General features: G+C 36.5%; 2 protein-coding genes across 3 annotated transcripts; both read left to right on the top strand.

The window, feature by feature from the left end:
* Window positions 1-2,948: 2,948 nt before the first annotated feature.
* Window positions 2,949-82,245, top strand: LOC149800007 (mitochondrial intermediate peptidase-like). The gene is made up of 19 exons (XM_089959536.1): window positions 2,949-3,259; window positions 4,206-4,379; window positions 4,989-5,077; window positions 7,688-7,835; window positions 11,880-11,998; window positions 14,188-14,251; window positions 19,906-20,062; window positions 25,375-25,423; window positions 34,047-34,107; window positions 35,537-35,589; window positions 39,712-39,865; window positions 40,815-40,892; window positions 45,096-45,300; window positions 50,635-50,705; window positions 57,540-57,638; window positions 60,651-60,785; window positions 63,388-63,509; window positions 69,695-69,768; window positions 79,721-82,245. The coding sequence occupies exons 1-19, from the start codon at window positions 3,116-3,118 to the stop codon at window positions 79,789-79,791; spliced, it is 2,067 nt and encodes a 688-aa protein (XP_089815662.1). The 5' UTR covers window positions 2,949-3,115; the 3' UTR covers window positions 79,792-82,245.
* On the top strand, window positions 70,773-78,183 carry LOC149800008 (uncharacterized). 2 transcript variants are annotated; one of them, XR_016421302.1, is made up of 2 exons: window positions 70,773-75,389; window positions 77,566-78,183. XR_016421302.1 is itself a non-coding variant. In XM_089959535.1 (2 exons), exons 1-2 carry the CDS (start codon window positions 75,328-75,330, stop codon window positions 77,868-77,870), a joined length of 858 nt encoding a protein of 285 aa, XP_089815661.1. In that variant the 5' UTR covers window positions 70,773-75,327; the 3' UTR covers window positions 77,871-78,183. The 2 variants fall into 2 exon arrangements, 1 of the variants encoding a protein (XP_089815661.1); XM_089959535.1 differs by having other exon boundaries at window positions 70,773-75,880.
* Window positions 82,246-121,896: the final 39,651 nt, after the last annotated feature.

Genomic DNA, 121,896 nt, shown 5'->3' with positions numbered 1-121,896 from the left:
TATGTGAAGTGAGTATATGGGGTGTTTTTATTCACGTCCGTGCTTGACACATTTTAAGTCAAAGCGTTCGTCTTTTGTGCCATAAAGCAGTGGCAAACTTTAAGAAGAAAGGAGAAATGCTTCTAGAATGCCCAGTAAATCTGTCCGTCCTGATTGCGACCATACTAAAACATCACCATCGATTGATCGGACCGGATGTATGCTATCCCACTACTTTTAGCCGTTGGATACTGATGGATCTGATCAAACCTGGTCCACCGAAAGATCATCCACGGAGAGCATATGACCCACCAGCTGAATACATGTCAGTGGGTCCTCCACCTAAACGCCCTTCTAAGGGCTAAGATTGACCGTAATTGCCTTTAATTTTCATTTGTGCTAGAAAACCTTTTTGATCAATCATTATTTTAACAACTTAATATGATCTGTTTTAGTACCGCCATCGAAAATTATATCCTCTGATTTTTCTTACAATGCGTGAAACAAATTATTTGGGGTCTGTTTAACTTAGCCGATTGGTATTTATTAGATAAATGAATGCACACCTTGTACATTAAATTCTAACTACATAGATAAATCTTGTCTTTCTTCAAAATTTCCAGCTTATTGAATTTTGTTAATTGCACAGGTGGCTTACACATTATTGGTACATTTTATTGTCCATTAAAATAACTGGACTGAATACGAATTAAATACAAGCTGGCGTTCTGGGGAGTACACGACATCCATGGCCGGCCTACCTAGTCCCTTGCCTCCTTGCTTCTCTCGGACAACGTACACATACGGAGATGTGGAACCATTTCCAGGTGTCTAAAACTAGGTGTCTTGATGTGACGTCATCGCTGCGACCAATCGCAGCGGATGTTATATCCTACTTGGGTTGACAGCTAGTGCTGTTGACAACTGACTGAATTCCAACTTTTTGATACCATACGTGTGTGTTGGGTCCATTCCCACTCACGAAAGCCCTTCATTCAGGTCGTTAGGGACACATAGTCCCTCGACCTGATGGCTAAATCAGCAGTGCTCTGTGAGCATATAAACGTCTGGGGGTTGTGGCCCCAATTCCTTCCCCAGGAACAGTTAGCATCCCGCTGTGCAGGAATAAACCAGAGGCACGTGGCATTCCGTGCGAAGGCCTATATAATCCAAATTTTCAATCAATCAATCGTTCGGGCGATTCAACATTAAAAAAAGGAAGATGACAACATAGTTGTTTAACAAGTTGAAGGACAGTTGGTACTGGACGGCATTTGCCGCCTATGTGGAGGAAAGGCTAGAACATTAGTGACCAGCCTGAAAGTAGCCAGGGACCTGGTACAAAGTATGATAGAGGAAGAAGTAGAAAATTTAAGAGGTTTCATTCAACTTCCTTATGTGAGAGTGGGCACATTGAAGGAGGCCCTTGTAAATGTAATGAAAGTAAATGGTTTTTTTTTAGAAGACATATTGCATTGGACAGAGTGGTCATTTGTGGAGTGGGGGCTGAACCAGCTAAAGAAAGAAGAATGAATAATGAAAAAAGTGGTGGAAGAAGTGAATAAGATAAAAGAGATGTGGTCTAAAGAAAGAAAGAACAAAAAAAAAAAAAAAAAAAAAGAAAAAGGAGGAGTTTGAGAAACTGAATGAAAACTGGATTAAGGTGCAAGAGAAATTTAGAACAATGGGACATCCTGACTGGATGAGAGACGGAAAAAAAGAAGAAAGGAATTATAGAGTAAGTGAGGAAATGGTGAAAGAACTGGAGAACGTGGAATAATCTAAAAACCCTTTTCAGGGTAACACATATGCCTCGAAAAGATTTGCTTTCTTGCCTAATTTATTTTAGTCAGTGGTATAGTTGTTTGTATGTTGTCTGTTGTACTAGTGATCTCTGTCTCTGTCCCGCTATAAACGTTTTAGGACCCCCCTCCCCCGCTCTTTGGTCCCGATTGAGGATAGCCCCTTGCTACATTGTTACCCATCTTCAGTCCTGTGACGTCACCTTACCTGTAATGTATTTTCCCATTGTCCCTAGACAGGCCCAATACATTTTGTCCCTCTATAGACCCACCCATGTTAAAATTCCCTATGTTAAACTCCCATTGTCCCTAGACTGGCCGACCATGATAAATTTCCTATTGTCCCCAGAGTGCCCGGACTCTGTTTTTTAATAATAGGTCCCATTGTCCCTAGAGTGCCCCACTATAATACAGTTGTTACCATCTATGAGAACATTTGTTTTGCACTTAATAAAGCCTATTTTTGGAAAATTAAAATTTTCAGGATTAAATACATAATCTTTTTAATCATAACAATTGTGAAAAATAATATCTTTCCGTGTCTCTTTACTTGTCGTCCAGTATCGGATACATATTTGCATATATCTGGTAGAATTCTATATTTTTCACTTATTTCTCCTTTTCTCCAAAGCAGATGGAAGGCGAAGAAAATGCAGAAATTTATAGGTATATTTCGTTCCACACAGCATCGCGAATTTTTACTAGTCTTAACTCGGTAAATTTTCAGGTCAGCTAGAGGAATCGATTTAATTACTTCATGTGAAACGACTTAGGTACTTTCATCTACATTTAATGACACTGACCTGAAATTTACTGAGTTACAGATAGGAGAATTTCGCGACGCTGTGGAACGAACTATAAATACACTTTTCCCCGTGCACGTGCTAGTTTTGTTTTGGATTTACTCCAGCGTGAAAAAGTAGACAATTAGTTAAATAATAATAATAATAATAATAATAATAATAATAATAATAATAATATTATTATTATTATTATTATTATTAGTAGTAGTAGTAGTAGTATTTGTTGTTGTTGGTGTTGTTGTTATTGTTGTTATTGTTCCACAATCATGTAGACAATTTTTTTGAAAGTGAAACTTTAAATTCGTACAATTTCACTACATTTAGCACATCTCGACTTTGATTTGTTTATTAGACCTTACCTAATTCAATATGGCTGCGCCCTTGTACAAAATATGACACCAAAAGCGACGACCTCGTCATTTTATATTATGTCAAGAAATGACATATTGTATTCCCTATAATTCCTGAAAAATAAGCATCTATAGATTTCTGTTGTTTCTACAGCGTCATCCTAAATTGACTTAAATAAAGATGACACTTCTCAGGCTCGGAGTGCTCATCAGACGTGTTTACCTTCAAAACAAACATCGCTGCGTCTCCACGTTGTCCCCATTAGCCTCAGCGTTTAACACAAAACCTAGTCGAGAACACTTCAGTTTTAGGAAGTCTAGTTTTGTAAGTATTTGCAATCTTACGCAAATGAATGTGCAACATAAACTTTGGGGTTGCCACACGAATAGGCCATCAAAATGATCAAGTTGTTCACTTATTGTTTTTATTTTTTTCTTCTGCCATTACTGGTGGAGGAGAGCAATGGTATTTTACACGATTTGTTCAGAATAGTTAGCATTTTGATCTCGTGGACTATCGGGCCACTCATTAGGAATACATTTATTTTGACTGACCTTTCCAATTCACGCCGTTGAGTAAAATCCCACTTCTATTGAGTCGTGCCATTAAATCTTTCATAAAACACTTATTTTGTATTAATCTCTGTCAGAACAGAACACATGTGTATCCATTGGTTATTAACCTGTAATTTAATTTGCAAAAACACATGCATGAAAGGCAGCATCACCCCAAGGAAAAAGTAACATCAGCAGCACACCCCAAACATTAGTCCATTCCATGTGATATAGTCCTTGCCTTCTAGATGGTTTTCACATGTTACTCTTACCTTGAGGTGATGCTGCCTTCCATTCATTAGCATTTAAATTTCAGACATTCAGCACAAAATCTGCCTCACACAGTTGGTGTCCGCCACCAGTAATGTATAAAAAAAATTGATCAGCTTGTTGGTCTGTCACCTGAAGAGCTCAAAAATATGAAACATTATCAAAATTTCTCAAAAAGTTTATCTATTACAACAGTACATGTTATATTGTTAAAACTAAACACTTGTTTTGTACTCTAGTGTGGTGGATTTATCATGTTCTGTTTTCATTATTTCTTTTTGTTGTATAGCCTAGATATAGAAATTTAACTTTTTATTATAGGGCGTTTTCAATATTACTCAGCTTACAGATTTAGAAATGTATCTTTTCTTTAGGGCATTATTAACATCCCACAGCTCACTGATGTGTTGTAGAGCCTAAATATATAGAGGTTTCTTCTTCTTTAGGGCCTTTTCAACATCCCACAGCTCACAGATGAAACTGGCTTCTATCTGCTGCAGGAAAAGGTGCAAGATGAGATTGATATGCTTGTTTCCGAGGCAACTAGCCCTGCAAGAAGTCGAAAAATTGTCCACATATTTGATGAGCTCTCAGATTGTATATGTCGAGTGGCTGATATGGTAACTAATGGGACTTCTGTCCCCCTTTCTTAAAAAAATGTATAGATTTTGATTGATGTTTTTAATGCTTTTAATTCCCAAGCCTATTGATTCATTTCATACTTGAGATGAATCATTATGAAGCAAAGGTGATTCAGTCTGGTGCGCAGTCATTTGTCCCTTTGATCTTTTGGTCATTGCAACTTTTTTTAGTTTGTGGTTCAAGAGTTTTTATTTTGGTTTATATTTTCTAAATTCCTTGTCAAGTTCACATATTTTACAGCAATAGTCAGTTTGTTTCTTGATGCAGTTCTTATGAGATCTATCCCTTATTTGAATTATGCTGCAAACACAAATGTTGTCTAAAATTGTTTCATTTCAGTAAAAACAAAACAGCGTTATATACAGTTTAAACTAAGTGCAGAGCATTCAGATGAATATAACAGACAAACAAACTCCATCTTTAGAAAAGCTTAAACAAATTCAAATTGTTACTGGCCTTTGGGGAGTGATTTGTTGTACCTACTAACAACCCGTCAAGATACATGATTGGATGAATGGATTGTGCAGGTTCTTATAAATGTCAAGTATGGTTACTGATATGTTCATAAATTGTGCTGTTAATTTCAGGCAGATTTTATACGTGTATCTCATCCAAGTAAAGTTTACAGATCAGCAGCTGAAGAAACCTGTGTGAAGTTATCAGGTCTAGTGGAAAAGTGAGTACAAATTAATTTGTTCATCAGATAAAAAAAATAAAAATGCTCTAGAAATTTTTTGCTCACAACACGTCAAGGGAATAGTTGATTTTGTAGAGTCATTGCCCCTTGAATGCCTACTTGTGATGGAGAGACTTTATGCATTTCTATAAAAAAAACGTCAACATTTTCCTAAGGCATTGGCCCTTCATTGTAGAAAGGTCTATGTAGGATTGGGCAAATGGCACGTGGTTGTAAAAGGTCCCATTTAAGATTAAGAAAGGCCCCAAATCACAAATGATATAATTTTTCAATGGCTATAATCAATGCATGGATTGTATAAACATATATGATAGTTTTATGGCTTTATCAGCAGGAATGACCAATATATGGAATTATGAACATATTTGATCAATGAAATAAATTATCAAAATATGTAATCTTTTTTCATCACCAAGTATGATGGTACATTAAATTGTCACACACACACACACACACACACACACATATATATATATATATATATATATATATATATATATATATATATATATATATATATATCACTCCCTCAATAACTCACGCACTGATAACTCATGAACCCGCTTATAACATGGTGTCAGGCATGGATCCCATTTTTGAAACCCAAAAATATCCCAAAAATGTATCCCTATTTGTTGAACTTGAAGAAAATTGCAATCAAAAGTGGCAATGGAAACTTTGATGTAGCGCTCGTTTTATCGTTTAAAACGGTAGATAGGACCTGGAAATTTTAATCAACACTATAAAATATCAAATTTAAAAATAGCTCATACAATTTTTTACATTGTCTTTCCAAACGACATTTCTAGTACACCGCATTTAACGATATGTTAGGAAAATTTGATCAATGAAAATGTCACTTACTCTGAGTGGAGGCAGTACTTTGATAAATAAATACAAATTAAATAATTTTTTTATCAATTGAAATTTGTGTTCTAGTTCCATCTTTTAGTTTCTTTTTAGTGTAAGTGTCACAAATGCAATGTGTCCTCTTGTAATTAAATGTAAAATACACCAATCTACCGTAACAGCTATGTCCGCGAGCATTTCTCCTAATTAAGTGCCGACCATGTTTTGATAACTGAATTGTGGAAGTATTTGTTGTATTGTTGCACTGAATTATAAGCTGGCCCCTTTGTATTATCACGTTAATTATGTCTTTTGAATAAAAAAAGGAGGTGGAATAAAAGAAAAGTTAAAAGGCGCAAAAATTCGACTAACTTAAAATCTAGCGGCCTCAGTCATATGTCAGGTGAACTCACTTCATTTGATCAATCAAACACTGTAATAACTGTTATTGTGTATATAACAGAAACTACCTTAAATTAACCGACTCTTTCATAACTGATCAAAGATAACAAGGCAGCCAAGCGAAATGAATACTTCGTAAAATATCGAGCATGATTTCACAGATACGAACCATTGTGGGCAAGTGAGGTTCAGAGAATTCTTGAAATGGCATTTAGAGATATTCTCAGGGATGATAAGAAATTTCATTATTACTTCCAATGAAATCACAACATTAACATTGTACTAATTGAACAATAAAAAACTGAGTTTCAACGTAGACGTGTCACAAAATAAATGTTGCGTGTTTTCGAAAAAAAGGAATCTTGTTTGGTGGTGCATCAACAGTTAGTCTAATTCCCAAATTATGGACTAACGATTTGGCAAGATAATAGTAAACACCACTTTGGGAACCAGACTCATCAAGAACACAAAAAGCTGTGATGTAATACACAGATTTTCCGTGTACACATGATGGTTCTTCAAACCAGCTGGAACGATCTTTCATATGTTGGATATTTTGAAGAAAAAAAATGTTATTTAAACAGAATAATGAACAGCTTCATTAGAAAAAGTGCATTATTAAAAATTATTATCGACGTGATTGTAAAATGAGGATTCGGTCATTAAACAGCCCAGTTCCCTAACGCGTCCCCCCTATGGTTTTCTCGATGTCAAAGTGTTTTTGTTTCTAAATTTTTGGAGGTAACTCGCGCCTCGCTTTTAGTGCGGTCTGTGTTTGTGGAACCCATTGTGCGCAAGTTATTGAGGGAGAGGTGTGTGTGTGTGTATATATATATATATATATATGCAATCCCATTGTACTTATATCATACCTCTGTCTGCATGGGTTCAAGTTTCAGCCTGGCTATTGTGAGTGTGTGGTAAAGAATGCTGTAGCTTCCTGTTGAATGGTGGTTCTTACCAGGGTCATCCTGGGTTCTTCCTGCACCAGATATTTTTTGTAGAATAATGGCATTAAAAACCAACAAAATTAAATCAAATCAACCGTGTAGCTCAGTTTTACAAAAGATTTTGTGGAAAATTTTATTTTTAGCTTTTAGATATATTTGTTTGCCTTTTAATAAATCTAATTTTAGCTCTAAATTGCCTGCGTTATTCTTGTTTGCTGTTAGACATTGTAGATTTCCTTGTCAGCAAACTTCATAGCCACTCAAAACATGTAGTTACACCTCATCATGTGATCATGTGTGTGGAAATACATAATTTTGTAGAACTTGTTGCACGATTTACATAGAACGAATCTGGTGTAATGAAAATATTCCTGTCTCTTTCTGTCAGACTGAATACAAATATAGACATCCATGCAGCACTGAAGAAGGTGTTACAGGAAGGAGATGTGATCCCCACTGATGCAAGAGATAGAAGGGTGGCTGAACTGTTTATGTTTGATTTTGAACAGAGTGGAATACATCTTCCTGAAGAAAAGGTACTGGACAATTTGGAAAACATGAAGGGATGAAGCCTGGTGGTTTTTTTTTGAAGTCATTTGTTAGAACATTGGAGATGAGTTGCAAGAGCTACTATCAATGAAGTCTATCTTTATTTCCTCAAAAGATGATCTATTGTGTTGAAACTACAGAGAAGCCTTGTTAATCTGGACTCCATTTATCCGGGAACTTCACTATCTGGACATAATTCACTGGGAATAGAATTCCTAAACATTAATTTACTCTGTTAATCTAGAAATCCACATTCCAGATCTGGAAAGCAAAATCGGGGACCAAAGTGTAGAATTATTATAAAACTTGTCTTGATAATCTGGAAATTATCTGTCCAAAAATAAGAAAATTCGAAAAATCATATATGAAAATACAATCAGTCGGATAACACAGATTCACCTACTCAAATTTGGAGGTGTGTCAATGTATCAGTCTCTAATTAGACAAATTCTAGTGGTATGTTAAAGTTATCAATTGATCACGTGATGTGTATGGAAAAACTAAGTAGCGTGACCATATTGTAACTAGCGATTGTATAAACAATGTCTGTTTTAGCTAGTTGCCTATGGGGGTGTTAATAATTTAATAAATACACTGGGATAAAATTGTCCACGCTTTTTGACATAACATTTGGTTAATAAATTAAGTGTATCATTAAGCCTCTTTGTTGTTTACCAATTGTTTGTAACAGTCACAGTTTATTGATGGCTGTACAAATACAGTTGATTGATTTAAGCTCTGGACAGTATAGCACTTCATTTCAAAATAAAATGGGGACGTCAGTTATCTGCTCATTAGCAGCTATAACAACTGTAAAATATGACTTATAAAAATGACTACATTTTATTATATTTTTTGTACATAGTGTGAAGTATTCAATGTGTTAATTGTTTAAACTTATATTTACTGTATGTGTATGTTATATTTATTATACATGTATGTACAAGTGCATGTTATAATAATTTAAAATAAACACAAGTCAACATTATTGAATATATTCAAGAACTTGTGTTGTTACAGTCTCTATCTGACATGACTGATATTCAAAAACTTGTGTTGTTACAGTCTCTATCTGACATGACTGCTATTAAAAAACTTGTGTTATTACAGTCTCTGTCTGACCAGACTAATATTCAAAAACTTGTGTTGTTACAGTCTCTGTCTGACATGACTGCTATTAAAAAACTTGTGTTGTTACAGTCTCTGTCTGACATGACTGATATTCAAAAACTTGTGTTGTTACAGTCTCTATCTGACATGACTGATATTCAAAAACTTGTGTTGTTACAGTCTCTGTCTGACCAGACTAATATTCAAAAACTTGTGTTGTTACAGTCTCTGTCTGACATGACTGATATTCAAAAACTTGTGTTGTTACAGTCTCTATCTGACATGACTGATATTCAAAAACTTGTGTTGTTACAGTCTCTGTCTGACCAGACTAATATTCAAAAACGTGTGTTGTTACAGTCTCTGTCTGACCAGACTAATATTCAAAAACGTGTGTTGTTACAGTCTCTGTCTGACCAGACTAATATTCAAAAACTTGTGTTGTTACAGTCTCTATCTGACCAGACTGATATTCAAAAACTTGTGTTGTTACAGTCTCTATCTGACCAGACTGATATTCAAAAACTTGTGTTGTTACAGTCTCTGTCTGACCAGACTAATATTCAAAAACTTGTGTTGTTACAGTCTCTGTCTGACCAGACTAATATTCAAAAACTTGTGTTGTTACAGTCTCTGTCTGACCAGACTAATATTCAAAAACGTGTGTTGTTACAGTCTCTGTCTGACCAGACTAATATTCAAAAACTTGTGTTGTTACAGTCTCTGTCTGACCAGACTAATATTCAAAAACGTGTGTTGTTACAGTCTCTGTCTGACCAGACTAATATTCAAAAACGTGTGTTGTTACAGTCTCTGTCTGACCAGACTAATATTCAAAAACTTGTGTTGTTACAGTCTCTATCTGACCAGACTGATATTCAAAAACTTGTGTTGTTACAGTCTCTATCTGACCAGACTGATATTCAAAAACTTGTGTTGTTACAGTCTCTATCTGACATGACTGCTATTAAAAAACTTGTGTTGTTACAGTCTCTATCTGACCAGACTGATATTCAAAAACTTGTGTTGTTACAGTCTCTGTCTGACCAGACTGATATTCAAGAACTTGTGTTGTTACAGTCTCTGTCTGACCAGACTGATATTCAAGAACTTGTGTTGTTACAGTCTCTAACTGACCAGACTAATATTCAAAAACTTGTGTTGTTACAGTCTCTGTCTGACCAGACTGATATTCAAGAACTTGTGTTGTTACAGTCTCTGTCTGACCAGACTGATATTCAAGAACTTGTGTTGTTACAGTCTCTGTCTGACATGACTGATATTCAAAAACTTGTGTTGTTACAGTCTCTGTCTGACCAGACTGATATTCAAAAACTTGTGTTGTTACAGTCTCTGTCTGACCAGACTGATATTCAAGAACTTGTGTTGTTACAGTCTCTGTCTGACCAGACTGATATTCAAGAACTTGTGTTGTTACAGTCTCTGTCTGACCAGACTAATATTCAAAAACTTGTGTTGTTACAGTCTCTGTCTGACCAGACTAATATTCAAAAACTTGTGTTGTTACAGTCTCTGTCTGACCAGACTGATATTCAACAGCTGATACTGTTAAAGTCATGGCCTGCCCAGGCTGATATCTAAATAAAAAAATTGCTGATTGCAGTTTGAAAGAGTATGTTATAAAGTTTAACCACCTTGCAGATTCTTTATATCAAGTGGATACATTTATGTCCTGTCCCAGAAGCAATTGTCGACATAATCTACATGATCTCTCCCCCAACTCTATGGTTTCCAGTACCTTATGCCTTCATGTGTGCTTTTTTAATTTTTTTAAAACTCATGTATTTATATATATCATCAATTATCTTATCTATATTTAGTCTAATAAGAGCCTGATGTCATCTCCAAATGAGAGTAACTTTGCATCAAAAAAATGTTTACAATTGGATTTTGTTCTTGATGTTCAGCCATCACCACTTTGCAAACTACAAATTGATTCATGAGAGCAAGATAGTTTTAACAAAAGCGAATCCTAGCATTTGATTGGTTACACTTACTAAAACATTGACTGTACACAGATACAGTGATGAGAGATGGTACTGCTACATCAACTGTACAGTATTAGGTACAGCAGTAAGAGATGATAGTGTTACATCAACTCTACACCGTGCAGCATTAGGTACAGCATTATAAGATGGTTCTGCAGTATTGACTGTACACAGTGTGGTATTAGATACAGTGATGAGAGATGGTACTGCTACATCAACTGTACAGTATTGGGTACAGCAGTAAGAGATGATAGTGTTACATCAACTGTACACCGTGCAGCATTAGGTACAGCATTATAAGATGGTTCTGCAGTATTGACTGTACACAGTGTGGTATTAGATACAGTGATGAGAGATGGTACTGCTACATCAACTGTACAGTATTAGGTACAGCAGTAAGAGATGATAGTGTTACATCAACTGTACACCGTGCAGCATTAGGTACAGCATTATAAGATGGTTCTGCAGTATTGACTGTACACAGTGTGGTATTAGATACAGCAATAAGAGATGGTACTGCTACATCAAGTGTACACAGTTCAGTATTAGGTACAACAGTAAGGGAGGGTATTGCAACATCAGCTGTACACATTGCAGTATTATGTACACCAATAAGTGAGGGTAATGCATTTTCTGGAAGCATGTAGTTTGTTTTTGAAGTAAAATTTGGCATATTTTTATTTTTATTAAATGTTGTTCATGTTGACATACCCTATATCACTGAATGTTGTATTGTATTTATCTTAAAAAGTATATTCTTTGCATATGGCATTACATGGAATACTTATATGATCACAGTGTGATTATAAATGCTCCTCACCATAATTGGCAATGTTTTGATTATAAAATTAAAAAAGTTCATATCTTCTTAAAGGACTTGATTATTTGTTGAGTGTTTTCTCTTTTTTTCAGAGAAAGAAGTTTGTGAAGTTGAACGAAAACATAATATTACTGGGTAACTACTTTATGGAAGGTACTCATGCTGCAGTGGCTGTTGAGAAATCCAATTTACCAGAACATGTGCACCACTGGTGAGTTATCATATACGAATTTGTTTTTGTGTTTAGACTCACTTTAAGTTAGTAGTTATTTGTCATCATTCCAGCTCAGTTAGACTGTCAGTTACACAGATCATGTTGTCTGCTTGAATTAATATGTTAGTCTGACATTTTAGGCATCTGCACAGGATAACTCCTGTAAAACCCCATTCTTTGATGAAGATCAAAAAGTGAATTTCCTGTATCTGTTAATGGCATATTCTTAGTAGACATTGGGTTATAGTCTAATCGAATTTGTTCTTAGTTAATTAAGTTCTTTTGTGAGTTATTAGCATTTGTAAAACCTTTGCATGTTGCATATGGCTTTACTCTTTATCCTTTTTCCTCTTCAATTAGGGGCATTAGCTATTTGAGGAAAAAAGAATGTTTGGCTGTGCATTTTTTTTGTTAGGGTGGATATTATATGCATTTTCCCTATACTCCATAACTGCAGTCTTTTCCTTTTTCCTTGATTCATATTTTTCATTAAAATCCATTCTGCCTCACACTCCTATATTGAAAATAAGCTTTTTTTTAACTTAGGTAGGTTGCACACCACTTTTTTCCTTGATGCTATGGTTTCAAACACAGATTCCTTTTTGACTGCTCTGGTCGCTTAAGTGGTTAGAGCATCCACCTTTAATGCAGGAGGTCCCAGGTTCAAACCCTAGCCAAATCATACCTGAGACTTAGAGAGAAATGATAATAGTAACTGCCATGCTTGGTGATCAGCATTAGGAGGTTAGTGTTAGGACTGGTCCCCCTGGTTTCAGGATAATGTGCCTGGGTGGGACATGATGCTACATGTCTGTGGCATGATACCCCATTGCTAGACATTACTCTAAACTGTTATACTGCATAAATTATAGTGACTTGATTCAAATTGTTAAAACTTTATTAAAAATATTAAAAAACACACAAGCACACAGATTCATTTTCAAGTCTAGGTTTGGATAGCTGTTCTTGATTGTTACCAGTTTTATTAGCATTTATACCTACTGGTTGTTTGTTAATTTTGTTATCCCTAGCTTTTTTTAAGTCAGTCAGAAATCACCAGAAGACTGATTATAATATCTTGTTGGTCCTTATTTAACAAGGTAGTCATTGGAAATCAGACATGTTTGCTGAGATGAACAGTTTGAAAATCTTGTCACAAATTCTCTTGAATGGATAGTCATATCAACATAGGATTTTCACAGATTTGTTTAATGGTGTCTAGTTTGTCTTAATGAAAATGGTACTGATATGACGTCCAGTATAGCTGCCACTAACACCATTTGGAAAATCTCTTTTTATTACTTTGCCTTCTGAATGGAAAGTCATCAACACAGGATTTTCACTAGAAGACTTATGGTGTCTAGTTTAGCTTAAATAAAAAGTTTGCTGATTGGATTTCCAATATGGCCACAACAAAATGCTCACATATGTCTGTCACAATGAACATATTGAAAATCTTGTAACTAATTTTCCTGAATGGATGGTCTTATAAGGGTTTCAACAAAAGTCTTTTATCGGTGTCTGCTTTGTGTTAAATGAAAATGGTGCTGATCATACATCCAATATGACTGCTACAGTGACTAATTTGACAATCTTATTGCTGTAGAGATGGCTTCAGTACTCAACAGTTAAACAGAAGAAATATGAAAAATGGTGTAAAACCCCAAGACAAGAACAGCTACAAGTAAAACTAAGGGTATTACTTAATTGATAGTGGATGTGTGGGTTGCAGTTGAAACGCGGGCAGTATAGCTGTAATATGGAAGTCCACGCTATATACAAGGATGGTATAAATGTTAATTTATAGAAGGCTTGTAAAATCTGGATATTATTTATCTCATTTCATATATTGAGTATGAAATCATTACCCATTTGAAATGTACTTTATACTGTATACAGTTCATGTTAAAATCTATGGCACTGTGATACCAGTCTTCTTGAAATCTAAGGCCTGAGACATATTCAGTATTTCTCATCATATGCTTCCTGTGGCATGGCAACAATGGAAGTAGCTTATTTAAAGGGTACTTCAATATAAAAAGAAAATGCATTATAACAAAGCTGAATAGATTTCTTTCTAGGTCAGGTATTGGTTGAATTGTGGAATCAGATAACCTTCTTTAGTAAAATAGTGTAAAATTGAAAACTTTATCTAATTTCTAATTGGCATTTGTATTTTTTTGCAGTTTTAACATACATGGAGACAACATAACTGTAACAAGCTTGTTTCCTGAGCATTATGATGAATTTGTAAGTATTCAGTTATGATAGCAATTGGTAGAGCATTTGTAATCCAAGGGGTCACACATTTGATACTTAGCCAGGCCAGCCCAAGTTGGCTGCATCAGTGTGTACTTGGGAAGGGCACTTAGCTCTTATTTTCTTTGCATGATATAAACACTAATGTCTTAAAAATGCTGCTAAAACAAGGAAACATATGAATAAAAAATAATATTATATTTTCAATGCTATAGCCTATATCAAAAAAATACAGAGGTCTTGTTTGGTTTGGCATTTTATGGCACATCAGCACAAAAAGCCTATTTGGCACTGAGGAAGTTGGATTGTTTCATCTTGCCCAAGCATGCACCATGGTATCTACCTGGGCTATTCCAGTGGTAGAATATGAACCTGTACCATTTTGGTTAAAAGTTCACCATGGTAACCACTGAGTCACTGCAACACTTTGAACAAATTGGAACCACGTTAAGTTTGAAAGAAAATTGCTGCTAGCTTTCAAAAAAGAAAATTTGACGTTAGCAACCTGCATTTTTTTTGTCGAGCCATGACAGGTATCATTCTTCCAATTTTAACATTTTTCAACTTCTGATCAGTGTTGTTGAGCCTGTGACAGAGGTATCATGATCTTAGTGACATTGACAATGTTCAGATTTGGTTTTACAGTTTTGAAAGCCATGTAGCTTCAACATTATTGGCTGTGTTTTTCTGAAACTTTGGGACAGTATTACTGGATGCCTAGAAATTATGGACTAAGATGTTTGTCTCTCTTGCTTCACTTTGGTCACAGGACACAATGTGCTGCAGAATCCTTATTTTAGTTAGCAAGAAAAACATTGCAGTATAAATTGACAACAGTTATAGCAGTCTGGTATAAATGATAACAGAATATAAATGAAAACAGTGCAGCACAGATAATAACACTGTAATACATGTATAAATGAAAACAGTGCAGCACAGATAATAACACTGTAATACATGTATAAATGATAACAGTGCAGCACAGATAATAACACTGTAATACATGTATAAATGAAAACAGTGCAGCACAGATAATAACACTGTAATACATGTATAAATGAAAACAGTGCAGCACAGATAATAACACTGTAATACATGTATAAATGATAACAGTGCAGCACAGATAATAACACTGTAATACATGTATAAATGATAACAGTGCAGTATAAATGAAAACATTGCAGTATAATCTATAACACTGTAGTATAAGTGAGAACAGTGACATGTAAATGAATGCTGTAATATTGAAAAGCTAACTTTTATTTGTCAGGTCTGTAAAAGCCAATATTCAGGCAGGTTAATGGTTAACTGATGAAGTTAATTTTTTGTCATTAATAGTTGAAAATGTTAATGTACATTATGTGGCTTAAATAATGAAGTAATGTGTTGCTGATATTTAAATATGCTGTGAAGTTTCTTAAAAAAGGGAACTAATTTATTATTTGTGATGTTGTTACTTGCATGCTCAACACATGATTCGGTCCCATTGCTGGTTCGCTAACACTACATTTATAATACTGATACCCAGTTTGAATCATGGCAGTATAATAGAAAAAATAATTCTAAGCTGCTTTTGCTCAAGAAGAAATTTAAAATTCAAACAAATGCTTGAGTTGTCATCAGAATTTACGTTTAGTAAGTGGAATGAATCAAGAACACAGATATTTGCTGTGTATATCAGTCATTCACACATGACAAGAAGTAAACAAAATAGACCATACAGAGCTGTCTAATTTAGTCTTAGTTTCACATTGGTGTATACATAATAGTGCAACTAGTTTGTTCCAACATACATGGCAAATGGAAAATTTAAGAGTAATAAGGCTTTAGTTTGGCTGACATATCAATAATGTACATGCATACATGCTTGAATAGCATCAAATGTGTATTGTCAATGTATGTCATATATCACAAGTCAAGTATAATGATAAATCAAATGTGAAGCTGCTAATACCTAGCACCAATTGTTATATAGCAAAGCAAAAAACATGTTTCACTAGGATTAGATGTGTAGTGCCAATGTATCATTGAAGGTAAGATGTGGGCTGCTGATAAGCAACATGGTTGAATAGCATTAAATGTGTATTGTCATTTTCTAGCACAGAAAACATGACTGAATAGCATTAAATGTGTATTGTCAGTTTCTAGCACAGAAAACATGCTTGAATAAAATTAAGGTTTATTGTCAATTACTAGCACAGTAAACATGCTTGAAAAGCGTCAAAAGTGTATTGTCAGTTACTAGCAAAGCAAACATGCTTGAATAAAATTAAATCTGTATTGACAGCTACTAGCACAGCAAACATGCTTGAATAGCATTAACAGTGTGTTGACAGCTACTAGCACAGCAAACATGCTTGTATAGCATTAACAGTGCATTGACAGCTATTAGCACAGCAAACATGCTTGAATAGCATTAACATCATATTGATAGCTACTAGCACAGCAAACATGCTTGAATGGCATTAACAGCATATTGATAGCTATTAGCACAGCAAACATGCTTGAATAGCATTAACATCATATTGATAGCTACTAGCATAGCAAACATGCTTGAATGGCATTAACAGCATATTGATAGCTATTAGCACAGCAAACATGCTTGAATAGCATTAACATCATATTGATAGCTACTAGCACAGCAAACATGCTTGAATAGCATTAAGTGTGTATTGTCAGTTACTAGCACATAAAACATGCTTGAATAAAATTAAATGTGTATTGACAGCTACTAGCACAACAAACATGCTTGAATAGCATTAACAGTGCATTGACAGATACTAGTACAGAAAACATGCTTGAATGGCATTAACATCATATTGATAGCTACTAGCACAGCAAACATGCTTGAAAAGCATCAAAAGTGTATTGTCAGTTACTAGCACAGCAAACATGCTTGAATAGCATTAACAGTGTATTGACAGCTACTAGCACAGCAAACATGCTTGAATAAAATTAAATGTTTATTGTCATTTGCTAATACAGTAAACATGCTTGAAAAGCGTCAAAAGTGTATTGTCAGTTACTAGCAAAGCAAACATGCTTGAATAAAATTGTATGTGTATTGACAGCTACTAGCACAGCAAACATGCTTGAATAGCATTAACAGTGTATTGACAGCTACTAGCACAGCAAACATGCTTGAATAGCGTTAACAGTGCTTTGACAGTTATTGGCACAGCAAACATGCTTGAATAGCATTAACATCACATTGATAGCTGCTAGCACAGCAAACATGCTTGAATATCATTAAATGTGTATTGTCAGTTCCTAGCACAGAAAACATGCTTGAATAAAATTAAATGTTTATTGTCAGTTACTAGCACAGTAAACGTGCTTGAAAAGCATCAAAAGTGTATTGTCAGTTACTAGCACAGCAAACATGCTTGAATAGCATTAAATGTGTATTGTCAGTTACTAGCACAGAAAACATGCTTGAATAAAATTAAATGTTTATTGTCAATTACTAGAACAGTAAACATGCTTGAAAAGCATCCAAAGTGTATTGTCAATTACTAGGAAAGCAAACATGCTTGAATAAAATTAAATGTGTATTGACAGCTACTAGCACAGCAAACATGCTTGAATAGCATTAACAGTGTATTGACAGCTACTAGTACAGCAAACATGCTAGAATAGCGTTAACAGTGCATTGACAGCTACTAGCACAGCAAACATGCTTGAATAGCATTAACATCATATTGATAGCTGCTAGCACAGCAAACATGCTTGAATAGCATTAACAGTGTATTGACAGCTACTAGCACAGCAAACATGCTTGAATAGCATTAACAGTGTATTGACAGCTACTAGCACAGCAAACATGCTTGAATAAAATTAAATGTTTATTGTCATTTGCTAGCACAGTAAACATGCTTGAAAAGCATCAAAAGTGTATTGTCAGTTACTAGCAAAGCAAACATGCTTGAATAAAATTAAATCTGTATTGACAGCTACTAGCACAGCAAACATGCTTGAATAGCGTTAACAGTGCATTGACAGCTATTAGCACAGCAAACATGCTTGAATAGCATTAACATCACATTGATAGCTGCTAGCACAGCAAACATGCTTGAATAGCATTAAATGTGTATTGTCAGTTACTAGCACATAAAACATGCTTGAATAAAATTAAACGTTTATTGTCAGTTACTAGCACAGTAAACATGCTTGAAAAGCATCAAAAGTGTATTGTCAGTTACTAGCACAGCAAACATGCTTGAATAGCATTAAATGTGTATTGTCAGTTACTAGCACAGAAAACATGCTTGAATAAAATTAAATGTTTATTTTCAATTACTAGCACAGTAAACATGCTTGAAAAGCATCCAAAGTGTATTGTCAATTACTAGCAAAGTAAACATGCTTGAATAAAATTAAATGTGTATTGACAGCTATTAGCACAGCAAACATGCTAGAATAGCGTTAACAGTGCATTGACAGCTACTAGCACAGCAAACATGCTTGAATAACATTAACATCATATTGATAGCTGCTAGCACAGCAAACATGCTTGAATAGCATTGTGTATTGATAGCTGCTAGCACAGCAAACATGCTTGAATAGCATTAAATGTGTATTGTCAATTACTAGCAAAGCAAACATGCTTGAATAAAATGAAATGTGTATTGACAGCTACTAGCACAGCAAACATGCTTGAATAGCATTAACAGTGTATTGACAGCTACTAGCACAGCAAACATGCTTGAATAGCATTAACAGTGTATTGACAGCTACTAGCACAGCAAACATGCTTGAATAGCATTAACAGTGTATTGACAGCTACTAGCACAGCAAACATGCTTGACTAGCATTAACATCATATTGATAGCTATTAGCACAGCAAACATGCTTGAATAGTATTAACATCATATTGATAGCTACTAGCACAGCAAACATGCTTGAATAAAATTAAATGTGTATTGACAGCTACTATCACAGCAAACATGCTTGAATAGCATTAATTGTGTATTGACAGCTACTATCACAGCAAACATGCTTGAATAGCATTAACATCATATTGATAGCTACTAGCACAGCAAACATGCTTGAATAGCATTGTGTATTGACAGCTACTATCACAGCAAACATGCTTGAATGCATTAATTGTGTATTGACAGCTACTAGCACAGCAAACATGCTTGAATAGCGTTAACAGTGCATTGACAGCTACTATCACAGCAAACATGCTTGAATAGCTTTAATTGTGTATTGACAGCTACTATCACAGCAAACATGCTTGAATAGCTTTAACTGTGTATTGACAATGTATAAGGTGTATCAGAAGTTGCATATTAAGGTACATCATGTTTGAGCTGTTAATACTCACTAGCAAAGCAAAAAACATGTTTCAGTGGCATTAGATGGGGATGGTCAGTGCCTGTGATGTATTAAAAGTTGCACATTATGGTACATAGATGTGAGCTGCTAATACCCAGCCCGAATTGTTACTAGCAACACAAAAATATTTCAGTTGTATTGGATGTGTATGGTTGGTGCATATTTTATTTTGGAAGTTGCATACATCAGATTTGATCTGTCACCCAGTCCTAATTGTTGTTATCATAGCAAGACTACTTGTCTTTGACTTTTAAAACTGATCAGCCAATTGGCAATTCTACACAACTTTTGCTGTGTTTGTATAGGTACGTGAGGCAGCCTATAGAATTTTCCTGTACCCCCACCCCCATCAAGAAGATTTGCTGAGAAGCCTTTTGATGGAGAGACATAAACTGGCTCAGCTTGTGGATTTCCCTACATTTGCACAGAGAGCTCTAAGAGGAACAATGGCTGGCTCTGCAGGTAAATCAGTGCTTATAGAGATAAGGGTATTCAGTAATCCTCATGTCTGTTGTCCTTTTCTCTCCCCACAACTCTGTTGGTGTGCCCTTACATCCAGCATAGTAAAAATCATATTGCTCCTTTAATTCTTGTTAGACCATTGCCCTTTTTTGAATTGTAGCAGTGTATGGTACAATCTTGTTACTACACCTAGGTTGACAGTTTTTGAAGGATTGCCATGAGACTTAGCAATTACAATGGTAATTACCTGAAGATATGTATATTAACATACTGCTTTGCTTCTACAACTTTTGTTAGAGTTATTTTCCATTTCCATCATGTAGCTTAATTCATTGTGTGACACAATGTATTTAGCATAACAGGTCATGCAGTTTTTGATGGATCAAAATGAAACTTGGCAGATGTTATAATCATCATCTGAATATGTAGATGTCAAAAGGTCAATTTACTCCCACAATTTGTATTCAACTTATTTTGTTGTGTAGCTTATTATACAATCTTTTTAATATAACTTGCTGCTAAGTATTGGAAGGATTCCCATGAAGCTTAGTAATTATTATGGTCAACACCTTAAGATGTGATTACCTAGAAGTTACTTTGCTCTCAAAAATTTATTAGAGTTATTGCCCTTTTTTGTACTTTACTGTAGTTCATAATTCAGTCTCATTAGTTCAACTAATTCCATATAATGTTTTTGTTTGTTTCTTTTTATTGCTGTAGAACTTGCTACATGTTATGGTCGGAATTAAAAGATGTGCATATTGACAAATGTTTGGTCTCCATTGATTTTTGGAAGAGTTTTACCCTTTCTATCTTGTTGATGGGTACTTTATGTGACATTTTTCTGATTGCAGCTTCTCAGCCAAATCATTTATCTCTGTACTTGCAGAAGAGTTAACCATTTTTCTATTACTATATATTTATCTCCATAATAGAATAGAGGTGGGTGCCAGGGGTATATTTACATAGGTTTGTTGCACACCATTCCTACAGTGTGTTATGGAAATCACTTTAAATTTACTGTTGTTTTTTTAAAAAAGTTGATGACTTTATCTTTTTTTTTTAATGCAGTTATTCAAGTCAAATAATAAAAAATTATTTTCATTATTTAGAAAGAGACAGAAATTGCATCCGTGTCTTTTTATGTCCAGCCTCTCTGATAGTTCATACACATTTTTCTAAATTGTATGTTAATTGATTAAATATAGTATGAGTAATACACAGTGCATCCTTCTCTGGCCCCTTGTTGGGCCCCTCTTTGTCTACTAGGGTTCTCTGTGCAGACATGATGTCATTGCAGGCAGTATATGTTAATAAGCTAGTAACTAAATTTAGAAATGTTGTCATGTTGAACCAATCAGATGACTTAGAGCATGTGATCAAACATTGTCACTTGTTTGAGGCAGTCATACAACAACTGGGATGCCTGTGGAGATGTGTGCTTGTCAGTGTCGACTCTGCATTTAACTCAAAATTATCTGCGGAAAGAACCACCTGCCTCCCCTCCTTTCACCATGTCATTTATTTGGGACATTTCTTGCATAGCATACTGTTCCAGTTCTGTTCTGGGGGGCCGTTGCCAAGTTTGTACATTCTCAACCTTGCTCTTGAACCTCAAGTTGTGTCAGTACTTAAATATACTCAACTATTAGGCCACATATACTTCATATGGTGTCTTTATGGAGTATTAGCTGATGTTTGTTATCATGGCAATCTTCAGGATCAGACTTATCAAGTTTTGGTTATCATTGTTCCCATATACCTTGTATCAGCCACTTGCGGCACCACATACAGGTGTTGGACACTCTTCGCAACCCTACAAACTCCCCATAGTCTCTCTTCTGGAAGTATTCCCATGGAACAAGGGCCATTGCCAAGTTTCATGCATTCACAACTTTGCTTTTGAATCTCAATTTGTGTCAGTACTTAAATGTACTCAACTATTATGCCCATATTTACTTCATACCCACTTCCTACAGCGCATGTATGGCGTATCAGCTGATGTTTCTTGTCATAGCATCCTCAGGATCGGACTTGTCGAGTTTTGGTTATCAGTGTCGCTATATACCCTGTATCAGCCACTTGCGGCTCCACATACAGGTGTTGGACACACTTCACAACCTTACAAGCTCCCCCAGGTCTCTCTTCCTGAGAAATTCCTATGGAACAAATTCAGAGCTAGGCTGGTGCAGTGTGCTGTACAGGATTTGCCCCCATCATGCCAAAGATTATTTTATATGTACAATAAAGTGTCCATTGAACCTGTGCATTGTGTGTTATTTAAATGGGATGTCATATTAATGATAATCCTGTTGTGCTGTACAATAAGTGTTGATTTAAATAAGTGGACTACCCTTATTAATGATAATTTTATGTGGATTATAGAAGAAGTTTAAACAGCATGTACTTCCGATAGCTCAGATATTATCTGTTGATCTTTTAATTTGAGGAAAACAGAAAACTACTGAGGAACTATTGACCTTGAATTGGCAACTACTTATTCTTTCATTTCAGTGCCAGGTTTTTGAACTTAAAATGGCAGAGGAGATTATTTACTATCCCATATTTCATTGATTAACCAATCATAGAATCAAATGACTGACACTGATTGAAACTCATTTAGTAATGTTATGTTATTATGACTCTATGGTCTTAAAATAAGTAATAGGAAATAGTGAGAAGCAACAAGCTTTGTAAAATTCAACAAATAATTTATTTCCCTAGAATACAAAGTGAAAGTGTGAAAAAAAACGAACAGTATTGCAAATTAAATACTAAAATTAAAGACACAAGTCCTAATGATTAAAGTTCTTAATAAACTTTAGTGGAAATCAAAATTAAATCCAACACTACAAGTGTTGATGTCCCTGCCAACAGTCTTTTGTTGGATCACAGTCACAGTCATACAATTCAGTAATAAATCATTATTTGAAATTTCACTGTAAATTCAAGTCTCTATTTTCAAAACTTATAATTTTTTAACACTCTGTATTTCCAGAGAAGAATCACTTGAATTAAAATAATTTGATTAAATAAATTTCCTGCCCTGGTTCTGCCCAGATCTTAAAGTATGAATAAATAATTTGTTTGGTATCAAGATTACATTGTCCTCTTCCAGATCTCAGGTCACAATTAGCATTTACTTCCCCACCCCCAAACATTACCTAACGGAATATCACATTCTAGAAGGTTCCCAATGTTTACCCCAATAAATCTTAGTTATGTTTAGAAGGTCTATTACTAAAATTATAATATAGAATGTGGAATTCATCAGGTAGGCCATGTATATTTATAGGGGGATTCCAATAGCATAGACCCAGACCCAAATATTAAACCCATACTCGTCAAGAAAATATTGACTATGTATTGTTTACAGAATTAAAAAATTAATCATTCAGGTCAAGTAGAAAATGAACTTGAATTTGGACTAGCTCAAGTCCAGCATACAGTGTTACTTTACCAATAGCATATAAGGAAATTAAAAACTTAAAAGAACTAACAAACAATGTAAATTAAATATACACAGCAATGTATATTTAATTTATATTGTGCGCTTAGCATGATAGTAAATTGTAAACAGAATATTTACATTGCATTGGAGTACAAGGTCAGGCTTATTTACGATTAGACTAGGTTTTTTCCTTCAGAATTATTCCGATCTAGTTCAAATGGAAATGTGTATAGACAGAGATTTTATAAATAAATCATTCCTATCTTAGATCAGTTTCTGGAATCCATTTGATATAAAATTTTACCGTTGTGTTCAGAATAATTTGAAAGGAATTAAGTATAAAATATTATTTGGAATTGCTAAAGTAAATTTAGTGTTCAGATTTATGCACACTAAATTGGATTGTTTGTGAACTTCTTCAAAGACATTCATGACTGCATCATTGTTTAATATCAGGACATGCAAGAGTATTGGAATTCATTTAGAACATTCTGTATTTTTGGACTTGTGACAGGACATTTAGGAACTGTTGTGATTGAAATCATAATTACTCTAAGTGTCTTTTAAATTTTTTCCTTTTTATTGTAGAGAAATAAATTGCATGCTGAGTTAACCTAAACTGTTTGACACATAATTTTCTTTCTTTTACATATTTTAAGACCTAGAGTTGTAACTGTAAACATTCTGATATAATATCAAAGCTGTCAGTTTGTTGTGACTTGATGTTTATTTGATACATTAGCCCATTATATGCTGACTTTTTACAGAATATAATGATGACATTTTGCTTCGAAAAATTTATTATATGAGTGTTGACATATTAGTACTATGAGTTTTGACATATTTGTACTATGAGTGTTGACATATTAGTACTATGAGTGTTGACATATTAGTACTATGAGTGTTGACATATTAGTACTATGTTTTGTGTAAAACGTTTGTCACAAATGCTTGTTTCTTACCCTTTAAAATTTAGTTCTCAGAGGGTTATACTGGAGTCAGCTTGTCCAGCCATCCTTCTGAGTATCATAATTTTGTGTTACTTACTGGTAATATCTACTGAACTTCTTGAAGATATCTTTTTCAACTTAATACATGTAGACTGTTGTATCATGACTAGACATTGTTACCAGTAAAAATGTAGGTCACTATGATTAGCATTTTAAGAGTTATATCAGTTCATTTGTGTCCAGTGCAAGATTATGTCTTGTCAGGTTAATATTTATCTAGTTTAATGACTGAGCCCTGGATGGATGAGTGGTGTAAAGCACTTACTTTTACCAAAATATCATTATGACACTTTCCACATAGGTTTGAGTCTCGGGCTAAGCAAGTGTTTGTATGTGAGCTTGCCAGTTGTTCCTGTTTGTCAGTGGTTCTTAGCCGAGTTTTCCCAGGTTCTTCTATCACTGTTTATACTGGCTGCTATGTATAGCCTATCATGTGTTGAAAAATGCTGTTATGCCCAAAACAGCAATGACAAAATAATTTTATGACAGTTTGTGTCCAGCCATCTGTACATCAGTAACACTATTCTATAATTAACATCTTCCAAACCATTTGAGATGCCGTCCAGAAACTCGCTCAGTGTTCATCCCATTATCGATATGATAAATAGATGGGCTAGACAAAACTTCTTTTTTTCAGGAGGGCTGGATTTGGGAGGTAGGTTAGCTGATTTCCTAACCATTATGAGATTGGCCAAAATATAATTTACTAAAACATTTAAGTTCTTTGTGCATATGCAGCTTTTCCTTTATTTTTCCAACTGTTTGGGTCCTTTACAGTAGAGGTGGAGTTTGCATTAGGATAGAATTATGGTGTATTAAACTGCTGTGATGTTAATAAAATGTAATTTCAGAAAATGTGATGAACTTCCTAACCACATTGGCTGATAATATTAAGGAAAGGTAAGATTGCTTTTTATCCCTACATTTCACTATTAGTGTTATTATAGTACCATCTTTCTGTCTGTCCATAAATCTGCCCTTATTAAACTGCTCGGTGGAGATGTAGCAAAAGTTGGAAGATATGTTGCCATATGGCAACCATTTTCAAGAGGGATATCATCTTTGGCCCTCTGCAGGGTTTCTTGGAATGTGTCCAATATCAAATGGACAAAACAATTTGCAATGGACATTTTTTTATATTTGTATTCCCAGCCTTTTCACAAAATGTAGGTCAGATTGTAGTATTGTTTCCATCCATTCATCAGTGTCTTTTTCACACTTTAATTTTCATTCTCTAACTTTTAAGTCATCTGAGATAATGAGATAAAACTGGCTACTTACGTTATGCCATTAACTAGTGTTGCATACTCAGTTGGGTGTCATCTCTTCAAGGCTGTGTTTCAATATATTAAATTTTTTTCTCAAACTTCCCCGATTGCTCCTGTAGTCTAGTGGTTAGGGTGTCTGTTTCAGATGCTGGAGGTCGTGGCTTCAAATCCTGGCCAAGTCATACCAAAGGCTTACAAATATGCTGCCAGAAGCTGTGTTTTTTATAGTCATATTGCTGTGATGTTGTTGTTGTTGTAGGGTTTAACACCATTTTTCAGCACAAGATATGCTCTACATGGCGGCCAGTATAATTGGTGGAGGAAGAACCCTGGAAAACCCCGGAAAGAACCACTGACCCTCGAGAAGTTACTGGCAGGCTTTCTCACATACCCACGTTAGCCGAGCCTGAGACTCGAACTCACGCAGACATGCTGTGATGTCTGCAGTGTGGTAGTTTAAAGTGATCTCTTGCACTGGGTCATCATGCCACAGACATATAGCATCATGTCCCAGTCACATTATCCTCACCCTAGGCTAACCAGTCCTAACACTAAACTCTTAATGCTAAGTGAGAGTAGAGGCAACTGCTTGTACCACTTTTATTAGTCTTTGGTATACTTCGCCAGTGCTCAAACCCGTGACTTCCCGCATCTCAGTTGGATGCTCTAACCACAGGGCCACTGGAGTGGTCTATTTCAGTTCACATAAAGTTACATGAGCCTTTTACAGTCAGTGTTGATTCAGTTTGAATAAAGGGGCATGAATTATTTGCAGCCAGTGGTGATTCAGTTTGAATAAAGTGGCATGAGCTATTTGCAGCCTAATTATGATTGAGTTTGCTTGAAGTGGAATGAGCTATTTGCAGTCATTGTGTGCTTAAAATTGCATAAGCAGCAGCAGCTACATTCAGTCCATGTATGATTCAGATTGCATTAAGTGGCATGCTGCAATTGTAGCCTGTATTGTAATTCAGACTACATAAAGTGGCATGAGCTACATGCAATCATTATATGATCCAGATTACATTAAGTGGCATGATCTACTTGTAGTCAGTATATGATTCAAATTACATAAAGTGGCATGAGCTATTTGTGGTCAGTGTATGATTCAAATTACATGAAGTGGCATGAGCTAATTGCAATCATTATATGATTCAGATTAAATGAAGTGGCATGAGCTGCTTATGGCCAGTGTATGATTCAAATTACATAAAGTGGCATGAGATATTTGTAGTCAGTATATGATTCAAATTACATAAAGTGGCATGAGGTATTTGTGGTCAGTGTATGATTCAAATTACATAAATTTGCATGAGCTACTTGTAGTCAGTGTATGATTCAGATTACATGAAGTGGCATGAGCTACTAGTAGTCAGTGCTACTAGTAGTCAGTGTAAAGTGGCATGAGCTATTTGTGGTCAGTGTATGATTCAAATTACATAAAGTGGCATGAGCTGTTTGTGGTCAGGGTATGATTCAAATTACATAAAGTGGCATCAGCTACTTGTGGTTAGTGTGTGATTCAAATTACATGAAGTGGCATGAGCTACTTGTAGTCAGTGTATGATTCAAATTGCATGAAGTTGCATGAGCTATTTGTGGTTAGTGTATGATTCAAATTACATGAAGTGGCATGAACTACATTTAGTCAGTGTATGATTCAAATTACATGAAGTGGCATGAGCTACTTGTAGTCAGTGTAAAATGGCATGAGCTATTTGTGGTCAGTGTATGATTCAAATTACTTAAAGTGGCATGAGCTATTTGTGGTCAGGGTATGATTCAAATTACATAAAGTGGCATGAACTACATTTAGTCAGTGTATGATTCAAATTACATGAAGTGGCATGAGCTACTTGTAGTCAGTGTAAAATGGCATGAGCTATTTGTGGTCAGTGTATGATTCAAATTACATAAAGTGGCATGAGCTGTTTGTGGTCAGGGTATGATTCAAATTACATGAAGTGGCATGAGCTACTTGTGGTCAGTGTATGATTCAAATTACATGAAGTTGCATGAGCTATTTGTGGTTAGTGTATGATTCAAATTACATAAAGTGGCATGAACTACATTTATTCAGTGTATGATTCAAATTACATGAAGTGGCATGAGGTATTTGTGGTCAGTGTATGATTCAAATTACATGAAGTGGCATGAGGTATTTGTGGTCAGTGTATGATTCAAATTACATGAAGTGGCATGAACTACATTTAGTCAGTGTATGATTCAAATTACATGAAGTGGCATGAGCTACTTGTAGTCAGTGTATGATTCAAATTACATGAAGTTGCATGAGCTATTTGTGGTTAGTGTATGATTCAAATTACATAAAGTGGCATGAGCTACTTGTGGTTAGTGTATGATTCAAATTACATAAAGTGGCATGAGCTACATTTATTCAGTGTATGATTCAAATTACATGAAGTGGCATGAGCTACTTGTAGTCAGTGTAAAGTGGCATGAGCTATTTGTGGTCAGTGTATGATTCAAATTACATAAAGTTGCATGAGCTATTTGTGGTCAGGGTATGATTCAAATTACATAAAGTTGCATGAGCTACTTGTAGTCAGTGTATGATTCAGATTACATAAAGTTGTATGAGCTATTTGTGGTTAGTGTATGATTCAAATTACATAAAGTGGCGTCAGCTACTTGTGGTTAGTGTATGATTCAAATTACATGAAGTTGCATGAGCTATTTGTGGTTAGTGTATGATTCAAATTACATGAAGTGGCATGAACTACATTTAGTCAGTGTATGATTCAAATTACATGAAGTGGCATGAGCTACTTGTAGTCAGTGTAAAATGGCATGAGCTATTTGTGGTCAGTGTATGATTCAAATTACATAAAGTGGCATGAGCTGCTTGTGGTCATTGTATGATTCAAATTACATCAAGTGGCATCAGCTACTTCTGGTTAGTGTGTGATTCAAATTACATGAAGTGGCATGAGCTACATTTATTCAGTGTATGATTCAAATTACATGAAGTGGCATGAGCTACTTGTAGTCAGTGTAAAGTGGCATGAGCTATTTGTGGTCAGTGTATGATTCAAATTACATAAAGTGGCATGAGCTATTTGTGGTAAGGGTATGATTCAAATTACATAAAGTGGCATCAGCTACTTGTGGTTAGTGTATGATTCAAATTACACGAAGTGGCATGAGCTAATTGTAGTCAGTGTATGATTCAAATTACATGAAGTTGCATGAGCTATTTGTGGTTAGTGTATGATTCAAATTACATGAAGTGGCATGAGCTATTTGCAATCATTATATGATTCAGATTAAATGAAGTGGCATGAGCTGCTTATGGCCAGTGTATGATTCAAATTACATAAAGTGGCATGAGCTATTTGTAGTCAGTATATGATTCAAATTACATAAAGTGGCATGAGGTATTTGTGGTCAGTGTATGATTCAAATTACATAAAGTTGCATGAGCTACTTGTAGTCAGTGTATGATTCAGATTTTTAAAGTGGTATGAGCTATTTGTGGTTAGTGTATGATTCAAATTACATAAAGTGGCATCAGCTACTTGTGGTTAGTGTATGATTCAAATTACATGAAGTGGCATGAGCTATTTGTGGTCAGTGTATGATTCAAATTACATGAAGTGGCATGAGCTACATTTAGTCAGTGTATGATTCAAATTACATGAAGTGGCATCAGCTACATTTAGTCAGTGTATGATTCAAATTACATGAAGTGGCATGAGCTACTTGTAGTCATTGTAAAGTGGCATGAGTTATTTGTGGTCAGTGTATGATTCAAATTACATAAAGTCGCATGAGCTATTTGTGGTCAGTGTATGATTCAAATTACATGAAGTGGCATGAGCTACATTTAGTCAGTGTATGATTCAAATTACATGAAGTGGCATGAGCTACTTGTAGTCATTGTAAAGTGGCATGAGCTATTTGTGGCCAGGGTATGATTCAAATTACATAAAGTGGCATCAGCTACTTGTGGTTAGTGTATGATTCAAATTACATGAAGTGGCATGAGCTACTTGTAGTCAGTGTATGATTCAAATTACATGAAGTTGCATGAGCTATTTGTGGTTAGTGTATGATTCAAATTACATAAAGTGGCATGAGCTACTTGTGGTTAGTGTATGATTCAAATTACATGAAGTGGCATGAGCTACTTGTGGTTAGTGTATGATTCAAATTACATGAAGTGGCATGAACTACATTTAGTCAGTGTATGATTCAAATTACATGAAGTGGCATGAGCTACTTGTAGTCAGTGTAAAATGGCATGAGCTATTTGTGGTCAGTGTATGATTCAAATTACATAAAGTGGCATGAGCTATTTGTGGTCAGTGTATGATTCAAATTACATAAAGTGGCATGAGGTATTTGTGATCAGGGTATGATTCAAATTACATGAAGTGGCATGAGCTACATTTAGTCAGTGTATGATTCAAATTACATGAAGTGGCATGAGGTATTTGTGGTCAGTGTATGATTCAAATTACATAAAGTGGTGTCAGCTACTTGTGGTTAGTGTATGATTCAAATTACATGAAGTGGCATGAGCTATTTGTGGTTAGTGTATGATTCAAATTACATGAAGTGACATGAGCTAATTGCAATCATTATATGATTCAGATTAAATGAAGTGGCATGAGCTGCTTATGGCCAGTGTATGATTCAAATTACATAAAGTGGCATGAGCTATTTGTAGTCAGTATATGATTCAAATTACATAAAGTGGCATGAGGTATTTGTGGTCAGTGTATGATTCAAATTACATAAAGTTGCATGAGCTACTTGTAGTCAGTGTATGATTCAGATTACATAAAGTGGTATGAGCTATTTGTGGTTAGTGTATGATTCAAATTACATAAAGTGGCGTCAGCTACTTGTGGTTAGTGTATGATTCAAATTACATGAAGTGGCATGAGCTACATTTAGTCAGTGTATGATTCAAATTACATGAAGTGGCATGAGCTACTTGTAGTCATTGTAAAGTGGCATGAGCTATTTGTGGTCAGTGTATGATTCAAATTACATAAAGTCGCATGAGCTATTTGTGGTCAGTGTATGATTCAAATTACATGAAGTGGCATGAGCTACATTTAGTCAGTGTATGATTCAAATTACATGAAGTGGCATGAGCTACTTGTAGTCATTGTAAAGTGGCATGAGCTATTTGTGGCCAGGGTATGATTCAAATTACATAAAGTGGCATCAGCTACTTGTGGTTAGTGTATGATTCAAATTACATGAAGTGGCATGAGCTACTTGTAGTCAGTGTATGATTCAAATTACATGAAGTTGCATGAGCTATTTGTGGTTAGTGTATGATTCAAATTACATAAAGTTGCATGAGCTACTTGTGGTTAGTGTATGATTCAAATTACATGAAGTGACATGAACTTCATTTAGTCAGTGTATGATTCAAATTACATGAAGTGGTATGAGCTACTTGTAGTCAGTGTAAAATGGCATGAGCTATTTGTGGTCAGTGTATGACTCAAATTACATAAAGTGGCATGAGCTATTTGTGGTCAGTGTATGATTCAAATTACATAAAGTGGCATGAGCTATTTGTGGTCAGGGTATGATTCAAATTACATAAAGTGGCATGAGCTACTTGTAGTCAGTGTAAAATGGCATGAGCTATTTGTGGTCAGTGTATGATTCAAATTACATAAAGTGGCATGAGCTATTTGTGGTCAGTGTATGATTCAAATTACATAAAGTGGCATGAGGTATTTGTGGTCAGTGTATGATTCAAATTACATGAAGTGGCATGAGCTACATTTAGTCAGTGTATGATTCAAATTACATGAAGTGGCATGAGGTATTTGTGGTCAGTGTATGATTCAAATTACATGACGTGGCATGAGCTACATGTAGTCAGTGTATGATTCAAATTACATGAAGTGGTATGAGCTACTTGTAGTCAGTGTAAAATGGCATGAGCTATTTGTGGTCAGTGTATGACTCAAATTACATAAAGTGGCATGAGCTATTTGTGGTCAGTGTATGATTCAAATTACATAAAGTGGCATGAGCTATTTGTGGTCAGGGTATGATTCAAATTACATAAAGTGGCATGAGCTACTTGTGGTTAGTGTATGATTCAAATTACATGAAGTGGCATGAGCTACTTGTAGTCAGTGTAAAATGGCATGAGCTATTTGTGGTCAGTGTATGATTCAAATTACATAAAGTGGCATGAGCTATTTGTGGTCAGTGTATGATTCAAATTACATAAAGTGGCATGAGGTATTTGTGGTCAGTGTATGATTCAAATTACATGAAGTGGCATGAGCTACATTTAGTCAGTGTATGATTCAAATTACATGAAGTGGCATGAGGTATTTGTGGTCAGTGTATGATTCAAATTACATGACGTGGCATGAGCTACATGTAGTCAGTGTATGATTCAAATTACATAAAGTGGCTTGAGCTATTTGTGGTCAGTGTATGATTCAAATTACATAAAGTGGCATGAGCTATTTGTGGTCAGTGTATGATTCAAATTACATAAAGTGGCATGAGCTATTTGTGGTCAGTGTATGATTCAAATTACATAAAGTTGCATGAGCTACTTGTAGTCAGTGTATGATTCAGATTACATAAAGTGGTATGAGCTATTTGTGGTTAGTGTATGATTCAAATTACATAAAGTGGCGTCAGCTACTTGTGGTTAGTGTATGATTCAAATTACATGAAGTGGCATGAGCTACATTTAGTCAGTGTATGATTCAAATTACATGAAGTGGCATGAGCTACTTGTAGTCATTGTAAAGTGGCATGAGCTATTTGTGGTCAGTGTATGATTCAAATTACATAAAGTCGCATGAGCTATTTGTGGTCAGTGTATGATTCAAATTACATGAAGTGGCATGAGCTACATTTAGTCAGTGTATGATTCAAATTACATGAAGTGGCATGAGCTACTTGTAGTCATTGTAAAGTGGCATGAGCTATTTGTGGCCAGGGTATGATTCAAATTACATAAAGTGGCATCAGCTACTTGTGGTTAGTGTATGATTCAAATTACATGAAGTGGCATGAGCTACTTGTAGTCAGTGTATGATTCAAATTACATGAAGTTGCATGAGCTATTTGTGGTTAGTGTATGATTCAAATTACATAAAGTGGCATGAGCTACTTGTGGTTAGTGTATGATTCAAATTACATGAAGTGACATGAACTTCATTTAGTCAGTGTATGATTCAAATTACATGAAGTGGTATGAGCTACTTGTAGTCAGTGTAAAATGGCATGAGCTATTTGTGGTCAGTGTATGACTCAAATTACATAAAGTGGCATGAGCTATTTGTGGTCAGTGTATGATTCAAATTACATAAAGTGGCATGAGCTATTTGTGGTCAGGGTATGATTCAAATTACATAAAGTGGCATGAGCTACTTGTGGTTAGTGTATGATTCAAATTACATGAAGTGGCATGAGCTACTTGTAGTCAGTGTAAAATGGCATGAGCTATTTGTGGTCAGTGTATGATTCAAATTACATAAAGTGGCATGAGCTATTTGTGGTCAGTGTATGATTCAAATTACATAAAGTGGCATGAGCTATTTGTGGTCAGTGTATGATTCAAATTACATGAAGTGGCATGAGCTACATTTAGTCAGTGTATGATTCAAATTACATGAAGTGGCATGAGGTATTTGTGGTCAGTGTATGATTCAAATTATATTTACATGACGTGGCATGAGCTACATGTAGTCAGTGTATGATTCAAATTACATAAAGTGGCTTGAGCTATTTGTGGTCAGTGTATGATTCAAATTACATAAAGTGGCATGAGCTACTTGTGGTCAGTGTATGATTCAAATTACATGAAGTGGCATGAGCTACATTTAGTCAGTGTGTGATTCAAATTACATGAAGTGGCATGAACTACATTTATTCAGTGTACGATTCAAATTACATAAAGTTGCATGGGCTACTTGTGGCCAGTGTATGATATAAATTACATGAAGTGGCTTGAGCTTCTTGCAGTTTTAAGATGCCATTTTATGCAACATTGTTGTTTTCTGAAGTTTTAACCATGAATCACAGACATTGAACCAAGGATTTGTTCATTGACATAATATTATGCTGTTACATTTTCTTGATTGCAAACAAGGTGTGATTCATAGATATCTGGTCATTTGGTGCAAATGATTTTTTGTTTTAGAAGAATGAGATGAAGATTGATTGAATATATGTTTCTACATTTAATTTTTATTGATTTTGATTTTTTTAATTTCTTTTGGACCAAACAGTGCACAGAAGGATTACAATATTATGCTGGCGATGAAGTTAACTGAAAGTGTAAATAATAAGGTAAGTTTGGATGATCTGACCACAACCATTTTCCTATGTGCACAATAGACAGATTATACTACACCCCTAGGATCCTAATAATTGTTGACCATGGCATTTATTTTTATATCAGTGTGATACTGATTTTTTTAGTTGGAAATGTGATTGAAATTCTGTTCAGCATATACATCATGCCTTACAAATTAGAATATCAGTGCTGTTTCCATTGTTTTCAGAATTAGTTTTACCTATTCATCCTTTAAGGCTAATGCAGTTTTGTTCTCAGGATTTGTGTAAATATCACCAAATAGTTATCTGAACATTCAAACTAAGGCATTATATTTTCAGTTCACCTGGTCATTAGGGCAAGTTAGTTTATGGTATAGGCCTGTATTAATTGTGTCATGTATCCATGCATCATGCATATGTTAACAATTGCTGGTTTAAACTTATGAAAAACTACTGGACTAATTTTGACAAAATTTGGAACATAACTTCCTGGGATGCAGCACTTGGAAATTTATATAATAAATCTGAATACCATTAAATATGGCCATCATTACTAAATATAGTTTAAACCCATTAAATGTCTTCTCAAAAATTACTCAACAGCATTTGTCAGATTTGATTAAAATTTGACAGAAATTATCCTGGCAGGATGACCTTTGAATTGATTGCAATAAATAGCAGCTTGCCTTCAGAAATGGCTGTTGTTATTTAGTTTTGAATAGACACTGTTACTAATAATAGTAAAACCTATAATTTTTTTCTCTATTTTGAATAGAGCAATATAAACTTGAGAGAAAACATCTTGCCTTGATGAACTTTTAGCTTTATCCAAATATTGATCTACCGTCAGACACGGCCATTAAAAAACCTTCAGATGACTTCTTCAGAATATAATAACCTTGAAACATTTGTCTTCATAACATATACAGTCAACAAAGTTGGATGAAATTTCAACAGAATACACCATGCTGACTTCGATTTCTTGGCCAGCTGCTTTTGTGTTTGGATGTTAGGCCATTTGATCAAAGTGAGGAATCTCAAGCCTACTTGGGTCTCGTGTTAATAAAATATCATTAGTAAGGCATTTATTGATAATTCATAAATTTGTCAGCAATTTTAAAAGATGTATGTTAATTTGGAATGACTGTCAGTTGGAACATTGTATTTTTTTGACAGTTCATACAAATCTGAATTTAAATATGATCTGTACATATGACATTTATGTATTTATTCATAATATGTGTATAGATCTAGATTTACCTAGTGGTACCTTTCTTAGCAGACACTTCTGTATAAGTGACAGACGTTAATAAATAAGAATGTATTTAAAACTTTTTACTAAATTTCACTTTTATAATAAACCTAGATATTATTCAGAGATTACTTAAATACATAATAGGATAAAATAAAATTCTATTCACCTATGGTTCATAATTTTCAGGCCATCATGCCATGGGATCCACCTTACTACAGTGCTGTCAGAAGACAGGAAGAGTAAGAATGTCTCCCTCAATAGTACTGGAGTGCTGTTTAGTGCAGCCATAAATAGGGGATCAAACATTTAGCCTGGATTGTAGTGATTTGGAACACCCAGTTTCATCCCTTCATTGGATACAGTGGACAAATTTTCATGCTCCCACTGCAGAAGGAGGGGTCAAACCTCATTTGATCCTGACTCACATAATCTTTTTAATTGATCCAAAGAAGCTTGCATATTTATCAGTGATGCTTTGATTGTGGGTTTAGCATGTAGTCCCAGGCCTACTTGTCTCTGTCCTTCCATCACTCTTGTCTGGTCTTTTTTATATGTCTTGAACCATCTGAGATATTTTCATGAATCTTGATAGTCATTTACATTCTTACAGTGGGGTTGTTATTGTCCCATATAAGATTTGGCTTTGTCGGTTTGGGACATTTAGAGTTAACTCCCCATTTTCAGCTCACCTCTGTCAACCAGAGGTGAACTAGCACAAATACTCAAACATATACAAGCATAAGTATATATATATATATATATATATATATATATGTACAGCCTCACTGTGTTTCAACCATTTTTTTCCCCCTTGGTCCTAGGCAACAATTTAGAGCATGTTGCATAACACCCATGGCTTGGGGTGGGGGATATCTTGGTTCATACATGTGAATTATTTGTACATTACTGGTCATGTTTTTGCATTAGACCAAGTTTTATTTTTTGCATTACACATCCTGTTAAATCAGGAATCAAGAAACTTTGTAAGGCATTGCATCTCTATTGGAGCCACACCCATACAATAAAAGAAAAAGGCTATTTTCATGTATATTGTTATCCAGAAATTATGAAACTTTTTGAGGTAAATGCATCTTGACAGTTACTAAGCTCATATCATCAAAGAGGTCACTTTGACCTATAGTTCACTTATCACTAACATTTGTTAAATTTATGTTTTAACTGTTAATGCTAGAATTAGTAAGCTATAAGATTGTATACATTTCTTCTTTAGATACGTTACCCGATCATAATACCTTAGAACTACTAGTACCTCGCAAATCCAGCCGTCTTTGATAACGCTTTGAGTTAAAAAGAGCTGAAAGTTGTCTGCCCACCTGGTGGTGGATGGACAGAGTAATCTCCCTTGGTACAGGGATTGACACCTAATCCCATGAGGGGACGCTCACCAGTTATTATGTGTTTTTGAGAGAGTGACGTATGTAAGGTGAAGTTGTTTGCATTTCAAACATGCACAATGGAGAGAATGTTGGCATACCTATATGCTACATTAATGTAATTTGGATGATATTTCTTTGGATATTGTACTTTTGGAAATTGTACATGATCTAAGCACACTGCTAACTAAATTGACTGCTCCTTTGTGCTAAAAAACTTGGCCTGAATTAGTCTAAAGTACACTATCCACAGCAGCTATGAAAATAGGGAAAATGAATTTTGCCAGACTAGACAATACCAGCTTCTGAAAGTGCAATGAATGAATTACGAAATAAATAAAATGTAAAAAAAAGTTATCGGCTCTTTTTTATACAATTTACCTCTGAAGTTCAGAAAGTGAAAATGACCAAGTGAAGCTAATTATTGTTCCAACAAGATGGATCAGTTTCACTCATGAAAGTACCCTCTTTCATTGTCAAAACAGGTGAGCCAAACCTTTATAATGAAATCACTTTCTACTCTGGATACTTCAGCTCAAGACCTCCTACAAGATCCAATGCGAGCTTTGAAGTGGTATCTTAAAATATTGGAGCTGTTGTATTAGGGGAGATCACATTTATTTTTACCTCTCAAACAGGGACAGGGTGATACAGTGGCACAGACCATTTCATACTGGATTAATTTGATTATTTGCTTTGCATATCGAGAAATAAATCCAGCTCAATGGATCTGTTATACTTTTCCGCTCATGAGCTTAAAGTAGCTGCCACAAGCATGCCCTATGTCTGGAACTGTTCTCTAATTAACATCATGCATGTCATGGAATATAGATCTGAGTCCACATTCTCCAGTTTTTAACTCCTAGATCTTTCATCCCAAAGGGCTCAACTCATTCTGGTGGTACCTATAGCAATGGTGTGACAGGTCATCTTTTCAGGTTGTTAGACAGCTTCATAAGACACGATTTTGCAACTTCAGCTGGATTTGCTGGGGGGAAAATTTTCCCTTTATGAAGCTACTCCCCAACAGATGGAGTCTTTTCCATTTGGGCTACGTAGAAGCTGTCTCACATACCTTAGGGGACTGAAGATGGCATCTCTCTGGTAATTGGATGTACCTCCCTCCACATCATGCCTATTCTCCGAGGGTATTATGATTGGCTAATGTCTTTAAAGAAGAAACTAATTTTTTTCTAATAAAATACGTTTATTAACAAATACTTACCCAATCAAAATAAAGATACAACCATCCCCACAGTTACATCCTTATAGGGAGTGTGCCTTCCACTCTATTAGTAACTGATATATTCGTGGGATTTGCTGCCAATCACTGTACCAAGGGGATATCACTCTGCCTGACTGCACCTCGGCAGGTAGATAACTTTAGCTTTGTTATCTGGAAGGGCTGGATTTGCAAGTTAGTAGTAGTTCTCCTAATGTATTATTCTTGGGTAAGTATTCATGAAGAAACATTTTACAATAACAAATTAGTTTCTGTTAGTACCTCACATGTATAAAAAGAAAGGTCACTGTGACAAACAATTTACTGGCTTAAGTTTCTGAATTTAGTTCATGATCACGTAAGTTATTTAAATCTTGATTCAAGAACTTTAGTGAGAGGATTAATCTTTATGAACACTACTCCATCATTATGGCCCACATTTTTTGACTCATTAACCTCGGTTAAAATTTGTATTTGATGTTCATATTTAAGGCATTGTTCGAGTTAGAAATTTATGATTAAATTTATCTCGGTTTGTACCACACCATTACAGCAAAAAAGCTGATCAGGAGTTACACTTCATCTTTTATTGACTTTGGTTAAGTTTGTGTTGTTTGCCTAGTGTTTTTTGCTTGCTTTAAGCATATAATTCTCTTGAATCAAGAAATGTTGTCATTTGCATCTTGATATGTACTTTGTGGAAATTTTGTACTTAAAGTGCATTCATTGAGTGCTGTTTTTGTTCTAGTCATGAAATTTGATAATCAGATGTATTACAGAGAGAGCAACAGAAGTATTTCAGACATAAATATGTATTCACATCAGATGTCACCATACTGTGGTATGGAACAATATGTATTGACACAAAACTTAGACATTAGAATGTTATTTTAAGACCAGTACAGTGATAACATGCACATGGAATACTGTATTTATTCTAATAGATGCCTCAGGGAGGTGCATTTTCCAAAGGGGGGAGTGTTTATTGGAGTACTATTACTATAAGCACCATTGTCTTTAAAATCCTGCAGAAAACTGTGTAAAAATAGACATGGACCTCCAGTAACAAGCAGGCAACATACCAGTTATATTTAATCATGCGGGTAACAGCTGATCCAATGCTGTAACTTTCCACTCACTTTTCTTGACATCGTGGGTTGGGCAGTCATGTAAACTGGACTCATTAGATGTTCTGTGCTATGGAATATAAATTCAATAGTTAAGTTTGTCATTACCACATATACAAAGATGTATTGGAATTAGAAATTCAGGAGTAATTTATTCTGTCAGATTGAAGAAACAATGATAAATACAGATCTATAAACCTCGGCCAGGTAGGAATTTCCTTTTTATGTTGTAGAAAGGTGGGGCACTTATTGGGGGGGGGGCTTCTCTTAAAATAACTATGGTATGTACATGCAGTACAGAGATAATTACTTGTTCAACACCTGATACATACGTACATGCATACATACATACATACATCTTGTGGACTAAGAACTAAATTCAAGCACACATAAATACAAATAAAATGAAAAACTAAGCAGCTAGGCAGCAGATATGCATTCAGTCTTGATAAGATTTTTCTTTGCATAGTAACCTAACACTGTAGTTCTTAAAAATCTGAAACAGCTTTTGGTCCTTTTTTGAGGATGCAGTATTTAAAAAAAAGAAGTCCTTAAATTATCCAATTGGGGCCCAAGATTTTATTATTATGCTGTACTAAAATATATTTCTTACTTCAGATGCAATGTGAAAAGTAATGAAGTAGCCCCATATTTCTCACTGGGCTGTTGTATGGATGGCTTGAGCAACCTGTTTCATCAACTGTATGACATCACACTACAACCAGTCAGGCTGGAGAAGGGGGAGACATGGTCTTATGATGTATACAAGCTGGTATGGACAGATTTTTTTTCAGGACTGTTCAATTTAAATTTTACATTTTACAGACAACACAAGTGCACTAGCTACCTTATTCTTTGATTTTTATAAATCAAAATCAGTTTTGAGAAGAAAGTCCAGCCAATAAACAGACAAGGCTACTTATTGAATACATAATATCCATACCCCATTTTGGGCATTAAGCATGAAGGACTAAGAAGATGCCAGTGTTAGGTCCACTCTTGTCATGGTCAGGTTATACATTATAAATCAATGAATGAATTGACTAAGTTCTGTGCATTTTTTTATCACATTAATGATTTTCATTATTGAAATCAGTAAGGGGGGGGGGTACAACAAATGGGGGTTTATGCAGAAACTATAGCATTCTCATTCTTGAATAGAGCATCTTATAAAATGAGTTATAAAATATGGTGTGCTTTTCAGTGTTGCCTTTGACATGAAATCATTTCTTGATATTGATTCATAATGTAATAAATAATTTTAGGGACAACCATAATTTGCAAGCATCCAATCATGAAAATATTTGATAATTTTTCTTAGGTTGAGGGGACAGTGGCAGGAAAATATTGAATTAAACTGTATGTTTCTTGTCTACATGCATGCATTCTATTAACTTCATACAATTATGCCACTAAATGTTAAATTAAATACACATAAAATAATGCACAGAAAATACCCTTTTTACAGCTCTTGTGAATCGGGGTGGGGGGCGTATCAGATAATGCGGTTTCACAAAATATTATATTTTTTATTAGTACTTAAATTTATATTTTTCTAATGTGGAAGGGACCCCTTAATTGTCTTCATAGATGGATCATTGTTCATGGGGGGCATTCCATGAAAATTGGTTCTTAAAGAATAAAAATATGTATTTACAAAGAAATGTATTAGTAATCAAATCACTGTGTTTATTTTGTCATCATTTGTTTTATTTCATCAGGCTGTGGTACATGGAACAGAAGGCATAATTGGATATATTTATTGTGATTTCTATGAGAGGGCTGGCAAGCCAAACCAGGTACATTGTGTTGTATTGATATGGCAATGTAAATGCCTCAATCATGGTTTGAGGTTTTTCCATACTTGATATTATTAGGGCAATGAAAATGCCTCAATCTTGGTTTGAGGTTTTCTATACTTGATATCATTAGGGCAATATAAATGCCTTAATCTTGGTTTGAGGTTTTTCCATACTTGATATCATTAGGGCAATGAAAATGCCTCAATCATGGTTTGATGTTTTTCCATACTTGATATCATTAGGGCAATATAAATGCCTCCAATCTTGGTTTGATGTTTTTCCATACTTGATATCATTAGGGCAATATAAATGCCTCCAATCTTGGTTTGAGGTTTTTCCATACTTGATACCATTAGGGCAATGAAAATGCCTCAATCATGGTTTGATGTTTTTCCATACTTGATATCATTAGGGCAATATAAATGCCTCAATCATGGTTTGATGTTTTTCCATACTTGATATCATTAGGGCAATGAAAATGCCTCAATCATGGTTTGAGGTTTTTCCATACTTGATATCATTAGGGCAATGAAAATGCCTCAATCTTGGTTTGATGTTTTTCTATAGTTGATATCATTAGGGCAATGAAAATGCCTCAATCATGGTTTGAGGTTTTTCCATACTTGATATCATATTAGGCTCTTTACATCCATCTGAAGATAGCATGGAATCATACCTGTCATCACAAAATGTGCCAGCAGATTGGGCTTTGTGCTGTTAGCATGTAATCATTCCTGTTATCACAAAATGTGCCAGCAGATTGGGCTCTGTGCTGTTAGCATGGAATCATACCTGTCATCACAAAATGTGCCAGCAGATTGGGCTCTGTGCTGTTCATTCTAAATCTTAAGCATATACCTGTACATAGTTAAGCAGCATTTAAGACAAATGCAAAAGACAAAAGCTCTGCTTCTTGCTAAATAGTCTGATTTATTATATACTTGATTGTCAGTGCCAATAGAAGTGATATATGCATCAAGAAAATCAAGCATTGCACAATAAATGACAGTGCATTACCTTTCGGACATGGAAATAATTTTTTGCAAGCATATTTAGCTTTTCCCAATTTCCTTTGTTAAAACGTTATGCTCCTTTTACTAGCTTGATAACAATGTCACAAATCTTGTGTGTTGCATCATCCAAATGGGCTTTTTTTCATGGTCAGGTATGGTTAAATGTAAAATGTTATTAATCCTAACAGTATAGTTCATTCCAAATCAACAGTTATCTCATATGGCAGATATATTTGATCAGCCAATAAATGCAGTTTAAATTGAGGTGAATTATGAAAGGGGTGATGTCTGACACATTTTTTCCTCCGTTTTAAAGTGGAATTAATTCCACTTTTCTCTGACTTGAATAGATTTTTCTTGATATAGTCCGTTTTTATATCATCCCCGATCTGGTTTTTTAAAAACGATTTTTCCGCTCCCATTCTGCAACAACCCTTGTAAAGTATTCTGATTGGTCAAATGTTTATATTCATCCAATGAATCTTCATGTAATGGAAACTTATGGCAATGGGAAGAAGAAGCATTCTTGCAAAACATGGTGTATCAAGTTGTTGAGAGAGACTATTACATGAAAAGTTTAGATAAAAGTTTAAAGAACGTAAGGAAATGGGAATGGCTAGAGCTAAAAGTTGATGGAAATTTAGTTGGTCAGCTTATCAGAAAACTGAACACTAATGGACTGGCATTTTTTGACCTCAGCAATAAAGATCTGAATTACGGTAATCATGGTTGGAAGAGTTTGGAACAGCACCTACAAAAGAAGCTGCATATGGAAAAATTGAAGCTCAGAAGGCATCTGGAAAAAGTACAATTAATTACTATAAGAATAATGATTTCTTGCATGAGAGAACAGATGTAGCCCAATGTCAGAATATGTGCACTGCAAGTTGCCAATACAAGCACCAGCTTGAAAGGAAATTAAGCTCTCAGTGAGAAGGAATATAAATGATTGTACATTGAGCCAAAAAAGTCAATGGCGACAAAAAGAAAGGCTTAATAAATCTTTGCCAAATCTGCAAAAAGTGCTCGACTGGCATATCAACAGGTTGTGTCCATTGGAGAAAAAGAAAAGTGAATATATGGGATTATTTGTATATAGTTGATGTATTTGGGTGTTTATTTTTCAGATTTGTTATGAAAAGAGAGAAGTATAATATATTTGCAGCAAAAATTGACAAATTATTGTGACTTAATTATGATGTGAACACTGACATGCACGTGAAATAACTTCTGCATCAATAGTATTGGAGAACAAATTCATGCAACAATAAATATTGTGAAATTATTGAGTCAAGTTGAACATTTTTGGTAAGTTTATCAGTTTTTTAGATGATTATTTTGATTTATTTTATGATATTAAGTTGCACCAGGAGCAGTTTTTTTTATGAGTTTAAAATGCATTTTTGGTCAGAAGCCTTTGGCTTCTTGAGACCCGACTGGGGGAGTTCCCCCCAAACTCCTCTTACAAAGTTTTCAGCTTTTTTTATGGAAGACCAAAATCATGTCTGTGGTGTCCAGGAGGGTGACTTTAATCATTCAAAACTTTAATTCGGAAGAAAATGTTGTAGATAACAAGAACAAAGTTTTCTTTTCCTACAAAAATAATGGGTATATTACCTCTAGTGTTGCAAAACAGTGATAAATTTTGTAAGCATATGTTAATGTTTGTTCCACATGATGAAATGTATTTTGTATTGACATAAGAAAAGATTTGTACATGTTAGAATTCTGATTAAAATGCCTTTTTAGTTTATTTATCCTTGAACAGCAGTAAAGGCATTAATTTATCATTTAAAATGATGTTAACTGACAATGTGAGCTTAAAGCCATAATGAATTTTGGTTTCTGGTGGATGTTGTGACCTTTTTTTAGGGTCCTTTATTGAATTGCTGGAAACCAATAAAAGTAACCATTTTTGTCTATCCTTTGTTTCATCATTTCATCAGTCCATTCATTCACTATCCATGTAATCATCATAAGTCCAGTCCCTGTTAGCACATATTTCACTGAAAGATCTCAGTCTATGGAGTTTATTTAAAAGTAATCGTTAAAACAAACAACAGACCCTGATCTGCCTGTGTATTATGTGACAGCGGATCACAGTCTGCATTGCTTGCTGGTAGACTTGACTTACAGTGGGGTATATAGGGTATTAGGATGCAATTTGGTATTTCAGTATTCATAATAGATTCATCATTCTGGTACAATTTAATTATTATTTTCATGGAGTTATTGCCATCTCTCCATCAATATTAACTCTCCACTACATCTGATCCACATTGCCAGCATAACTCGGGAATGAATGAACATATTCTGATGCAGTCTGGTGTTAACATTATCTCATAGACAGTTTTTGTCATTTGTCTCATAAACACCATATTAATAGAGTTATGGCCCTTGATAAATAGCTAGATCTTGACATGGCATGTTGCTTGTAACATTTATAACTATCCAAACCATACATATAATTGAATGCCATTTTGTGTGATAATTACCTATTGTATGCCATTGGGTATTTCAAAAGTTTAATCTTTTTATGTCCGATTCTGACAGAGTTACTAACTTCTCCATTTTAATATTAGACTGCTAACCAGGATGGCTGAGGAGTCATTCAGCATATTTTGATGCTGTTTGATGTATCTAAAAACCTAGATGTACCTTTTTATGGGTTTTATCTTCTCTACTCCATTTTTGATTGAGTTATGGCCTGGGAGAAATTGTGTTATGTTTTCACATGGGATGTTGCTTATAACTTGCATAACTCAAGATCAGTTGAATATATTCTGATGAAATTTGATCTGAACATTGTGTCATAAACTTACATGCAGCTTTTATGGTCTTAGTCCATCTTTTAAGTATTATGGCCTTTTGATTACTCATTACCTAACATGAATTGATATAAGAGTACTTCTACAACATTTGTTTCGTTTCAAATTAATGTTTTCTATGGCTTCGTGATGAGTATTCTTTGAATGATTTTTACAGGCATTAGAGGAATTGATTTCTAGTAATTTTGACTGTGTTTCTTGTAGCATGACTTTTTAAAGCTTTGATGGATTTCAGCTCAATTGGACATGCACCTTTTATATTCATTAGATCATGAATAAGTTTAATTTCGTGTGTTATTTAGCACAGTGTACATTATCCAGAAGGTACTTGTATACTTATATCATAATTCTTGTTTCAGGATTGTCACTTTACGATACAGGGAGGCAGAGAAATGAGTGACAGCAGTTACCAGCTTCCTATTGTTGTTCTTCAGCTGAATTTCCCTCCCCCACAAACATCTGTTCCTTCACTCCTTACTCCAGGAATGGTGGAAAATCTGTTTCATGAATTTGGACATGCTATGCACTCCATGCTAGGGAGGACCAAGTATCAGCATGTAACAGGTGGATTCTTATTGCCATAATTGTCATTGTAGCATGGTCACCCAAGTACAACCTGTATTGACCTAGATCTGTCATCTCCATGCATTTTAAATCATAGAATTAACACTGCAGAATATGATCTGCCAGCACATTAAGTTAGGTTTTTGCAGTTTGGTGCCAGGTACATTTAAAGAAAATATGGTGTATTACAGAGTGTCAGCATGTGAGCCTTGAAATTATTATGCATTATTGTTCTTAGCCTGTTCCCATTTTTGGTTCTGCACAAAGAATAAAGTTCTCTGCCATCTCCAGTTACCAAACATTGTAGATGGCTTACAGTTTTCTTGAGAATGAAGCCTTTAAATATAGCATTAAAAAATCAAAGGTCAGAATGACTGAAAGAAGAAAATCAGTTTGTACATTATGACATTAGTTGTACATTGACCAAACTTTGTTGAGGATTTCCACTTAGAATATGTGTATGTGTGTGTGATTTGCATTTTTAACATAGCTTTAACAATTTTTCAGTAATATTGCTACAATATCTGCATTGCAACAGTTTATAGTGATGTCTAGCACTGGGGAATTATCCTGTCACCAGGCCAACTAGTCCTAACATTAACTTTTTAATGCTGAATGCCAAGCAAGGCAGCTCTTAGTACCATTTTTATAAGTCTTTAATATGTTATGCATATTTAATTTAATTGTTGGTTAGTTATTTTTATTTCATTACATGCTATTATAGTGTAGCATTGTATACTGGACTTGACTTTGTCCAAAATTGAGCTCATTTATGCTTGACCTAATTGACTTTTTAAATTTATTTATTTATTGTAAACAACTAATACATAGCTAAATTATTTTGTCTGTGTATGGGCCTAATATCTGGATCACTAGAAGAGGTCAAAGGTTTGGGGTTATCTAAGTGAATTATACATAATCCAGGTTATTGTTTTGTAAACATTAGGACCATTCTAGAAGGTTATTTTCCAGTAGGTAGTGATTTTTTTTAGAAAATGCTAGTTGTGACCTGAGGTCAAGTAGAGAACTGTATAATCTTGTGATTGTTAGGACTCGGTCATTCGTTCCTTAACAGCTAACACTTTCAAATTGTATTTTGTTGTGAAATGTTGGGCTAAATTTTATTTTCTTCAAGTTATTAAATTCAAGTGATTATTTTTTCTGGAAATATAAAAGTGCTTTGATAAAATTCTTGGATAGAGACATTCACTGGAATTTATACTGAATTCAGACCTGGAATTATATTACTTTGATTCAGCAACAAAACTGTTGACACATCAACACACCATAAGCTGTAACAGACATGTCATTGCCTTTATTTTTGGATTTCTTTGGAACTTCTACTGAATTTTATTCAGGACTTTAAATTAATGGGTCTTGTGTCTGTAATTCTTGGGCTATTTTGGGATTTAATTCACAGTACCATAAATTCTTATTTTCTCATTTTCACTTTGTGTTCTAGAGAAATAAATTATTTGTTAAATTTTTCAAAACTTGTTGTCTTTCACTCTTTCTGTTACTTATTTTAAGAGCATAGACTCATAATAAATATGATTCAGCCAGGGTTCTAACCTGCAACATCCTGCGTCTAAGGTGGACGCTCTAACCACTTGGCCACTGAAACAGTGTTCCACTTAGAGTAAGAAAGAAGCCTATTGATTTTGAAGGTCAATGTCACTGTTACTGAAAAGAGAAGAATGGTTTCTGGACAAAACTAGCAGTTGTAAACTTTGTACCAAAGTTTGTGGATCAGGCTCCTTTTGGCTAAGAAAGATGCCTAATAAATTTGAGTTGAAAGGTCAAGTTCACTTATTGAAAGAAGAAAAATTAATTTTGCTTTACTTTTAAATTAGTTCTTGATTGCAAATATTGACCACTGTTTGTGGAGGGCTTTGAACCTTTGGTATGGGAAGATGCCTTTTGATTTTGGTGTCAGAAGGGCAAAGGTCAAAATTATTGTGGCTCAATGAAAAATGGCATTTTTTTCAGATTCAATTTTATGGTAGAGTAAGTTTTTTGACCAGACTTTGTGGATTGCTTTCACTTAGGCTAAAAAGGAAGCCTTTATAACTGGCCTGAAAGTTGAAGTCAAGCCAAGGATAGGAAAGTTTTGGCTTCTGTACATTGCCTTGACTAATGGTTGAGGTCACTGGGACACACTGGTCAATAATCCCTAGAGTCAACCATACTAATACCTACATAGGGGACGCTCACCAGTTATTATGTACTTTTGAGAGAATGGCGTATGTAAGGTGAAGTTGTTTGCATTTAAAACATGCAGAATGGAGAGAATGTTGACCTACCTCTATGCTACATTAATGTTGGTTGGTTGGTTGTTGTGGAGTTAAACACCATTTTTCAGCACATGATAGGTTATACATGGCGGCCAGTATTAATGGTGGAGGAAGTACATGGGGAAACCCCCAGAAAGAACCACCAACCTAAAAGAAGCTCCTGGCAAGCTTTCTCACATACCCACATTAGCTGAATCTGAGACTCGAACCAGCGCAGACAGAGGTGAGATGGCAGTGATCCGTAATGGAGAGCGATTCAGCCACTCGAGGCCCCCTACATTAATGTAATGTGGATGATATTTCTTTGGATATTGTACTTTATGAAATTATACATGATCGAAGCTAACTAATATGACTGGCTAGTTTCATGTTCCTGTCATTCAGCATAACATTGGTTGCTATGCTGACAAACTGTAATGTGCATTGAAGTGGATACGATTGACCCTGATCTTTAGGTCCATTGCAGGATAACATGTCTTGACCATGTATGATTTCAAGTGAATGGCATTGACCCAGATCTTTAGGCCCATTATAGGATAACGTATTTGATCTGTGCTATACATAGGTGATTACACTAGTGAAGAAATGTTTGTTTTTTCATCCTAATGATGACCTGGATGATCTTTTTATTCCAGGGATGACATGGATGATCTTTTCATTCCTTTGATGACCTGGATGATCTTTTTATCCCAGTGATGACCTGGATGATCTTTTTATTCCATTGATGATCTAGATGATCTTTTTATCCCAATGATAGCCTGGATGATCTTTCTATTCCAGTGATGACCAGGATGATTTTTCTATTACAGTGATGAACTGGATGATCTTTCTATTCCATTGCTGATCTAAATGATCTTTTTATCCCAATGATGACCTGGATGATCTTTCTTTATTTGTTACAAATAAAAACCATCTGTTGTGGAAGAATAACTGATAAGAAAGTATTGGAGCTCTAAGAAACATTTTTATTTTATGAAAAGGCAATGAAGAACAGTGAGAAAATGAATTCATTATTGAGTATTCCAAGGGAGTAACTTTTTTGATGGAATTTATTTCATAACGTGGGGTTTCAATTAAGTGGAGATAATGCAAAAAACCTGTTTAGATAAATGTTTCCTTGTTTGAAAAGCGCACATAAAGATAGCTTTGGTTGAAGCAAAACTTTGCCCTGGCCTCCAGATGGGGCCTAGGCAACCTTCACAACCCCAGGTATGAAAAGTTTGTTGCATACTTCATGGATCCCAAATATTCTGATTTTGGCAGAATAATTTCTATTTTTAACTTCAGATTATGCCATTTTGATTACTTCCTTAAGTTCTAGTTTACCAATTGATAACATTATATATAGATTAACCACAACTTTAACACTGGTATATCTGGAGTAATGAAATGCTTGTAATGTTTTTATTTGTAATCCTATTGTGAAAGCATGCCTAAGCTCTTGTATAAGAAAGGTAACTGAATATTGATCAGAGAGAATTCACATTAGCCTGCTGCTCTGATTCAAGCAAGAAAGTTGAAACACTTTTAACAAACAGTCGGTGAGATATTACCCTGGCAAAATTATGACTTGAGCTCCAAAAATTCCAAAAAGGGTAAGCAAGGCATCAAGAGAGGATGAACACTGTACCTTTGCAGTCTTGTCTAATCACACTTCATTCTGTCACATGGCATCAAAGAAGAATGTTTCAGCCAAAAAGTAGTGTCAATCAGTGATGTTTTATGGTTAAAGTGATTACTATCACTCCATATTGACATGGGGTTTCTACCAGAAATCTTATAATGATGCCTAGTTTGGCCTTGATGAAAATAATTCCATATGGTCAAGAAATATGGCCACAATGGCGATCTTGAAAATCTTTTTATTGATGTCTCTAATGAATAGATGGTCATGTAAATATGGGGGTTTCACTAAAAGTTCTATTATGTCTAGTTAGTCCTGAAAGAAAATTATGCCAATATGATGTCCAGTATGGCCACCTCAGCAGCAATCTTTAAAATCGTGTCATTGCTTTTTTTCTTGAACAGATAGTCATAGCAACATGGAGTTTTCACCAGAAGGCTTCTTATTATGTATGCTAGTCCTAAATGAAAATGGTGCTGAATTGAAGTCCAGTAAGGCTGCCAAGGCAACCATCTTGAAAATCTTGTTATCCCAACTCCTTTTTATTATGACTGATTGGTCTTTAATGAAAATGGTTTCACTGTGATTTCCAATATGGTTTCCATGGTGTTACTGCTCCTTCTGATTGGATGGTATTGTGAACATGGAGTTTTGACAGAAAAGCGTTTTGTGATCTCTAGTTGGTCCTAAATGAAAATAGTGCCAGTTTGATGTCCAGTATGACTGCCATGGCAGCCATCTTGAAAATCTTGTTATTTCTATTACCCCTGAATGGAAAGTCCTATCACCATGGGGTTTTTACCAGAAGAAGAATAGTTACAATATCAAGTAGGCCATGAACAAAAATGGTGTCCAGTTTGTCTTCAGTGAAATATGGTGGCCAATCTTGTATCCAATATGGCTGCTTGGTGAGCTCAAGAATATCAGAGATAGTTTCAGCACTCATTGGATAGAATGAAGAAATAGTCTTATCTTGAATTCTGGGGCATCAAGTGGCTGAGTGGTCTAAAGTACTCACTGCTATGGATCACTGTTATCTCACCTCTGTCTGCGTGGGTTCAAGTCTTGGATTCGGCCAATGTGGGTATGTGAGAAAGCTTGCCAGTAGCTTCTTGTGGGTCAGTTGTTCTTCCTGGGTTTTTCTGGGTTCTTCCTCCATCATTTACATGTATACTGGCCACCATGTATGGCCTATCTTGTGCTGTAAAATGGCATTAAACCCTACAACAACAACAACAACAACAATAACAACAACAACATATTGAATTCCTGGAAATTATTTTAGGCTGGTAGTGTCTTTTTGGTACTCTTGTGCATTAGATATAAATAAAATATTTCTTGTTCATGAACAAAACTGGTGCATAGGACCACAGAGAAAGAGACTAAATTTTTTTTTTTGTTTTTCATTTGTTACAGGGACCAGATGTCCAACAGACTTTGCAGAAGTCCCTTCAGTTTTGATGGAATATTTTGCTTCAGATCCTCGGGTACTTTCTTCCTCCATTTCTCTGTCATATTATTCAGTTATGACAGAATTACTATTTTAAAAAAATATCAGTGTTTATACTTGTGCAAATATGATTTCCCATCATGCCATGTGAATGTTGATTGTATTTGCCTACAGAAGTTTACTTGCAGCAACAAAAATGAGTACTTTGTGGGCTGGAACAAATAAATAGAAACTGTCTTACATTTTGTTGTGGGCTGGGACAAATAAATAGAAACTGTTTTACATTTCAGAATGGAAATTAATCTTTGATGAAGACATCTGATCAGTTAAAAAGTTTAAATTGAACAGAAAAATATAAATGGATATTAAGAGTTCTTGGGGAGAAAAGCAGGAAGGGAAACAATTACGTTTATTCCATCTGCATGTGTTGGTTTAGTATGTCTTGTGGTAAAAGAGATGAATGCCGTCCACAAATGTTAGCTTAGTATGTCTTTTGGTAGAAGAGATGAATGCCATCCACATGTGTTGGTTTAGTATGTCATGTGGTAAGAGAGATGAATGCCATCCACATGTGTTGGTTTAGTATGTCTTTTGGTAGAAGAGATGAATGCCATCCACATGTGTTAGTTTAGTATGTCTTGTGGTAGAAGAGATGAATGCCATCCACATGTGTTAGTTTAGTATGTCTTGTGGTAAGAGAGATGAATGCCATCCACATGTGCTGGTTTAGTATGTCTTGTGGTAAGAGAGATGAATGCCATCCACATGTGTTAGTTTAGTATGTCTTTTGGTAGAAGAGATGAATGCCATCCACATGTGTTAGTTTAGTATGTCTTGTGGTAGAAGAGATGAATGCCATCCACATGTGTTGGTTTAATATGTCTTTTGGTAGAAGAGATGAATGCCATCCACATGTGTTGGTTTAGTATGTCTTGTGGTAAGAGAGATGAATGCCATCCACATGTGTTAGTTTAGTATGTCTTTTGGTAGAAGAGATGAATGCCATCCACATGTGTTAGTTTAGTATGTCTTTTGGTAGAAGAGATGAATGCCATCCACATGTGTTAGTTTAGTATGTCTTGTGGTAGAAGAGATGAATGCCATCCACATGTGTTAGTTTAGTATGTCTTGTGGTAGAAGAGATGAATGCCATCCACTTGTGTTAGTTTAGTATGTCTTGTGGTAAGAGAGATGAATGCCATCCACATGTGTTAGTTTAGTATGTCTTGTGGTAAGAGAGATGAATGCTGTCTACATGTGTAGGTTTAGTATGTCTTTTGGTAGAAGAGATGAATGCCATCCACATGTGTTGGTTTAGTATGTCTTGTGGTAAGAGAGATGAATGCCATCCACATGTGTTAGTTTAGTATGTCTTTTGGTAGAAGAGATGAATGCCATCCACATGTGTTGGTTTAGTATGTCTTGTGGTAAGAGAGATGAATGCCATCCACATGTGTTGGTTTAGTATGTCTTGTGGTAAGAGAGATGAATGCCATCCACATGTGTTGGTTTAGTATGTCTTGTGGTAAGAGAGATGAATGCCATCCACATGTGTTGGTTTAGTATGTCTTGTGGTAAGAGAGATGAATGCCATCCACATGTGTTAGTTTAGTATGTCTTTTGGTAGAAGAGATGAATGCCATCCACATGTGTTGGTTTAGTATGTCTTGTGGTAAGAGAGATGAATGCCATCCACATGTGTTAGTTTAGTATGTCTATTGGTAGAAGAGATGAATGCCATCCACATGTGTTGGTTTAGTATGTCTTGTGGTAACAGAGATGAATGCCATCCACATGTGTTGGTTTAGTATGTCTTGTGGTAAGAGAGATGAATGCTGTCCACATGTTTTGCTTTAGTATATCTTGTGGTAAGAGAGATGAATGCTGTCCACATGTGTTGGTTTAGTATGTCTTGTGGTAAGAGAGATTAATGCTATCCACATGTTTTGGTTTAGTATGTCTTGTGGTAGAAGAGATGAATGCCGTCCACATGTGTTGGTTTAGTGTGTCTTGTGGTAAGAGAGATGAATGCCATCCACATGTGTTGGTTTAGTATGTCTTGTGGTAAGAGAAATGAATGCCATCCACATGTGTTGGTTTAGTATGTCTTGTGGTAGAAGAGATGAATGCCATCCACATGTGTTGGTTTAGTATGTCTTGTGGTAAGAGAAATGAATGCCATCCACACGTGTTGGTTTAGTATGTCTTGTGGTAACAGAGATGAATGCCGTCCACATGTGTTAGTTTAGTATGTCTTGTGGTAAGAGAGATGAATGCCATCCACATGTGTTGGTTTAGTATGTCTTGTGGTAGAAGAGATGAATGCCATCCACATGTGTTAGTTTAGTATGTCTTGTGGTAAGAGAGATGAATGCCATCCACATGTGTTGGTTTAGTATGTCTTGGGGTAGAAGAGATGAATGCCATCCACATGTGTTAGTTTAGTATGTCTTGTGGTAAGAGAGATGAATGCCATCCACATGTGTTGGTTTAGTATGTCTTGTGGTAGAAGAGATGAATGCCATCCACATGTGTTAGTTTAGTATGTCTTGTGGTAAGAGAGATGAATGCCATCCACATGTGTTGGTTTAGTATGTCTTGGGGTAGAAGAGATGAATGCCATCCACATGTGTTAGTTTAGTATGTCTTGTGGTAGAAGAGATGAATGCCATCCACATGTGTTGGTTTAGTATGTCTTGTGGTAGAAGAGATGAATGCCGTCCACATGTGTTGGTTTAGTATGTCTTGTGGTAAGAGAGATGAATGCCATCCACATGTTTTGGTTTAGTATGTCTTGTGGTAGAAGAGATGAATGCCATCCACATGTGTTGGTTTAGTATGTCTTGTGGTAGAAGAGATGAATGCCGTCCACATGTGTTGGTTTAGCATGTCTTGTGGTAAGAGAGATGAATGCCGTCCACATGTGTTGGTTTAGTATGTCTTGTGGTAGAAGAGATGAATGCCGTCCACATGTGTTAGTTTAGTATGTCTTGTGGTAAGAAAGATGAATGCCATCGACATGTTTTGCTTTAGTATATCTTGTGGTAGAAGAGATGAATGCCGTCCACGTGTTGGTTTAGTATGTCTTGTGGTAAGAGAGATGAATGCCATCCACATGTGTTGGTTTAGTATGTCTTGTGGTAGAAGAGATGAATGCCATCCACATGTGTAGGTTTAGTGTGTCTTGTGGTAGAAGAGATGAATGCCATCCACGTGTTAATTTGAAAACAAAAGCCTAGAAATACATCAGTTTTAGAGATAGCTAGAAGCCACTGAGCTTCATAGGGTTTGGAAAGGCAGTTTGTGAAACTGTACTGGAGGTAATTAAGATCTAAGTGTTATTTAGCAATGTTTTGGTTGAACATGATGTTTATCATTGCTGTGTTGGTCTCGTATTACACTTTTAAATGTGTTTTTTCCATCTTGACAATAACACTACATGACATTGTATTGCACCTTAATCAAAATTGGTTTGACTTATGGAAAAATATTGACTGCCTTACTGAAAGGTTTTGTTAGGGTTTGCAAGTCTGTACACTTGCTAAAAAGTCAGGTCCTTGTTCAGGCTGTATTGACTGCCATCACATAATGGGTCTATAGGAGTAACCAGTAAATCAATTTGGGCATGTTTGTTCCCTCCTATTCAAAATATTTTCATTTCAGTATTGATTGTATTTTGTCCATTTTTCAGTTCACACATTCATCCGTTATCTGCACATTGATTTCTAGGGTAAAACTGCAAAATTATTTATTAAGAGAGTTTTGTGAAATTTTTCTTCACATATTATTTTAGTGGTTTCGATGTGCTATTTGCTGTTAATTTTTGAGTTTCAATACTGTTGCAATTGTCATCTGTTTGTCGCTTGATCCATCCATCCATCTGCCATCCATCATTCACACTTTCATTTCCATAGCAATCTTCCAAAACTGTTAAGGGTATATCTTTGAATTTTACTACATGCATTAGACTAGTGGTCCAGATGTGATTTTTACTACATGCATTAGACTAGTGGTCTAGATGTGATTTTTACTACATGCATTAAACTAGTGGTCCAGATGTGCATTTTTACTACATGCATTAGACTAGTGGTCTAGATGTGATTTTTACTACATGCATTAGACTAGTGGTCCAGATGTGCATTTTTACTACATGCATTAGACTAGTGGTCCAGATGTGATTTTTAGTACATGCATTAGACCAGTGGTCCAGATGTGATGTTTAGTACATGCATTAGGCTAGTGGTCCAGATGTGATTTTTACTACATGCATTAGACTAGTGGTCCAGATGTGCATTTTTACTACATGCATTAGACTAGTGGTCCAGATGTGATTTTTACTACATGCATTAGACCAGTGGTCCAGATGTGATTTTTACTACATGCATTAGACTAGTGGTCCAGATGTGCATTTTTACTACATGCATTAAACTAGTGGTCCAGATGTGCATTTTTACTACGTGCATTAGACTAGTGGTCCAGATGTGATTTTTACTACATGCATTAGACCAGTGGTCCAGATGTGATTTTTACTACATGCATTAGACTAGTGATCCAGATGTGATTTTTACTACATGCATTAGACCAGTGGTCCAGATGTGATTTTTACTACATGCATTAGACTAGTGGTCCAGATGTGATTTTTACTACATGCATTAGACTAGTGGTCCAGATGTGATTTTTACTACATGCATTAGACCAGTGGTCCAGATGTGATTTTTAGTACATGCATTAGACTAGTGCTCCAGATGTGCATTTTTACTACATGAATTAGACTAGTGGTCCAGATGTGATTTTTACTACATGCATTAGACCAGTGGTCCAGATGTGCATTTTGTGCTTCAGATTCTTAGCTTCAGCATTTTAGATACTCTTTTTTTCAGTTTTTTGCTCATCCATTCATTATCTAAACTTTCATTTCAAGGATACAACTTCAAACACATTTTAAGATATTTTTATCATATTTTGTACACATATTAAACTTGTGATCACCCTGTGTATTTTGCTTATTATTGTTCATCAATTTCAGGTTTTTTTTAAAGTATTTTCTTAATTTTCATTTTGTTCCTTCCATCTTTCGTCAAAAAATTAGTTTCATGTGCAAAACTGCAAAACCACTCCTTTTGAAATTTTGTGCACTTATTCGATTAGATGCTGTAGAAATGCCTTTTGCTATTTGTAAGTTTTGTATTTGATTGCTTCAAACTTTATTTTCCATTTTTGTCAGTTCAAATCCCATCACCATTCATAATGCATATAGCATTCCTGCACAATTTGTAAGTGGTAACTTCCAGTATATGTAATTTTTGAAAAATTGAATTCACTGTTTTTTAGAAGAGATTTTAATGGGGAAGTAGGTGGTTCCATTTTATTGAGTATTTTTATTTAATTGTCAGCATGTCCATATGTCTGTCTCTGCAAACAAATTTTAATTTCCACTGTACAGCTCTCATTTCTGGAGCAAAGCTCATGATGATTATAATTTCACAGTATACTTGTTAAATGTCAACTTCCAGTAAACGTAAATGAAACCTTTGACAAATCATTTTTTCTTCTAGCAAATATTTTGGCACAGGATGCAGTTGATTGCATCTTCTTGGTTTCTTTTTATCCACCAGTATGTAATATGGGGGAATATGACTATAGCTTTTGTCCACTTGTCTCTCTTTCTGTCTGTCTATCCATAATAATTTGTGTTTCTGTAACATAAGCCATATCATTTAAAAGAATTTTCTGTCAGCCTTTAAGAATGCATGTAAAGCAGGTTTTGCAGTGGTGCCTTTCAATACACTGAGACATTGAGTCTCAGCCATTATTATACTGAACTCTTGACAGAATAGGTGCATTGGGCCAGCCTGGATCTGCTACTGTGGTTTGAACTTGGGCATGGCACTTTCTTCTAATTGCCTAACCACTAAATAACCTACTTGCCTTGCTGTGCCATAAAGCACAAGATCAAACCAAACCTTCTGATTCATTGACATTTTCACATTTAGTATTGTTATGTTGCCATGGAAAGAAAGCATAATCATTATATATTATTATATTGCTCTGTAGGGTACCAGCATATGTTGTATAAAATTAGGATCACTGGATCATAAAGGTCTTTCTATAAGAGTCTTGACATAAGTGGATGACTTGGAAGATTGTTCATTAATGTGAGGTGAAAATATTAACACAGTGTTTCTCAAACGTTTTCGTCTTGCGGCGCACCAAAAAGGTTTATAAAAAATTCATGGCACACCTGAAAAGATTTAAAAATTTTTGTGGTGAAGAACTTATTTATTTTTACATATATATTTAATTTTGAATTTAATGTGAAGGATGTGCCTGCTTTCGAGAGCAAATCAGATTGAAGCGAGACTCCAAAGTCGACAAACAAGCGCGCATTTCATAATTAGAGCGATTGAATTCTCCCAAGATCTCACACAAGTCTCACGTTACGAAAGGAACCAGTGAATGACAGACTGAGAGATTGTGTTTTATATATGTTACTTTTTTAACTTTTGTGACATTGATTTACCATTTAATTTTTCGATATGTTCAAGGTTTCGAAACGCTATCAATTTTAAATATTTTTCAAAACTCCCATGGCACACCTGCAAATCTCTCGCAGCACACTAGTGTGCTGCGGCACACAGTTTGAGAATCACTGTATTAACATCATTGCCATGGAAACTCAAATCTGTGTCCACTGGGTTCAGGGACATTATTTATACTGTTACCATTTAACACACATGAATGTCAGTACTTGCATCTTGTATATAAAACATTATGTACTTTTAACATGGACACAGGTTCAGCTTGCTGCACATGATGTACATTTGACACTTCTTCAAGAAATTATATAAATCATGTACTCTATGTTTGACAGGTGCTGTCCACATTTGCCAGACATTACCAAACAGGAGAACCACTTCCTGAGAAAGCAATTAGAAATATATGCCAAAGTAAAAAGGTCTTTGCTGCATCAGTAAGTACAGTGAACTTTGCCTTAGCGGACTCCTCCATAAAAAGAACACCTCGGCATTTATTGACCTCGGTTCTTATATGGTATATACTTGCATATAAACTGAGTCAGCTGCAAAGAACATAGACCTTGATATGCTGTCGCATAATTTACTGGCAGATCAGGGTATGTGTTATTTGTTCTACTGATTACTCCTAAGAAACTGCATAAACTTGGATCTGCTAGTGTGTTATGCATTCAGTCTGGCAGATCTGGGTCTGTGCAGTTTGCAGTCAGAACATATTTTGTGGTCTCTTGATTTTCTTGTATGGAGATGTTTCTTGATAATATTTAGTTTTTAACATTTCTTTAGGATGATCATGTGATTGGAGTATTTAACTTTTTTAAAAATTGATATTTTTACATATTAGCTAAGGGTCCAAGCAATCCAAAACCACCAGAAATTTGTAGTTCACTTTCCTTTATCTTGCACTACTTTTTGTTCATTATCTCTCTCCAGGTATGAGTCGTTTTATAGAAAAGTGTGGGAAAAGTACCATCACTAATTTCACATAAAATAATAGTTGAATGAATATTAAAAAATTGAGGGGCCCCGAGCAGTCTGAAGCACTCAACGTTATGGAGCACTACCATCTCATTTCTGTCTGTGTGGGTTCAATTCTCAGGGTTTGGCCAATGTGGGTATGTGAGAAAGCTTGCCAGTAGCTTCTCGTGGGTTGGTGGTTCTTTGGGGGGTTTTCCTGGGTTCTTCCTACATCATTTCTACTGGCTGTCATGTATAGCCTATCTTGTGCTGAAAAATTGCGTTATACCCTACAACAACACCATTTAAAAATTCAACCAATTTGAACAGTTTGTGGAACACATACTCATTATCAGATACAGAAAGAAAAGTGGGTTGGTGAGATAATCGTTTCTGTACATCACAAAAAGCCTGTGCTGCGAAATGATGGCAGGTTGTAAATCACTACTGATTTCCAAAGGTCTTCTATACTTTTCTTTGACTTATAATTTTCTCTCAGGGAATTATTACTGTGATTATTAATAATGTATAGGAATTTATTTTTCATTATTTAGTAAAAGACATAAAAGCTGACATCATTTTATTTGAGACTCCCTGAAGTTATAGCCCTCTGATAAGTGTCGTCATATATATAGTATACTTCAATAGTAGTGTTAAACTGAATATTTTGTTAATATTTGTACAACATATTGGAAGAAGCTGCAGTAGAAAAACTTTCATTAATTATTAGAGTTTAAAATAGTCTTTTATGAAAGCATAGATTTTTTGATTCTGCAGTCATGTATGTGTATGTGTTAGTGCATATGGGATATCACCAAACAGTTACTTTATGTACCTGCTTATAAATCAAGTCCAGCTGTAAACTGCATGATCTAGAGTTGCCATCACATCATGTGCTGGCAGATTTGGGTCTATGGGGCTTGAATTATTAGTGGATATAAAAGGCAGTACATTACTGAAGATAGATTTCAAGCCCTGAGATACAATTTGGTGTTGTTTTTAGATGTAAACAATGATATTGTAACTTTCGTCAACCACTGGAGACAGGGAATGGAGATATTAAGGTGGTTGTGGTTGCCGAAGGGCATTATCTAAGCTGTGTGAGTCGGCAACTGTCAGTTTATACCCGAAGGGCATTATGTAAGCTGTGTGAGTTGGCAACTGACAGTTTATACCACGATAAACTAAAAAAACAACATTAAACTCTTATAATTGAAATTTCAATTATTCATCATGTTATTTTGTTTGCTTCATTAAAAAACAAATCTTAATTGAGCGCAGTAATACATGTTTGGGGTTTTCTGTTACGTCACTATTCATAGCACTTGGGATTATCCTGCTTTATCGTAATAAGCTCATCATAATACCAGTCCTTCAACCAATGAAAACCAAATTTATTCAATTAATATTTTTTGAAGTTGTTAGAATATTCTTTTCCTTTAATGCTTACTTGGTGTCTGCCTTCACTGGCAGTGTTTATCTTATGCTGTACATGTGACTCTATTTATAGAAGTGGATATTCTTAGAAAAGTAGTTCTCCTTACAGTTCAGACAGAAATAAACACGATTCATTTTGATCACGTGGCAACATTCTGACCGATGGAAATGTTACTTTATTTACCAGCTACTGGCATTGCAATTATTAAAAGTTTGATAACAGTGTAAGAATGAAGTTTGCTAAACATTTTAGTGATTTCAATCGGTTGTTTGTTTTCTTTATGTCAGAGATATTGTGATACATTCCATTACTCCAGCCATCAATCCACCTGATACCGTAACTCCTCTATAACCACTTCAGTTTATTTACAATATCCATGGATTGGTTTTAGATTGGGTCTGTTACACTCTAATGGGCACAGTTAGTTTGGGCCTCTTCCAGAAAGTACTGCAAATTTTCCAGCTGCAAATCATAAATGGACAGGCCGTTACTTAACATATCTAATGTCAGCAGTTGGAATGCAGTTTTAAAGTTAACACCCATACATTGATACTGCGAGTCCACAATACATAGAAATTCACCAGAGCTTGTGCATTCATCCAGACTTGCCATATGATGCCCATTTTGTTTGGATATTCAAGCATTTGGATGGTGTCTTGCTAATGACTCTAGTTTGGCAATGTCTGTGAACATGAGCCTAATTTAGTCTCTGGTTAGTCTTGTGTTTGGATTAAGAAAGAGACATTACTATAGAATACTTGGTCATATGACAGTCATGTGAGAAAGGTATATTTGCTCTGCATGCCTCACCCAAGTGACACAGTGATGGTGGTAAAAGGTCAGTTATACATATAAATGCAACATTTCTGATTACAAACCATCGGTCATGTTTTTTTTTTTATGTGGAGGGCGTGGGCAGTTGTTAGGGTGGCGATTGTAATGGATCCTTATTAATACATTTCATATTTGGATAAGATGCAAAAAGAATTGAAAAATGCAATAGCAAGCAATAATAATCACTCTCATGCTTTTGTTCATATCCTTTTATTTGCAGGAGATGCAGGTTCAAGTGTTTCAGGCCATTTTAGACCAGATATACCATAGTCATCCCCAGCAAGGAAAATCCACCACAGATATCCTGGCTGATGTCCAAAATAAATATCATGGGATACCTTATGTAGCAGGCACAGTAAGTATTTTATTCAGTCATACCTTATGTAGCAGGCACAGTAAGTATTTTATTCAGTCATACCTTATGTAGCAGGCAAAGTAAGTATTTTATTCAGTCATACCTTATGTAGCGGGCACAGTAAGTATTTTATTCAGTCATACCTTATGTAGCGGGCACAGTAAGTATTTTATTGTTATACCTTATGTAGCAGGCACAGTAAGTATTTTATTGTCATACCTTATGTAGCAGGCACAGTAAGTATTTTATTCAGTCATACCTTATGTAGCAGGCACAGTATTTTATTCAGTCATACCTTATGTAGCAGGCAAAGTAAGTATTTTATTCAGTCATACCTTATGTAGCAGGCACAGTAAGTATTTTATTCAGTCATACCTTAAGTAGCGGACACAGTAAGTATTTTATTGTTATACCTTATGTAGCAGGCACAGTAAGTATTTTATTGTCATACCTTATGTAGCAGGCACAGTAAGTATTTTATTGTCATACCTTATGTAGCAGGCACAGTATTTTATTCAGTCATACCTTATGTAGCAGGCAAAGTAAGTATTTTATTCAGTCATACCTTATGTAGCAGGCACAGTAAGTATTTTATTCAGTCATACCTTATGTAGCAGGCACAGTAAGTATTTTATTCAGTCATACCTTATGTAGCAGGCACAGTATTTTATTCAGTCATACCTTATGTAGCCGGCACAGTAAGTATTTTATTCAGTCATAAGTGTTTTTCTTCAGACTCATATTTTTTGTTCATATTGTTGAATGAGATATATAATAAGCTCTATGGTATTCTTACAGTACATGCTTCTTGAATGCAGCATAACAAGAGTCTGGTCCACAATGTAATAATATGATTTTCAGGATACAGTAAAACGTATATTGAGACCACCCCTTTGCCAACAGAAGTTGTCACTCTAGATAGGTGGACATTCTATTCTGTACAGAAGGGTCCATCTCAGGGTTGAAGGAAAAATAACCATAATTATTGTGTATATATTTTGCTGTTTATTCATTATTTTGTAAATATTGCGTGCCTTCATAAAAAATATTAGCTCTTAAGATACATAGAAAATGAGCATTACAGTTTTTATCAGAAGTATATGTGTAGCTGTTTGACATTATTGTATGTAAATCATAAAGTTAGGTATGGTAGATTTATTTACATAACACTCACTGAATGAATTTACAGCCAAGACCCAAAACTAAGTTATCTACAACATATATAATAAATGGATGGATGCAATCAACAAAAGACAACGAGTGTACTGAGGTGAACAGATGAGATCTCTGACCATGGGGCATTCAGTCTTGTGTGTGAGATTTAATAACACATTGATACATTGCTACATTGATACATTGATACATTGCTACATTGATAAAGCAACAAAAGAAGACAAAGCTTTATGAGAACAACAGAAAAAGCAAGTAAGAAAATATGACAGAAGCTTCACAGATGAATTAAGGATTTAAGGCAGTGTTCTTTTGCACGGCTGTAAAAGACAAGATCTCTCATTATGACATTATTGGCTTTATGAGGGTTTTCAATACAGATAAACAATTTCATCCTTTAAGCTGTGTATATTCATGATTGCAGATCCATTCAAGATGGAATGGTTAATTATAATATTGAATTTTGATGACAATCTCACTACAGTGGTAGTTTTTGGCAAGTCCACAAGTCTGGTTAAAGGTTATTGGCATATGAATTTACCAGGAAGATCTGTTGAAACCAGTAACCAGACAGCTTTTTCCCTCAATTCTTTATTTATCTTGGTTCAGGACAATCTGCATTCGACATGTGGATTCTACTCAGCATTCATGATTACAAAGGATTAAATACTGATCAGCAGTATTTATATCTGTTTTGCAATTAATAGCTGTGTCAGAAAGCATGTTTTGCCTCAGAATCATAGTTACAACTGCGTTCATAAGGTAATCACTCACAAGAGTGCAGTCATATAATCAATCTGTGAATGATGATTGTGTTCATAAATTACAGTCATCACTTATATCAGAAGTCACTTGAATCAGGGTTGACTGGTAGCTTACAAAGCTTCCACTTTTAACAGGTTTTAGCAGTTTTTGTGTGAAATGAGTCTTGATATTATCCTGAAAAGTTCTGGATTAAGGAATCTCTCAGTCATATTCCATGTATGGAAATGTACACCTTAAAGCAAAAATCGTAAACCAAGATCTGCATTGCAGTGGCCACGTTCAGCTCAGATTGGCATTATTTGCATCAATCAGTTCCAGATATGGACTTGTACAGATTGCAGTTGAAATATATGTAACTTGTTTCTATGTTTCTAGAAGGCTGGTATTACTGATTACACGAATAAAATGATTTGAGAGAAAAGTCCTAAATGCAGTGCTGGATCAGATAAATATAATATTGGGATCATAATCAAAGGTTTCATGTTCAGTACCCAACCAGGCGACCCCACGTTGGCTGCCTCAGTGTCTTTGGGAAAGGCAATTAGCTCCCATTTCTTCAGCTGGTAATGTATTAAGACCTAATTTTATAAAAAGAAAAGGAAATTAACAATATCAGTCAGTAGTTGTATAGTAATCTTGACATTGTTTATATCCATGTATACTGCAGGCGTGGCAGCTGAGATTTAGCCACTTGGTTGGATATGGTGCAAAGTACTATTCATATCTCATGGCCCGGGCGGTGGCCTCCAGAATCTGGCATCAGTGCTTCAAACAGGATCCCTTTAACAGGTAAATATTTATCAGCCTTTAGTGTGAATTTTATATTCTATGCATTCAGAGATGTTGTTATATAGTTCATATATATTTGTGTCATGTCCTTAAACTCCTTCTAGACTTGTAGAGCTTGATGCATGAAACTTTTGTCAGTGATAGTCCCATACGTGGAGTCTGTGAGGATGCGATGTAATGATGATTTTAAATAGCACAAGAATTGCTTGTTTCAGATGCCTAAGAATTGGCTGGTGTGATTAATTGTTTAGTTTCAATTAATGTCGTAATGGGACCTTATGTCATGGCCCATGGTCTTTCCCTAACCCCATGAACTTAGCCCCACGGTCATAATATAGAAACTATTGAGATCTCAACACTATATCACTTTGCTGGTTTACAGTTTACTGGTTCAAGGTGACCTTAGAAGTAAGAGTGTTTTCCTTCCATTAAACCTGCCCGTAGGCATATACAATTTTTTCCCCTCTTTTGTCTTCTTAGTACTACTGGTCATAGACCAGAATAGCTTATGATATGGTCTGTTGTATGTCATCCATCGGCCATCTGTTGACTGTTGTCCATCATCCATCCATTTGTTGGCACAAGTTTGTTGTTGCTACTCCTCCTAAACTACATTGAAGGCTGCCATGACACTTTACACACACATTCATCGCATAGGCAATTTAATCATAAATGAAAATAGTGCTGCATCATTTCTTTTCCTGAATGGATGTTCATGTCACCATAGGGTTCTCACTAAACGACTTCTTATGATTTCTAGTTGGTCATAAATGAAAATGGTGCTTATGTGTGGTCGAATATGGCCAGCATGAAAATCTTGTTTTCAGTACTTCTCCTGAATGGATGATCACATGAATATGGTGGTTCTCACTAAAAGACTTTTTATGATGTTGGTCCTATATAAAATGGTGCATCATCCAATATAGCTACCATGGCAGCCATCTTGAAAACCCAGTTATTGCTACGTTTTCTGAATGGATCATATCACAATGGTGTTTTCACTAAAAGACTTCTGATGATGTCTGATTGGTCATAAATGAAAATGGCACCAATCTGACATCTAGTATGGCTGCTACAGTGGAAAATGGTGCCAATCTGACATCCAATATGATTGCCACACAGTGACCATCTTTAAAATCTTTGTAACATTACTCCTGAAAGAAAAGTAATTTCATGAAAATGTTGTTATCTCTTTCCATCCCAAATGGATGACTATATCAACATAGTGTCATGTGTTTAGACTCTCATAAACAGTAACAAGAAAAAAGTGAAGACAGCAAGCTTTGTAAAATGAACAAATAATGTATTTCCCTAGAAAAATAAGGTAAAAATGAGGAAAAGAACTTATGGTTTTAAAAATCAAATCCAAAAATATTCCAATAATTAAAAAATTATAAGTCCTAGTAATAAAATGTCCTAATGAGTTTGAGTTTGAGGCCTGATGAAAATCCAGAATGGAAGGCAATGACATATACTATAGTCAGTATAGCACTGATGTGTCAACAGTTCTTTGTTGAACCACATACAAATAATATTCTGGTATTTGAATTCCAAATAAAATTTCAATAAATGTCTTTGTCCAAGAATTCTGTATGAACACTTAAATATTCCCAGGGAAAAGAACCAATCTCTTAGAATCCAAATAATTTGAAGAAAGCTCAAAGTATTAAAACTTCACTATAGAAAAAAGTTATACACTAACTTAAGACACAAAACAGACTCCCATATGAGGGTCACGTGATCACTTTCCAGATCAAGATCGAAGCTTCACATACCTAACATCACACACTCACAGTCAGCCTCGATTTCACTCTAATCAATCTCACTACGAATGAATAAAAAAAAAAAAATGATTCAGAAGTTGTTTACTCCAACTCTGAATCAAGGCCAGGAACTAGGTTAGCTTTTAGATACAAAGTTCTATTATTAGGTGTTTATGAAAAAACAGTCAGATCAAACTAATTTCTGGAAAGTATCAAATTCCAGTAAATAAAATTACATTACAATAGCATGTAATGGAATAATACAAATTTAAAACTAACAAATGACTGAATTAAAGAAAATATAAATTAAATCACATATACATAACAATAGGGTTTTGAACAGTAGACTTCTTATGATACCTAGTTGATCCAAAATGAAGATGTCTAATATGGTTGCCACAGTGACTGTCTTAGAAAATTTGTTGTCACTATTCCCCCTGAATGGATGATAATTATAACATGGATCTTTCAAAAGAAGATTTCTAATGATGCCTTCTATGTCCTGTATGAAAATGGTTCCAAAATATCTGTGTCTGTGACAAAGTTGAAATAGAAGAGTTTATTGTAACACTGGTATAATAGAGATAAAGCTGAGCAAGAGCAAGAGGGTGAGGGAACCAATGATGTTAGACAGCATAAAAATTACAAGAAACAGACAAATTATTTGTTAAACAGTTGTAACATGAAAGACCATCAGAAATGAGACATAAACCACAATGATTGACCACAGAGCTGAAAGGGATTACACTCAAGGGTTTTTAGATTATTTATCTTGGCAAGATGTGAACACTTTAAAATTCTGTAAAATTCTTTCCAGAATATAGATTTTTCTTGTGTGACTTGCGTACACAATGATATGATCACAAACTCAGTTGGACAACCAGCAGCAGATTCGGTAGAAAACTGGTGCAATGCATTACATGCTGAACTTGATGATGGCTGTGAACAGTGTTGCTTTTGCAAAAAAAAGTGTGAAGGGCAACATATACTGCCAAATACTATTTTTTTAAAAACAGCTCATTCTGTTACTGGACATAGATATCTTGCATTTTTTAAGGGTGGTATTGTTGTGGACATCTTTGCCACCAATCATTATAGGAGTGAACAGGTGTTGTTAGATTGCTTGGTGAACCCAGCCATTTATCATATGTTTGCATGCTCTCAGGATGTAAATTTGATAGAATTGTGCATTTAGCATTGATATTAAAACTTTTTAACAAGCTAGAGCTACAGAGAAATGACAAAAGTCAATCTAGAATTTGCAGTAAGACTATATATTAATTCTTCTCTCTCAGGGAACATGTGAAGTTACTTTCACTGTGTTGGCTACTGTCACCTTTAAACTATACTTAAAGGTAAAGAGTCGTGACCATGATTTGATTGACTTCATGGAATGCTCAGCAGGGATGCTTGGAGTCTACAAGTTGTAACACCTTTTGTGTTTATTTTAAAATATGCCCATTTTTTATAGTCATGGATCATTAGAATTTTATGAAATCACCCTCATATTATTCCTACCAGTATCCTGTCAGTAAATCCTATCAACTTGTTTTTATGGGTAACAATGGGAAAACTATTGATTACACCTACTCCCTTTTTCCCAGTCAGCTTCTTTTATGTTTGAGAATGGTCAGTCATGTTTCTCTTTTTCATTGACAGAAACTAGTACAATTTGAGATCATATAACTGGTGGTTCTCTGTTTCTCTGAATGATACTAATATTCCCTCTTTTGAAGGCAGGTCTGGGACAGTCTTGCTGGTAGGCTTTGATGCCTGCAGAGTGTAAAATCTGCAGGTTGACAAAGTTTATGTTTCTGTCATTGATGTTATAGATTGTAATCATTCTGGGCACACAATTTTGTTATCGAAATGTAAAGTGCATTATGGTAACTTTTTGGAATTTGACAGATGTTGTTAAATCCATACACTCCATGATGTTTTATTTTCTTTTTTTTGTGTACTATGAAGATTTTAATGTATACTTATATTCTTGTAAGCTTGTACAGCTAAAAATCCCCCTCCCCCCAGTTTTGCCTGTGTTCCAGCTTATGTACATCTCCATGATGGTGGAGATGGCATCATCATCATTATATGAGTCTACTTTGAAAATGGGGCCAACTTGTCACTTTGCCTATTTGTCCATCTGTCTTTTTGTTTATAACTTTTAAGCAGCATGGCTCAGGAACTATTTGTTAGATTGTTATGCCATTAGATAATGAACTTTCCATCATATGACACTTTGCTTTTTATGTTTTTCAAGCCTTATTTTGATAAGTATGGACCTTTTGGTCAGTTTGAATTTAAATTTAAATTGTAGATTCGTGAAAAAACAGGTCGGCAACTAACATTCATTATTTGATGGTGTTTGGTATTGAAGGTCTCATATTTATATGGAAGTGTTCAAAGAGGGATAGGCTTCAAAGCTTCCATTTTGTTGGTATATAATAATTTTATTTTGTTATAATAATTACATTTATTTGATATTTACACTAAGGTTACATGAATGTTGATGTATTTAGCATGCCAGCATTACAGTAATGCAGATATTGCCATGGATGATTTGCCTGTGCAGCTACCAATATAGTTATGGCCCATGTTTTCAAAATTTTCAGTTTCATGCCAGCTGTTGTTTTTTAAATGCCATAACTTGGTGATACAACTACTGTTACTTCTTTCTTTCATTCTGTTTGTTTTCCATTTGTTTTCTATTCACATTTGCATTTCTTCTGTCTTGTCTTTATTTTCCTTCTGTGGCCCTAAAAATTCATGAAGATTTTCAGTTTATTGCTTTCATCCTTTGTTGCTTTTGGGCTTACTGTTTTTAAAAGTGTTACAGGATTAACAATAGCATGCATATTTCATCTTATTAAAAGTGTACTTTAATGGAATAGAAACTGCATAAATGTAAAGACAGCATTGAATTTATAACATGTTACACTATACCTGCAATTGCAATAAGTGTAAAAATATAGTTGTATAGTCTGCAAATTGTATTGCTTTTTTTCATTCAAATAAAGATTGTACAGATATAACCAATATTAATGCCATGAAAACATCAATGGCAGTTGGGTTGTTTTACATCGCTTCAACAAGAACAATGTCATTGCTTTTAAGTGATTAAAAAATGAGTTATAATTGAAGGACTTGGGTTCTGGATGATCATGCAAAAGATCCTTTGACCATGGGAATTTAGTGGTAGTGTAAAATATTGAAGTTTCAAGCATTTTTATGAAATGCATTTGTGTTTCATTCTGTTTTTATTTTGCATTCATCATTGTTTGTTTATTATTTGTGTGCTCAATTTCCTCAAGATGCATTTATCATTTTGGCCTGTAGTAAGTGATTAGAGTGTCTGCCTCAGATGCGGGAGATAGCAGGTTTGAACTCTGGTTGAGTCATACCAAAGACGTATAAAAGTTATTAAGAGCTGCCTCACTTCGTGATCACCATTAAGAGGTTCAAGTTGGGACTGGTCTGTGGCATTGTGCCTGAGTGGTAGACATAACTATAAACTGCCACACTGCAGACATCATAGCAATATGACTAAAAATGTTAAAGCTACGATAAAAATAAAATAAAAACAACACAGACACACACACAATTGTCATTTAATTTGTGTTCTTTGTGAATTCCATCTGTATTTTGTTTTCATTTAATTTTTAAGGGTGTGTATATGCCAGAGAAAATTCGTAGAAAAAAGAAATCAAGTTACGAGGATAACAACATTTGTATTATTTGTAAATCAAGTAAAACAGATCTGCACTATAATAAACAGTTCCAGACAGTGCCTCACTACAATAAAAACTGCTCAGATTAGTAACTCACTATAAGAAACAGTTCCAGACAGTGCCTCACTACAATAAACAGTTCAGATTAGTAGCTCACTATAAGAAACAGTTCCAGACAGTGCCTCACTACAATAAACAGTTCAGATTAGTAGCTCACTATAAGAAACAGTTCCAGACAGTGCCTCACTACAATAAACAGTTCAGATTAGTAGCTCACTATAAGAAACAGTTCCAGACAGTGCCTCACTACAATAAACAGTTCAGATTAGTAGCACACTATAAGAAACAGTTCCAGGCAGTGCCTAACTATAACAAATTTTTAAGGACAGAGCCTAACTGTAAAAAAAAAAAACAGTTCAGAACAGTGCTTTTCAATAGGAAACAGTTCAGAATCCTATGATCATGTACACTGTACTGCTAGGGTTGATTTATTACTACTGGTAATTTCATAATTTCATTTTTGAAGTTGCACTTTGAATGACTTCTGGTTATTAGGGTAGGTCTTTATCAAACTGTAAATTCGTAATTGCTTGTTTTAGTGTAGAAATATTTCTTTTAATATATATATATATATATATATATATATATATATATATATATATATATATATATATATATATATTGTAATCTTCAGGACAATGGGTGAGAAGTATAGAAGAGAAATGCTTTGTCATGGAGGGGAAATCCATCCTTCAGCTTTAGTGGAAGGTACATATGTGAATATTAATGTTGCACCTGACATTTATAATTACTAAAATTGTTAACAAATGTCATATCCCTATAGAGCTTATTACAAATGTTACAGCTATCAACACCTTTACTATACATGTACCTACTGTCAGTCCTGTTGTTGTTACATGTGCAACAACCACCAACACCTCTGTTGCTATGGTAAAATCAGTTGTTGCTACAAATACTATTGTCCCTACTTTTACTTCTTTAACCACAATCCATTTTATGAACTGCCTATAAGTTGGCTACTACTGCAAAACTGCATAGGTCCACCTTTGCCAGTGTGTAATATATTAGCAGATCTGGATCTATGCTATGATTAATAATTAGAAAAAAAAACAACACCGATGCTGATTTGCCAGTGCATTATGCAATGACAGATCAGGACCTATGTTGTTTGATGTTGGATGAGACTTATTGGGAAGTATATGTTGACCAGACTTATAGAGAAGTAAAGATGGACCAGACTTATAGGGTAGTACATATGGACCAGACTTATAGGGAAGTATATGTTGACCAGACTTATAGGGAAATACATATGGACCAGACTTATAGGGAAATACATATGGACCAGACTTATAAGCAAATACGTATGGACCAGACTTATAGGGAAGTAGATGTTGACCAGACTTATAGGCAAATATGTACGGACCAGACTTATAGGGAAATACATATGGACCAGACTTATTGGGAAGTATATGTTGACCAGACTTATAGGGAAGTAAAGATGGACCAGACTAATAGGGTAGTACATATGGACCAGACTTATAGGGAAGTATATGTTGACCAGACTTATAGCCAAATACGTATGGACCAGACTTATAGGGAAATACATATGGACCAGACTTATAGGGAAATACATATGGACCAGGCTTATAGGGAAGTATATGTTGACCAGACTTATAGGGAAATACATATGGACCAGACTTATAGGCAAATACGTATGGACCAGACTTTTAGGGAAATACATATGGACCAGACTTATAGGCAAATACGTATGGACCAGACTTATAGGGAAATACATATGGACCAGACTTATAGGGAAATACATATGGACCAGACTTATAGGGAAATACATATGGACCAGACTTATAAGCAAATACGTATGGACTAGACTTATAGGGAAGTATATGTTGACCAGACTTATAGGCAAATATGTATGGACCAGACTTATAGGGAAATACATATGGACCAGACTTATTGGGAAGTATATGTTGACCAGACTTATAGGGAAGTAAAGATGGACCAGACTTATAGGGTAGTACATATGGACCAGACTTATAGGGAAGTATATGTTGACCAGACTTATAGCCAAATACGTATGGACCAGACTTATAGGGAAATACATATGGACCAGGCTTATAGGGAAGTATATGTTGACCAGACTTATAGCCAAATACGTATGGACCAGACTTATAGGGAAATACATATGGACCAGACTTATAAGCAAATACGTATGGACTAGACTTATAGGGAAGTATATGTTGACCAGACTTATAGGCAAATATGTATGGACCAGACTTATAGGGAAATACATATGGACCAGACTTATTGGGAAGTATATGTTGACCAGACTTATAGGGAAGTAAAGATGGACCAGACTTATAGGGTAGTACATATGGACCAGATTTATAGGGAATTACATATGGACCAGACTTACAGGTTAATAATTCCAATTTTTATGAATTGACAGCATTTTCAATGTTTTGATTGGATGTAAATGGTTATGTGACACTGATCTGGAATTTTTTTTACACATTGTTAAATTCTGCTGACTACTTTTGGTTCCCTGTTTCCAGGTCATTTATGTGAAGTTATATCTATATCAATGCCTTACTCCCTATTAATAACAACAAGCCTCCACCCACCCACTACTATGATTTCCGATCAAAATTTACAAACCCCAGATTAAAATTGACCATTAGAAGTTAAAACAATGTAATTGTACAGACCTTCCTGCACTCCAGTACTCAAACCTTTTGCCAAAGAAGGCATATGGCAGGCTTTAGAATCCAATCTAAGGAAATTAATGCTTTTGCCTCGACAACATGTTCCAGCAGCTGTTGTTAAAGGTCAGGGTCATATGTCAAGCAGGGATCTCACTAAAAATGGACATGATTTTACTTTTTTGAAAGATCAAAATGTGTAGAAAATAACAACAACAAGTGCTATAACAACACTTGCCATGCAGAAGCTAATTTTAGAAATAAAGGAATAGCCTGGTTTAATCAGCATCAACCATTTTTTTAATATATTAAAATAATGATCATAACAATATATCAATGCTATGACACTCTTCCCAATATTACTGTGTAAAGAATTGATGGCTCTTTTGCTAGCAAAGATCGAGAAGTTTATTCTGTCACACTTAAGAGGCTAATGAAAGAAAACTTTGATCTGCATGAAGTGAATGTTTTGTTGATGTCAGATCTAATGACAGAAGGGAAGTAAATTGGAAATATAAGGATTAAATGATCATGGTTGGGTATTTATTGATGTGTAAATTTTACCTAATCACTTGCAAAGTAAATAAAGTCCAAAGTTTATTTGTTGCTGCAACTTTTATCCTTTAGTACATATGGACAACACTTATAGGGAAGTACATATTGACTGACTTACAAGGGAGTACCTAAATAAAACTATTAACAACAACAAAAACATTGATTATTTTTTACAGATGCAAACACATATATAATGTTCTTACAAGCCATTTCATGAACAAGTGTCATTTTGAAACTGCCCTTTGCCATTTAGGGACCATGTAATGTCACCTAACAAGTACCATTCTGAAACTGCCCCATGCCAGTTTGGGACCATGCCCTAACAAGAGGTTTAACCCTTTACCTCATGCAAGTGTCTTTGGATGCCTCTAAACTATTCGCATGGAAGCGCCTTTTGACGCCTCTACTCTAGTTGCATGGAAGTGCCTTTTTGACGTCAGCTGTAAACATCAGCCATTTTAAGCCGGTTTTCATAGCGCCACCTTCGGGGAAAACTCCTATTAGATCCTACATTCATTTCTGCGAATGACAATTATATCAGATCACGTGGTCACTGTTTATGCACTGGTCGATATCTGCTATTTAAAGTAACTGGGTCGTAATCTACACTCTTCAATATGGAGGTCACGGATTTCATTCAGTACTTACAAAGTTTTCATGATTAAAATCACAACTATGAAAGATTCAATAACCTAGGTAAAGGCTCTGATATTGATGTAGGCAGCAATTAGTTTTTATAAAGTATCAAATTCAGATGACTTAGTGATGTAGACGCAGACAAAAAACTTTCGAGTATGAGAAATTGCAGCTACGGTTGGTCACGGGGCCTCACTGACATGACGGTGAAAGAGTTCTCTCAAGATTTTGAAGCACGTAAAATATTCTTCCGTGATAAATAATTACACAGCTATAACAATCGGACTTTACTCTTAAATTTTTCCACATATAATAGATGTGTACCAAAAATGTAAAATGGTTAAAATTGCTGTGAAACGTAACATACACTACATTGCTTAACAGTTCACAGGTAGGCCTATGCGTATGGGGTCGACTAGGTAACAGGTTTTCTATTTATAGTGTGCTGCACTTTGTAACTATGCTCTATGAGGTAAAGGGCTATGTGGGCATGAAATCACACAGCTGCTTTGCATTATTAATAGTGGACTATCTGAAAAAGCAGACTTATGAAGGATTATAAAAAAATCTAATTTTATGTAAAGTATCTCCGAAAACTTTATATCATTTCAGTTTTATTTCTTTTACTATAGTCAGATACAAATTCTCTCCAAAGATAAAACCATTATTCTTCATTGTGTCTTGCCCATGAACTAAGTTATCCACGATCTTTAAAAATTTACAGCCAAACCTTTCAAGGAGACTAGAAGTCAGTCGAAATATACAATAATAATAAATGCACAGTAGATGAAAACCATATTCTGATGATCATCTGTGACCATAATGCCAATATTTAAATATCTGCACATCTTCTAGGTGCAGAATTTCCATGACCTCGTATGCATAATTTTCGCGTCTATTCGGTTACTTTCATAATGTGACATCATAGTAGTGACTCCATCATCCAGACTACCAGTTGCTAGGTTCATTTCATGTAAGGAACAATGCCGTTTTGCATTGCTTCCGGGTGTACTAGCACACTAACAAAAGGCTGTGGACTACAAAGAAAGCATGGATACATTATTTGCAAGCAAGATGATTTCAAAGCCTCACCATACAGCACTCTGTGCTCCTTTCATTTCTCAAAGGAATGTTATGAGAGGGATCCTGAAAAAAATGGCTTTTCTTGGCTATGCAAATGCTAGGCCAAGACTAAAAGTTGGCACTGTTCCAGACGTACCTTCGGATTTTGTAAAACCTGGGGAAAGCATAAAACATGTGGGTTACGAAAAAAGGCAGAAAGCTGAGGTAAGTGACCACAAGATAAAACAATCAATTCACAGATCTTTTATCTACACTTGTACCAGACATGTATATAGTGTCAGACTTGTCCATATGTTAACTGTTCTGTAGCAAACATGTAAAATACACTGTATCTGAATCATAAGATTGAAGTTTCTTAATGTTTATATTGAGTACATTATGAGTTTGCATATTTTTATTGTTTGTTTCTTGTTTGTTTGAAAAACCGTTGCTAAAGTTATGACCAATGAAAACCTTTCTCAACGCCTTTTGCATCTCCCCGGTAATGGATATCATTTCACAGACATGATGGTCCCTGTTCTAGTCTCTTTGTCCAGAATACAATATTATCTCTCAGTGTTTCAGTGTTGGATGTACATTTTCAAGATATTATGGTATGTATGTGTGTGTGTGTGGTTGTGTGTGTGTGTGTGTGTGTGTGTGTGTTTGCACGTGCTGGAGGGTAATGAATATGTCATTTACATATAATATAATTGAGCCTCATTCTTAAATGAATTTATTACATGGTGGTATATTTTGAATTTTAACATTGACACCATCACTTAATCACTATCACATTTTAACACAGCACACAGAGTTTAAGTATTTATTTTAAAATGAGATTGGTTTTTAAATTCCAAATTATGAAATGTGACCACCTTCTTATCATTGTACTTTTCTACTTTCAGATTTGAATACATTGTTAACAGACAATAATGGGAAAGATGAACACGCTTTAAAACACGATTCCACAGATAGTCATGAGCATATCTTCAGCATTTGAATGTGCAAGTCAGATCTGGTCTCCGCCACCAGAAAAACAAAAAGACTTTCATGTACGATGTCAAACACATTTTAAATCGATGTTAAAATGTAGAAATAGGCAAGTACAGGCTAGACCTGATGTAAAGTCAAGAGCCATACAAGCAGTGACACGTGTATAGATGTAGGAATACAGTACAGCCTAGTAAAACTGCCCTTACTGCATACTATTTGGAGGAAGGAAAAAACTGAAGATGATTTACGTTAACCTGGAAACAGAGATTCAGATAGGCTTTCAAACACAGATCAGGATTTTCACTGCATATCTGAGAGTGAAGTGCTTGATTTAGAAGACATGGTAAGCGATCCTGATGAGCTACTACAACCATTAGGCAGCATTAAACCAGTAAATGAAAGGTATTTCCTTGTTTCTGAATCCAAGCTGTTTGAATTTCTAAAAATATGTCAGCATTGTAACATCATCTGTAGTGTCAAAAGTGTCCTTGGAACTATGATAACTGTAAATTCCATCTGTAGCAGTGGTCACACTTCCACATGGCACAGTCAGAATATGTGCCAGAAAATACCAGTGGGCAATTTGTTACTATCAAATGCTATTTTATTATCAGGTAACATTGACACCCAGATCATCAGCTTGTTCCATGCATTGAACTGTCCTATTTTTTGTGATAGAACATATGACAATCTGCAGACAAATTATTTGATCCCAAGTGTTTACAGGCTGTGTCATCTTCACCAAGCAGACAACATCATAGCAGCAACAGGATCAATGTTGATTCTAGGAGGGGATGAAAAATGTGACAGTTCAGGTCACTCTACAAAATATTACAGCTATACTCTCATTGACCTGGACACCAACGTTAATTCTAGACTTGCAGCTTGTGCAGGTATTAAAATTATACAATCACTTCTTTCAGTTGTACATTCGGTCATTTTCATTATAACCAGAGCAATTGGATATGATCTAAACCTGATCCAATCTTTTTTGCATGCTTTTTTCATAAATATTAATTTGTAATATGAAGTTCAGGACAGCCACTGCCAACTATTTATAAAGGTCCCATTTTGATATGTCAGGATCTGGGATCACTGATCAGATAAATTTTCACACTTGCAACTTTATCGCAGAAAATGAAAGTTCAAAAGGTTTGAAAATTTCTACGTCTGATTTGCATGTTTGAAATAATAGCATTTGATGGTGACAATTGCAGTCTTGAACTTAAAAATTTTATATGCAGCAACACCAGTACATAATTACAATCAGGTTTTTAAAAAAAATTCTAATGAAGTATAAACTTCATTACACATGGAATTAGAAGGGTTGAAGAGGTGTCTCCATAACTCGGAGGAATTTAGGCTTACTCTGGACACATTGGTCACTGATCACCTTTGTCCAGATTAAAAAGTTCATGAAGGGAGAGCACATGGATAAAAGTCATTATTTTGATGTATGTCATCTTGCAAAAGTTAATCACTGTGAAACACTAAAACAAGCTTTCTATTCTTGCATGGAGCAATATTAGATATTTACATACAGGCCTGAAAATAATTTATTTGTAACCTTGACTTGAATAAAAAATTGTTCGCTTCTGTAGGTAGATCCATGTAAAATGCATTCATAATAATTTTCCATGTCATCATTTCCACTGATTTGTTACCTTTTTTAATTGTTTTGGTCTCATCTGCTCTATCAGTGCAATTTGAAAACAGTATGGCTTGCTATTACATGCATGTAGCAGCAAAGAGAACCTATTCAACAATTAAACACTTCTGCACTTATTTATTTTTTGATAGTGAGTAGGCTTATAGGTAGTTAAGATGCAACAACCTGAAGAATTCTATCATATTCTATTTAATACGTGTTTTGAAAAATTGGAGATGGCAGCAAAGAAGAAAACATTCAGAGATATTCGACCCCGGATTAAATCCATTGTCAATCACATTTATTGGTTGCCTCATCTTCTGTTTCTAATGGCCAGCTGAAACTTGCAACATGGCTGTTTTCATTATCCAAGTCTCATATATCCAAGAAGGGCATAGTTTGGAGATATCCATGAAGGGAATAGAATGGAGATATCCATGAAGGGCATAGTTTGGAGATATCCGTGAAGGGCATAGTTTGGAGATATCCATGAAGGGCATAGTTTGGAGATACATATGAAGGGCATATTTTGGAGATATCCATGAAGGGCATAGTTTGGAGAGTGTGTTACCCCAAATGCAACAATGGACAGGAGGGAGTTATCAAGCCATGCAAAGAAGAGTCAACATATGGTTTGTTATTTCATTAAATCTGACAAAAACTAACTTCATATTGTAATGGCAAGAGCATCATGTTGTTTGAAGGCCATAACACAGAATGCGCTACAATATAGTTCCAACATAGTATACAAGAGTCACACACCCCTAGCACATACATGTGCACAAATAACAAACTTCACTAAAACATTTCTGCATTTGTTATTAAAATTGTTAAATATAACATAATTGTCTCCTTTGATCAATGTCTTGAAAATTGTATTCAGTGATTACAAACGTAAACAGTGACTTGGTTATGATTATTCTTTTATAGATTACATCCAAGATTTGAAAGAAGCCGTCATGACAAGAAGGGCACCAAAATATGAACAGGCTTTCAAGGAGGCACAGAAACTTTTAGATGTCCCAGAAAACCTAACTGAGAACTATTTTAAAGCAGATAAAGTCTCTAGTAGAGAAGCACAAATCAAGATTTTCGTCCTATGTAGACTGTTTATTCATGATCGGAGGAGATTGCATATAGGTGTAACATATTTTCTATTTAAATCTTTTGAAGCCATAATAGTAATCCAGTCCTGTCAAAGCCGTATGTCTGATTTACAGCTTTTTTGTAATTAATTATTAAATAATCATGTACGTGAATCCAGCGCAATTTGACAGAGGATCAGGATAGATGTCCCATATCTTGCAGACCATACAAGATGGAAGTATTCTTCTATTTCCCTTTCCAAGGTGATGCCAGATCCAACTCACAAATTGGTGCTAGGCTACATATCTGTATGTCCTGAGAAAGAAGCAAAAGGTGTTAAGTTGTTGTTATTCAAAACATTATTTTCATCAATCATAATCTTCAATAAAACTGCCTACATTAAGTATGAACAAGAATTTATTTTTGTCAACAGTGATTAATAAAAAGAGTTTTACCGTTGAATTTGTGTACTTTTTTGTTAGATTTTTGAACATGGTATATTTTTAAATATAAATATCTGAAAATAGGCATTGACGTGTGACTTCTCAACTCAGCCTTACAAGTTCTCTTGGATTGTGTATTATTGTCTTTTTCCCATTTTACTATTTTCCAACAGCAGTGTTCTGTTGATCCTTCCTTATTTCTCTCCTATCTTTATAAATGTACCTCTTTATCTTCAAAAATGAACAAGGGAGAGGGGGTACTTTTGCATTTTTGGTTCTAGAATAAATAGAGAGACTGTGAAAGAGATCATTCTCTACAGCTCTAATTCTAATACCATAATTGATATCTAGAAGCTTAAACTTAAAGACTAGTTCAGATACAAATAGCCTAAAAGGGCAAGGACTTACTCACTCATGAATTCATTGTCATCCAAAGGACCATCTTGATCAACCATTGTAATGATTCCAAGCTCCAAACAGTATCTGTTCAAGCATGTAGCATCATGCTCTGTGATGCGTGCAATGCCTGCTTCATCCACCTTGCCACTTAGGCACTTAAACATACACATATTTTTAAAAAATAAAATCTGGTCACACTACCTATGCATGCACAGCTGCACTGAATTACATATATGCATTACCTATGATTGCAGATGCACATAAGCACATACCTGCATACCACATATTGTAAAACTGGACTAAGAGGCTGGCATTAATAACATGTGTATACTTATAAATCAATATACTGATAATGTATATTACAAACCGGGCAGCACGTATATGATCTTATTGTCCACAAAAAATTATTCTTTATTTAAACAATTATGTTTAAAGTTTACAATGAAAGAAAAATATGCCTTTTCATTTATAAAGTTTACAAAATTGGGGGAGGGAGACAAAAAACCAGGAGGTGGTGTGTTAGCCAAGGACATGTGCATATGTACACATTACCTAAACAAATGGTTATATTGTTATTAATGACTCATATTAAACCAATGTACAAGTATGTCCCTGACAAGTAAATGTTTTGGTTATGATGAAGTGATGCCAGGGTCAGGATATATTGCCATATTGTATAATTGGTCTGGTTTTTAATAAAGAGAGGCAGGGTAGAAATTATTAGTGGTACAGTTGAGCTGATGCATTGTCTTTCAGTAGACAGATCCTGAATAACATCATCAGTGGCTATATTTGTGATTTGATGGCAGATTTACTGTTGATTACCGTGTGGAAGTTCAATTCAGTTCATGGAATCTCAAGATACTGTTACAAACATACATAAACATAATTATTTGTGAATGTCTAAATATTGTTCTTCATGGATCTTGCTACTGTGGGCATAATGTGAATAAAATTATTACATGGTAGCATAACGATACTATTATTAGACAATAGACGATAAGTAGGCTGTTACATGTACAATATAATGATGGTAGATACAAACCAGTTGGTTTGTGCCATTCAGCCTGTGAATGATAAGATTCACAAAAATGACAGTTTTAGCAAATTTGTACACAATTTTGTTTATCAAATTTAAGAGTAAAATTATTTTTCAGGGCTGCTGAATGAAAAACCAACAGTGGAGAAGTTTGTCCAGTCACTGCTTGAAGACGTTACATCTTCATGAAAGAGACACAGAGATAGATGGGGACATGAATGCAAAAGTTTGAAACAGTATTTTATGTGCCTTTTGTGTAACAAAAGGCTAAAGTATTTTATACAAATCTGTTGATAAATAAAATGAGAATAAAACAGAAACCAACTGTGATTTAAGTGTTTTCATGGTTCTAATACTCATTTCAGTGAAATCAGTAAAATATATAAGCATTATGTTCTCTTTATCCATGAGTAACACTTGTTATGATTTACAATTTATCCAGTCAGACATTGCATTAATGAACAAAGCTTGTAAAATTTGGGAACATAAATAACATTGTGAAACTGATCATTTATTAAGGGCAAAGCTGCCTTTGCTTATTTACAGTCATATTTGTGCTGGCATGACTCGTAATTATCCACAGTGCCCACCATCTACAGTTATCAGACATGATGGCTGGCTTGTTCATGTGGTAAGGAAGATTCCTATTGATTTCAGGGTCACAAGATCAAAGGCCAAGGCCATTTTGTCAGAAGGAAGAAAAATATTTCAACATAATAACTTGAGTTCTCCATCATGATGGATACCATACTTTTTTGGGTGGATTGCACTATGGGTATGCAAGAAGCCCATACATTCTGGGATAAAAAGTCAAAGATCATGGTCACTGTCAGTAAAAATATATAAATAGTTTCTGCTCAATGACTGTTTATATATCACATGTCAGTCTCAAATATTGTGGATTGCTTGCACTTGAAGTTTGGAAGAAACCTATGCTATTTATGGTTTTTGCATCAAATTAGTTTTGCATCACAGACCTGTAACAAACTTTTTGCATGACTTCTGCTATGAGTAAGGATAAATTGATTTTGGGACCAAATGTTAAGATTATGAATGGATAAAAGAAAAGAGAATTTTTCACACTGATTTTGATTATCTATGTAAAGGGCAATGAAACATGGAGTGGGCATACATTGCAGTGGCTTAGTTTTTCCTACTTTATTACTTTTTCTTTCTTTCTTGTCAGATTCCCTATTTTTCTTTGCTCTTTCTAAAATGGCCATATTGTCCCTTTGTTTCAATTTTGTTGTTGTTGTAGGGCTTAACACCAATTTTCAGCACGCAATAGGCTATACATGGCGGCCAGTATTAATGGTGGAAGAAGAACCCTGGAAATCCCCGGAAAGAACCACCGACCCTCGAGAAGCTACTGGCAAGCTTTCTCACATACCCACATTGGCTGAATCCGAGACTCGAACTCAAGACTTGAACCCATGCAGAAGTGAGATGGTAGTGATCCGTAACGGAGAGTGCTTTAGACCACTCAGCCACTCGTTGCCCCTGTTTCAATTTTATGTTGAAAATTGTTTATACACTCCATGAACAGCCATAGTGAAGTGAATTTAGATATGGTCTGTGTGATGTGGGTGTAAAAAAGATATAGATAATCTGGACAAGAGAGGCAGCTAGTTTATGCATAAGAACAAGCGTTTGTTCAAGTTTGTGGAAGTAGGTCAAGTAAATATTTTTTTCTGAGTAATTTGCATAATATTTTTTTCATTCTTTTTACTTTATAAAATAGGGATTTCATATTAAAATAAATATTTCCCTTTTTTCCCTTCGTTTTTAATAAAAATGGTTCTACTTCTATCCCAACATTTTCATAAAGGGCCGCTGGAAAGACTGATAAGGAGCCATTTACAGTACTCGTGTTGCTATCATTTTTGGATCATGTATATTGTACCACATAGGTTGAAGAGGTTAAGTACTTAAAATAAAAATCATGCATATTACCTGACTGTAACACATAGATAATGAGGCCTTAAAGAGCGTGCTTTACTTTTAATGCCCATAACGTTAGTAATTGATGTCCTAGTTATATTCTCACGAACCTATTGATATTAGGAACACAAAATATCAGTGTACAATATACCCGACAACAGAGATTACATTTTAAGAAGACACTGGAATTGCATAAGATCACTGTGATAAATTAGATAAATGGTTAGAATTGTTTTTTGGTGTATGCTGAGGAACTAATGCCTATTTCTGGTTGACTAATTTCAATTGAAATAGATGCTAACAGAAACACAACCATCCTAACATACTCAGTGGTAGATATTATTGTGTAACATGTCATGAGAGATCTTAGTGAAAATGTTAGATTTATAGTTGTCGTTGCCTCTGAAGATAAAACTGCAATGTTTACTGGGTAATGAGAGAAGAGAACATCAATAAATTACAGGGAAAAAAAATTATAATGAATCTTGATGTTTGAATTCATTACTTGGTGGTTTGCGTGAAACTCAAGAGTAGCCATATGGCTGTGTATTTATTGTATCCCTAAAATATATTTTGCCATCATATCAACTTAATGCACCCGTCATTGAGGTAATAATAACATGTAATTTATTATTATTCAAATTCAGTTAAATTATATTTCTGGTGATATTTGGTTTGGTTAATTAAAAAATCTTGATCTTTTCTACCTCTTGTCCATTCCCCAATCACATTACGTTAGGAACATTAGCCTGTTACCTCGCGAATCAAGCCCTTCTAAAAGACGAAAATCGTATTATTGTCTATTTTTGGATAGACAAGGGGCAGTAACTCTTGTCCGTTACCTCCCCATAAACCACAATGTGTCGCCAGTATTTAGGACACATGGTACTAATGATACAATAAAATCGGAACCAGCCTGGAAATGGCTGAACATAAAATAGAGTAAATATGGGTTTGGCTGACTAGGATTGGTTGACAATGTAAGTTATATTTTAGGAAAGCGAATCTTTCGAGAGCTTATCCTAGTCGTAAGTGAGATTTTATTTTAGAGATATTGTTTTATTGATGGAATTTCAGTCCTTTAACAGTCTTGAGTTTGGAACACTCATTACTAAAATTAGCACCCGACTCTTTGGTGTTCCGTTGGCCTCCATCTGATAGATATATACTTCCACGTCACTATCCACCCTGTCTCTTGCTAGGTTCCACGTTTACCGCCAAACCGTTATCAACTCGCCGTTCTTCCCTTTGGCCCTCATCAACCCTTTAGCTTTCACTCACAATAGGAACTCAACCGTCTCACCATTCAGGGCGTCGTCATCTACATGGACAGCAGTGTACCTGGGCAGCATCTTAAAGAAACACATAGCAAGTTCCATCCTACTCAAATGAGGAACGATCTCTCTTCTCTTCTTGATCATCCAGGCCTTTTCACGAACTGGGAAGTTCAGACCTTACCTGCCAGAATTTCGTCCATTTGTGCATGGACTTCTTAACCAACTAGCACACCTCCTTTTGTTTGCGCTCCCAGAATCATTGAACTCGTCAAGTCAGTTTTCCTCAAAACTTGAATTTCATCGGGATGGTTCTTGCAATTCTTTGGCTATTATTCGGCAATGGACTTGACTCCGCTTGGCCGTCTCATCAAGCAGTCATGATCACACCCGAAATTCAATCATTCCTACGTCAGTGGGGCAATCAGATTGGCTGACCATTGGAATCCCCCTGAAGAACCCCAGGCGGGAGATAACGTAAATTACTGCCTCCCGTGCACATGGTGTGGGTACCTGTAGCTGACCTTCACTACCGTTAGTGACACATGGGGAATGGCCTCTACGCATCAACATCCCAGAAAGGAAGGCTGTCATCAGCACCATTCAATTCTGTAAAGAGTGATCATGGGGCGCAACGGTCCTCATTTGATCCGACAATACTGTGGAGGTGATCTATATGATCAGACAGGGAGGTACTAGACCACTTGTCCGGTGCTCTGATTTGGCATGTTTCTACATGGATGCAACAATCTCCATGTCAACATACAATTCAGACACTTTCCTGGGATACTGTAAGATCGATGTATGCCAAAATTAAGATAATTAAGATATTGATGTTGTATGTGTGCAAGATTAATGTATTTCATATAAGGTGATTGTTTGGCTAGCACATCAATCGTTTATTTAAAGAAATATATTTACTATATAATGAATTAAGAAAATATTAATGTGATTATTTTTGCGATTGAAAAATTACATAAAGGTGGCAATACAAGCCGTTGATTCGCAAGCGAATACAGAACAAAAGACGCTGATGATTTTGTGGTATTAGAACCAGTTGATGAGGGTAAATATACACTTATAGCAAAATATCGATTTATCAAATTGCATCAGCAAGCAAAGATAATGTTCCTCACTATGGTCTGTGATGATAAAAATGTGCTGAAATTGTTCCACTTTCAGAGGTCAAAAAGAAAATTAGATTGAAGTTGTCTCAAGAGTACGAAGCAAGAAAGATTGGAGGGATGCGTGTAAGACAGCTGAAGACATTCATGGTGGAGATCGCTAGCGATCCATACTCTCGTTCTGAGGATTCCAAGGAATCAGATGGATCGTTAAACAATAGAATACTAAGTGTTCTAAGCGTTCCAACGAAACAGTAAATAAAGATTATATTATTTGTGCTTCTTTAACTCTTTTCTTTGGTCATCTCACGAGACGAAGTCTCTACGTGACTGGACCATTCCAAATATACAAATTCAGCCTTAATTCTTCACTACGTGTATAGAGTAGATACCTGTTTTGATCAGTTAGTCTAAAATATATCTATGACGACGATGGATTATGATAGCGCAATCCAGTAGGATTAACAATCACCGATACAATCAAATGACCAGGAGGAACTTGAGCGGCAAAGTTATAGAGGATATATCCTTGTTTGGCCTGTTTGGATTTCTCAAGATCTGCTTGATAGCTACCATCAACAGCGTACAAACGAGATTCACTGATACTGTTGACCTGATAGTTGCAATACCCGGTGATATTTGATGACCACCTCCATTTGGATCATTGTTATGTTTGAGAATCGTTGTTGTTAACGTATCTTTCTTTGTTTTTTCCTTGCAGTGGTAATCTTTAGTAAATATTCATTGAGGATATCACTGACGTCAGTTCTAACGTAGGATTGTCAAACCCGGGTAGTTTGAATGATCAAGAATAAATTAATTATTGAGTGGTTTTATTGGTAATCTACCACTGCTGTTTCTACGATAGATCGGTTAATAAACTTAGCATCAGATCTCACATGATTCAGATGCCGTATCTTCTTCAGATAATTGTTGGGAATATTCATTCAAGTAACTGGAAAATAGCAGCTTTAGGTCACTGCTTACTAGGTGATGTTCGAGCTTGATCTCATCAAAGAATGGTTTGATCAATTTCCTGTTTATCCTTTGATAATAATATTTCTATAAATGGATTTTTTTCTCTAATCAATATGTCTTGAGGTAGATTCCATTACTTGCCATACGTATGTAGTTTGATGTAACGTCACCCTCTTAGTAAGAGGGATGGTTTATTGGATTTGGCTGGCGTTATCTAGAGGATGACCTCCCTTGATATTACAGCCCAGTGGGAGCGGAAAGATAGAATTTCAACAGAGAACTGAGTAAGAATATTGGGAAGAAATAATACAATATGAGGTCCCTTAGACAAGAAAAATAGCAAATTTAATAAAAGAAAAAAAAAAAAAAACAAATAGCGGCAATTCCATTTCAATCAAAATTATGTCAGCATAATTTAATAGCATTGTCTAATTTGGATTTATTTCATCATAATAACGAGTGGTGAAAAGAGCGCAGAGCGCAGTGTCCACGACTGATTGCCTCACCTTTCTTCTGAGACCATGTATCAACGTCATGTTTTTTCAGTCCTTCATATTATCTATGCTTCACCCCTTCCCAGACTTCCTAGTCTTTTATTCTGAACTTGTCACTTCTTTTTCCGGACTGACATCTTCGGACTGTCCCGTCTTTCCTCAGAAAGCTGTTCTTTAAAGGACAAAATGGGTAAAACATACAGAGATTTAGGGGTACTAAATCTCTGTATGTACCACTTTCTACACGTACTTATAATTCCCTCACTTGCGTTACAGGGAAGCATGCAAGCCATCCACTCTGCATAAATTCTGAGCTAATCCGATAGAACATCACCCTCGCTTCATAGCAACAGGCCATAATTACTACGTAAGCGGTAGTAGTGAAAGGGGACGATTCAGCGACAATGGGAATTAGCATTACAGACCCCACCCCCCGAGACAGTTTAGCGACTATGTAAATTTAACATGGAGAAAAATCGTGGGATTGTTTAGCGACAAGGGAAATTAACATGGAGAAAAAATCGTGGGACTGTTGAGCGACAAGGGGAATTGAACATGGGAATATGGGACTGTATAGCGTCAAGGGAATTTAAACAGGGTGGGACTATATAGCGACAATGGGAAATTTAACATGGGATTTTAAAAAAAAAAAATAAAAAGGGTAGGCAATGGAAAGTTATTCTCTTTTCAAGACCTATGAGTGGCCCTGAAAAGGGCCTTTGGGTTTATGTTAATGTATCCATTAACATAAAGGGCACCGCATTGGTCTTCTTGTCCTTAGGCTGCGTCTCGCTGTTGGACCGTAAATCAGCACTCTTTTGAGGCATCTTTGTCTTTCTACGTAGATCCTACGCATCCACAGACTGGTGTCTGTCCTGTGAACAACGGTCCACTTGGATCGGACATACATGAGCATGTTCCGTCCTGAACATCATTGAAGACACAAGGGTGGATGATTCAACTGTGGTCCACATCTTGTGGCGACGAGAACAGGTGAATCAATGCAGTGAACTGCGCTTATTTATAGGTAGAGGAAGGATTGAAACGGATTGAGTTCATTCACCAATCCAAATACGCGTTACAAAATTCAGTCAGCCCGCATCCAATCCGAAGAGAGCAGTCTGTGACGTCACGTGGTCTATATAGATTCGCTAGGGCCTGTGTGTAGTCAATCTATGCGACAGTGATTCAACATGACGGACACTCAGAAAACGATCCATTGGGGTGCACCAGCAGTGGAGACCGCCCAAGGGAACCCAGACTTACTTTCAGAAGAGGTACATTGGGATTTTGTGGATTTTCTTACCTCGCAAGAATTTGTTCCGGAACCTTCGTCTCATTCTTCATTACCGCAAGTGGAGAATTTTAGACAGAGACAGAAAGAAGAATTGGAGAAATTTATACAACGACAAAAGGAAGCGGAACAAGCTTTTCTCCTACAGCAACAGCAGCAAGAAGGAGAGGTAAGAAAAAAACAACAACAAGAAGAAGAAGTAGCAGCAAAGAAACAAGAGGGTGAAAATCAAACGGTCATGGTACTGTTGGACATTTTAGCGGAGTTAAGAAGTCTGAAACAAATGTATCAGACTTCTTTATTACGACCAAAGAGAATACGACCTTCCCGAGCTAAACACGTTAACCCTGTGACTAAGCCTACCGTACCACGCTTAGTGATTTCAACCCAATCAACATCATCAACAGTACGCAGTCCAGAAGTAGGCCTTGGCCGTGGCAAAGGCTTAAGGCAGTTAAAGTTGATTGCTTAAACTCATCCCTACACCAAAAAAGGCCCTTTTCAGGGCCACCCACGTCTCTCGAAAAGAGATAACCTTTCAATTTGCCAATAACTCAAAAAAAATAAATACCCATTTTACCCCTATAGTACGTGTATATGAGTGCGTGAGTGTAGGTTCTTATTTTAAAATCAAAACTCAAAGACACCTACCTTATATAATTAATGTATTCTTTTATCCATAGTTACAATTCAATTCACAATTCACAACAGAGCACTTTAGAAAGTTAATACACTTCTTCTGTCTCATTGTTTAGTCTCTCTGTTTTTTAAATTTCTTCACCCTCACAGGCTTTTCCTCTTCTTCCTCCTCACTTTCTTCTTTTCTTCTCCTGTTTCTTTTTCTTTACCTGGCTGCTTTCTTCCTCTGAAGAATCCCTCTCTTCCTCTGAAGAATCCCTCTTTTCTTCTGACTCCTCTTGTTTCTTTTTTGGGCAATCTGGAGACCAATGTCCTTTTTCTTTACAATAATAACAGGTATCTTGACTTTTGTCTTTTTTAGCCCCTTTTATTCTTTTTTGATGGTCTGGACTCTGAAGACCAATGCCCTTTCTTTTGACAGATATAGCAAGTATCTTGACTTTTATCTCGAAAGGAAGGAGAGTAGTCCGTCGGCTGGTCTGAAGAGAATTTTCTAATGACCCCTCGCAAAGGTCTGATGAAACGTTCGATTTGGGTAGTCTCCTCCATCGTTCTGCTCGGTTAGAGAGTAAAATGAATAGTGAAAGGACAAAGATACACACCCTTTTATATACGCTGGTCTGCCATGACTATAAATTAGTTTATGTTGTTTAAACTTGAGTCATTTGACGTTTTGCACTCAAGATGAAACGATCCAATTCATTTGAGAAGAAAGAAGAAGAAAGTAAGAGGCAGAAACGTGATCTATCGCCACGTACCAGGGCTGAAGTCTTGGCACAAATTTATGCCAGTGATTTTGAAGAGGACATGAGTGAACCAGAATCCGAACCCTCTAAACAAAGTTCGTCACCCTTAGTTAACCCTGAAAAGTACTATTCCATTCGAGAGACGGAAAAGCGCTCCTCTAGAAAATTTAGAACTACGGCTTACAAATACACGGTGAAGTTTAAAGATTTCAAGTCCGAAGTACCGTTAGAGAAAGCAGAAGGATTCATCACCAGAGTGTGGGATTCTTTGCTCACCACACTCAAGCGACAATGTCAACCCAAAGAAGACGATCGCTTGAGACTTTCCATACAATACGACGGTTTGAAATCCCCTGTTTGGATCGAGTTTAGCACCCCTGCAGAATTGACCACTTCCAAAGTCATGGACAAGATTCAACACGTGCAACAATCTAATGACCAGTTTGGCATTACCGATGGAAAAGCCACACTGGACATGACCCACGTCTCTCCTCTTCGAGGGACCGGACAACGCAGTAAGGTGTTACTGGTGAACGACTTTCGCAGCATCAAAAAGAGTCTCGTCAAAATTCACAATTCTCAAGACCAGGTGTGTTTAGCCCGTGCCATCGTGGTGGGACGAACCTATGCCAACAAGAACGACACGGTAGAATGGAAAAGAACCTGGAAAACTATTCAACGATCTGATTGAGCCAAACAACGAAACGAAGCAGAACTCCTGTTGCAACAAGCTGACCTATCCAAAGACACACCCTGTGGCATTCCTGAGATGCAAAAATTGCAAGATGCCCTAGCTCCACGCTACACCTTGAAAGTGCACCCTCAAGAAGTGCGCGGACCTCTGTTGTTTCGAGGCCAAGACTTTAAGGACGGAAAATACATTCATGTCTATTATCATGATGACCATTTCGATACCATTACCAGTATCACTGCATTCCTGGGATACGGTTATTACTGTGAGAAATGTGACCATGGTTATAATAATCGAGAGCAACACAAACATTGCGGATTGAAATGCTCAGGATGTTTGGCCTCTCCACCCTGTCTGAGCGAAGGACCAGTGCCTTGTTCAACTTGTCTGCGCACGTTTGCCAGCCCTACCTGTTACCAACAACATTTGAAGACGCAAGGTTCACAGCAGAAATGTGCTTGTCAACTGCTGAGAGTGTGCCCTACGTGTGGACAAGGCATACGTACCAATAATGCCAAGACACACGTATGTTCAGGAAAGAAAAAATGTCACATTTGTCACCACATCGTGGACTTGGAACACCAATGCTATGTGCAAAAATACCAACCTCCACCAGAGAAAGAGGACAGTCACAAGAAGAAAGGCAATTTCATCTTTTTTGATTTCGAATGCATGCAAGAGACCGGTATTCACATTCCTAATTTCTGCGTGGCTCATCGAGCGTGCGAGAAGTGCATTCAGGAACCTATCTTCAGTCATTGCCCTCAGTGCAGCAAGATTCCCGGAGGGTGTGAAAAAAATCTTTCGAGGACCGAACACGTTAGCCGATTTTGCCTAATGGGTCTTAGAACCCGTCGACACGACGTGGAGCCAAGAGGACATCGAATGTTACGGAGATTGTCATCGTCATGCCACAGTGATGGCTCACAATTTCTCCTGATACGATGGACAGTTTCTTTTGAGATACTATACGGAACAAGGCACCGAGCGTCCTAAAGTCACTTTGGACGGAGCCAAAATCATTTTCATGTAAGTAGGATAAGTACAGTTTAAAGATTCGATGAGTTACTTGGCCATGCCTTTGAGCCGAATGCCTAAAACGTTTGGAATGACAGAAATGGCTAAAGGGTACTTTCCACACTTTTTCAATACTGAAGCCAATCAACACGCCGTTCTACCTCATTTACCTGAGGCTCACTATTACGACCCCGACAACATGCGTACCGAACAACGAGAAGCTTTCTACGCTTGGTACCAGGCTCACGCCTCCGACCCTTTCGACTTTCAGGAAGAAATGCTAAAGTATTGGCATTTCGACATGGACATTTTACGACGTTGCTGTGGAAAATTTTGAGAACTGTTCATGGAACACGGAGGGGTCGATCCTTTGAAAGAAGGTTGCACCATTGCCAAAGCATGTTCCTTAGTGTATCGACAATGATTCATGCCTGAAAACACCGTAGCTGTCATCAGTCCTCAAACGACCCACTATGTCAAACGTCAATACTCGGTCAAAGCCCAACGCTGGTTACGTTACTTGTGCGACAAGGAAGACAAGTGGATTCAGCATGCCCGCAACGGAGGGGGCTAAAAGACCATCGGAACACATTCGGTCGATGGCTGGGACTTAGAAAACCCCAAGATCGTGTACGAGTTTAACGGCTGCTTATTTCACGGATGTCCCGTCTTTTACCCTGACCGTGGCACTAAAAATCAGTTTTTACAACGAACCATGGAAGACTTGTACCAGGACACTTGTCAGCGACGCCTAAAGTTAGAACAGGAAGGATACCAAGTGGTGGAAATGTGGGAACACGAGTACGATCACCGTATGAAAACCGATCTCGAGTTTAAACGCCTCGTGGAAAGTTACCAGTTCATGGACCCGCTGAACCCGAGGGATAGTTTGTACGGAGGAAGGACCAATGCCACCTGTTTACTGTACCAAGCCGACGAAGAGAAAGGAGAAGAAATCAAATACTTGGGCGTGTGTTCGCTGTATCCCTACGTGTGCAAATATTGTCACTTTCCTGTAGGGCACCCACAATTGTTGACGGAACACATCGACCTGAAAAACATTCGATAATACGAAGGTCTGATCAAGTGTAAAGTTTTGCCTCCCACGGACTTGTACCATCCCGTGTTACCTCACCATTGCAAAGGTAAACTGATGTTTCCTTTGTGCCTTACTTGTGCCGAAACGTGCAACCAAGATCAGCCTTGTCAGCACACCCAGGAAGAACGTGCCTTGACGGGAACCTGGGTCAGCGTAGAATTGTTCAAAGCTCTGGACATGGGATACCAACTGTTAGAAGTGTACGAAATTTGCCACTTTCCCAAGACACAATAATACCACAAGGGTGACCCCACTCGGAAAGGCATTTTCGCCGACTACGTGGATGCCTTTTTGAAACTGAAGCAAGAAGCCAGTGGCTATCCTTCCTGGTGTCACACTCCCGAAGACCAAATACAATTCAAAGAGAAATACTATGAACAAGAAGGCATCTCTTTAGACCACATCGAGAAAAACGAAGGCAGGCGATCGTTTGCCAAAGTGATGTTAAATTGCTTGTGGGGTAAAATGGCACAACGACCGTGTTTACCCAAGACGGAATATTTGACAGAACCTTCCCGCTATTTCCAGATGATTCACGACAAAACCAAATACATGAAACACGTGGACGTCGTTCGAGAGAATTTGATCTTGGTCAATTACGAAGAAGATCTGGACTTTGTACAAGACGACCCTTTTGGAAATGTCATCATTGCGGCTTATGTGACAGCTCATGCTCGCTTAAAATTGTACGAAGCTTTAGAACTGTTAGGGGAACGCGTCCTGTACTTTGACACGGACAGTTGCATTTACATCCATCACCCGAGTCAACAGCACCCTGACATCGAAGGAGACTGTTTAGGAGCCTGGACAGACGAGCATCCCGACGACAAGATTCTAAGTTTCGTCAGTGGCGGTCCAAAAAAGTACGGCTACGAATACCGGGACAAACAAGGAGAAGTGCACACAATGTGCAAAGTGAAAGGATTGACTCTGAATTATCGTACCAGTCGAGTGGTCAACTTTGGGGTACTGAAAAAAGCCTTGCAATCCGGAGAGGATGAACATTTTAAAGTGACCACCTATCAACCGAACAAGATTGTACGTTTACCCACTCACCACATCGTCAGTCGACCCTTGGAAAAAGTCTATCAAATCGTGTACCAGAAGTGAGTGCGACTACCCAACCACTTTACTTTGCCATATGGACACCTTGGTATAAAACATTGGTTGTAAGAGGATAGTCACACACTAGAAGGATGACTTTGCCACAGCAAGAATCGAGTGAGAAACCCGATGAGAACTCCAAGTTCAAACCCTACCATTTTCCAGTCTTCTTACCTGACTATTGTGATTGTGCCCGTCGATTGGACACGTTTCAGAAATGGCCTACGGATAGGGAAGGATTACCTTCTTCGCATGTTTTAGCTAGAACAGGATTTGTCTACTTGGGACCTGAGTCAGGATTGGGATATGAAGTACAGTGTTTCGCTTGTGGCCTGAAGTTACGAATGGATCTATATATCTATAAAGATTCAGCTATTCTGGAACATACTCGATGGTCTCCGCACTGCCCTTACCTTTCTATGACCTTTCCACCCATGACATTAAAGGTACAATGATGACGGTACCTTAGAGACGGTACCTTCCAAAACAAGACATAAAAAACATAAAAAAGGAAAGATGTACAAGCTGGAGCCTGCATTGCGACTAGTATAAAAAGGGGCTATGGTCAAGATCGATAGTTCATTGGGACTACCAAGACCGAGCGAACAAGATGAATACTTTCAGAAAAACGCAAAACAAGTGTAGAAAGGCACACTTCAAGTGTGGGACTTCTGAAGTGTAATGCGATTGTGAGCCTTGCGATGGGTACGATGCTGTACCTTGTGACCTTAGCGATGCCGTAAAGCATCGTGGGAACTTTAGTGTCACTACCCCTATCATGGAAAGTGATGCTGTGCGTGTCAAACCTGAGGGATGCGAAAGCGATGCCGCTCGTCCTCTTCGACACTTTACTGGGTTTCGTTTTAAAGGGGAACGTTCACCTTCACGTCTACCCCCTACGGATGTCATCCAGCCCTGAGCAAACTCCTGTTCATGTCACCCAACCCTCATCGAAACGAACCTGTGAAAGACGAATATTCGTTCCCTGTGCGTTTGTCGGAATACTGCGACTTTGAAAATCGTCTTCAATCGTTCAAAGGAAAATGGCCTAAGTATCTGGGAGGACCGACGCCCGAAGAATTAGCCAGAGCCGGATTTTTCTACTTGGGCGAAGGAGATAAAGTCAAGTGCTTCAGTTGCGGTGTGTCACTTCACCACTGGGAACAGCAAGATTCGACCTACGTAGAACATACTCGATGGTCACCGAATTGTCATTACTTACCCTTAGTGGGACCGAGACATTAAAGTAACTTACCATGTCGTTGACGAAGAAGAAACCAGTTAGGCTAGAAGTCAAATGTTGGAGATCACCGAGACCAGTATTTAAACTTCCTTTCAAAAACGATATTGAATCATTACCTTAAGAACTGCAAGAGAAGATTTACAAGGAAGTTTGGCAGGGACTTGCCAGAATGAAATCTCAATGGGTGACTGTAGAACTTTTGTGTCGTGAAATTCACGAGAGGAAAGTGAAAAAAGTCAACCAGTGTGTTAGATTTCTTTGGGTCAAGTGTGCATTCGTCCTATTGTATTACTCTGGACCGTTTACATCAAAAGAGTTCAGTGACATTCTTGGACGTTACCCTGAATGGCAGTGGTCAGAAATTACTCACTATGTGGATTACTTTTGCTCTAGGAGAAGATTGTGAATTGTACGGACTGACCTATTCATGGATACTTTACAAGAGAACATTCGTGCTTTGCCTGTGGAGTTGAGAGAAAGGATTTACCGAGAGCTGGTCAAAATACAAGTCAAACGTAAAGAACAATTGCATCCGTTACGTCACCAGATCTTTAACCACTGGTACCTAAATGGCATAAGAGGACTGATTCGTCAGAAATTCTTTCAGTGGTCAGACCTTGATGGGAAAAAAGATTCGTCAACTTTTAGCTACCCAAGACGTGTATGACGATGTGTGTGTAGCTTGTGACTTACATCCCCATTGGACAGATGTCCGTGCCTGGAAAGAATGGGATTTTGAGGCTTGGACCCAAGAAGTGGCCCAGTATGTACGAGAGTTGTTCAAGGAAAAAAGTTACTTTTCAACCTGTGTTAGTGACGGTGCCAGAAGAACCCGTCACCCAGGACAGGACTGTCGTGGACAGGCCTGAAAGACCCTTTCGGGAGGACACTTGTGTGACCTTACCCGCTATAGAACTGGTCAGAACTTTACCCAAAACATGTTGTACAGACTCTTGTGTTTATTCCACGTTAATGGTTATCATGTGCCTTTTATCCTTGTACTTAAGCCTTTGGCTTTTATGTATTTTTGTCTTTCGTATTCATGTTTAAAACATTCAATAAACGTGTTCTGAAAAAAAAGTATATAAACTCTTGTCTTGTTTGTTTTCGTGTCACAAGTGACATTCCTAACACTATGGCTACCTCTGCTGTCTCTGCTCCCTCTTCCTCTACTGTCAAAGTCATCGACGAACTCTTAGATCGTGCCAGTTGGGAGGCTTTGTATCTTCGCCATCCCTTTAACATGCTCATTGCTGGACCTAGCGGTTCAGGCAAAACCGAATTCGTCAAACGTTTGATCGAACATAAACATCATTTGATCGATCGACCACCTCAGCGGATCGTGTGGTGTTACAAAGAGTGGCAAGCGGCATACAGCCTCTTGCGAGAAAGTCAAGGTGATTCCATCGTGTTTGTGGAAGGCATTCCTAAAGAAGACGATGGCATCGTCCCTGACTCCCGTCAAACTCATTTGGTCATTTTCGACATGTTAGGAGAAGACGAAGAAGAAATTAAACTGTGGTTCACGCGCAAAGGGCATCACCGTAATGCCAGTGTCATTTACATCACCCAAAATTTGTTTCAACAAAGTAAAGCCCATCGCACCATCAGTCTCAATGCACATTACTTGGTCTTGTTTAAAAGCCCTCGAGATAAATCACAAGTGCAAGTCTTAGCCAAACAGTTAGGAACGCCTTGGCTGACTCAGGCGTACGACGATGCCACTCAAACGCCACACGCCTATTTACTCGTCGATTTGAAACCTACGACCCCCGAGGATTTGCGATTTCGTACCCACTTGTTTCACCACTGGTGCCAAGACGGAGGGCCTGTCCTGTACACGTCTCCGTCCTCGACTTAATTTCACTCCACAAAAGAAATCTATAAAAACCTCAGACCCTTTTCGTCTGCCTCACACACATTTTGAACATGACGTCCCTTCAGTCGCATCTTCCCGTCAAATTGATTCGTGCCTTGTATGGCATCAGTGGAGAAAAAAATCCACAAATACGAGCTCGTGTCTTAGAAGCCAGTCTCAAAGAAGTCTTACGATGGTTCACGGTGACGGAACGTCAATTACTCCAAGGAATCATTCAGATTCCTCATCAAACGAAACGCTTTTTTGATCGAAACAAAGTCGCTTTGGTCCAACTGGCTGATCCCCGCATCGACACTCAAACCAAACAATAAATCATTTTGAAACCTGGAGGGAGCGGTACTCTAGGAGGGGTCATCATTCGCTCTCTCTTAAGATGGGATCCTAAAGCCCCCAAATTTCTCCCCAAAAAAAAGGTCAAACGAAGCTCCAAGAAGAAGAAAAAGACCAGGTCCCCAAGGAGAACTTCTCCAGTGGCGGGACCCTCCTCTTACCAGACACCACCACCACCCCGGGAAAAGAAAAGAAGCCCTCAGAAAAAGAAACAGAGAAAAGGTCCCCAGAAAAAGAAAAGTCCAAATGCTGATCCTTGGAATATATTTCTCTCCCATTCGATCTGGAGTCCATGTGCCACCGCTGTATTTGAAAAATCCGTGATAATGCAAGAATTAAGTCCTCGTTGTTTCATCTCCCTGGCGAGTCTGTGTGTTGGTGTTAGCACAACCATATCATCGTGTTTCTGTCGAAATAAGTCCATTACCCGAGTTGTCTTACCAGAAGCCCCCGGTCCGTTCAAATAAACCGTTTTGTGTCTGGATACTGGATCTTACACTGATGGCTCCGACGATAATTCTGATATCTGATCGCGGTAATAATTATCTCTAACCGCAACATCCGTGGATTCACAATAACAATGTAACATTTCCATTTTTATTCTCCAGGAACCCCATGATTCATTAGTGCTTGTGAAACAAGGCAGTAATTCTGAATATTTTTATTCAAGTAAAATGTATCCGTTGCAACTCTAACTGCAGTGTCAGGAAATCTATTTGTCATCGATATCAAATTTATAGAAACATAAGAGAGCATCGAAGATCTTAAATGTGTATACTGAGGAGATTCTTCATCAGTGTAACTAACAATTGTGCCCAACCGTGTTCCGTCGGACAAGTAAGCGTCTTCCCGATAATAAAATATATTTCTCGCAGCGGTATCAGCAATTATAAAATCTAATTCAACATCATCCATAATCAGTCGTGAGTGATGCCGTTTATGATCATATACATCACCCTGAGTAAATTTACCAATTATTTTTCTACTGAGATCTTTAGCCCTTTTTTACTGTTGCTGAGTTTAATCTTGAGAATATTAGAAGCATCATCGACGATGACATCAATAGGAGTATTTGGACCTTCCTGCGCATATTGCTCGATGACCTCATCTACACTGATACGCTCCAGTGTTGGTAACCAAACTTCAGTCTGCGTCCGATATGATATAATTGCTTCACTGACTGTCAACGATATTAATACGCGGTTGTCAAGCATATATCGTAATAACACTATTGGTGCCCAGCGTCGCTGCGAGAAGTGTCAACCAAACCAAACATAACAGCACGGATGAAGATTTTTAGCGAATTGAAACGACACTACACGAGCGAATCCTGTCAGGTCAAAATCGGGTTAATGGACCATTAATCGCCACTCGTATCATCTCATTTGTAGGATGTCCGAATCTTTTAAAATATCCAGCACACTCACCCATCCCGAGAAAACTTCCCGAATAACAGGCTACCATATCCACTGAAATGACATCCTTGTGGTTATATTCGGTATCCCACAAACCGCCATGTCCATATTCGATACAGTTTAACTGAACATCTTCGAGGAACTCAGCGCGTGTTGGTCTCCATGAATTTCTCTCTCTCTCGGCGTGGGCAGCAACTAAAGGAACTGTAAAACAATTAGTTAATAATTGCTCAGTAGTTTTTGAATATCTTTCCGAGAGTTTTCTCATCGCGCCATGGAGAGATTCTTTACGATATAAATCACCTTTGGATCTTACAAATTGAACGTATTCTTCATCTTCGGAACTTTTAACCAACCACACTGACACGGGATCGTTTTTACTAATCTGTTTAATAAAATCAAACATACTTTCTGACGAGTAATATCTCACGACACGATCTAGTGGAAATATTGTTACCGCAGCGGTCCAAGCATGAGCGTTATGATCAATAATTTCAGTTGGTGTCACTTATCGATTTATTCGGTGATTCATATAAAACCTCTCCGGGTAATGTTTTTACTACCACTGGAAATTTTAATTTACTTAATAACTCAGCAACATCGTTTATTGAGGCCCCTGTATCCTTGACCGATTCACCCAACTTCGTTAAACCGTTTCCACGCTTCGCATTTGTAAAATATTCCATTACTCGCTCGGCTACACAATTCGACGATGAAAATCTCATCGAGGCAAGATCATTAATACTAGGTCTATCATTTAGTTGATACATTCCATAAACAACCGCTGTCACAGGATACGATCGAGCGTAATATGGTCTGTCAATCCCAGTTAACATTCCTGGTTTGTAATCTTTACTCAACACAACGGTTTTTCCATTAACAAGGACAGGATCATGTTTGTCACGGATAATCCACGTATCGGAATCTGCTTGCACAATAAACTTTATTCTGAGAAGATATTTCTGATCGGGGTAATCAATAATCGCTTTTGCTCGTGTATCGTTCATTGTGGCTTCAATGACAGAGTCCTTGACAGAGTCATCGCGTATAATTTTAAATGTAGACCACACGTGAGATGCTCCATCATCACGAAATTCTTTTTTGGCATCCCTGATAATATCACTCAGATCAGTCAGTGCTCGCCTCCGAGAGTCAGGGCTTAATTTGTCAAGATCGAATCTAGAAGCTTTCCAAGACTTGATTGTAGATAATCTCTCAAAATCATCCATATTATACTTCAGACAAGTATTTAAATAAAACATGTTATATATAATGAATCAATGTAAATGGCTTATGGTAGGTTCATTGATTCCCTTTAAAAAATTATGTGAAAAAGAATTCTGCGGGCTACATTCACAATGTGTTCGTAATGGTAGCTTAGGACCAATAACATGTCTGAATGTGGTGTCGGAGTCCGGGGAAAGACACAGTTATGTGCTCGTGGCGGTGGTAAGCGATACAGGGAACTTAAAAGATATCATGACAAGAAAAAAAATGACTCTGTCAAGGACAAGGTCATAAGAACTCCTGAAGACTACATAGCAAGATTTAACAATAAATTATAATTTAAACAAATAATATTATTTATAAATGGAGCACAAAGAATTTGTCAGACATCCCATCATCAAGGATTATGAAGCAAATCGTAATGGCGTATTTAGAAATTGTAAGTCGAAAAGACCAGTTGGTATTGTTAATAATGCTGGTTATCTTAAATTTACCGCTGGGAAGAAAACTTATCTTTGTCATCGTTATGTATTCGAATGTTTATTTGGGGTGATCAGAGACGAACTTGTGATCAATCAAAACAATAATATGAAAACTGATATTTCTTTATCCAATCTTCAGGCTATTACACAATGTGAGAATTCTGCACGAGGAGAGACTGGTCGGTTTAAGAGCATTGGAAAAAGAGCGCTTAAATCTTTCAATGTAGAGACCGGCGAAGAGATAATATGTGAGTCAATGAACGCTGCTGGCAAATATTTTGGTATTCACCCACGTTCAGTCCAACGTGTTACAGATAAGACAAACAAATCATTGTTTCATACGGGTTTGGAAAGTGGATTTCGTTCTATTATATTCCACTGGTGTTATATACAGATAACGGAGATAACTCTGTCGCGATTGCGTTAAAGTCAATGATGGAATTAACACTCTTGAGATTGCGCAACACACGTCATTGGCTATTTTTCAGTTAATATATTATCCGAAAAATAAATAAATTTCGAGTAGATCTAAATTCGAGTTCTATGTTTTTTTTACAATCTGTTCTAAAATATATGGTTCCGTGGCGATACACACTACAAGCTACAGTGTGAAGAAGGTAAACAATTCTCTGTGTTACCTGTAACAAAGAAGTAAAAATATCCAATTACTTCCCGTATATTTTATCAATGACTGTCAACACTGGCAGGTGTATAATTGATTATTGGGATAGATACAATTTTTTTCACAGACATTATATATGGTTTACAGAATCAGTCTAGTTTTCTGGTTCATCTATATTTTTTATACGATTATATTAAGGAAAAGAAATACAAAAACGGCAAAAAATCACGCCCATCGCGAGAGCTATTTTTGAATTTCCAAGTATTAGTCAGCTTATATACTCTAGGGTCCGTATTGTATACTGGGGTTTTCGAAACTCAGCAACAAACACACCTTCCGCCATATCACCACGTGGCGGTGATATTTTTCATCTCACGGGATTGATTTGGGGGAGGGTGCAAATCTGTTGAGCGTAGAACATAATCCCGTATCTGTCTGTGCCGTCCTACTGTAAATAATGTAAATACCTGTAAATAGTGTAAATACTATGCGTTGTGCCGTCCTATTGTAAATATCTGCAAATATGTAAATGCAATGCTGTAAATATGCTTCTACAATGCTGTAAATATGCTTCAAAACAAAAAGGGTCAGCAATGGCACTCCCCATTTTTCTTTTAAATGTATAATATTCGGTATATATAATAATGAATTATGAAAACATTAATGATATTATTGTTGCTATTAAAATTAGAACATGACGGCATAAATATATCTGATGAATTAAGTCCCGAAAAAAATCATTTCTGATTTTAAAACACTACAGGAGGCTAAACATAAAGGAAGATATATTCTGCCATCTGAATATAGATTTATAAAGTAGATTCAGATGGCTATGTGTCAATCGCTAGCTGCGGTAGAAGAAACGCGGATAAAAGAATTTGTTAGTCTCTCTCGTGCAATCGAAAAAAATTAGGTCGGAATTATCTCACGAATATGAAGAAAAGAAGATAATTAATTCTCGTGTGAGGCAACTAAGAAAAATTATGTCGGGTTGTGAAGCCATTGAAAACAAAAGTTAGACTCGTTGATTTTATCAAGTAGGTACGTGGAAATGAAATCGAAAGTAAAAAATAAATTTCTGATTGCAATATTTTTGTTTGTTTTTCACTGACAATATTATATTTTTTTTTTGTTTTTCACTGACAATATTAAAAACCTTTTTGTTTTTCACTGACAATATTATTTTTTTTATTTTTCACTGACAATATTATATTTTTTTGTTTTTCACTGACAATATATTTGTTTTTGTTTTTAACTGAAAATATTTTTTTTTGTTTTTCACTGAAAATATTATTTTGTTTTTGTTTTTCACTGAAAATATATATGTTTTGTTTTTGACTGAAAATATTTTTTGTTTTTCACCGACATTATTATATTTCTTTTGTTTTTCACTGACAATATTATATTTTTCTTGTTTTTCACTGAATATATATTATATCTTTTTTGTTTCTCACTGAAAATTGCTGGATTTGCACGATTTTTACTAGTAAATACCCTATCAGAATTAGCAAATCGAATGATTTCCATGATTTTTACTAGTAAATACCATTTCAGAATTAACAAATCACTGATTTTCAGTATGTAAAAAATTCTTATAATATTTGTGTTTTTCACTGAAAATTGCTGGATTTGTACCTTAATATTAATCAGGCTGATTTTTACGATGATACCTTAAGATGGAAATCCCTGAAAATTTTCACTATTGGAAATCTTTACGATTTTACAAGTAAATTAATATTTACCGTTTCATACCTCAAATCCAATAAGTGGCCTAATTGGTCTGTTAGTTTGAAATTTATTGTTGATAACAGTGGATTATGGCATCGTAGATAGACCGGATTGATCGGTTCTTGCGCAATAAAAAATCCAGGTGGTTCTTTTGGTGTGAATGAATAAAGAATGAATCCTTACTGGGCTTGATTTGATATTGTTGTGTCCGTGCTGTAGCTGTCATCGATTACATCACGCACAAGATTGACCGCGACCACAGAAGATATTTTTACGATTTCCGGAGATACATGTCGTCCTTGCCCTTGTGGATCATTGTTGTATTGGAGAATAGTTGCCGGTGGTAGTGTTTATTTGTATCGTTCAAGTATATCAGGGAAGTTTTCGATGATTACATCATTGACTGATTTTCGTAATTCGGGTGCGTTATACCCAGAAAATTTATCATGTGGCAGCGTAGCTTCTATCAACGAATACGCGTTTAAAAATCTTTGTTTGTGGTCTGACTTTTCAATATTTATCGTCTGGATTACTCGCTGGTTAATATATTACATGTCGGATACGAGCTGATTTAATATTTATACGTGTTTAATGATTTCGCTGCGTAAAAGTTATATAAAAAAGATATTCTTGGAAGAGCTACCGTAGTCGCTGAAGTTGTATTTTATGTTCCTGATTGATAATTTTAAAATAATCAATAATTTGATCTAGTCCAATCATTGTACTTCTTTCCCTTCCTCCTCTTCATTCGGGAATTAGATCCATAATAATAATATCCTTGCTGAAAAAGACGAATTTACTACCAAACAATGATTCTCTTATAGCAAGTAAATCTTTTTTGTATGATGGTTTAACTTCGTGGTATGATTGTCTGTCCGTGACGTAGTCAGACTTTTTGGGTTCAGGTGGTATCGGTGGTGCCTCCGGAGCAATTTCAGGCCATCCTAACACTGTTCTGATCGAACTCTGATATATATCCACGGCGTAGTCGGGAGAGTTTATCTCAATTGCGGCAGACAGCGTTGGTTCAGGGACTGTTATTGCTATTTTGGATTCTTTCCCTGTCATATTTTTTTATTCGACGTTGTAATTCCTCATTGATTTCTTCGATTTTTCTGAAGTTTTTACGGAGATTTGTAAATGCGGTTACGTGACCATCATACTCGGTCCGCAACGTGGATAATTTACCGTCAACGGTGCTGTAGTTAACGTCTACAGTTTTTTTGTTGCTGCGTCTTCGTCGGATGTTGGATCTCTTAAAACCACTATCTTGTTTCCATTCATGCTGAGTTCACCAGTCATTGTGTCACCGGTATTTGTTAAGCTTCCAGAAACATCTTTTGCAATTTCATCTTTGATGCCGGCAATTGACATACTTGAGTCTCTGATTTTTTCCGCTGTCAGTGAACATAGGGATGTTACCCGGAGTAGCTCCAATAACCCTACGAATTATTTCATACCATCTGATATCACTGGTTTTTAGTTTTCCATATCGGTCCTGAAAAATAACAACCTCATTTGGGTCTATTCCGGAGAGGGTTAAACGATTATCGATTTCATCTTTGGTAGCATATTTTGATAAATCCACATCGTCGCGTTATTTACTTTTACTCGTGCTGAGAGATCTTCCGTAAATATCAACCATTATTCTTTAGCTATTTGTTTAATTTATCCGTGGTATACTCGTGCACGACTTTGTGAGGTGGTTTGTAGAGTTTGATAACGCGTCAAGTACATTAATTACTTCACGGCCACATATTGGTGGATCGGTTAATGTTTGTGTTGGTAGCGTTGAATATCAGACTGGAATGGGAGCAAAAGGACCTCGTACGCTACGTACGTAATTTAGAAATTCAACTGTCGGTGCTAACCCATACGAATCGAAATAAACAATTCCACGTGGATGTATCGCGTAAGCAACACAGTGAATCCCTGGACCATCGCTGTTATCGAGATTAATAATAACAGTTTCTGGATTATTCGGTTCACGCGGTAACTGATCTTTCATAAAACACCTCTGAAATTTTTTATATTTAATTGTTTATTGGCATCGAGCAAATCAAAATTTGACATCGGTGCAAGACGCGCTGAGTCTGTTAACGGCGTTTGAGTACCATGAGGGCGGAGTTACTGGAAGTCTTAGACCCGCTCACTTTTTTAATATCCTTTTCCAGTTGCTTTCTTTAATGCCATTTCAGCAGCTCTTCCAACAGTACCTAGCGCGGCTGCTTTTGCGACAGCTGGAGCAGCAGCAGCTATCAGCGCTGGTATGGCTGCGAGAAGTGGAAATATACCACCGGTTTTAATCATGTCCTTGATTTCTTTTGGAGCTAAAACAAGTTGAGCTCCGTTTTTTGCTCGCTTCGCTTTATTGAAATGTTTTAGTTGAGTTTTAGTCAACGATAACTTGTTTGGGTCACCATTAGCAATTTGATACCGCGTTAGTTTTTTTTCGAATGTAATTTTTTCACTTGACCGCGAGTCAGAGTGACATTAACGTGATTGTATGACATTTTTATAATAAATGCGATTGATCTAATTATCTACATGTTTTCCACTGGTGCATCAACGACTCTCATTCGCCCACCAACACCTTCAATTAACTTTGTTTTATCGCTGAGTATGACCGCGATTGCTCTGTAATTAGCACCAACTGTGTCTACGCTAGCTCGAAACTGTATATCCACGACAGATTGCTTAACTAAATCAAGATGTTCCAGCGAAAAGTAATAAATCAGATACAACGATATAAAATCTGTGATACTTGCAAACCAGTATCAATATTCTGATCACCTCCCATAAATGTCATCAAACTATGATATGCACGTGTAACATGATTTTGATTAAAATGTAACAGAATATTCTGGGATGGTTCTTGATGTTCGTTTATTCTTAAAGATACATTAGAGACACCAAGTTTGTCAAATACCATTGGATTTCCTTCTTGATTGTTTAATCGTGCAACATTTTGAAAAGCAACAAAGATATGTCTTGGTGCAGAAACACCTTGCTGTGATGATATATGCCATGTAAATGTAATGTTGACAGCACTTTCAATACTATCGGTAATTGTTGTTAACCATGATGATATTGATTTACCGCCTTGATCCATAAAAAAAGTAGCCGATGGAATCATAACCAGCATCCACAATGAGTGTTTAAATAAAATTAATTTACCATCAGCAGCGCCATTTTGTCGCCAGATAGCATCATTATCATCACCTTTTCTCACAAGTACAACTGTGTGTTTAGCTCCAAAAATGACCTTTCGGGAATTTGCAAAATCCAAAGATGTGAAACAGTGGGATTGCACATGAAAAACTTCTACGATCACTCGTTAACATTAATTTACGTGTAGCAAAATCTAAATTATAATTAGGGTTCTGGCTTTGTAGCATCAAAAACGCATCATCTGGTCTCTCTATCGCTCCAGCTGGTTGTGGGTCAGTTGAAGTATTACCTGTCACTTGTACGAGACGAAAAGTGTTGGAATCAGGGTTGTCAGAATTATCCTTAGCGAACATCATAGTCTGACCAGCTGGTCTATTATAATCATCTGAATACCTTGCCAGACCTATAATCATTGTAGCAACGTTAACATTATTTTGGATTGTTTCAATTTCTTTTCCATCAATCATATATATGGCACTTTTGAATAACGCCATGATGCCATTATTAACAAATCCAACTCTGACATTCGCTCCGTATTCTGTATTAGCGATGACGTTTCTTACAAGTTCACCTGTGACTTCAATAAATGCTTCAGCGGGCAAGAAATACCCACTTGTATCCTGAACTTGTAATTCAATTCGTCTGCGTTGATTTGGCGATACTGTTTCATAAGAATAATACTGATAATCACGCGCGGACTCATCCTTGAGTACTGGTGCATCCATGTCAAACGCTGGGTCAGATGTACATTTAAACATTTTATTATAATTTATTATCTTCTAAAACGAAGACTACTTTCTGATATCAGACTCGTATTTATTTGTTCAGCTCCTTGATTCATCAGCGCTGCTAGGTTTTGATTTGAGGCTTGATTTATTACTTTACTGACATTTTCGGGCATCACTTCAGTGCTTGGCAATTTAACTGGTTGTGGCTGGACCGCTTTTGGTGAACCTCCTTGAGGTTTACGTATTAATCGTGCTAGTCTGTCCTTGTTTGCCAGAAACACTTTACTGGCAACGTTACCAATAACACCAGGAGCTTTATCACGAACAACGTGAATAGCTTTCATTGATAATTCTTTTGCGATCGGTACTGCTTTGGGAGCTATCCTTCTGAATAACCCCTGAACAACATCATCGAGTCCAACTCCGTAAGTTGCTTTATAAATTGGTAATCGCGAATTTATCACCCTAACTGCTACGGGTCCACGGTGAGCATTATGTATAATCATCTTATTTGTTATTAATTTATCTAATCGCGATAACAACTAGTCACTATGATAGTCATCAACGATTTCATCAATAAGCCCCCGATAAGCATTAATGTCCATGATACCACCTTGAAATAATCGTCGACAGATATCAGCTGCTTCATTAATTATTTCCGGTGAGTTATTTCCAGCTCGTTTTCCTCTTATGAGAGCTTCTAACCGTTGCACGTTTTCGAGAATAATATTAGGACAGGAAATAAGACCACTTCCCAAACCACTACCAGTAGCACCGGTGTCAGGTATATCGTAAAATTCTTCTTTTGGAGATTGTGGTCGTTGTTTTTACTGTTGCTGGGAACGAGGTTGTAGTTGTTGTTTTTTTCTGTTGCTGGGTAGGAGATTGTAGTTGTTGTTTTTTCTGTTGCCGGGGAGGAGGTTGTGTTTGTTGTATTCGTGCATATATCTATCTATAGCATTAGAAAATTCAGTATATCTAGTATCAATGCTTCTAGCCTGACCAGCATCATGATATATACGAAATATCCACTTATACCAATTTTCACGACTTAGAGCATCACTGGCATACTCGGATTTGAAAACTCTACCTCGTTGATCATAACTTCGCGCGGCAAACTCTTGTGTTTATAATTGTCTTTATGTATTTAATACCAATTTCGGTAAATTTATCGTTTATATCAACTTTAGCCCTGGCGTGTTCTGTTTCTGTTCCTGGTATTCGATCTTTTATATCGCCGATTTCAGTACGAATTTTACCAATACCTTCAAGTATTTCTTCGCCGACGGCTGGAGGTTCAGTTGCAGTTATATCTGCTGGAAGATCTCGTAAAATCATTTTTGTTTTTTAAGTTCTCGCTGCTATTTTTTCAGTCTGCTCAGCGGTTTGTTTTAATACTGGAAGAATACCCGTCTTCCTCTCCTCCTCGTCCTTAATACCTCCCCATATAGCTTTTTCAGTAAGGGCTATAATGGGTTTAAATAACTGTTCTGTACCAGTAGCAAATTCAGAATCACGAGCAGGAAGACATTTTTTGATTGCTTCTAGTCGCTCTCGAGCTAATCTAGTGGAATTTGCTTCTCCGATGTTTGCCATTATTGATATAATAATTTTTTAATTCATAGCAGCAGAGTGGGCGCGACTCCAACTTGGCACCCAGTCACCGCGATCCCCTTTTTTGCGACCTTCAGGAAGATTTTGTTTTTACAATTCTAGGGTAAGTCAATAAAAATCTGTTAGCCCTCTTTTAATATCAGCAGAGAGGGGCGCCTCCAACTTGGCACCTAATCACCGCGATCCCCCCTGTTTTACAATTCCAGGGTATGTCAATTAGAGTCTATTCACCCCTTCGTTTTACAATTCCAGGGTATGTCAATTAGAGTCTGTTCTCCCCTTTGTTTTGCAATTCCAGGGTATGTGAATTATAGTCTGTTCGTCCCCCTTTTTTACAATTCCAGGGTATGTCAATCAGAGTCTGTTCGCCCTTTCTGTTGCTACGGCTAATTGTCCAAAGTGTAGTAATAACATCCACAAGTTGTTGAATCATGCGATTTACAAAATCTACGACTCTGGCACTATATCTAACATATAGCACCATCGTGGGAAGAATTGCAAACGGAGAAGACAATAATAAAAAGGTTTCGTTTGACTTTATAGGCTTTCATCTGTATGGCCCATCAAACCACCGTTAGTCATATTTATGGACGTATTTCATGACATCTCTTTAAGAGAACGCTTGCATATGGAGCAGAACGATAATAAAATACTAACATATATGACGGAGATTGGGATTGCAAGTTGAAAAGACGTGTTTCATTGTGGTCGTTGGAATTAAAGAAATGCTACAAAATAATCCATGTTGCAAATGTAAAAGTATTTGCACAATAATAAGACGTTTGCTGCATTAGGCATGAATTGTTTCTAGTACATGTAGACTAATAAGAATACTTGATGCATTTCGGAATTTTATGTTTTAACCGCTTATTATCCCTCGCACGTTTTCCCGATTTTAAGGCGATTTATCTCCTCAAATGACTCAGTATAGATTGTACTTTTGCATTATTACGTTTAACTACCTTTAATCATGTCTTGGTCATGAGGCGATATGTAGTTCAAAAGGATATACAATTCGTCCAGGTTCACGGCACCCGAAGCCTTGAATCAATAGAACATGTACATTTCGAAATATGACTTAGGCTTATTGATGTAGAGATGGATCTATTGACAAGAAGACAGACTGGCAGAACGTAAGGAATGAAATACATAATTCAATGCTTACCGATGTCTCCAGATTCTTCAGCCAGAAATACGCTGGATATGGATACAAGGAGAAGGAAGACGAAACGTTTCTGCATATTCCTTTCCGGTTCTGTTTGTCTGGGAATAATATATATATATATATATATATATATATATATATATATATATATATATATATATATATATATATATATATATATATATAGTTGTCTTATTGTCTTATAACATAAGATGAGACGCCGTGTTCTAACTATCTGTCACGTTTGCCTGCCAGCGATTACGTAAGTCAGGAACAAAGGAATGGGTTAGCGCCATGTGTATGTAGACCCTGCACTGTCGTGGCGATTCGTGTTTGTGCAAGAGTTCTTTTCGTTACGTGTCAAAACTAACATCTAGACGTTAGAAGCTTTGTGCTAGAACTAAGGGCCCTTGTTGCTGTTGTAGATCCCCCCCCCCCCCCGCGTTGACAGATGGCCTGAGGCTCGTCTGTTAATATGGACCGACTGGGGTAGAATTGATATCCAATCAGAACTGAGAAAGGGTGGGGCCGTCAATTCGAACCAGAATTTAATAGTCATTTGGGCTGGGATCGAATTAGTCATTGTGAAGCATCGTGCTGACAAGTTGTAGCAATAACTCCGGGAGCCACTCGTGATTTGGCGGGACAAACCTTGGTACATTCAAGGACAGAAAGCTTCGTAAAGAAAGCTTTTGGGAACAGAACTACCGGGTAGTAAAGTCCCGAGTCTCAGAGAGACAGGATAGAACAATGCAGTAGGCCGAGAACAAGCCTAGTATCTGGAGAAAGAGAGAGAGAGAAGGAGGAGGAGAAAAGGAGACAAAAGGGGAAGAGGAAAGGAAGAATCGGAGTACGGACAACGCCGGAAGGAGGAAAGGAATAGGCAGAGTAAACACAGATGAGTAGAAACCAAGTTCAGGGGAAAGCTATCTCACACTATAATTACGTGATGAAATAGGTTGTTACATGGTCCAGAGGAGGAAGATTGCTTGAGAAATTAATATCGTTTAATTTATATTAAATTGTTATTCTTTAGAATTTCACCTTTGTGTTCTTAATAATTTAATTGTCGATATTGCTGAATGGGGGCTCGGAGCTTTACCTCTCTCTATCACTAATTTCACTTCCTACAAAACGAGCCAGGGTGGGAATTCCACAGTAATTCAAATAAATATTGGGAGCATCCCACCCCAACGCATAACAGTGGGTCACATAGAACTTCACACTATCAATAACTTTAATATGTAAAAATGACTACTGTGAGGTCTTAATTCAGAGTGCTATGAAAGAGGCAGACGCCTGTAGATAGTACCAGTGGAGCCATGACTCATTCACATAGGGTTCTGATTGGTCAGTTACACGTGTATAATGTTACATCTCTCTTCTTACAAAGAAAAGGTTTTAATAAACGTTTAATAAACTGTCTAAATGAATCATGAGACATTATAACTAATATATCAAAATCAAGTTCGTATTTGATAGCAATGATTACAATGATCAACGAATAAAAGTCTGTGATAGACTGAGAATGCATTGTTTATTTTTTGTAAATTTCCTGTTGCTTGTTTGATTGCCATTTAATGTACACAGCTGGTCCTTATCTTGAATCACCGTCTGTGTTTATCAACAAAACCATACACTGTGCTACACTAATGACTGTTCTATTAGCTGAGTGTCTCTAATCTGTGAGTACAGGATTTCACAACTGTTTCTTATCCATGATATATGTATAGGTTTTTAGAACTGATATTACACTGACTCTATTATCTTTGGTTTTACTAGTCTACCAGAACGTGTGTACTATCCGCTTTGCTGACAATCTTGTGGGTTTGTTGCGGCAGGCTCAGGCGTACTTTGGCTGAAACATTGAGATTCCACTGATTGTGAAATTGGTTTACTGGCATTTGCGGGAAGTGTTACAGCTGTACACAGTGTGTTTTCAATCTGAGAGAAGGGCGCATTTACATTACATTGTAGGGGATGTGTTTCATTAGTTTTCATGAGCTGACGTCTACTGCGACAATAAATAGTACCATCTTTGGTGCGATCTGAATATGACCTGTCGTCGAGTTTTCTTATTATAACAGCAGGTTCCCAGTTTTGACTTTTGAATTGAACTCTGACTGATTCCCCTTCCTTAAGTGGTTTTAGTGGTTTTGCACTTTTATCATATTAATTCTTTGTTTTCTTCTTGCGAAGTATAATTTTCTTTTTGACATCAGCGGTGTTGGGTGTTTTTGGAATTAACTTTTCGGGGGTTGTTGGGAGAATTGATCTGAGTTGTCTCCCCCTCAACAATTGTGCTGGTGAGAACCCGATATCAAGAGCAGTGGCTCGATATTCTGATATGCCTATAAGCGGTTCTCTGCCATCGGCTTTTGCTTTTGAGAGAATTCTCTTTACAGTTTGAACTGTTTTCTCCGCTAGGCCGTTCAACTGAGGGTATGTGGGACTCGATGTAACATGTTTAAAGTCCCATTCTTTCGCGAAGCTTGCGAACTCTCGGGAAGAATAGCATGTTTGATTGTCGCTGACAACAACTTCCGGTATTCCGAAGCGCGCGAATATGTTTTTCATGTGATTAATAACAGTGCAACTTTTTGAGCTTGCGAGTGCCTTAACTTCAAAGTAGCGACTGAAATAATCTGCTACACCAATGTACTCTTTATTATCCCATGTAAATAGGTATGTGGCGACGTTTTGCGATGGATATTCAGGGACGTCATGGGGGATAAGAGGTTCCTTTTGGTTAGAACTTCTGCGCTCCAAGCAGATAGAGCATTTTGACACTAAATCGGAAATATCAACTAAGATTCTTGGACAAAACAAGACATCTCTGGCTCTTTCCAGACACTTCTCAATACCTAAATGACCTGAATGTACAGTTTCTAGCATTTTCTGCCTGAGGACTTGTTGTATGACTATTTTTTAACCTTTCAAGATTAACCCATCTACAACTGAAAGTGTATCTCTATAATTCCAAAAGTCAATTATCTCTGATTGACAGCTTGACCTCTTTTCAGGCCAACCTTCAATTATGACCTGTTCCGTTATGACCAGCTGGGGGTCTTGCTCAGTGAGAGATTGAATTTCTTCCTTCTTACGATCAGATACAGGTAATGCCGATAACACCATATGCACATGCATATCTATACCTTAAGATAAGGTGGGGTGTGTATCAGATAAGAACTTAGGGGAGAGTATGTCTGCTACGGGTATGTTCTTACCTTGGTAATGTTTTACCTCTAGGCCATAACGCTGCAGTTGCAAAAACATGCGTTGTAGTCGCGGTGGGGCAGCATAGAAGGGCTTTTTCATTTTAGCGACAAGTGGAAGGTGGTCAGTTTGAACGTGTACCTTTCTCGCGTATACATATTGATGGAACCGTTTGCATCCGAACAGTATAGTGAACATTTCTTTCTCTATCTGAGCATAATTAATTTCAGTTGTAGTCAAGAATTTTGATGTATAAGCCACGAGCTTATCATCTTGTATTAGGGCGGTACCGAGCCGATATTTTGACGCGTCAACTTGCCAAGTCAGTGGTTTCTTAGGGTCAAAATAGGACAGAACAGGTCCCGGGCTTATAGTAATTATGTCTTTGACCTTTTGAAATGCGTCTATTTGCGGAGAGTCCCATGTAAACTCTACATCTTTCTCTAACAGTTGTCTTAACGGACTGGTGGCCCCAGCCAAATTTGGGGCAAATTTGGACAAGTAGTTAACCATGCCAAGAATGTTTCTAACCCTGCGCGGTTACGAGGGGGTTCCATTCCTCGGACCTCTGATACTTTAGCATGGTCGGGTTTGAGACCTTCTGCTGACAGAATGTGCCCGAAGTACTGTACTTCTGTAACACCTACTTCTAGTTTTTCCTCATTTAGCCGGATTGCGTTTTCGAGGGAACGCTTGAGAACATTTCTCAAATTTGTATCATGTTCGTCGCGTGTGCGTCCGAAAACTAGTATATCGTCGCAAATCGAAACGATACCACTTGAACCTTCAAAGCTCTCATTGATCTGCCTTTGGAATTCATCCTGAGATGATTTCAAACCAAATGGGAGACGCAACAAACAATAACGGCCGTAAGGGGTGTTGAAAGTTGTGAGGTATGATGAGTCACGTGACAGTTTTATTGCCCAATATCCTGACCTTGCATCCCATTTGGTGAAGTATTTTGCACCTGATAATTGGGGTAGGATATCGTCTAATGTGCGCTTCGGGTAATGGGGACGCAAAATTGCTTTATTAAGATATTGTACGTCGAGACATACCTTTGTTTACCCGATTGCTTTTCTATGACAACCATAGAATTTACCCATGCTGTAGGTGATCTAACCGGGACAATATTTTCGTTTTCGATGCGATCAAGTTCAGTTCTGAGTCTGTCTTGAAGTGCGACAGGTACTCGCCGCGGAGGGTGCACTACAGGTGTAGCCTTGGGGTCGATGTGTATGGTACATTCCCCAGGAAAAGACCTATGCCGTTGAAGACTTCGGCATATTCCTTGAGAACAACTGTCTTAGTGAGGGGCGTACTCTTCTTACATTGTAAATTTGACATCTGTGTCTGAACAGAGAATGTAAATTTAACTAAGCCTAACTCCATACAAGATTGTAAACCAAAAATATGTGGTGTTTTCGTTTTCACAATGTAGAACTCGAGTTCATGTGTACGTTCAGTGCGTTTACACGTGAGATTGACTGTACCCATTGTACTCAATAATTTTCTGTCATATGCGGATACTGTGCTTAATGTTGGTTGAAGTGAGTGATTTATTGCTAGCTTTTTGAATATATGCGATGGTATGATGTTAACTTGAGAGCCAGTATCCAATTTAAAATCAATAGAAACTAAATTAGATCCTACCTCTATCGGCGCATACGCCTGTTCATTGGCAATTATATCCCTTTTTTACACTGTCAATATATAAATCCTCGTTTTTATGTTCATTGTTAATCACACTGACCGTTTTTGATCTGCACACTTTCTCAAAGTGATTGAGTTTATGACACTTATTGCAAGTCTTTCCTTTTGCAGGGCACTTGTCCTGGCTTGAATGTGACTTGTATCCGCAATGTCCACAAGTCGCGTTGACGTTCCGTCTGGAAGATGTGGTCCATTTCTTCTTCGGCTGTAGTTCTTTTGTCTTGGCCTGTCGTTGAATTTTCGCATGTAATTCCGGTCTGGCTGATACAGACATGGTCTGGAGCTGCTTCTGGGCACATTCATGGCTTTGACTGATGTTAATAGCCTTTTCCAAGGTCAACTTTTCACCTTCGTTGATAAGTTTTTCTCGTATCCTTGGTGACGATACCCCGAAGGCAATTCTATCACGAATGATGTCGCCTTTGTCTTTGAAGAGACATTCCTTGGCCAAGAGCTTAATAAAGTCACATAAATATTTATTGTCCTGGAGCCTTGAATTTTATTGTTAAACGTGAATCTGGCAAAGACCAGATTTAATTTTGGTTGCACGTGGTGTTTGAATTTTGTAAAGAGCGTTGATGGGTCCGTTTTTTATCTTCATCCGTCAGAGTCCATGTGTTGAAAATATCTCTACCTTTGTCGCCTACCCAAAGTAGAATGTAGTTGGCTTTGACTGCATCACTTCTTCTACCCATCGGTCCATTAAATATTATTTCACAGTGTTGTTGGAATTTAGCCCATGAGGTGTTAAGGTTGGAATTGTCCCAGTCCATGGTAGGGGTTGGCACGCCGGAAAGATCCGTTTCGAAGGTATTAAGTTCGTATTTAGAATTTTCAACCTTTTTTTAGGTTTTAAATTCGTGCAAAATCTTCCGTGGATTGTAAAGTTATTGTTTCAAAATATCAATTTACGATCCATGTGCTATTCCAATTATAATTATTATCCCACTTCTGACACCATGTTGTGTAATTGTGTTAAAACATAAGATGAGACGCCGTGTTCTAACTATTAATAACTTTAATATATACAAATGACTACTGTGAGGTCTTAATACAGAGTGCTATCAGAGGCAGACGCCTGTATATAGTACCAGTGGAGCCATGACTCATGCACAGAGGGTTCTGATTGGTCAGTTACACATGTATAATGTTACTTATATATATATATATATATATATATATATATATATATATATATATATATATATATATATATATTACAAAAAGAAAATAATTTGTGCATTAGATCTATATACAAGTTACACATGCTCTCATTCATTAGAGCAACGGGAATCTCGTTCAGAATCGGAAAACGGATGTTCTGCAGAATCGTTTAGAGTGGGTGGGTACGTCGTGATTAGTACCCCCGTCCCCGCCCCCCCGTCGGCATGTAATAGCATTGATTCTCAAAAAGAGTTCATATGATAATTAGGCAGTATAAAATTATATGCAGTATATAAAAGTAAAAGCAATGACTTTGCTGTCACGTGTATTAGATATATTGAAGTTTGGGAAGTGTGTGATGGAAAAACATTAATTAGTTGTACAAGCCAGTTGGCGCAACTCAAAATATTTAGTACTCAGTAAACTGGTTTTCTGGCTCTAAATTAATTAGTGGTCCGATGCGTATATGTCATAGAGACACGATATTTGTCCAAAATGAATTTCTCAGTACCCGAAAGGGTTTAGAAACGAGTTAAAACGTGAAATTTAAATTAATTTTGTTTATCATAAAGACACGTTAGAAATTTGACTGAATCAAGTCAAAAGATAAACTTACTTTGTTGCCCACTGTAGCTCTACCTTGCGTTTCGCTTGAACTAACGTTAGTTCAGTCATATGCCACCAGACACTTATGAAAGTTAGTCAGGTAGCTGACATATATACAGCTGCCCTTAGAAAATTGTATAACATCTTTTAAGAATACGAGGTTAATGATTTACACGTATAAAAAAGGAAACTTTTCAAACTGAGAGCTTCCTGGTCAATAAAACATTATGCACACAATGGATAGATTAAGACGAGGAAGAAGGAGAATGATAACAATAGAAAACAAAGTTAGAAAGGTCGGAAGAAAAAAAGGCGAAGAAAGAATATTAGTCAAGAAAATGAACAGGAGGCAACGAGATTAGCAAACTGGGGTGAGAGTGCGAGGACACTTGCAAAATGTTAAAGTATTGCAATCTAACATACAATAATACCCCAAGACTATTCGTAAACTTGAATTTGTTGCCACCTCGTGTAGGGACTACGAGCACACCCCGGGATTATGCGTACGTTTGAATCTGTACCATCTCCTGTAGGGCACAAAGAGACCACTCGCAAACATGAACTTGTTGCCACCTCGAGTATAGATTATGAAAATACCGAGACTATTTTTAAACGTGAATTATTACCATCTCAGGCAATATAAACTGAGGTTCTATAACACTGGGGTATAATCAGTATGTGATTTATGTGCTGACCATTTCAAATTTATGTAGCATATTATTCTTTCATTCTAAGGTACTCTTTAGTTGTAGTTATCAATTTAAATTGAAAAAGACATTTTAAATTTAATCAACTCGAGTAAATCTGTCAGTTTAGAAACCGGATATATCTTTATATTTCTGCCGTAAGGCAACTATGCCAGGATCTGAAACGGATGGATTTTTGTTCCAGATTAGATGATGAAAAATTAGAGTGTGGAATTTATTCTCTGAAAAAAAAAATCTCAGAGAAGGTAGAGAATAAACTTTGCTAATTTAAACAAATACAGACACGAGATTAGTAGAACATATACAACCGCCACAACATGGAAATTACAGCAAGCACTATTTAAAAATCTGCAGAACACTCTAAAAGCACTGACTTTACATTTGATAACGTATTTAAAAATATGTTCAACACGTTCTGAACATTGGTTTTGTATTTGATAACATGTCCAAACATTTGCACAACATGAAGAAGGCATTGACTTTACAGTTGATACAATTAAAAGCAGCTATGTCAATTAAAATCTATGTGGAATCACATTATTTTCTATGTCTCTGTTTATCAACAGCAATAATTGTTACCGATGTAAAGTATTATTAAATTATATAATGGTGTTTTTCAACTTACATTAATAAATTCACAATTAGGACCTGAATGTTTTTGTAAATGTACGAATACTGGATTTACCTCAGATAATATATATGTAATGAAATTTAATACAAATGTTACAGGACTTGCCGTCCATGCAGCTGGATATTTAGTTTCGTCTATCGGGAAAATAATTCGATATCAGGTACATGTTTCATGCATTGGTCAAATGTAAGGATAAAATACTAGTTAAGTATGACTTTTTATTGTATAAAATTCCAGTCAGTCTAATTATCTTAAGTGTGTAATTATCTAGGATTTAGTAATTTTATATAATAACAGTTGCCCTGTAAACCAACTCTGCTCTCAGTACTTTACATCATGGTGTCGAAATCCAGAAAGTATAACCTAGCGAAGAGAAAAAAGTTTTCGGGTCACTTAGGTTCCAGAATGCTTAGACAATGAATATGATATGTGAATCTGGCAGACATGCTCAAAGTAGTGAACAAGGGACCCACTGATCGATATTCAAATGTAATGTAATTTCACTCGTCACAAGAAATAAATTGAAACATGTAACGTTTGAGAAAAATCACAGCTATGAACACAATAGATTTGAAGGTGGCATAATTGTCAGTCTTTTAAATACATATTTATTTTCAGATTATCTCCAGCCTTTTACCTTTATTCATACGATCTGTGTGGATTTAGGGCTTGATCGTGATGGAATACATGTACTTAAACAATATACTGGTTTCAGAATACTAATCTTCCGGACATTATGTTTTGTTCTTTATATTAATTATTTGTCTTGTGTGTGTGTGTGTATGTGATTTGATTTTTAACGTAGCTTTAACAATTTAACACTGGGGCATCATGCCGCAGACATGTAGCATGATGACCCACCCAGTCACATTATCCTGACACCAGGCCGACCAATGATAATACTAACCTCTTAAAGCTGAGCGTCAAGCGAGGCAGCTGTTAGTATCATTTTTGTAAGTTATGACTCGGCCGGGGATCGAACCCACGACCTCCTGCATCCTAGGCGGATGCTCTTACCACTAGGCCACTGGAGAGGTGTCTTGTGTAGAAATTGCGTGAATTATTGTACCCACTAACGACTCATCAGGAATTATGTTGGATTTTTAATATGAATACAACATATGTTAAATTGTATCAGATATTCTTAAATTGTTCTATTTTCTACGTATCTCGCTCATCTCAGCATTCTTTACAGAACAGTTGCTGAAGAAACATGTGAAGTTTTCAAATTTAGTGGTGAAGTGAGTCAAATATTTTTTTATTCATCACAGAAATAAAACACAGTCATCAAGAAAACGGTTTATCCAGCAAATGGCAGTGACAAGTGCGTTTTGAAGAGTCGTTGCTGATTGAAAATCTACTTGCCACGAAGAAGTTGTTTTTGCATTTTTATCAGTTAAGTCTCCTAGTAGAATGGTTCTTCAAAATTTAATTTGGACCTGGGGAAATGGCACGTGGCTTTAAATGGTCCCATTTAAATTGAGATAGGCCCTGGTCTTGTGGCACATGCTTGTAAACAAGGCCGCTGCAAGGTTATTTTGCGCCTTGGTGGGATTAGGTCACAATTTTTACTTCCGGTTCAGTACGTTTATTGTCCCGGTCTCTCCTTTTGGTGGTGATAAAAGAGTCACACTTAGCTTTTATCAGTGTTGATTTAAAGGGAATTGCTTTTTCTTTAAAATTTGAGGATTATGGCGTGGTTATCTGCGTTGATTCCGACGACAGTACACAGTGAGTAATGAAGCATTGATGATGATACGGTAGAGAAATACGTAACCCAATACACGGTGATAGATCATAGTCCGGGATTAAGAGAAAGCCAGTTAACCTATGGCAATAACTTCACCGTGAGTTCACCTCAGAGGCGTAGCTGGGGGGGGGGGGGGCAGGGGGGCACATATGTCCCTGGGCGCCAAGGTACAGGGACGCCAAAATGAGGCTTACAACGTCACATTATAATAAGTAAACAAGGGTAATATTCAAAAATGTGATTAAACGGGGAGGGGGCTGGGGCGCCAATTTTATAGTTCGTCCCCGGGCGCAAAATATCATAGCTACGCCTCTGGTTCATCTTTGTATATACTTTATGATATGATTTATTATCGTTTGAACATAATGGAAAGTTCAGTATGGATAAACGAATGTCGAGAACATTAGTAAACTTTATTGTGGCTAGAGTAAAGGCGAACCGTCTACCTAGAAACATCACAATTAATAGTTCCGGTTCAGTACCCACGAATGTAATGTAGTCCCAGTCTATTTTTAGTGCATTTGTTCCTGTCTCCTTTTGGTGATAATACAAGAATTAGATTTATTCATTCTTGGTATGGATATAATGAAAATTGCTTATTCTATACAATATTAGCTTTTGGTGTAATTGTCTATTTGTATTTCGGCAGCAGTGTACAGGGAGTAATAAGGTATTGGTGATGATCCAGAAGTGATATATGTGTTCCATTGCACGCTGGTTTGTTTGCAGTCTAGCCTATCAACAAAAATAAAAATAAAATAAAAAATGCAGGTGAACCTATGACGTGAAGTCACCTTTGAAGGTATTTAGATTAGCATCTTATTTGTATTGATTGTCACACAGTGGAAAGTTTAGTTCAGAGAAACAAGTATAGAGAATATATAGTAAAATTAGTTGTGTTCTGAGTCCACCTTGTCGCCCCAACACCCTTGGATCGCTTTCTGTAAACTGTTCATTAGTTTTAATACACGATCAGCTTAATAATGTATTAATTTCATTAAATAATTTACGTATCTAACGATAATAAATTAATAACCAGAAAGTCTACTATGTTCGTTGACAACTCCTCTCATTCATCATATTTGTTTTTTAATTCCATCCATTGATAATTTTTTCATGAACCTCAAGATATATTTTCAACTAATATAAAGGATATATTTATTTGTCGCAATAAATCAAAGCAATATTTTCTCAAACCATTAAGGTATCCAAAAATGAATTAAAATTAAACGATGTATTGAATAGCAATGGGTTCCTTTTACAGAAGTCACGGTTGACTGCGCAAATAACCACAATGCTACGAGCGCGTACCTTGCGCTGCCACTTCGATTCCCTAGCCTCCCTTTGTCAACATCAGTCGTCATGTATATTCAAGGTAAAAATCTCATTTACTTCATCGCAATGATACATAGATTATACTTAAAATTAAATGCCATTTAGCACGAAAGCCAAATTGGGGAGGGGGTATCTGTCTGGTGCTACCACCACCCCCCAAAAAAAGAAAGACAACGTGCCCCTACAGCATGAAAAACAAAATAAAGCTGGAAGTTCCCTATATAATAATGATAATAATGATAATAATAATGAGGACTTCGTATAGCACCTAATCTTTAGAAGCTCTAAGTGCTTTTCAACATTAGACAACACCTATAAGATAAAAAATATATAATGATATTATTACAAAAACAAACATCATAAAATTAGAAAACATTAAAACACATGCTGAGAATATTTAAATTAGGAAACCTTATTAGGTCTTTAAGTTTGTTCTTGCAGTCGAAATAAGCGAGTTTTGAGAGCACTCTTCAATGTGATCATTGTGTCTTTGTGTCTAAGTTCAGTGGGCATTTCATTCGACGTTGCTGGGCCCGGTATGCAAAAGAACGCTGTCCATATGACTTTGTTTTCATAGTGGGAATAATGAGTATACGATTGTCAGAAGAGGAGCGTAAGCATCTTGCTGGTGTGTACACATGGGTGAGGTCGGATAGGTATGTTGGACTAGAGCCCGACAGTGAAACGTAGCACAGAGAACAAATTTTGTGTTTGATTCTGGATCGAATGGATAGCCAGTGAAGGGTACAGAGCAGCGGGAAGGTATGCTCCGATCGTGGTACTCTAAGTATGATCCGAGCAGCTGCGTTTTGAACTTTTTGAAGATTCTGGTGCAGATATTGAGATGAACCAGACAGAACTGAGTTACAATAGTCCAGTCTTGAAAGTACTAATGAACACATAAATGTTTTAGTGGCATCAACTGAAAGATATTTGCGAATAGAGCTGATGCGTCTCAGCTCAAGATATGCAGCCTTGCATATGTTCATGACATGTTGGTGTAATGTGAGAGTACTGTCCAGAGTAACACCTAGGTTTCGTACTGATTGTGTGAATTTAATGTTGGTGTTGCTGATATTAATTTTCTGAGGTAAAGGATGTGAATGAGAAAGTCTTTGTGTTGTGATCAATATGGCCTCAGTTTTATCATCATTCGTCTGCAGCTTGTTACAAGTCATCCGTGATTTCACATCAGAAATGCACCTCTGTACACCTTGAATGGTAGCATCAACTTCAGTTGGGTGGCTAGATTTGTATATTTGGGTGTCATCAGCATACAGCTGGTGAGACACTGGATGATGATCTATGACACTTGAGAGCGAATGAGTGTGCATAATAAAGAGAACAGGTCCAAGAACAGACCCCTGCGGAACACCACAACATAGATCAACGTGGCTGAAGTTGACAGAATATTGAATTTCCACCGTAATTATGCATATTATTATCGAATACAAATGCAGTTTTTACTGACAAACAGACAATATTGTGATTTATTTTTAAATTTTTTTTTGAATCTTGTACCCAAGATTGTCATCTTCAACTGGTACTTCCGAGCAATGATATTTGAGATACGTATCAGTTACGGAATTGAAAACTCATAACCATGTGTAGTATACTAGAACTGTTATTTAGTCCCATCAGGAACCTTAGAGCCGTAGGCGGCCACCAAATTCACTTATTATGTTCACAGGCGTCCCTGGCCATAGAAGGCGCCGTATAAAATTCAGACAGGCCCTGGGCAGGTGATCTCGTTTAAATAATGGCCCATAATCAAATTAGATTGGTGTAACTGGATACAATCAGTTTAGATTCGACCAAGCAGGATCACCTAATACAATAAAATAAATGCGACTTTTTTATATATTATTTATAATGAAGTTAATAATGATTTAGTTACTGATATCCTAGGTCAGACCCTTACTTTCAATCCTCATCTGGGGCCCCGAGTGGCCGAGTGGTCTAAAGCGTTCTCCGTTACGGATCACTGCCATTTCAACTCAGACTGCGCCTGTTCGAGTCTCGGATTCAGCCAATGTGGGTATGTGAGAAAGCTTGCCAGTAGCTTCTCGTGGGTCGGTGGTTCATTCAGGGGTTTTCCCGGGTTCTTCCTCCACCATTAATATTGGCCGCCATGTAGCCTATCGTGTGTTGAAAATGGCGTTAAACTCCACAACAACAACAACAACAATCCTCATGTACCAAATTATAGTGCTTCCAGAGACGCGCCAGTAGTGAAAGGGGTGAGATTAGCGTCAATGAGAATTAGCATTAAAAACACCCCCTGGGCGAGATTAGCGTCAATGGAAATTTAACATTAACCACCCTGGGCGAGATTAGCGTCAATGGAAATTTAACATGGGCAAAAAACCCTGGGTAAGATTAGCGTCAATGGAATTCAACATTGGAGAAAGAAAAAAAAAAGGAAATATTGAGATTAGCGTCAAAGGCATTTGAACAATGGAAAAAAAAATATCGATTCTAGGGACAAAGGCAATTGAACATGGGGAATAGAGTTTGGGTCTGTCTAGGGACAAGGGGAATTGAACATGGGAATAAAGTGTGGGTTTGTCTAGGGACAAAGGGGAATTGAACATGTTAAAATAAAACTACTTTAGGGACAAGGGGAATTGAACATGGGATTTTTTTTTTTTAAAATTTTTTATAAAGGGGTAGGCAATCGAAAGGCTATCTCTTTTCGAGAAATGTGGGTGGCCCTGAAAAGGGTCTTTGGGTTTATGTTAATATTAATATTAACATAGACGGCATCTGTCACATCTTCTTCTTCTTCTTAAACTCCTTCTAACTGCAGGTCCATACACAAGTACCCTCTTGAGGCATCCTTGTCTTTCTATGTAAACTCTTCTCATCCATAGACTAGTATCTGTCCTATCAACAACAGTCCACTTGGACCGGACATACATGAGCATGTCCGTCCTAAACATCATGGAAGACACAAGGGTGGATGATTCAACTGTGGTCCACATCGTGAGGCGACGAGAACAGGTGAATCAATGCAGTGAACTGCGCTTATTTATAGGTAGAGGAAGGATTGAAACGGATTGAGTTCATTCACCAATCCGAACACGCGTGACAAAATTCAGTCATTCCGCATCCAATCCGAAGAGAGCAGTCTGTGACGTCATGTGGTCTATATAGATTCGCTAGCG

The sequence above is a fragment of the Sinohyriopsis cumingii genome, chromosome 5 (assembly GCF_028554795.1).
Source record: "Sinohyriopsis cumingii isolate HCF-2022 chromosome 5, ASM2855479v2, whole genome shotgun sequence".
NCBI lineage: Eukaryota > Metazoa > Mollusca > Bivalvia > Unionida > Unionidae > Sinohyriopsis > Sinohyriopsis cumingii.
This window is presented reverse-complemented; position numbering and strand designations above follow the sequence as displayed.

Excerpts from the sequence above, each read along its gene's own strand:
- LOC149800007 (XM_089959536.1), top strand. The coding sequence starts at position 3,116 with ATGACACTTCTCAGGCTCGGAGTGCTCATCAGACGTGTTTACCTTCAA. Across the intron at positions 5,078-7,687 it reads TTATCAGGTCTAGTGGAAAA|ACTGAATACAAATATAGACA; the intron begins GTGAGTACAAAT and ends TCTTTCTGTCAG. Across the intron at positions 57,639-60,650 it reads AAAAGGTCTTTGCTGCATCA|GAGATGCAGGTTCAAGTGTT; the intron begins GTAAGTACAGTG and ends TTTTATTTGCAG.
- LOC149800008 (XM_089959535.1), top strand. The coding sequence starts at position 75,328 with ATGGTAAGCGATCCTGATGAGCTACTACAACCATTAGGCAGCATTAAA. Across the intron at positions 75,881-77,565 it reads TAGACTTGCAGCTTGTGCAG|ATTACATCCAAGATTTGAAA; the intron begins GTATTAAAATTA and ends ATTCTTTTATAG.